Source organism: Equus quagga, chromosome 13, assembly GCF_021613505.1.
Source record: "Equus quagga isolate Etosha38 chromosome 13, UCLA_HA_Equagga_1.0, whole genome shotgun sequence".
Lineage (NCBI taxonomy): Eukaryota > Metazoa > Chordata > Mammalia > Perissodactyla > Equidae > Equus > Equus quagga.
The window spans coordinates 42,196,357-42,331,319 of record NC_060279.1 but is presented as its reverse complement, the minus strand read 5'-3'; the positions used below and the strand labels follow the sequence as shown (position 1 = coordinate 42,331,319).

General features: G+C 37.6%; 5 protein-coding genes across 7 annotated transcripts in view; all 5 read right to left on the bottom strand.

Annotated features, from left to right (window-relative positions):
- Positions 1 to 2,595: 2,595 nt before the first annotated feature.
- On the bottom strand, positions 2,596 to 9,387 carry ENSA (endosulfine alpha). The gene is made up of 4 exons (XM_046680506.1): positions 9,197 to 9,387; positions 7,405 to 7,530; positions 6,122 to 6,288; positions 2,596 to 3,343 (listed from the first exon to the last, which is right to left on the bottom strand). Exons 1-4 carry the CDS (start codon positions 9,251 to 9,253, stop codon positions 3,328 to 3,330), a joined length of 366 nt encoding a protein of 121 aa, XP_046536462.1. The 5' UTR covers positions 9,254 to 9,387; the 3' UTR covers positions 2,596 to 3,327.
- Positions 9,388 to 14,825: 5,438 nt separating this feature from the next.
- On the bottom strand, positions 14,826 to 69,143 carry GOLPH3L (golgi phosphoprotein 3 like). 3 transcript variants are annotated; one of them, XM_046680504.1, is made up of 6 exons: positions 68,963 to 69,143; positions 66,628 to 66,822; positions 41,073 to 41,204; positions 39,775 to 39,889; positions 25,958 to 26,394; positions 14,826 to 15,058 (listed from the first exon to the last, which is right to left on the bottom strand). In XM_046680504.1, the coding sequence occupies exons 2-5, from the start codon at positions 66,808 to 66,810 to the stop codon at positions 25,967 to 25,969; spliced, it is 858 nt and encodes a 285-aa protein (XP_046536460.1). In that variant the 5' UTR covers positions 66,811 to 66,822; positions 68,963 to 69,143; the 3' UTR covers positions 14,826 to 15,058; positions 25,958 to 25,966. The 3 variants fall into 3 exon arrangements, with proteins under 3 accessions (XP_046536460.1, XP_046536461.1, XP_046536459.1); XM_046680505.1 differs by lacking the exon at positions 14,826 to 15,058 and adding an exon at positions 15,078 to 15,350; XM_046680503.1 differs by lacking the exon at positions 14,826 to 15,058 and having other exon boundaries at positions 25,481 to 26,394; positions 68,963 to 69,142.
- Positions 69,144 to 70,079: 936 nt separating this feature from the next.
- Positions 70,080 to 87,954, bottom strand: HORMAD1 (HORMA domain containing 1). The gene is made up of 15 exons (XM_046683628.1): positions 87,916 to 87,954; positions 87,002 to 87,064; positions 86,179 to 86,323; positions 84,777 to 84,840; positions 84,310 to 84,346; positions 82,470 to 82,490; positions 82,177 to 82,203; positions 80,587 to 80,654; positions 79,891 to 80,042; positions 77,948 to 78,207; positions 75,982 to 76,048; positions 75,824 to 75,900; positions 75,004 to 75,087; positions 72,303 to 72,374; positions 70,080 to 70,670 (listed from the first exon to the last, which is right to left on the bottom strand). Exons 2-15 carry the CDS (start codon positions 87,032 to 87,034, stop codon positions 70,590 to 70,592), a joined length of 1,188 nt encoding a protein of 395 aa, XP_046539584.1. The 5' UTR covers positions 87,035 to 87,064; positions 87,916 to 87,954; the 3' UTR covers positions 70,080 to 70,589.
- Positions 87,955 to 101,012: 13,058 nt separating this feature from the next.
- CTSS (cathepsin S) lies at positions 101,013 to 119,491 on the bottom strand. The gene is made up of 8 exons (XM_046683668.1): positions 119,331 to 119,491; positions 118,274 to 118,400; positions 115,572 to 115,694; positions 114,301 to 114,450; positions 112,563 to 112,790; positions 111,371 to 111,536; positions 110,414 to 110,516; positions 101,013 to 101,449 (listed from the first exon to the last, which is right to left on the bottom strand). Coding segments are annotated over exons 1-8 (999 nt in total). The 5' UTR covers positions 119,333 to 119,491; the 3' UTR covers positions 101,013 to 101,349.
- A 14,782-nt stretch (positions 119,492 to 134,273) lies between these two features.
- The window catches only part of CTSK (cathepsin K), a 17,829-nt gene continuing 17,139 nt past the window's right edge, over positions 134,274 to 134,963 (bottom strand). The window contains exon 7 of the mRNA XM_046682487.1: positions 134,274 to 134,481. Coding sequence (XP_046538443.1) covers positions 134,439 to 134,481 — 43 coding nt within the window. The 3' untranslated portion in view covers positions 134,274 to 134,438. The remainder of the gene's footprint in view (positions 134,482 to 134,963) is intronic.

The window sequence follows — 134,963 nt, the reverse complement described above, 5'->3', positions numbered from 1 at the left end:
TCTTCCTCTACTTTCTATGTGGGACGCTTAGCACTGCATGGCTTGTCAAGCGGTGCCATGTCCGCACCCGGGATCCAAACCGGCGAAGCCCGGGCCGCTGAAGAACATGCGCACTTAACTGCTGTGCCACCAGGACTGGCCCCAATACTACCCATCTTTCAAGGCCCAGTTCAATTTCCATTTCCTCTACTAATATTTACCCAATGATTCCAGCCTTTTGAATTTCCCCTTCTTAGAATTCTTTTACCACTGCCATTACCTTCATAATCATATGCTGTCCTGCATTATACGTAGAAGTTTCTCAGTGAGTCCTCAAGTTCTACCAGGGCAGACACCATCCCTTACATTGTTTATCTGCCCAACAACAGTTAATATTTCTAATCACAAAGTCAGTGTTCACCAATTACTTGTGAATTAAAATATTGCTGCCCAAGCACGGGAGGCCTTACCTTAGTAAGTCATCCATCTCTAAGAAAATTTAGCTAACAGCTCATCTCCTGACTCTCCTTCCCTTAGCTCTTGGCACTCTGCTTACAACTACACAAATTTGCTTTTATTTGTTTGCCATCGTTATGTCTTAGCTTCACGAGGGATGAGAGCCTCCCTTTCCTTGTTAACCTCCCTCAAGGCCCAGTAAAGGGCACTATACACGCGAGGGCTGCTCGTGTGGGTGCTGCTGGCTCGCTGTGGATAGATCCTCAATGGCAACTCCCTGAGCTATTTTTCTTTGCCTGCGTTTTCCATGCCCAGGCCACATCAGCTTAAAATAAATGCTGCTGGACAATAATAATGGTGACTTCATTCCTGCCACTCTGCATATCAGATGGCTCAACTGAGAGCCTTGTCAGCACAATCATCACTCAGTCATGTTGGAGGAGTGGAAGAACCCTTGACTCCACTCTTTGGAATACAGATGTTAGAAAACATCCAGCTAAAATAATGGGCAGACTATCCGAAGCATTGCAGAATCCGTCTGTCCTGGCTGCCTAGCCCTATAGTACAGGAGTGAAGGAGAAGGAATGGCAATTTTTAAACTGAAATAGAGATAGCCACAAACACTTCTTGGCACCTCAGGATTCCTAAGGCTACAGCTTAAAACAGGACCAGGGAAGTCAGGAATAATGGAAAACTCATATAAGGCCTAGATACTAACTCAAGCTCTTCAGTAAGCTAGCTTTGCCACCTTCTAAGTAGTTGAGTTCTACACCTCAACTTCCGTACCTGTATATTAAAATGAAATTGCCCTAGCTGAATGATCCCACATTCAGCCTCACTGACTCCATTCCCCAGCTATATCCATCTGGCAAACATAAACTAGGGACAACATGCTCAAAAAGAAGTCATAGGATTGGTTTAAGGGGAACAGGATGAGGCTCACTAACCCCACCATAATAAACACTCTACTAATGTATTTTTTATATATATACACGCACACATGTAGATACATATATATGTATACACACACACACAAATTAGGATCCATCTCCATTTGAGTTTGTATCTTTTGAAGTGTATGAATTTTTTCATGTATCTTTTTCTAGCTAGACAATAAACCTCACAAAGATAGGGAATGCCTAACGTATCTCCATACCACCTGGCTCGCTCAGTGTCTAGCATGCTGTTCAGAAAGGCTGAGGGTTAGGAGGCATCAAAATCCCCTGGCTAAATCAGGAGAGAGCAAGTCAGTAACATTCTGAGTAGTTGAAAACTTATTTGGAAAGCTTCTGATTAAGGAGACAGAATGAGTTAGATACTGAGAACAATATTTCTTCTCCTGTTCAGGAGTACCCTTCCCCTCAATATGATGGAGATTTCTCTGGAATATCTATGTCTCCTGGACCTTGTTTATCTTCCTTGATGCATATTCATTTGAGAGGCCAATCACATTTGGGAAAATACCATGATAAACTCTCCTAATGAAACTTGGGCAAAATGGGCAAATAGTTTCGATCTACCAAGTGTGAATGTTGGGGTGGGTAGGGGGGAGACAAGTGTGAGTTTATTTCTCCTTTGGTAACATTTCTTTTGTATATTACATTTACAAGGAGTTTTTAACTTCTTTCAGTGGCAGGGTTCCAGTGGTGGTTGGGACATCATAAGGAAAGAAGTCACTCTGCCTCCTGCTGGCCACAAACAGAAAGGCTTGAGTTCCTTTTGGCTTATTACCAGAGGTCACATTTCTCCTTCCCAGACATGAGAACTTGTGAAGGAATGGAAGACTAAAAGGGAGAGGGAAGAGTGAGCTTCCTTTTTTGCTTAGCCTGGACTAAGCTTTAGGTGGCAATAAACCATTCACATCAAATACCTCAAATCCCTCATTCTGTGAGCCAAAACCTGAGGTTGCTGCATCTCCTGCATTAGCTACCAAAACACAGGGATGTACAGGAGTCAGGAAAACCCTGGTCTGTACGCCAGCGTCCCTGCTCCCTTTCCCTGAGTGACAGAAAAGGCGAGCTCAGCTATTGCCCATATTAAGGGCTCCTATTCCTTAGAAACTCAGGGCCCCACACCAGCTTCTCCCCTGAATGGTGTCTTCAGTCTTATTTTCCTCCCTTTCCCCAAACCCCAATAAAACACACCAACTGCTTCAGAGTATTTCTGGGTTGGGTTTTTTTCGTGGGTCTTCTTTTCTTTTTTATTTCAAATACTGAAAAAGTCCCCTGGGCTCTGTGGGGCTCCCCACACTCATGGCCCCTTCTCCCCACACTCACTGCCCTTCTCCCCACAGCAAATCTATTTCAAGGACAGCACTTTTTTTTTTAATGAACAATTAACATTAATTGAGTTCTTAGGTTGCTCTGCAGAACTAGAGGAGCTGTTTGCATCTGTCACATTTAGATGGAGTTTCTTTTATCTCACACCAGATCCCCAGCCACATCCAAGCAAACAAGGCATTTTTCTACAGAGCTGAATTAGAACCCCTCATCTGTAGTCTGCTCCACTTCTTCCCCCTCACACCCACCTCACACCAGCCACATGGTTAAGGAGGAGGATAGTCAGGAATGTTTTTATCAACTCCAAGCCTGAATTCATATTCCCCCAAATCTCTCACCCCACCCTCTCAAACCCCCACCCCCACCCCCAGAATTTCACTGAGATTTCTCCCAACAGTTATTTGGAAAAAAAGAAAAACAAAAAAGGTTCAAAGTCTTGGTGCTCAGCCCAAGGGGCTCCATGCGCTGGGACACCGACGGGCAGGGGCTTCTGCCTCTCCAGCCCGCGCCCGAGCCACCTCCTGACCCCTGGCTGCAAAGGCAGGGAGAGGCAGGAGCCAGCAAAGGACCCAGGGGGGCAGCGTCTCAGGATCTGGCGGAGCCCCGGGCAGCATCATTCAACTTGGCCACTGCAGACGAACACAGAAGAAAAAGAAAACACTGTCAAGTAATAACGGAAAAACCCCTCAGTTCCATCCCAGTCTCCCCATCAGTCTTCACACTTAACCATTCAATCATTAGGCTACCTGGAATACACCTCAGCCCTATCTATAGAGTTGTTAAAAAAAAAAAAAAAAAAGAGAGAATTTCAGTCTTTTCCTATCCACACAACAAAATGTTCTCTGTCTTTTTGGAGATATCCATGAAAAAAGGACAGAAAAACAATTCTTTAGACAAGATCAAAATAACTGGAGGTTTCCAGGGGTGTAAGCTACCTGGCTCAGAGCAGGCTGAGTTACAGAGGCCTGCCCACAGCTCCTTGCAGCAGTGGAAACTGACTGGGGGCACACAGTGATGAGGTGGTGACTGTGTGGAGGCCAGGGCCAGACAACACACATGTTGTTCTGAGTGGCTTGAATAACCTTGGTTTAATCAAGGCAATTTGGATTTGGATTCTGAAATGACTCTTATTTGCCATGGAAGCTATGTACTTCATGCTGTGGAAATAGACGGCAAATACAGAATTTAGCTTGTTTCTTTGTTTGCTTAGCCTTGAAGAGGACCAGGTGGAGAAAGAGTGAGACCAACAGTTTTTCTGATTTCCCTATTTGTTCTATTCCTTCCTAAAAACCAGACTCATTGTGACCTCAGTCTTCAGGATTCAAATGGACCAACAGAGAACGCAGCTCAGACAGAAAAGAAAAAAGTACAAAATTCAAGAAGATCGGAGATGAAGAAAAGGTACAAAATTATATATATATTTATATATATAATAACATGACATATCTATGTACAACACAGCTGGGACAGTTGAGGAAACTATACAAGGATGTTTGGCATTTTCCCCCTCCCACATGGACTTTAGACTAAGGAAGACAGCATGAGGAAATGGAGCAAGAAACACAAATTATATACAATTACAAGGGACAGTCAGGGAGTGTGGGGCCAGGGAATCCGGGGATCCTGCTCTCTCCATTCCTTCCTCACCAACATTTTCCTATCCAATCTGAACGACAGGCTGAGAGTGAATGGCCAGTCAGGAAAGAAGTATATAAGCACCCTGTCTCTCCACATGCGCACCAGCAAGTTCATCAGTCATTCTCATCGCGCCAAGTGTTTGACCTCTCAGAATTTCTGAGGTGAGAGGACAAGAGACAAGACACACTCTTCTTCCCCTGAACAGTTCTCCCCCTGGCCCTTTCTGTCATAACTAGCAAGCTGCATTCAGTAAAATTCAGGACTGCCTAATGATAACTCAATTGAAGATGCTGACCACCTGCAACCCCTTCCGTCCACCTGTTGACGAATCAGCATTGCTACTTCTCATCACACAGGGGCTGGGTTACAGTGCTCTGGGAAGGCAGAGATTTCTCAGTGTTCCTTTTCTCTCTCCCTAACTACCCTCCCCAGCTTCCTCCAAGGTGAATCATCTCCTAAGAACCTGCTGCTCCAGCCCTGCAGTAGTGCTAAGCCCTGGAGACTAGCTCAGTTCATCCATTTCCCTCTTGTCTCCCTAACAATGTGCCTGGCATTGGATTACAGCTGAAATGTCGGACTCCACGTGTGCATGACTGAGCATGTTTCCTCAGGCCTACAGCTCAGCTGCCAGAGCAGCTTTTAGCAGCGAAGGCCCAGATTGTAGGCCAGGAAAGTGGGCGGGAGCAGAAGCAAGAAGCTTCTATAGCCAGTTTCTTAAAATTCTTTTTCGTGACCCTCAAAATCATGATACTTCTAAGGCCCTCTTGCCTGAATTTATAAGCCCCAAATCTCAACTTCGTCTCTCCCCATGTAGTCTTCAAACGGTTCCCCTCTGTAGGCACACACCCATGGGCCTTCCTCACTTTTAGATTTACAATGAATAGCACAGAGTTTTTCAGTTGGCAGTTATTGGACTTAAAAACCAATCAATCTTATCTGTATTCAACTCTATTTTACAAATGAGGAAACAAATCCAGAGAGGTTAAATGACTTGACCAAGGTTACACATCAGTTCTGTAAAGACTGAGTACAACTAGAACCCAGTTATCTTGACTCCTAAACCAGTGCTCTTTCCACCATCTCATGATACATTCAAAAGCAACATGCTAGAAGAGAGAGAGAAGGTGCCCATTTTATGTGGATAATGGTCTCCAATCTATTTACATTATTTAAGAGCCAGGGCAAACTGTAAGAGACACTGACTGAGTAAGGGAGGGTAAGTGAGCATTATAATTTTAGGCAAGCAAATCAGTTTTTCTTTTTTGAGGATTCTCTAAACCTGCCATAATGGAAACATGAAGCAATGGCAGGCTAAGGGACACAACACTTAGAAGCACAGAAAACAGATCTCATTCAATCTACCTTTCCCAACTCTGTCAAGTTAGCCTCGGGATGTTAAATCTGCTGTAGTATTCCCAAGGCTTAGCCTAACTAATTTGGGGATAGCCTCTTTCAAAAGGAGAAATCACATCTCCCCAGTTTCTCATACAAAAGAAAAAAACAGTTTGCAGCATTATCCAATCCTAGTCTCCTATTTCTGGACCCCTACCTGGGCTACAGTGAGGGTGTGGAAATCTTAATTAAACCAGAGAAATGAACTCAGAGCCCCTCTTCAACTCGCACTGCCTTCTCAGCAGCCCCCAGCAGAATCACAGTCATTTCTGGCTAGCAAGCTGAGAAGATCTAACTAGGTGCCCATTCTATCCCTGCCTATGATATACAAAAGTCCAGTGAGTGAGTAAGGGGAGGAGAAGGGGGGCCCAGGTTACCCCGCAAGCTTGCTGGTGACGAGCGAGGACTTTCTCTGGGGCAGATCCTGTGGGGTGGGGATGTGGTCACCAGTCACCAGGTTCTTGTCTGGTCCTGCGCTTGGCAGCTGCTTATTCTTCATCTTGGCTTTGGCCATGTTGTAGTCTCCTGAGTCAAAGTACTTTTGCTAAGAGACAAGAGAGAGGCTTAGGTGAGTGAGGAGCTCTGGCCTTCCTCAAAAGCAAGGAGACTCACATCCATTACAAACTCCTATGTACACTCGGGTCTTTCAAAGCTTCTTTGATTAACCTCATGCATACATAACTTAGCATTAATCACATTTACTTTATGTCTTCTCCCCAATGCATTCTGGCTTTTTCAGGAATGTGAGCAATTTCCTAGCTGGAGTATAGATTTTTTGGAGTTAAGAGATAGCCCCTACATCCTTTGTAGCCCCATCAGTAAAGGATGGTTCAAACAAATTACTGACTTTATTCATAAAGGCTTACTGAGGACCTATTAGCCTCCAATGGGCTTGGTGCTGGGGAAACGGAAATAAGACATAATGGTCAATCTGGGGCTATCATAGCAATCAGCAGGAGATCAACCTCAAGCCAACAACCTCAAAATTAAAATTCATTCTCTCAGACCATGAATAGAAACTGGGCTTGTTCGTGAGGAAAATGTACTTTCCCTCGGACTCCCACCACTCCCACACATGTTCCATGGCTGTGACAGCCTGCCCACGCCTGCGTTGCCTACAGCAAGGTAAGCTGCAAATCAGCATCACATCATCCTCTGTGACTAAGACTCAATAACTAGGATTCTCCACAGGGATCTCCTGCTCTCTCCATTTCATCCACACAGAGGACCACACTCCAGTTTAATGAATTTACAATCCCTCAGTCAGCTTTAGGTACCTCTGGGGACTTCTGAAATGATGCACGCCCAAATTTAGCTCTAATCCTAAAAGTGCAGTCCTGGAACTCTCACTATCCAAAGAGGCAAATGCCTGGGGGCAGTCAGCATACCAGTCTCTAACACCCTTCCCTCATTCCTCCAACTCCTCATACCCAAATGCCCTGACATAAAGCCTTAATTTCCTATATGGAAAATCAGAACATAACTGATACCATATCAGGGACTTACAATAACTTGCCTTGCTCTTTATAAGTTTCTAATTCCTTTCTACCACTGCCCAACAACAAAACCTCTAGATCAGTCTTCAGTAGAATCTCTACAGATCTCAACCCTAAAGCCCCCCTTTAGCTCCAAAGTCAGAGGGTAAGATCGTGCTCCATACCCCTTTCTGGAGTCTCTTCATGAGGAAGTCGGAGCCTCCAGGCTTTTGTCCTAGGCTTGGATATTTGGCCTTTAGCTTTGCCTCCTCAGCTCTCTCAGGGAGAATACCTTCTTTCTCCTGCGTGTCCTGGAGGAAACAAATGGGCCAATAAAATTAAAGACTGAGAAGCAACTGCTTCTAATATCTGATAACCTTTATACTATCAACTTTTCCTGGAGATCTACCCACTTGCAAACACGCTATCTCCACTCTGCTCTTAAATAAAGCTAGACCTTTGTTCAAATCCTTAAAGCTCAAGATGACTGTACTGTGAGAAGAAAAAGACCAGCTGCTTCTCACACTATGCCCTGGGAACCACCTCCGTGACCTGCGAGCACTAGGTTTAATACCTAAACACAATGCTTTAATCACGGAGTGAGCCACTGCTCACTCAGCACAGAAGACAGAAAGCTAACAGGGCTTCTGGTGATACAAGATGAGTAGGAAAGTTCCCTGGCTGTCCCTAACACACAGTACAGGTTGAATGGGAAATAAAGGGGATAATTCTGCTGAGACGTTCCCTCATTATTCCAAGTCTAACACAGTTATCTGATAAGTCCGTGGAGGAGGCTATGTGGCCTTTTCCAGAAATCTCCACCTTAATAGAACAGCATTGCTTCAGCATTTCCATAAACATTGTGGTAGGAAGGTGACAGGTAAACAGAAATGAAAATAACACTGTTTTCAACCTCAGGAAAACAAAGATACAGTAGGTTAACTAGTATTTACCCACCAGTTTTTGCCAAAAAATCAACACTTTCCCTAGTGTGGCAAGCGATGGAAGTTTAGGTAACGTGCCAAGAACTCAATTAGCTTGCAGAGGCTCTCTTGTTGCGACTTTCTTCTTGCCTTTTGTGGGCCCCGCCGCCCTCTTTTTTAATGACTCTCTAAAAGGGCCTAAAGCCAATTTGTGGCTCCTTATTTAGCGGAATCATATTCCCTTCCCTTGAAAATCCGGCACAAATTAACACCAGGTGTATTTCACGAACCTCTGAGCCCAATACCAAACGTTCTAAGTCAAATACAAACCCCAGAGGAGGTTTATCTGGCGTGTTTTCATCACAGAATTGCGGGTGAACTAAGTAAGTCTCACTACCTTGGAAGTCTGGGGGGAATAGGGCGGCGTCTTTCTTGTCACGACTCTCTCGGCGTCTTTTCTAGGTTAAACCTCCATTATTCTGTACGGAACTCCAGTCTTCAACCTTGTTCGGTCCTCATCGAAGGTGGGCAACAGACCGTCCCCAACCATCAAAATAGGTCTCTAGAGAAAGTTGCCGCCTTAAACCAGCTACGATAATAATTACTCTTCTCCCTTCCCCCACCGCTGGTCCTTTTTAAACGTCTTTACCTCGAACTGTTTCTTTCTGAGGATTTAGGATGCGGCCGCAGCCTGGGTGTGGGGTCTTTTACCGCTACTAACCAATAACACTCCGCAACCCGGGACCACCAGACCCCTTTCATTCACCCAGTCTTTCCAAACACCCGCCCCGCGCCCGAGCTCGGCCAATTATAGCACAGGTTTAACAGGTAGGCTTATTGGCCAATCAGAAAGGGTACACAACCGACTGACAATCGACCCAACCAACCAGTGCCAAAGCAGCAAGCCGCGCTGAGGCTCACCCTGCGTGACGCAAGAAGCGGCCAACCCCTGCAGAGCCTGAGACCATGGCGACCAATCCGCACTGGTGGGAGACCGTCTCCCGCCTCATCACGGTCGCCCCCGGATCGCCCGCCCGCACCCCCTCCGTTTCACCTGCTTCTCCTCGCCGGTCTCCTCCGCAGGGTTCTCCTCTTCTTGCTTCTGGGACATGGCGGGACCGGGATTGTGGAGTGTAGGGGGCCCGGGAAGTCAACCGGAGAAGGGAAGGGGGAGGGGAAACGGGGACAACCTGCGCTGCTGCTTCGCCTCCTGTCACTAGGACTGCTCAGTCAAAATGGCGGCCCTTGCCTGTGACGTTGCGACCGCCCCTTCGTATGGGAGCCAACAGGAAGAGGGTAGATGGGGCAATGACGTAACGATCTACCAATAGTCACTGGCTAAAGGTGGGTTTTGTGGAGGCGACGGGCAAGCTGGAACACCAATCTGGAAAGAGAATGAGCCACAAGGACCAATTGGAAGCCCGTGGGGGATGTTACGGGGCGGTGCTGTTAGCTTGGGGGGTTTTGCTCCTTTGGTGGGATGAGACTTCTTTCAATTCCACCACCCCGCCCCCGGGATGCTTTGCTGAGCTTCAAACTGGAGAGCGAAAGGATGGAAACGTTTTTTTTTCAGGTGGAAAGGATTAAGCTTTGCGCAGTGTTAGCAGAAAATTATCAATCTCCGGAAAATAATTTGGAGGTCGGAGTGGACTTTAAAGCAGTACTCAACACTATTCCTATGTGTAATTTGGTGTGTGGAATGGAGAGACTGAGTCCTCAACCAGAGTCGTGCAGAACACAGGCGGCCTGTGTTCCAAAATTTAACTCTTACGTACAGTTTTATTCTTGTTCAGGCTCATCCCATGAGGACCAAGCTCCAAGCACAGTTCTAGGTACATGGTTAACATTTAGTAACTATAGTTAACGCTATGTAGTTAACCTATCCTGAGTCACAGTTCAACAATATTTCTTGAGCGTCTGTTTGTAGTGGTACTGTATTAGTTTTACAGAGGATACATATACAGTAAAGACGTCTCTGCCTTGGAAAGCTTAGTTTAGTGGGCATGTGAGGAGGGTTTTCACAGTGTGCCAGGTGTACCCTAAATCCCCAAGATTAAATAGATACATCTTGCTGGAGTGTTAGTCAAAAAGCATGGCACTTTTATATTAAAAACAGTCTATTAATGGTAACACTGAAAAATTCATATTAAAATTTAATTTTCCGAGTAACTTCTTGTGACAAATAGCCTTGGGGATATCTGTTCATTTTTCTGTATAATTAGATGCACTTCTAATGGAAAAGTTTGAGAAGCACTGGAATACGTAGATTATTCTCATACAAGGCAAAATCTGGTAAGCACTGAAATAAAAGTTATTAAAAAGCTATGGGGTTCAAAGAAAGGCTCATATTCAGTTTAGGGATGAAAAAAAAAGACTTCATGACTGAGGTGGTATTTGAAATAAACTTGAAAGAACTAACAAGTTTATCAGGTAAAGATGAAGGAAGGAAGGATATTTAAGGTGATGAACACAGCATGAAGGCTAGAAAAACAGAACTGAGTCCAGAACATGGAGGGCTTTGAATGCCAGGATAAGGAATTTGTGAATAATTTAGTAATCCATGAAAGACATTTAAGCTTTTTAGACCGGAGAGTGGCAGATCAGAACAGCTCTTTAGGAATATTAATCTGGTGGTAATGAATAAAGATAATTCAGAATTCCAAGCAGAAAGATACTAGAGGTGGGCAGTCTAGCCAGGAGTCCACTGCTATACTCTAGGTGGTAGATAAATAGGATTTAAACTAGAAATGTGGTAGTTTAGAATACAAAACAGTGAACGTAATTGAGAGAGTCTGTCGCAATGGAATCTACTCGATTAGCAGCTGATTGAGTATAGGCAATGAGGAGGCTGTGCCTCAAGTCGACTCTATATAGAAGCAATACATTCAAGAAGGGGACTCAATTTGCAAATGGAATTGGAAGCAGACAGAAAATGAGGTGTTCAATTTTGAAAACATTGACTTTTTAAAAGCCAGTGAGCTATTTGGTGGAGATATCCAGTCACTAAAGACTTAAGATAAATGACCTCTGAGATCTCCATATCTGAAATTTTAGGGTTCTAGGAAATATAGATCTGGAGTTTGAGAGAAAAGTAGAATCTGAATAAAATGAATAAAATTTGGGCTTCTTTAAATAAATATAAATAAAATTGTGGAAGTAGATGGGATCACTGAAGGAGAAAGTTAAAAAGAAAAATAGGTCCCAGGGCAATAACCTGGGGAAAAGTCGGCAAGGGACGCAGAGACAAATGATCAGAGTGGTAAGGAGAAGAACCAGAAGAAGTGACAGAGAAGTTAAAGATGGAGGGGATAAAAGCTAATTGCAAGGGGTTGAAGAGTGACGAGGTGGTAGCAATATTCAGTGAAGCAAAGAAAGGAATTAGGGCAATTACCAGCAAATTTTCTTTTCTGGAGGGTAGGCAAGACTCAAGCATGTTTTTAGAAAAGGGGAAGAGGCTAATTAAGAAAAATTTAAAATGTAATGATCTACTTTAAAGAAGAGATCATGAAAGAATTAAAGTCTCAGAGGAAATCATTAGTTCAAGAAGGAGAGAGGTAGACAGGACTTTGGCAACTGTAAATGGAGAGTGGGAGGGGAAATGTACAGAGAGATTTTGAAGTGGCTAAATGTTTAGGGAAGTCACATTGAATGGACTTGCTTTGAGGTCGATCTTTTGAGAATAAAAAGGATGCCAGGGTGGGATGGAGGATCTAGGAAAAATAGGGGTAGAAACAGCACCATAGAAAATAGCAATGATTCAAAATACCAAGATCTACCTGAGATTAGCTAAGTATGAATTTGTAGTAGTCCCAATCAGCATGGCATCGTCAGTAACTCCTGGCTGCCTTGAAATGGAGAAAACAGCCTGAGTTAACTAGGACAAAGGACTGGTAAAGAAGGAACAGTGGAGGGAGGAGATTGGTTTGCCACTTTGTTGAAATGGCTGATGATAGCACCTAGATTCTTTAGGAAAGACAGAATGAGGTTGATGAACTGGGAGAATGGGAAGGAGGTGAAGAACTGGCGAGACAGATGAAGCTCAGATTTGGTGGGAATGACTGATAGAGCCATAAGAGTAGGAAGTTGCAGTGAGAAGGAAGTTTCAGTTTGTATCTAGGAAGGTGGAGAAATTATAGGTTATGATGAGCTCTAGCCTATAATAATCATAATTAGGGGCAGATATGGCACGACTACAAAAGTCACTGATGTTGACATAATCAAGTAAATGTGAAGTCACAAATGTTCAAGTCCCACAGCATTATGACAAGGAAGGAGGTTAGGACGGTGATTGTGACCCATGCATTGGGGGTGAGCTGTACGTCTCTAACACATGTATTTAAGTATGTAAGGCACCATATTGTGTTCCTTACATTATGTAGAAACAACTCCAATATTAGATGATGTATGACACTTGCCAAATGAGTTTTATTTAAAGGTGTTTAAAGGATTATTTCTGGCTGAGCTGGTCAAAGAATGTTTCAGGTGAGGTAGAACCTAAGCTGGGACTACGAGGATGAATAGGAAGTTTGGAGACTGGCAAAGGAAGGGAGAAAAGGGAGACAATTTAGAGGATCAGCTATCTTATAAAAGGTTAGAGGGTGACTGACCCCTGATTGAGGACAATGGAAAAGGGAGAGAGAAACTGTAGCAGGAATAACAACTTCTGGGAGGGAGTGAGATCCTGTCAGCCCAGCAAGACTCCTCCTTCATCTAGTGAACTTTGAGCATTCATAGCATGTGCTGGGTATTGTGCTGAGCACCACGGATGCAAAAATAAAAGACAGTCTCTTCAAGTTGTGCACAGATGAGTGAGGAGATAAGAGATAAAGATAATTTACACTGGAGAAGAGCATCAAATGCAGCTTCCTGGAGGGGATGACATTTGAAGGAAGTATAGGAACACTCAAGGTAAAAAGAAAGGGTGGAGAAGCTCTTGTCAGACAGAAGGAGCCTCATGTGAAAAGACTCAGAACCATAAGAAACTCCATGTACTGGATCCTTGGTTCTCAAACTTAGCTGACTAGAAATTCCCAGGGAACTTTATAAAAATACTGATTTCCTTAGCCCTATTTCACCCCAATTGAATTGGCATCTCTGGGCGGGGGCCTGGGAACCTGTATTTTGAAAAGCTCCCTAAGGAGAGATTGCAAATAAGGTGGATCTGGGAACCTGTGTGGAGCGGCAGGACATGAAGCTGTTCAGGTTGCTGGGACCCTGAGGAGACTTGTAAGTCATGCTAATGTGTTAGGGTTTCACGAAGACAAAGGGAGCCTCTGATTTCAAGCAGAGAAATGGTATGGTTAGATTTGGGATTTGGAAAGATTGTTTTTAACAGGTGAAATTAATTTTTAATATATTTAACCCAATATATCCAAAATAGTATTATTTAAACATTTAATCAACATTTTAAAATTATTTTTCAAGCTTTCTTATTTTTATTATTTCATTGAGGTCATATTGGTTTATAACATTATGTAATTTTGGATGTACATTATTATATATCAGTTTCCGTATAGGCTGCATCGTGCTCACCAATAGTCTATTTTCTATCCATCACCATACATATGTGCCCCTTTACCTCTATCACCCACCCCCCTACCCCCTTCCCCTCTGGTAACCACTAATCTCTTCTTTTTGTCCAAGTGTTTGTTTATCTTCCATATATGACTGAAATCATACAGTGTTTGTCTTTCTCTGTCAGGCTTATTTTGCTTAACATAATACCCTCAAGGTCCATCCATGTTGTTGCAAATGGGACGATTTTGTTTTTTTTATGGCTGAGTAGTATTCCACTGTAGATAGATACCACATCTTCTTTATCCATTCATCAATTGATGGGCACTTGGGTTTGCTTCCACATCTTGGCTATTGTAAATAACGCTGCAATGAACATAGGAGTGCATAGATCTCTTTGTATTGTTGATTTCTTGTTCTTTGGATAAATACCCAGTAGTGGGATAGCTGGATCATATGATATTTCTATTTTTAATTTTTTTGAGAAATCTCCATACTGTTTTCCATAGTGGTTGCACCAGTTTGCATTCCCACCAGCAGTGTATGAGGGTTTCTTTTTCTCAACATCCTCTGCAACACTTATTATTTCTCGTCTTGTTAATTATAGCCATTCTGACGGGTGTGAGGTGGTATCTCATAGCAGTTTTGATTTGCATTTCCCTAGTAATTAGTGATGTTGAACATCTTTTCATGTGCCTATTGGCCATCTGTATATCTTCTTTGGAAAAATATCTGTTCATATCCTCTGCCTATTTTTTGATTGAGTTGTCTCTTTTTTTGTTGTTGAGTTGTATGAGTTCTTTATAGATTTTGGAAATTAACCCCTTGTCAGATATATGATTTGCAAATATTTTCTCTTAATTGGTGGGTTGTCTCTTCGTTTTGTTCCTGGTTTCCTTTGCCTTGCAGAAGTCTGACATAGTCCCGTTTATTTTTTCTTTTGTTTCCTTTGCCTGAGTAGACATGGTATTCAAATAGATGCTGCCAAGAGCAGTGTCAAAGAGTGTATTGCCTATAATTTCTTCTAGAAGTTTTATGGTTTCAGATTTTATATTCAAGTCTTTAATCCATTTTGAGTTAATTTTTTGTGTAAGGTGTAAGATAACGGTCTACTTTCATTCTTTTCCATGTGGCTGTTCAGTTTTCCCAACACCATTTATTGAAGAGGCTTTCCTTTCTCCATTGTATGTTCTTGGCTCCTTTGTCAAGGATTAGCTGTCCATAGATGTGTGGTTTTATTTCTGAGCTTTCAATTCTGTTGGATTTGGAAAGATGTAACTCTGGTAGCCATGTGGGAATTGGACTGGAGGGGAGAGGGAGACCAGCTGATCTCTGATTGTGGTCATCCAGGCAGGACTTGAGAGGCCTGATCAAAGCCAGGGGCCCTGTGATTGGAGACGAGCTGACGAGACAAATGATATTGGATGTAGGGAATAAAGGTGAATGAATTCCAACTTCTTGAAAGAAAGGTGGTGCCATTTACAGAAAAGCAAATACACGGAGAAGAGCAGATTGGAGGAGGGAAAGTAAGGAGAGAAGAGGATCTGAACTTCTTCCATGTTTATTCATCATCTTTCAGTCTTTTATTCTTCCTTATGCCTTAATTTTTCAGGGCAAGACATACATCTTTTCAGGGTGTGAGATGAGATGTCTGGGAACAACACTATAAAATTCATCAGTGCGTAAGCGACATTCTGTAGAAGAAGGGGGGGCAGGAACATCTAGGTTAAGACACACATCATTAGCACCCTCTGACGGGCCGGACTGAGAACACCAGGAAATTAACCCAGCTGAAGCCTCTCCTTGCCTCTTCTACACATTTACTCTTAGGGCTGGCCTTAAGAGTACCCTCGGGAAAGCAGCTAAGTGATCAGAACAATTCAGTATTAAAGATAATTTTCAAAAAAGTAAAATCACAACTCATGCAAATGAGGGAACTAGTAAGATGTTAAACTGGTTCAAAAGAGAATCTGAAGACCAACACATATATGGGCAATTAGGAATATGGAAAAGAATTTCTTAATAGTTGTAAAATTGGTCATTATTTATGGGGCAAAAAATATAATGTTTGGAATTATCTTTTCCATAGGGTGGAATTCAATCATATCTCACTGGACAAAATTCACTTGTCTTTCTATGTATATGAATCATTTGCATTGCCATCAGTTCTCTCAACTTACAAATTGTAAAATAGTTCAAAGACAATGAAAGGCATAGATCAAATAACTCTGAAGGCTCCTCTAGACAATACCCAATAACATTTTTGCCCATTTCAAAGACTTTTATAATTTTTCCTCTGAGAATAAAAAAGCCTCTCTTCTCATAAATATCTCACCTCTGCCTTCCATTGCATTTAAGTTCCTGGTTAAAGCGCAAATATATTATCCAGAAGATACCAAATCAACATTATCAGTTACCATTTTAAGCTTGGATTAAGTAGAGGCTTGAGTGGTTAAGTTCACAGCTTCACTTCGGCAGCCTAAGGTTTCACTGGTTCGGATCCTGGGCGTGGACCTAGCACTGCTCATCAAGCCATGCTGAAGTGGCGTCCTACATGCCACAATTAGAAGGATGCACAACTAAAATATACAACTGTGTACTGGGGGGATTTGGGGATAAGAAGGAAAAATACAAAATCTTTTAAAAAAAGAAATATATAAACTTGGATTAAGTAATCAGATCAAATTTAGTTAACAGCTACACTGTGAAATACTGGCTTAGGGAAGGCCCTAGAGAAAATCACAGAAAGAGAAAGGAAGAAAATTTACTTAGCACTATCATGTGTCAGCTACTAATAGCAGCTTACTCATTGTAGTATTTGTATTTAAAAAGTCTTCAGCCCAAAGAGGGCAATTTTAACTCAAAAGAATGGATCACTAATGAAGTTTAATGTGCCAGTTAAAAACTTGTGAGGGAGAGTTGGAGCAGAGGGCTTTCAACCTTAAAATCCTGTCAGTGGGGGTGGGGTGGGGAAGAGGTGGAGGCTGGGGCAGGGGGAAAGGAGAGGGCAGGCTTAAGAAGGGTATCAGGAGCCAGCCTTGATGGCCTAGTGGTTAAAGTTCAGAGCTCTCACTGCTTCGGGGGCCCAAGTTTGCTTCCTGGTCCTGGAACCACACTGAACCACACCACCCGTCTGTCAGTTGCCATGCTGTGGTGGCAGCTCACATAGCACTAAAACTAGAAGGCCCTACAACTAGGATATATAGCCATGCACTAGCGTTTGGGGAGGAAAAAAAAATATTACAGTTGGGTTTCTTGGGCAGCCAACCAGGTAGCATGATTCTCTCTCTTCAAACCTCTGCTTTCTCTCATTCCCTCTCCTTTCCTCTTTTCCTCTTCCTTTTTCTTCTTTTTCGATTGTCTAGACTTCTCCTTCCCAACTTCTTTTCCTTTTCATTTCAGGCTTCTAAGATGTGCTTTTCCTCAACTTTTCCCCCATTTAAGCTTTTTCCATTTATCTGAAAAACTCTGTTAAGGTAAAAATGGTCAATGTTGTTAGAAGTCAGCAGGTCAGTTGCCCTTGGAGGGTAGTGGCTGGGAGGGAGCGTGAGCGGGGTTTCTGAAGTGCTAGTAATGTTCTGTTTCTTAATCCTGGTGCTGGTTACATGGGTGCATTCAGTTTGTGAAAACTGAGCTGCACAGTTATGATATTTGCACTTTTCTGTATGTATATTTCAATAAAAAGCTTAAGTGAAAACAACACAATACAAAACAAATAAAAATCCCCTCTGTTTTTCACCTGCCTTAGGGAAGTGTGCGGATAATAAAAGAGGGTATAAAGGAGTGTAGGAAACGATCTTCATATTTTTGCCCAGAATCACCAACCACTGCTAATTTTCCAAGGTCTAAAGATTCCATTTTTGGCTTATTGACAAGGGGCAGTGGCAATAGGAATGGAAGGGCATAGAAAAATGAGACATATTAAGAACTTAGACCAACAGAACTTGGTAACCAGTTGAATGTATGGCTTGACTGGATAGAGGAAAGGGATAAAAGAAGGCAGGTTAAGTTCAAGCTAGGTCATGTAGAGGAAGAAAATGGAAACTATTGGTCGAATCAGGTTTGGGCAATTATGGTGAAAATATATTATGAATATGTTTAAGAGATTAGTTTAAGTATCTAAAAGATAAACAAGTTCTTTTGGAAAACACTTTCTGATACAAGCTAAGATATTTCTAACTCCAAGCTCTGCTTAAGAGTAATATATAGGGGCCAGCCCCATGGCCGAGTGGTTAAAGTTATGCACACTCCACTTCAGTAGCTTGGGGTTCGCAGGCTTGGATCCCAGGTGTGGACCTACTCCACTCACCAGCCATGCTGGGGAGGCATCCCACATACAAAGTAGAGGAAGACTGGCACAGATGTTAGCTCAGGGTGAATCTTCCTCACAAAAAAAAGAAAAAAGAGTAATATATAAAAACTATGATCACTAAGGGAATGATTTAAATCACACTTTTACCCTTGATATAGCTAAATTGCTGAGCATTAGGAAGGGGGGAACTTAGAATTAAAGCCAATAAAAAAGACTGGAGTTTCACTAAAACTAGCCCAACATCTGGGGTATAAAGTATGTTTAGTAATCTATTTGTGACTGGGTGGGAGGAGGTGATAGTTTAGACAGAGGGATTAGGGAGGACCTGAGATATCTGAGCAGAGATCTGAATGAAGTGGGCGAGTGAGCCAAGCTGCTGTCTGGAGGAGAACTGGTCCAGGCAGAGGGAACAGTAAATGCAGAGCTCCTGAAACAGGGACATGTTAACTTGAGAAACAGCAAGGTCAATGTAGCTAGAGCCAGAGAAAAAGAGGAGATGTAGGCAAGGATCAGATCACTTTTGGCTTTCAGGCCGTGGGAAAGGCTTTGGATTTTATTTTGTGTGTGACGGGCAGCCAGGAGATGGTGTTGAGCAGGGGAGTAACACAGGTTGATTTATGTATTAAACGGATCACTCTGGCTGCTCTGTTGGGGCCAAGTGTGGAAGCAGCAGCAGGAAATCAATTAGGCTTTTATAAAAGTTCAGGGAAGAGATGACAGTGGCTTGGACTAGGGACTTGTAACTACTAGGGGGTAGTAGTTACAGAGAAGGCTGAAAATGGCTGGATGTGGGATCTATTTTGAAGGTACAACCAACAGAATTTGCTGTTGTGAGAATCAAGGATAACTTCAAAGTTTTGGGCTGGAGCAACTAGGTGAATGATGGCACCATGTACTAATATGGTGACATCTGAGGTGGGAGGTTTAGGAGAGGACACATAGATTTTGTTTTGGCCTTATATTCTATATAGGCATCATTTAAAATAATTACCAAGTCCATTGACTGGTGGATAAATAAAATGTGGTATATCCATACAGTGGAATATTATTCGGCAATAAAAATAAATGAAGCACTGATACATACCACAACATGGATGCGCCTTGAAAACATTATGCCCAGTGAAAGAAGCATCACAAAAGACATATATTGCATGAATTTATATGAGTAATCCAGAATAGGCAAATCTATAGAGGTAGACAGTATATTAGCGTTTGCCTAGAACTGGGAGAAATGGGGAATGACTGCTAATGGGTACGGTGTTTTTTCTGGGGTGATGAAATATTCTAAAATTGATTGTGATGATAGCACAATGCTGTGAATATATTAAAAAACCAATGAATTTTTCACTTTAGGTATATTATATGGTATGTGAATTATATCAATAAGGCTATTATAAAAAGTTATCAAAACATCATGAAGCTATGTCAATAAAGGATTTTAACCTACTAAAAATAAAAGGAAAATTAAGCAGTCAAAAGTGTTAATCCCTCTCCGTTAGCCACAGGAAACCTGGCCATTCAGACTGTCTATGTCAACGCACCACTACCAACCTAGAACAGTGTTTGCTAATAGCAAGCCAAGTATTCCTGAGTAATAATAGCTTCTTGATTGCTGGGCTCCCATGAAGCAATCATTCTTAACTTTTTTGTGTGTTTGTCAAGGACTGGATTATGTTTTGCTTTAGTATAGATCGCCACCAGTTTTCCAAAGTAGGGAAATCTGATCTTTGAGAATCTGACACAAGCTGTGTTTCTTCTCTGTCCAAAATACACACATGCACACATGCATAATGTGCAAAAATATTGTACATATTTTCAGGGTGCACAGAGACCCTCTGGGGCCTACCCAAGAAGTCCAGTTTCTATAAATTAAAGCATTGTCACAGGAATTAACAGTGGCCTTCATTTATTCAGATTTGTCTCAGCACAATCATTGCCTCCAAATTTATGACTTGACAATTAAAAAAATCTGTAGTATGGCTGGTGGGAGTGTAAATTGATATAACCATACTGTGGAAAACTGGTGGCACTATATACTAAAGCTGAACATAACCCAAACCCTACGACCCAGCAATTCCGCTCCTAGGTACATATATCCAACTGAAACGCAGTCTTAAGTTCACCAAACGTGTTCATAGCAGCTCTATTTATAATTGCCCCAAACTAGAAGCACCCAAATGTTCAAAGTAAAATAATCAATGGTCACAAAAAATACCTATTGTATGATTTCATTTATATAATGTTCAAATGCAAAACCAATCTATTGTATTAAAAGTCAGGATTCTGGTTACCTTTAAGGGGGGAGATAGTGGCTGGGAAGGTATGAAGGGGGCATTTGAGGAGCTGGTGATGTTCCGTTTCTTGACCTGGGTACTGCTTACAGGGGAATGCTCACTCTTCAACACTGAGTTGTACATTTTTATTTATTTTGATTTATGCAGTTTCCCCTAGTAATGTTATGGTTCCATGAATAGTTTAAAAAGAAAAGGTATCTAATGTGAAGAGTAAGATGGAGTAGAGAAGTGAAAGACTGATTAAAAGAAGTAATCTAATTTTTAAAACATGTCTCATATTACTTTGAGCATTTTAAAATAAAAAGTATTTGTTCAGTCTTTTAAATGTTCACAATGTTCTTAAGAATCCAGTCAGCTATTCTATTACCTTCTGTAGTCTTCTAGTCTCTCTGATCATAATAATCTTTTCCTCCTCACTCCCAGACAGAAATAAATCTAATTTCATTTAATTAGTTTAACTTAAGTTATCTAAGACCTTTTTGGCCTCCACTGGGGTTCAAGAAAAGCTGAGGTGACAGAGCTGGGGAAATTAACAAGTTTTGCTTTTTATTATTAAGGCTAACCCACAAATATTTTGAGATATTATAGCTTTAAATGTCCAGAAATATTTGGAGAAGTACTCATGTTTACATTAGGGGATGGAATTTCAACATCTCTGATATGTAAGAAAAACTTTGAATTTTTTCCCATCAAATCAGGAAGATGATGTACATCTACTGGGCTTACTTATGTGGTAGAAACATGTAGATTTGGTCAAGAAGCCCTCCCAAAGGGGCAGAAGCCCCTAGATTCCTACCTGAATTTCTAAAGTTCAGATAAAATATGCTACTATACTTAGGGAGGTTCAATGAGGTTGAGAAAAACCAAGTGGTGAACAGACTATTGATAATCAAGCAAAAAAATTCTACACAAAAACATGTCTCTTTGAAGAGCTGTTAGGGATTCCTCCCCCAGGTGAATCTACTTTTTTACAACCTTGAATGTAGACAGTGAATTGGGCTGCTAGAAAAAGGAGATTTCTGCCAGGAAGTGACCCATGCTTTGTCTGACTTGCATTCTGTGAGAATTTTACTGCTTTCTGGCAGAGATGGCTCCCTTTCTCACTTATCAACAAGAAGTCATGTCTAGGCTGTCTCTTCCCAAATCAATAGAACCTGGAACTCACCAAGGAGAAAAGGAGAGAGATGAAGGCCCTACGAAGAATTGGGGACACAGGAACAAAGATCCATGCACATATGTAATAGATAACAGGAAAATATAAAAAATCAGCTTTACTTAACTTATTTCAGCATTAAAGCAATTATTTTTATTATTTAGGGAGTAAATACATTTTTAGAAACTATATGTATATATATCTATGGGCATTTTAGCTGTGTGGAAAAGGGGAAAAATTTTTTTATCTTTTAATTAGAATCCTCTTTATAGTTTTGTTAAAATTTGATGTCAGAAAACATGTATGCAAGAAGAGAGTAGAGCAAAATATTTAACGTGTTGTTAAAAAAAAAAAGAAAACTGCCAAAAAATAACCTATCAACCTAGAATTCTATATCCAGTGAAATTATCCTTCAAAAGTGAAGGCTGAAGCCTTTCTCAGATGAAAACTGAGGGAATTTACTCTGTAAATTCTGTATGAAATGTTGACAGAAGTTATTAAGGAAGAAGGAAAATGATATGTCAAAAACTCAGTTTTAGGGGCTGGCATAGTGGTTAAGTTCGGCACACTCTGCTTTGGTGACCTGGGTTCCCTGGTTCAGGTCCTGGGCACAGACCAACACTACTCATCTGACACATTCTGATGGCGACCCACATACAAAATAGAGGAAGATTGGCACAGATGTTAGCTCAGGCTCAATCTTCCTCAAGCAAAAAGAGGAAGATTGGCAACATATATTAGCTCAGGGAACATCTTCCTCACCACCTCCCCCCTCAAAAAAAAAAAAAAAACCCCAAAACCCCCTTGGTTTTATATAAGGAAAAGCATGACAGAAGGAATAAATGCAGGTAAACAAAATTAGATAATTTGTTAGTTTCAAAAACCTGTCTTTAGTCTATCTCTTGAATATATCCTTTTAGAATGATACCTTTTGGAAATCTAGAGATATGTGAGAAGCACGCACATTCATGAAATTCAAGCACATAACAAATTATTTTGTACATATTGTTTCCCCTGCCGGGACTAGCCTTGGCTCTTCCTTCTCAATCTGAAAAGATTCTTCATGACTGAATTTTAAATAGAGGCAGGAGAGAGTAGTAGTTAAAAGCATGTGTTTGAACTCAAACTGCACTGTGTCCTTAGGCAAGCCTATTATCTCCAAGTTTTCTTTAAAATAACCTTATAGGTGTTTTTAGTGTTGAGAGGACTAAATTAGATAACATATAAAGTGGTTAGCATAGTAGCTCAGGAGAAAAGTGCTCAGTACATGAAAGCTACATGAAAGCTACTAGAAATAAATATAACTCCTCTAAGTCTTTCCTAACGTTCTCAGGAGGAATGTTACTTCTTTCTTTGTACTTCCAAATATTAAGTTTCTACTTCTATTTGAGCATTTGTCACAAAGTATCTTATTTGCCCACTTAAATGTGAGTTCTTGGGAGCTGAAACTGTGTCCTATACAACTTTTTATCGTCAGCACTTAGCAAGTGCCAGTTAACTTCTAAATACTCAATATTTTTGGATGAATTAATTACAGGCAATAAAATAAAGCAGTGTTCTCAAATTTTAATGTGCAAGCCTTCAGACTGTTTAAAATGCAGCTTCCTAAGCCCCCAAACCCAGAGACTGATTTACTAGGAACCTGCATTTTAGCAAGTTAACCCTCCCTGCTTCCAGAGGTTATTTTGGTGCAGTGGTCTTTGCTCCACTCTTTGAGAAACCCTGTATAAAGGATGACTTATGGGAACAATGCTTTATCTGAAATAAAAACAACAGGGAAGTATAAACAATCCTAGTAAATACATTTCTTATTTTCACTTGTCTTGCATTGTTCTATATTTATCACGGTTTCTGTTGAACAGCTTGTTAAGTATTTGGGGGGTTTATCTTGCCATCCTCCCCCTCCTGGTTCTATGCACCCTCCTGTCCCACTATAGTTCCGTCTGTGTTCTGTGACTTTAAGAGAAGAGGAGGGGAGCAGTTTCAGATTTTATTTGTTTTCTCCTTAGCAGTAGGACTTGATATTTTTTTAATTTTGGAGAACTAAAAGATAAATAACTGTGGGGTTTTTTGTTGTTAAAAAAAAAATAGTCTACACCCTTGTGCTATAGACATTATAAAGAAGGGAAGAACAATAAGCCAGTTACAAGCACAATTATCTTTCCACATGTTGTCAACTCTGTCATAGTTAGGTATGTTATCTATGTTTGGAACTTAAGACTCAGTTCTTAGATAAGTTCAAGTGTCACTTGCAAGTAGATATTAATAGGACAGAACATACTCATTCTCTTCATGGTAATAATGGGATAACTGGGTAACATTTTGCTTGAGATGGAGACACTATTCACTTTACAACATTAACTGGTGTTCAGGTTAGTCTTCTGCCCCCCAGCCTATATGTGTTACAATTATAATAGCTGTGTATCCATAATTTTCTACACAGGATGAAACAGAGGCTGGTATCCTAATGGAAAGGGAGAGTGTTACTGGCCTTGTGTGGAAAGTTCTTATTTCCAGTTAAAACAACTGAAGTTGTAAAACTGCAGAGAGACCAGAGAGCCAATAATCTTTATTATACAGAAATAAGAAGGCCATGTACATTAAATGAGAAGGTGTTTTGCCGTGAACATTATGCAGATTCAAACTGAAGACATCCATATCTTTTTGAGATACAATATAAAAATAAACACTGACCAAGAGTTGCAAGAAAGAACTCAACTCAACTTCTACCCCCGCAATCAAGCTGAAACTTTCCACAGGAAAACCTGGTTTCAATTCATGCTGAATTGTTCAAATGGAAAAAAAAAACTAAGCCAGGTAGAGACAACACATGGACTGGTTTTGTACTTTTAGAGCCAGACTGAAGCTCTACTCAGCCTCACATTTGAATTTGTTTCACATTAAAATTTGCATCTCTAGTCACCTAAGTGATACCTGAAGTGAAAAACGAAAAAAATGTTAATTGAGTTGGGGAATTTTGTGGGGCTAGACATGTATGGAGGAGGAGATGAAAGTTATAATCATTCATTTAATTACTTCTGATCAGGAAGATTTGATGTCAGGCCAGGGGCATCTGTATTAGCCCTTTGACAGCCTGTTTCTCTGTAATAGTCAAGAGGCAGGATCATTAAAAGTATCAGCATAATAAATGCTTGATATTAGCACAACTTGGTTACTTGTCCTCTTTATATTCCCAAATACTGGACTTTATATCAGCAGCATACTTTTGACACCCAATTGCCCCACTAACTAGACTTTTTCTTAAGCTTCTCTTTGCACTCACTACTAAATTGAAAAAACGTTTTAGAAATTTGGCTAGAAAGATGGTTGTCTTGAAACAAGACTAATGACTAGGAGGATGTCTGTGCATTAAATATAGACAAAACTACTTTCAGAACCCTTAAATATAGACAGAATCTATCAATTTATGTAGAAAGGCAAAAAATAGGGAACAGGAAGATCTGGAGTTCAGATATTCTGTCCGGACTCTGAATGCTGCTATTTAGCAATCGAAAGTTACAACTGCCTCAGCTCACTCAGAGCAGAGCCACTGAAAACAGTCCAGGGGAGCCAGGAAATTCTGACGCCACCCCTCCCTTACAAACTGTAATGCTGATTGCATGAAGGACGTGGTTGAGAGATACATTTCTTTCATTTAGACTTTTGTCCTAATGAATGATCTAGTAGGATAATGCTAATAAAGACGATAGAATATATTTCTGGTTCTAGGACTGTGAGAACCAGGAAATCAAATTTGGAATATTCTCATTAGATTAGAAAAGGAAAGATGAGAAAATCCCTAGTGGGACATATAATCCCAGAGACCATCTGCTCCAAAAATTAGTTTTGTTTCCATTGCCCCTTATTTAAAGAGACAGTTATTTCAATAAGCTACATTACTTAGCAGAGTCTGAGAGACAAAGACTGAAAACAGGTATTTAAGATAGAAAACAAACTTTAAAAAATGTAATACAGTCATGCACCACATAATGACATTTCCGTCAACGATGGACCACATATATGACAGTGGTCCCATAAGATTAGTACCATATAGTCTAGGTGTGTAGTAGGCTATACTGTCTAGGTTTGTGTAAGTACACTCTGTGATGTTCACACAATGATGAAATCGCCTAATGACACATTTCTCATAATGTATCCCCAGTGTTAAGTGATGCATGACTGTAAATGGTTTGTTCTACATCTCATTCACATTCTGTGGCTGGAGAACTCCAAATCCCACTTAGATATTCCTGTGTATCCAAAACCACATTGGATGAAAGTAAACGAAGAAATGAAAGAAAATGTTTATTGGGTGTGTGTGGGTTCACCCAGTTATTCACATCTGGAGTGGAAGTATAGGGAGAAATAAAGTCTACTTATAATGGTCAAGGTCTGTGGAGAAGCCCTGAAATTGCTCTCCCTAAATCATGAGTCTGATTCAAAAGAAGGAAAAAAAATTGATGAAAAATATCTCATCACACAAAACTCAGTGATGATGTCTCTGACAGTCACCAGCTAGTAGACGAAAAAGGAGAAACCCACCTGTTGGCTTTAGGATTTATTGAAGGCTGCTAGCACAGCCCAGATCATCTCTGTGGCACTGTGCTTTGTTCCCTCTACTTCAGGGTCCAGTTCTACTAGGTCCTTGGCTCGATTCATTGCCATATCATACTTGTCATCTGTCAGAGAGGAGAAGACATTCTCTAGTACATCGGAAGAGTGGGCTAGCACCAGGAGTGCTAGTGTTCGCTTGTCCATACGCTGAGGGTCATTTACCCACCGCTCTAGGACACTATCTTGAAGTTTTTTCACTAGTCGTTGTTTCTCTGTTGTATTGGTCACTGGATGAGTAGTCATGTCAAATAGAAGGAAATTCTGCTTCTCAGTGGTTAGAATACCCTTCTCTACTAGGTTCTTTGCAATTCTCTCTCTTACATTTCTCAGCTGGTACTGTAGTTTGAAGGGGTTCCAGGTCTCACCTATGGGGAAAGGAAATAGAAGACTTGAACAACACTAGACCTAATGAGACATGTATAGAGCATTCCACTCGAAAATAGTAGAATACACATTCTTCTCAAGTGCACATGGAGCATTCTCCAGGATAGGCCATATGCTAGGCCATAAAACAAGCCTTAATAAATTTAAAAGGACTGAAAAACATACAAAGTATGCTCTCCAACCACAAAGGAATTAAATTAGAAATTAAAAACAAAAAAATTTTGGGAAATTAAAAAATATGTGGAAATAAAACAACACACTTCTAAATAACTAATGAGTCAAAGAAGAAATCACAAAGAGAATTTAAAAAAAATACTCTGAGTTGAGCGAAAACAAAAAAACACAACATATCAAAATTTATGGGATGCAGTTTAAAGCAGTACTAAGAGGGAAATTTACAATTCCAAATACTATATTAGAAAAGGAGATGTCAAATCAATAATCTAACCTTCTACCTTAAAAAACTAGAGAAAGAAGAGCATACTAAACCCAAAGCAAGCAGAAGAAAGGAAATAATAAAGAATAGCGAAGAAAAAGAGAAAATAAAAATAACAAAGAAAATCAATAAAATCAAAACTTGGTTCATTGAAAAGATCAAAAAAACTGAGAAGCGTAAACTGACCAAGGGAAAAAAAGAGAAGACTCAAATTACTAAAATTAGGAATGAAAGAGGAGACACATCACTACTGACTTTAAAAAAATAAAAAGGGTTATAAGGGAATACTAGGAACAACAGTATGCCAACAAATTAGATAACCTAGAAGAAATGGACAAATTCTTTGAAACACACAAATTACCCTAACTGACTCAAGAAGACAGAGAAAATCGGAATAGATCTGTAACAAGTAAACAGATTGAACAAGTAATTTTAAAACTTCCTCCCACAAAGAAAAGTGTAGCCAAGTTGGCTTTACTGGTAATTCTACTGAACATTTAAAGAAGAATTAATACCAACTCTTCACAAACTCAAAAAAACAGAAGAGGCGGGAACACTTCCTTAGTCTATACAGTAAGTTTTACTCTGATATAACCAGACAAAGACACATCACAGGAAAACTACAGGCCAATATCCTTTATGAATATAGGTGCAAAAATTCTCAACAAAATACTAGCAAAACAAACCCAGCAACATATAATAAAAACTATATAATGTGATCAGGTGGAACTTACATCAGAAATGCAAGGTTGTTTTAACATCCAAAAATCAATTATGTAATACATCCTCTCAATAGAATAGAAAGCAAAAACCAAGTGATCATCTCAATAGACACAAAAAAAGTATTTGATAAAATCCAACCCCCTTACATGGATAAAAACACTCGACAAACTAGGATTAGATGGGAACTTTCGCAACCTGATAGAGGCTATTTGGGAAAAACCCACAGTTAGCATAGTACTTAATGGTGAAAGAGGGAATGTTGTCAGGAACAAGAGAAGGATGTCCATTCTCATCACTTCTATTTAGCACTGTACAGGAGGTTCTAGCCAGGGCAATTAGGCAAGAAAAAAAAAGAAAAGGCATCCAGATTAGACAAGAAGAAGTTAAACTATTTTTATTTTCAGATGACATGATCTTGCATATAGAAAAATCTAAGGAATCCACTTAAAAAGTATCAGAGCTAATAAGTTTGGCAAGGTTGCAGGATACAAGATTAATATATAAAAATTAATTGAGGGGCCGGCCCGGTGGCACAGCGGTTAAGTTCACACATTCTGCTTCAGTGGCCCGGGGTTTGCCGGTTCAGATCCTGGGTGCGGACATGGCACCACTTGGCAAGCCATGCTGTAGTAGGCATCCCACATATAAAGCAGAGATAGATGGGCACGGATGTTAGCTCAGGGCCAGTCTTCCTCAGCAAAAAGAGGAGGATTGGCAGCAGATGTTAGCTCAGGGCTAATCTTCCTCAAAAAAATAAAAATTAAATTAAATTAAATTAAATTAAAATTAAAATTAAAAAATTAATTGAATTTCTATACATTAGAAATAAACAACCTGAGGGGCTGGCCCCGTGGCCGAGTGGTTAAGTTCGCGTGCTCCGCTGCAGGCGGCCCAGTGTTTCGTTGGTTCGAATCCTGGGCGCGGACATGGCACTGCTCATCAGACCACGCTGAGGCAGCGTCCCACATGCCACAACTAGAAGGACCCACAACGAAGAATATACAACTATGTACGGGGGGCTTTGGGGAGAAAAAGGAAAAACTAAAATCTTTAAAAAAAAAAAAAAAAAAAAGAAATAAACAACCTGAAAATAAAAGTAAGAAAACAATTACATTTACAATAGCATCAAAAAGAACAAAATACTTAGGAATAAATTTTTTTTTTTTGAGGAAGATTAGCCCTGAGCTAACATCTGCTGCTAATCCTCCTCTTTTCGCTGAGGAAGACTGGCCCTGTGCTAACATCTATGCCCATCTTCCTCTACTTTATATGTGGGATGCCTACCACAGCATGGTGTGCCAAGTGGTGCCATGTCCGCACCCGGGATCCGAATCGGTGAACCCTGGGCCGGTGAAGCGAAATGTGTGCACTTAACCACTGTACCACTGGGCCGGCCCCTTAGGAATAAATTTAACAAAAGAAGTACAAGACTTGTACACTAAAAATTACAAAATATTGTTGAAAGAAATTAAAGAAGATCTAAATAAATGGAGAGACAGCCATGTCCATGGATTGGAAGACTTGATATTATTAAGACAGTAATATTCCCCAAATTGATCTACAGATTCAACACAATCCCTGTCAAAATCCTAGCTTGCTTTATTGCAGAAACTGGCAATCTGATCCTAAAATTCATATGAAAATGCAAAGGACCCAGAATGGCCAAAATAATCTGGAAAAGGAAGAACAAATTTGGAGAACTCACACTTCCTGATTTCAAAATTACTATAAAGGTACAACAGTTGAGACAATGTGGTACTGGCATAAGAATAGACATATAGATCAATGAAGAGTCCAGAAATAAACACACACGTTTATGGTCAAATGATTTTTGAAAATGGTACCAAGACAATTCATGTAAGAAAGCACAGTCTTTTCAACAAATAGTGCTAGGAGAACTATATATATATCCTCATACAAAAGAATGATGTTGCAGCCATACCTCACACCATATATAAAAATTAACTCGAGGGGCTGGCCCCGTGGCCGAGTGGTTAAGTACACGCGCTCTGCTGCAGGTGGCCCAGTGTTTCGTCGGTTTGAATCCTGGGCGCGGACACGGCACCACTCATCAGGCCACACTGAGGTGGCACCCCACATGCCACAACTAGAAGGACCCACAACTAAGAATATACAACTATGTACCAGGGGGCTTTGGGGAGAAAAAAGAAAAAAAATTAAATCTTAAAAAAAAAAATTAACTCGAAAAGGATAACATATCTAAATGATAGAGCTAAAGCTATAAAACTCTTAGAAGAAAATATAGGCATAAATTTTCATGATGTTGGGTTTGGCACTGGTTGTTTAGTTATTACACCTGAATCACAAGCAACAAAAGAAAAAAAAGATTAATTGAAATGTATCAAAATTGAAAACTTTTATGTAGATAACTCACAGACTGGGAGAAAATTTTTACAAATCATGTATCTGCAAAAAGATTTGTATCTAGAATGTATTTAAAAAGTACAACTGAATGGTAAAAAGGCAAACCCAGTTAAAAAGTGGGCAAAGGATGTGAATAGACAATTCTCCAAAGAAGATATACAAATGGCCAATAGGCACATATAAAGATGATCAACATCATTAGTCATTAGGGAAATGCAAATAAAAATCACAATGAAATACCATTACATAGGTACTAGGATGGCTAAAAGAAAATAAAGACAGAGAATAACAAAAAGACAGAGAATGTGGAGGAATTGAAACTCTCACACACTGGTAGTAGGAACGTAAAATAGTGTGGCCACTTTGTGAAAAATAGTCTCTATCCCTGTTCTCAAGAAGTTTAAAATCCAGTATGGGATCATAGAGGGATATAAAAATAATATTTGAAGTGGGCCCTACTATCAAACTGGATATAGATGATAAAGTTCTTTAAAAAATGTTAATCATTGAGGTATGATATCAGGGACAATGGCAGAGTAGGAAGCACCAGAAATCCATCTCTCCACCTAGACAACAATCGTACTAGTAGAATCTATCTGAAATAACTATTTTGGAACCCTGAAGTCTGTCTGAACACTTGTAGGTTCCATGGGAAGGCCTAGATGGTAAACTGTGGTTAATATAGGTCAATTTCAGCCTTCAGCCAGTAGTAACTACTTAGCTCCCAGCCCCATGGTAGGCACCTGTGGGGACAGCAATCTGTGGTTTTGGTGTGGCTTGCTGGAGTTAGGGTAGACGATAAATATCAAGATATATGTTTTGATTATGGATTGCAACTTCTGATGGCTGACATGCAGGTAAAGGCTGGCTGCCACTGTTCCAATCCCCACCAGCTGAAGCAGCTTCCAGGAGATATAAAGGTAAAGCATTTTTTTTAAAAGTTCAAAAACAACTGCAAAAACACAGTATTGTAGAAGCCAATGTGCTTCCTCAAGAAAAGACATAGCCTCAGAAAAGACCTGAAATCTGAAGCTTTCACCTCAGTCTGATCCACAGCACACAGACAGTACAACAATAAAAAACACAGCAAACCCTGGGGGACAGGGAGAATCTGATTTCCAGAGTTATCACATCATGATTCAAATGTCCAGTTTTCAACAAAAAAAAATCACAAGGTATACAAAGAAACAGCAAAATATGGCCCATGCAAAGGAACAAAAGAAACTGAGATAATATGTATCAGAGGAAGCCCAGATGTTAGATTTACTAGACAAAGACTTGAAAACAACTGTCTTTTTTTTTTTTGTAAGATTTTATTTTTCCTTTTTCTTCCCCCTGGTACACAGTTGTGTATTTTTAGTTGTGGGTCCTTCTAGTCGTGGCATGTGGGATGCAGCCTCAGCATGGCTTGACGAGTGGTGCCAGATCCACGCCCAGGATTTGAACTGGTGAAACCCTGAGCTGCTGAAGCAGAGCATGTGAACTTAACCACTCAGCCACAGGGCCAGCCCCTACAACTGTCGTACAGATGCTCCTTTAAGACACATCATTTAGCAAAGAGCTAAAGGAGATATGGATAAAGATGGGAAAACAATGTATGAACAAAATTAGAATATCAATAAAGAGATAAAGATTATAAAAAGGAATCAAAAAGAAAGTCTGGAGCTTAAATACAATAACTGAAATGAAAAATACACTATTTCAGGTCAAAAGCAGATTTAAGCAGGCAGAAGAAAGAATTAGCAAACACAAAGATAGGACAATTGAAAGTATAGAGTCTGGGGAACAGAAAGAAAAAAAAAGTGAAAAAAGTGAATAAGAAGAGAGAGAAAAAGGGGCAGAAAGAATATCTGAAGAAATATGGCTGAAAACTTTCCAAATTTGATGAATGACATGAATATACAAATTCAAGAAGCTTAACGAACTCAATGTCAGATAAAACTGAGACACATTATAATCAAACTGCTGAAAGCCAAAGATAAAGAATCTTGAAAGCAGGAAGAGAGAAGCGAGTCAATACACAAAGGATCTTTGGTAAGATTATCAGCAGATTTCTCATCACGGACCTTGGAGGCCAGAAGGCAGTGGGCTGATTCAAAGAGCTGAAAGAAAAAAACTTGTCAACTGAGAATTATATATCCAGAAAAACATCCTTCAAAAATGAGGGAGAAACTAAGACTTTCTCAGATAGACAAAAACTGAGGAAGGTTGTTACCATTAGACTTGCCCACCAAGAAATTTTAAAAAGGAGTGCTGCAGGGTGAAATGAAGGGAAGCCAGACAGTAATCTGAAGCAGTATGAAGAAATAAAAATCTCCAATAAAGGCAAATACATGGACAACTATAAAAGCTAGGATTATTGTAATTTTGATTTGTAACACCACTGTTTACTTTCTATATGCTTTAAAAGACAAATACATTAAAAAATAATTATTAATCTATGTCATTGAGCACACAATGTATATACAATATATATATACACCATATATATACAATATACAATCTGTGACATCAAAACAGAAAGAGGGTGGAATGGAGCTGTATAGGAGCAGAGTTTTTGTATGTTATTGAAGTTAAGTTAGTGTAAATTCAAATTAGGTTGTTATAACTTTAGGATGTTAAATTTAATAATGTAATCCTCATGGTAACAACAAAGAAAATGTCTATGGAATACATACAAAAGAAAATAAGAGGTGAATCAAAATGTTTACTATAAAATATCAAGTAGACACAAAAGAATACAGTAATGCAGAAAATGAGGAACCAAAAAAGCTATAAGCCATATAGAAAACAGACAGCAAAAAGGGAGAAATAAGTGTCTCCTTATCAGTAATTATTTTAAATGTAAATGGATTAAGCTATTCAATCAAAAGACAAAGATTGGCAGAATGGGTTAAAAACATGATCCAACTGGGGCTGGCCCCGTGGCCGAGTGGTTAAGTTCACACGCTCCGCTGCAGGCGGCCCAGTGTTTCGTTGGTTTGAATCCTGGGTGCAGACATGGCACTGCTCATCAAACCACGCTGAGGCAGCGTCCCACATGCCACAACTAGAAGGACCCACAACGAAGAATATACAACTATGTACTGGGGGGCTTTGGGGAGAAAAAGGAAAAAAATAAAATCTTAAAAAAAAAAAAATCTTAAAAAAAAAAAAAAAACATGATCCAACTATATGCTATCTACAAGAGACTCACTTTAGACACAAATAAATTGAAAGTGAAAGGATGGAAAAAAAATTTTATTCAAATAGAGAAATTTATCTCAAAAGAGAGCAGAGGTGGCTATACTAATATTGGACAAAATAGAGTTTAAATCAAATAAGGTAATAGGAGTCAGAGAAGGGTATTATATATTAAGAAAAGTTTCAATACAGCAAGAAGATATAACAATTATGAATATTTACACACCTAGTAACAGAACCTTAAAATACATGAAACAAAAGTTGACAGAACAGACAGAAATGGACAGTTTTATAATATCCCACTTTCAGTGAGGCATAGATCAAGTAGACAGAAAACAGTTAAGGAAATAGAAGACTTCAACAACATCATAAACTCATTAGACCTGACAGATATACAGAGATATACAGAGAACACTCCACCCACAACAGCAGAAGATACATTCTTCTCAAGTGCTCATGGCACGTTCCCCAGGATAGACTGTGTGTTAGGCCACAAAATAACCTCAACAGATTTCAAAAGATAGATATCACACAAAGTATCTTCTCTGACCACAACGGGATGGAATTAGAAGTCAGTAACAGAAGGAAAGCTGGAAAATTCACATATATATGGAAATTAAACAATCTTAAACAACTAATACGTCAAAGAAGAAATCACAAGGGAAATTAGAAATACTTCAAAATGGATGAGAATACTACATACTAGAATGTATGCAATACGTGAAAGCAGCGCTCAGAAGGACATTTATAGCTGTAAATGACTACATTGAAAAAAAGGAAAGAGAGGGCTGGCCCAGAGGCGTAGTGGTTAATTTTGTGCACCTTGCTATGGCAGCCCAGGGTTTGCAGATTTGGATCCCGGGCATGGACCTAGCACCGCGCGTCAAGCTGCACTGTTGTGGAATCCCACATAAAGTAGAGGAAGACTGGCACAGATGTTAGCTCAGGGCCAATCTTCCTCACAAGAAGAAGAAGAAGAAGAAGAAGAAGAAAGATCTCAAATCAATCATTTAACTTTATACCTTAAGGAACTAGAAAAAATGGAGCAAAGTAAATCCAATGCTAGTAGAAGGAAGGAAAGATTAAAGTGGAGATAAAATAGGGAACAGAAAAACAACACAGAACAACCAAAGAAACCAAAAGTTGGTTCTTTGAAAAGATCAACAAAATTGACAAACCTTTAGCTAGACAGTCAAAGAAAAAGAGAAAAGACACAAATCAGAAATGAAAGTGGGGACATTACAACCAACCTTACAAGAGATGAAAAAGGATTATAAGAGAATATGATGGGCAGCCGGCCCCATGGCCAAGTGGTTGAGTTTGCATGCTCCGCTTTAGCAGCCTGGGTTTTCCCAGGTTTGGATCCAGGGTGCAGACATGGCACCACTCGTCAGGCCATGTTGAGGCCACATCCCACATGCCACAATTAGAAGAACTGACAAGTAAAATATACAACTATGTACTGGGGGGATTTGGGGAGAAAAAGCAATTAAAAAAAAAGAGAATATTACGAACAACTGTGAGCCAATGAATTAGACAACCTAGAAGAAATGGACAGAATCCTTGAAACACTCAAATTACCTAAACTGACTGAAGAAGAAACAGAAAATCTCAACAGATCTATAACAAGTAAAGAGATCAAATTAGTAATCAAAAACCTCCCAACAAAGAAACATCCCAGCCAGAGGGCTTCATCAGTGAATTCTACCTAACATTTAAACTAGAATTAACACCAATCCTTTCCAAACTCTTCCAAAAAATTGAAGAGGGAACACTTCCTAACTCGTTCTATAAGGCCAGGATAATCTGATACTAAAGCCAGATAAAGACATCACAAGAAAATAAAATTATAGATCAATAATCATTATTAATACAGATGCAAAAATCCTTAATAAAATATTAGGAAATTGAACCCAACAGCATATTAAAAAGATTATTCACCATGATCAAATAAAATTTATCTCAGGAATATGACATAAGAAAATCAAATGGGCAGAGAATCTGAATAGATATTTTTCTAAAGACCTACAGATGGCCAAAAAATACATGAAAAAGAGCTCAACATCACTAATCATCAGGGAAATGCAAATTAAGACCACATGAGATATCACCTTACAGCTGTTAGAATGGCTATTATTAACAAGACAGGAAATCACAAGTGCTGGCAAGGTCGTAGAGAAAAGGGAACCCTTCTCTACGTAGGAAATAACAAGTGCTGGCAAGGACGTAGAGAAAAGCAAACACTTGTGCACTGTTGGTGGGAATATAAATTGGTGCAGGCACTTTGGAAAACAGTATTGAACTTCCTCAAAAAATTAAAAATAGAACTATCATATGATCCAGCAAGTTGACTTCTGGGTATTTATCTGAAGGAAATGAAACACTAACTTGAAAAGATATATGCACCCCTATGTTCATTGCAGCATTATTTACAATAGCCAAGACATGGAAGCAACCTAAGTATGTACACACACACACACACACACACACACACACCCAGGAATATTATTAGCCATAAAAAAGGAGGAAGTCTTGCCATCTGTGACAACATGGATGGACTTTGAGGGCATGATGCTAAGTGAAATAAGTCAGACAGAGAAAGACAAATACCATACAATCTCACTTATATGTGGAATGTACAAAAACCCCAAAAAGTAAAAAAAAAAATAACACAAAATCATGGGTACAGAGAATAGATTGGTGGTTGCTGGAGGTGAGTGTATGTAGCGGGGTGGGGAGGGTGAAATGGGTGAAGGTGATCAAAAGGTACAAACTTCTAGTTATAACATAAGTAAGTCCTGGGGATGTAATGTATAGCTGGAAAATTCTAGTTAATAATATTCTAGTGTTACTTGAAAGTTGCTAAGGAAGTAGATCTTAAAAGTTCTCACCACAAGAAAAAGATATTTGTACCTCTGTGTGGTGATGGATGTTAACTAGACTTATTGTAGTGATCACTTCACAATATATGCAAATATCAAATCAATATATTGTACACTTGAAACTAATATAATGTTATATGTCAATTATATCTCAATAAAAAATGTAATACATCACATTAATAGAACAAAGGAAAAAAACCCACGATTATCTCATTTGACTCAGAAAAGACATTTGACAAAAAACAAACACCCTTTCATGACAAAAACTTCTAGAAAACTAAAAATAAAAGGAAAATTCCCCAACATGATAAAGAGTATGTATGAAAAACTCACAGCTAACATCATATTCAATGGTAAAATTCTGAAAGCTTTCCCTCAAAGGTCAGGAAAAAGACAAGGATGCCTGCTTTCACCACTGCTATTCAACACTGTGCTGGAAGTTCCAGCCAGAGCTATTAGACAAAAAAGAAAAATGATTATGGGGCTGGCCCTGTGGCCAAGTGGTTAAGTTTGTGCGCTCCGCTGCAGGCGGCCCAGTGTTTCGTTGGTTTGAATCCTGGGCGCGGACATGGCACTGCTCATCAAACCACGCTGAGGCAGCGTCCCACATGCCACAATTAGAAGGACCCACAACGAAGAATATACAACTGTATACCGGGGTGCTTTGGGGAGAAAAAGGAAAAAAATAAAATTTAAAAAAAAAAAAGAAAAAAAAAGAAAAAAGATTAAAGCCATCCAAATTGGAAAGGAAAAGCTAAAACTACCTCTATTTGCAGATGACATGATCCTATATATAGAAAATCCCAAAGAATTTACAAAAAAGCTATTAGAGCTAATACCAAATTCAGCTAAGTTGTAGGGGACAAGATCAACACACAGAAAATCAGTTGTTTCTATATACTAGTAATAAATAATATGAAAAGCAAATTAGGAAAGAAATTCCATTTATAATAGTGTCTAAAAGAATTAAATACTTAAGAATAAGTCTTACGAAGGAGGTAAGAGATTTGTACACTGAAACTATAAAACATTGCTGAAAGAAATTAACGAAGACCTAAATAATGGAAAGATATTCCATTTTAATGGACAGTAAGACTTAACATTGTTAAGATGTCAATTCCACCTAAAGAGAGCTACATGTTCAACACAATCTCTATCAAAACTCCCACTGCCTTTTCCATAGAAATGGACAAGCTGATCCTCAAATTCATATGGAATTGCAAGGGACCCAGAACAGCCAAAACAATCTTGAAAAAGAAGAATAAAGTTGGGGGACTCATACCTCCCGACCTCAAAACTTACTAGAAAGATAGGAAGTTAAAACAGTACGGCACTGGCATAAGAACAGACATACATATCAATGCAATGAAATAGACAGCCCAGAAATAAACCCTCACATATATGGTCAACTGATTTTCAACAAGGTTGCCAAGACTATCCAAGGGGAAAAGGACAATCTTTTCAACAAACAGTTCTTGGAAACTGCACATCCACATGTCAAAGAATGAAGTTGAACCTTTATCTTACATCACATATAAAAATTAACTCCAAATGGATCAAAGAACCAAATTTAAAAACTAAAACTATAAAACTCGTAGAAGAAAGCACTGGGGAAAATCTTCATGATATTGGATTTGGGAACAGTTTCATGGATATGACACCTGAAGCGCAGCCAACAAAAGAAAAAATAGATAAACTGGACTTTATCAAAATCAAGAACTTTTGTGCATCAGGGTTACTAACAAGAAAGTGAAAAGACAACCTACAGAATGGGAGAGAATATATGCAATCATATATCTGATAAAGGATTGATATCTAGAATATATAAAGAACTTCTAAAATTCAACAACAACAGAACTCAAAAAATGGGCAAAAGACTTGAACAGACATTTCTCCAAAGAAGATATACAAATTGCTGATAAGCCCGTGAAGAGATGCTCAACATTAGTCATTATGGAAACACAAATCAAAACCACAATGAGGTACCACTTTCACTTTCACACTTACTAGGATGGCTATAATTAAAAACAAAACAAAACAAAAAATATGAAAATAACAAGTGTTGACAAGTATGTGGAGATACTAGCATCTCATGCATGGCTGGTGAGAATGCGAAAGGGTGCAGCCTCTGTAGAAAACAGTTTGGCAGTTTCTCAAAACATAGAACTAGCATATGACCCAGAAAGCAGGAACTTTAACAGATATTTGTACACCAATGTCTGTAGCAGCATTATCCACAATAGCCAAAAGGTGGAAACAACCCGTGTCCATCAAGTGATGAAATGAATAAACAAAATGTGATATATACATACAATGGAACACTATTCAGCCATAAAAAGGGATGAGATTTTGATATATGCTACAACATGACTGGACCTTGAAAACAGTATGCTTAGTAAAATAAGCCAGACATTGAAGGACAAATATTGTATGATTCCACTCATATGAGTTACTTAGTCTAGGCATATTCATACAGACAGAAGGTAGATGAGAGGTTGCCAGGGAATGAGGGGTCCAGGGAGGAAGAGTGATGTTTGGGGTGATGAGAAAACTTTGGGTATAAAGAGAGGCGATAGTTACACAACACTGTAAATTGTATACTTATGAATGGTTAAAATAATAAATGTTATCTATATTTTACCAAAATAAAAAATATTAACTATTTACCCAAAAGAAATTAAAACATGCACACAAAAACTTGTCTATAAATGTTCACAGTAGCATTATTCATAATAGCCAAAATGTGGAAATAACTCAAACGTCCATCAACTGATGAATGGATAAACAAATGCAGTACATCCATAAAATGAAACATTATTTGGCAATAAAAAGGAGTCAAGTTAAAACTGGCAAAAACTAAGATTGGTGAATTGTATCAATTTCAATATCCTGGTTGTCATATTAAACTATAGTTTCATAAAATGTTACCAGTGTGGGATTCTGGGCAAAGCATATAAGGGATCTCTCTGTATTATTTCTTACAACTGCATGTGAATTTATAAATATCTCAATAAAAATTTCAGTAAAAAAAAATTGTTCCAAAGGTGACACTTGGCTGTGACCTCAAAGTGCCTTGCAGGAAGATGCTCCTAAAATTTTATGCCGTAGATCTAATTACTCATGTAAGTTTTTGAACTTGACCTTAAAAAAGAAAAAAGGAATGAAGTATTGATACACGCTACAACCTGGATGAACCTTGAAAACATTGTCCTAAGAAACCAGTCACAAAAAACCATAAGCTGTATGATTCCATTTATACGAAATATCCAGAGTAGGCAAATCTATAGAGACAGTCTATAGATTAGTGGTTGCCTAGAGCTGGGCAGGAAATGTGGAGAAAACTGCTAATGAGTATGGGGGTTTATTTTTGAGGTGATGAAATGTTCTAAACTTAGATTGTGATGAAGGTTGCCCAATTGTGTGGATATTCTAAAATCTATTTAATTGTATACCTTAAATGGGTCAACTGTATGGTATGTGAATTATATCTCAATAAAGATGTTAAAAAAAATTTCTCGTGAAGAATAATATTGAAGAGCTTATGGGATGGGGTGGAAGAAGGTAAGGTGAAGCTTTGGAAAACCTTCTGTACTGATTAATCAAGTCTTTTCTGACCCTCCTAAGTATAGTCAAACAGTGAACAATATATATCTTACCCAACACCCTGAATTTCTGTAGTTCTTTTCCTAACCTTAAGGTTAGGATACAGATTACAAAGTGTGGGATTATTGAATCATTTTGAGTCATCTTACCAGTGAGTAGCTCTATCCATGTTTGGACAGTTTCTGTGGGTTCAGTTGCTTTGATGTGTTTGAGAGTTTCATCCAGTAGAACATCACCTGTCGGGCTGTCTGACCTCAGCAGCACCTGTCAGGAAAGAAGGAACAAGGGGCCCTGGTTCATGCGCTTCATTCAAGTTAAAATCTTTCAATATGCCATATACATCATTAGTTAAGTGCTGTAGGAAATGCAAAGCAGCATAACATCCTGTCCCTGTCTTCCAGAAGTTTAAAATCTAGTATGAGGTGATAGTGAAGAGACAAAAATAACATATGAAGTGGGGCCTAGTGACAAACTGGATATAAATAATAATGGAGAAAAGATTCAATAATAACTCTCTAAGTCTGGAAAACCAAATTGTGAAACAATTAATAAAGGTAGGAAAGTCAGAAAAGGAAGCCAGCTTTGGGGAAAAGTTGATAAAATTTGGTTTTAACTGATACGGGATAGCCAAGTTGAAATGTCTAGCCAATAGTTAAATATGTTCCTGGGAATGGAAAAAAAGACAGGCGTAGAAATTTGGGAGCTACTATCATGAACGTGATAGATGAAGCTGTAAAGGTAGATGATATCTCAAAAGGATAGAAAGTTTTGCAAAGGGATACAAACTGAGACTTACATGTTAAGGAATGGGGAAGTAAAGGAAATAGGGCACAGTGACAGAAGCGAGAAAACGTAATATAACAAAGCCCAGGAAAGGAGAAATATTCAAGTAGGAGGAGGTGGTCAAAAGTGTCAAATGTCACATACAGGTTAAAAGAGAAAAATAAATTGAAGACTGAATAGAAGCTAGTGACACCTAAGAATGTAGTTTTAGTAGAGTGCTGAGTATGACAGTGAAGTTGTGAGTAGAAGAAAGAGTAGTAAGAAAATGGACTTCCAGTAAATGGAAGGAGAGTAATTGAATGGTTATCTGAGGATGACCAGAGTTAAGTAAAGACTACACCTGACCCAAATGTTTGCCTTCTCCTATATTATACTATCTTTCATAATGTTGCAGCTATAGATATAGAGGAAGAAATAATCAACAGCATTCTAAATGTGATTTTTCTGCACAAAAAAGAAGACAAAACCGTGAACTTATAACTATTAGACTATGGATATCGAATTTCTTCCTCTGCTATAGGGTAATTAAACCTGTTAGACAATGGGACAGCTGAGTAGTGATATTTATCTTGTCTCAGTACTCAAATCGTCCTATTTCTCCAAAATGGACCATTCGTATCTGCCCTTTTATAAGTTAAGAGGATGTTCACAGAAGATGTTGTACCTTTCTGTCTAGTAATCGCTTCTTACGCATGGTGGGGGGTTCCAGCGAGATTCGACCCCGCATGGCCAGCTCTATCAGGATGCCCCCTCGCAGGCCAGATGATATGCAGTCATTCCAGAAAGATGTGTAACCCTAGAAAAGGGGCAAAGAGAAGAGAAACCATGTTCTCAAAGGGATCCAGACTTGCAGCAAATACCCTAAGAATGGTCCACTTGGTTGTGATTCATTACTTGTGATTCGCATCACATTGCAGGAACTCAAAATGCAGTAGAGAATCAAAGAATCTCTCTTTAATTCCCTTAATCTAAACTCCCCCAAATATTATCTTCTGTCTGACTTCAAACTCTTTGTGAATTCCTATGGTTCAGCTGTTAGTTAACTGGCATATCAAATTTTAATTTTTGAGAAGAATTTTGGCTTCTTTGACATCTGTTTCCATGACACTCTAAATTTCAGAGTGGGATACAAATAAGTCAAGAAGAAAAATGTATAAACCCTTTGAGCCTTTCACTCCTCTAAGATACGTATTATTTGCAAAATATTATTATTATTTTGATGGATGGTATAGTAGAAACTCAACTCTGCTACTGACTAGTTGAGTACCTCCGGTATGTTACTTAACCTTTCTCAAGTGCAATGTCCTCACCTGTAAAATGGGGACACTAACATTTATCTTTATAAGTTTGCTGGGAGGAATAAATGAGGCATTATATATAAGAAAACACTTAGCATAGTGCCTGGCATAAAGTAGGCACTAAATGTTAGTTTCCCTTCCCTTCCCTCTAGGAGCTGGAGGGGATACAAAGACATATAAGAAATAGCCACTCTCTTAAGGAGCTGAAAGTCTAGCAGGAAAGACCATGCAAACTTGAGGAAAGTTCTGTGATAACACAAAATTTAAATAAAAGCTCAGTTGAAAAAGTAACAGAAGAGACAGACATAACTATTGGAAGTTTGGTTTAGATGATAGTTTTTCAAATTATAAATCACTTTTGGGCTAGAGTAATCAAGAACTCTTATGGGACTTGAACTGGGGTTTGAAGAATAGGTTGACTTTGGCAGAGAGAGGGTTTTTCAGATGAAGGAAATCATCCAAATTCTACCTATGCTTCAAAAAACTATTCTAAGCAAAAGAGTCAAGGAAGGATACCTTAAATATGTTTAGAGATCTAACTCAAGGATTTAAAGAGAAATCATGAGATCAAGTTGGTTGGGGGCCAGGCTGTGGAAAGTCTTGATGCTTTGAACTTCTTACGGAAAAGCAATATTGAATCCTGAAAGTTTTGAGCAAGCAGTTATGATTAACACTAAGAAGACCCATCAGAGTTATCAGAACTGTTCAACACTCTTCAGCCATCTTTGGGCAGAGCATTCTCTCTCACTGGAGAGAAGGTGAGGGAGATGTGGCAGGGAGGTTTAGCATGGCTTTAAAGCAACACCAAAACTAAATCACTGTTAATAGCAGTAATGCCTAATATTTATTGAATACTCTTTATGTAATAGATTTGTGCTAAGCTTTTTTGCATGCATTATCTGATTATATCTTCACAATAATCCTATAAGGGAGGTACTACTATTAGTCACAGTTTAAAGATGAGGAAATTAAGGCTGATGGAGGTTATTAACATGACAGACATCACAAAACTAAATAGTGGCAAAGAATTTTTTTTATTAAAAAATCTTTTTTAATTCCATTTATCCTCTTTATTGGTTTGGGAGTTACACATTCTCTTTTCTTTAGGAAAGTTATCCTTGAAATTTTAACGTGCATTACAAATAATTTAAAATTAATATAAGATCTATTTTTAAAATGAATCAATATTTTAACCACTCTCCTAGTTGACCAATATTTCGTCTTTTTTTATCTCAAAAACTAGATATTATCATTAGCATCATAATTATTTTATACAGGTAGTACTTGTTTAGATTTACTCAGACGCTTACCAATTTCTTTGCTCACCATTCCTTCTTGCATCCCAGACCTCCTTTCTGGTACAATTTTCCTTCTTCCTAAAGCAGAATTTCCTTAAATGAAAGTCCGTTCGAGGCAAACTCTAGTGTGTTTACCTCAAATGTCTTCATTTTACCATTGTTCTCGAAAGTTTCTCTGGACATAAAATTCTAGGTTGCCAGTTTTCTCTTATCACATTGAAGATAATACACCTTCTTCTTCTAGAAGGCTTGATTGTTGCAGCATGAAATCTATCATTCTTATTGATTGTGGTTTCTTTGTAGGTGATTGGTGTTTTTTCTTCAGTCCTTTAAGATCTTCTCTCTTGCTGTTTTGCAGTTTGACTACAATGACTGTGTGTGAATTTACTTATCCTGTTTGGTCTACGCTTCCTGTATCTGTAGGTTCATTTCTTAGTTCTCAAAAATTCTCAGTTCTTATCTTTTAAGAATTTTGGCTTTCCTCCATTTTCTTTATTCTTTCCTTCTGGGACTTCAATCTTTCTCATTCAACCTCCATGTCTTTAAAACTCTCTTTTATTTTCTGTTTCCTTTGTCTCCATGTTGCTTTCTGAAGAATTATTTCATATCTGCCTTCCAATTTACTCTCTCCATATGTATCTAATGTGTTAAACGAACCCTGACATTTTGATTTCAACTATTTTCACATCTAAAAGTTCTATGCAGTTATTTTTCACATTTGCCTGGTCATTTGTGATCATTTCTTTTTGTTGATTTTGCGATTCTTTTATCTCTTTAAAAACATCATAGATATTTTATATTGTCTGATCATTTCAATATCCAAGATCCTTGAATGACCTATTGTTATTTCTGCTGATTCTTTCTCATGAGTGTTTCTTTGTACATAAGATACTTGATTTGATATTTAACTTTTTGTGAATCTGTGAGATTCTGGAGGCCTAAATTGAGGATGCCTTCCTCCAGAGAGGAAGATCTGCATTTGCTTCTGCTGAGAGTCAGACATGCAGGGAGTGGGAGACTGCCTCACAACTGGGATCACATTTAAACCTGGCTTCCCCATTTTTTCTCAACCCCAGGATTTATTCCTGAATCTCTGGACTGATTTGGTAATTTGCCCCAGGGCAATCTGGTTTTTGTTTGTTTATTGCTCACCTCTAGGAGATTAAAAAAATTTTTTTTTGCTGAGGAAGATTAGTCACGAGCTAACTTCTGTTGCTAATCGTCCTCAATATGTTTTTTGCTTGAGGAAGATTAGTCCTGAGCTACCATCTCTGTCAATCTTCCTCTACTTTATACGTGGGTTGCCGCCAGTGTGGCTGACGAGTGGTGTAGGTCTGTGCGTGGGATCTGAACCCATGAAACTGGGCCACCGAAGCAGAATGCACCGAACTTAACCACTACGCCAGGGTGCTGGCTCCTCTAGGATTTTAATTTTGTTGTTTGTTTGGGAGCCCTGAAGATTTCCTTTACTTTCCGAAGGCCCAGCGATACATTAAAAATTAAGTTTAGGGGCTGGCCCCATGGCCGAGTGGTTAAGTTCGCGTGCTCCGCTGCAGGCGGCCCACTGTTTTATTGGTTTGAATCCTGGGTGCGGACATGGCACTGCTCATCAAGCCACGTTGAGGCAGCGTCCCACATGCCACAACTAGAAGGACCCACAATGAAGAATATACAACTATGTACTGGGGGGCTTGGGGAGAAAAAGGAAAAAATTAAAAAAAATTAAAAAAAATTAAGTTTATTCAAGACTTTAATATCTGACCATTATACTGCCAGAGGTAGAGGTCTTCCATTCCATTTCTTCCAGAGCCAGGATGATCTTTAAGCTCAAATCTAATTACAAAACTCCCTTCCCTTCTACTTAAAAATGTTTCAAATTCTCCTCCCAGTCAAGTCCCAATTCCTTAGTATAGCACTCAAACCAGGGGGCTGCTTACTAGTCTCTCTCGAGTCTCTTTTCCTTAGCACACTTTGCTCTAGCTTTCCAGAACTACTTTAAGTATACTTAATGCATCATGTTGCCTCTGGCCTTTGCACAGACAGTTCTCCCTGTTGTAGAAGAACCGGCACTCTTCCTTCCCCAACCCCTCCCCATTCTTAAGAACTGAGTACAGAGGTTGCATCTTCCATGAAACTGTCTCTAACACTGTGTTTCCCTCCACTCCACCCTCCAGGTTAGGTTCCTCACCTAGGTGTGTCTATATACATATATATATATACTTCTCCCCTATCACTTATTATATTACATTGCAATCAACTGTTTGTCCTTAGTAGACTATAAAATTCCTTAAGAACAGAGTATCTGACTGATACATAGTACTTCTCAATAAATGTTTCCTGAAAGCATAAACTTATGATTGAAAGTAAATATGTTCACCTGGCAAAAGGTCGGCTTGAACCAGACACATCCCTACACATATCCAAACTTCCTGAGGGCCTGATCTTAGACTCAAAGCTGGGATTAGTTTCCTCCATTGCCTGCCTCATGCCTACTTCAAGAGTCATATTTGTAACTCCTCTTTAAGGAAGGAGTGAGCTTTTTCTTTAGATCAGTACTTGGTTTTATACAACTTAGCTGTCTATAGAACTTAACCTTATACAATTAAGGTTAAACTATAACTTACTTTAGAACATGTTATTTACTTAGGCATAATTTCTACATAATCCTGATGACTTTATAAGTGTCAACAGGTGCACAAACATTTCAGCCAGTATCAAAGCAATTATAGGAAAGTTTCCCTTTATCATTTCTTCCTGACCATATAAATTTTGTTTCAGTGACAGTGATGTCAGGTTGTCAACAGAACTATAAATGAGACGCACTGTAAATAAGGAAACAGTGGAGACCAGGATGTAGAAATTGGGTTTCACCTTTTTCCATCATAGTATCTCATAATAGGTAAAACTCTTCAAATAAGTTTTTAAAAAGCTTCTTTTTATTGAGTCATATGCCACAATAGAAAAAAGTACAAAAATACACAGGTAGAGTTTTAAAAAATAATTATAATTCTAAGGTCCATTTTCCTGTAAATATATCTAGCTCTTTGGTGAATTCTCAAACCATCTATGATAAAGATTCTGTGTTAAAGGGCGAGTGCTTTAGTATGCAGGATGATCTATCACGTACATACTAAAGTTCACCATTCAATCATTAAATTTAATTACCAAAGGATATATACATGAGGGAAAGAGAAAGAGAAACATTTTAGGATCTACTAAAATAAATGGAATCACACATTGCCTCATGACCAACAGAGAATCTTGGAGGACTGGCGGAATGAGATCTTTGGATAGTGGACTTTGTTTTGTCTTGACTGTAAACATATGATTGAAAAAAAGAAAGAAAAAAAGATCACATTATAGAAATGTATAATTTATAAAGCGAAAGTCTCCTATCTTATCTGCTCCAGATAACAGTTTAGTGGGTATTTTCCTAGATTTATATACATATTCTAATATACATTTATTAATATTATTTACAGAAATGAGATCATACTGAGTGCAACTTTTCCACTCACTCATTATTTTGGATATCTTTCCACATCAGTAAATATAGATCTGTTTCATTCATTGTAATGGCTGCAAAGTATTTAATTTTAGATGCACTATAATTTGTCTATCTAAGTCCTTACTGATGTATTTGGGTTGCTCAAAGTTTTTTGCCATTACAAAATGCTATAAAGAGTATTTGTGCAGGTATTTCTGTTGAAAAAATTCCTAGAAGAAATTTTCGGGTCAAAGATTATACATATTTAAATTTTTTATAATGTCATTTTGCTCTTGTAAAAGGTTGGGCAATGAGATTTCCATAAATTCAGTCAATACTTTATGCTGAATTTCCGCCTAGTCAAGTATTCCTTATTCAAACTTCCTTGAAGACACACCTTAAATCAACTCTGAAGTTGCCTGCTTAGGGTAAAGATTTTAAAGTTGTCTGCTTGGGGTAAAAAAAGGCAAGAAAACAAAGAAACTTAAAGCATCATTAAAAACTATGCTAACATGAGCATAAGCTATAGCTAACATTAGGATAACATTAGAAAATCCTTTGGATAAAGCTGAATGAAAAAGAGCCAAATACATAATTGTGTATTCAAGATTATCACAATTATGTAAAATACCATCTACGTTAAAAAAAGTTTTTCTAATTTTTCTAAATTATCTACACTGAGAAAATATCATTTTATTAGGAAAAACCTCAGAAAAAATAATCCTTCCCTCCCCCCAAATCTGAAGATTCAAAGTTAAAATTGCTTCATCTTCCAAGAGAGAAAGAATCTTATTGTGTCTTCTTGAAGCCTTTTCTATATGCCCAATTCCAAAGGCTAAAGTCTGTATAATTATCTCCAGGATTGTCAAAAATTATACAAGAAAAAAAATTATATAAGCAAAACTAATTTTATTTCACTTTTTTCCTCTAAGAAAAAACTCTAAGAAGAGTTAATACACTGTTTTCCTTATTTGATCTAAATTCCTCTTTTATAAATTAATGTGATTCATTCCAACTCCTATTCATATTTCTATGTCTACAGAGCCAATAGAGACATTTCACTAAAGAGATTATGCATTAAAAGCTCACTCTGCTTAATCATAATGGGAATGAGGAACTGTGACCTGGATGTTATTCTGGTTTAACAGATGATTTCAGCATGACTGGGAAGGATGGATTATAAAGTTAGACAAACAGACAAAATTTCTAAACAAACTACATGAAGATAATATTCTTTCAGGCTTATTCAGGAAGTTGGGTGGAAAGATGCAAAACTAGTCATAATGACCAATTTATTAGTTTTCTCAGGGCCTCCAGTTGAGATTCTTTTTCCTTAAAATAAAGCCATTATCAAAAGTTCAGGGAAAAACCAACACGGTAATACCTTGCCAGTGAAAAAGAAATCCAAAATAAAGGAAAGCAATTGGTAATCTTTGAATATTCCTACAAAAGATTTAAATCTCATTCTGGCCAGTAAAACTATCCTTTATTTATTACTCTAAAAATTTTAAAGTGATTGTAGCACCAAAAACAGTAACTTATGTCTTTCTTTTTCCCACAGTCTGATACTTATGAGAAAAAGGAATTTTCATTACTACACACTATCCAAAGAGAATAGAACAAAAGAGATATTTGAGAAGGGGGAGTAAAAATCTAAAAATATGTTTAGGGCTCTAAATCTACTTCCCCACATCTCCTCGAATGATTTAAAATAGATTTATTAACACTTAAAGGCAATTATGGTATGTTCAAACCCTAGAAAAGCAAAACTAGGTAAATGAAGATATTTCTTTTGTTTTCAAATAGTTTTTTTCTCCCTGATGAAAAAGTAGTATAACACATTTTAGAAAATTTGGAAAGAAAAGAAGAACCATAAAAAATAAAACAAAAATTAGTCATAAATTCCATCATTCTATTATCATTTGGGTGTATGTAAAACCAGATTTTTCTTTATAGATATAATACACATATCTTCTCTCCTACCCATCAATTTTCCCATCTGCTTCTTCCTCAACCTCAATTCTGGGGTTTTCCTTCATAAAACAGCTTTGAGTGAATTATGCAACAACAGAACATGTATCTCATAAACTTTCATAAAACATTGGGGGTACAGGTGGTAGAAGAAACCATGAGAATGGTAATTTCATCATCTTTCATAACAGGGAGTCGACAGGATATTATCTAAAATTGAATCATGTGGTTAAGAAAACATGACCCCAATCCTTTCTTTTACCATTTCCAAACGTACACAAAATAGAGAGATTATGAACCTCTATGTATCCTCTAGCTTCAACAGCTCCCAATATAATCTTCTTTCATCTATACCTCTCACCCTATGCCCAGATTATTTCAGTGAAAATCCTATTATTGTAACATGGTGTCCATAAAATACTCCAACACCCTCCTCAAGAGATGAAGGTTTTTTTAAAAAAACTGGAATACTAATATCAACATCACACCTAAAAAAATTAAGAATTCCTTAATATTATCAAATACTCAATAAGCCTTCAAATTCCATCAATGTGTTTTTTTTTTCCTGCTTTTTCTCCCCAAATCCCCCCAGTACATAGTTGTATATTTTAGTTGTGGGCCCTTCTAGTTGTGGCATGTGGGATGTCTCCTCAATGTGGCCTCATGAGCTGTGCCATGTCCACGGCCAGGATCTGAACCAGTGAAACTCTGGGCCGCTGAAGTGGAGCGTGCAAACTTAACCACTTGGCCATGGGGCCGGCTGGCCCCACATCAATTGTTTAATATATGGTTTGAGTCAGGAGCCAAGCAACGTCCACACATAGCCTTGTTTTTTTATAAGCTCTTTTTTTAAACCTTAGTGGGGACTTTTAGTAAATAATATCTTGTGATGAAGAAAAGCAATATTCAGTTTAACTTCAATTTCCTTTTTATGTCAAATTCAAGTAACCTTAATCACATTTTTAAAAAATGGAATAAATCATACTACATGTGCTATTTTCAAAGTAAAATGTAATAAATATAATTTTACTTAAATTTAACATAAGAAGTGACTAAAAGAATTAACTTCAAACATTTAGTTATTACAAGAGATATTTCCTAAAAGACTCCTTTCTAAAGTTAAGAAAAAAGATTATTGAGGTTGGGGTCATTTATTTAAGTAAATGTTTCAATTTTTTGACAATATCTAATTGACTCGCTATAAAAAATAAAAGTTTGGGGCTGGCCTCGTGGCCAAGTGGTTAAGTTCGTGTGCTCTGTTTTGGTGGCCCAGGGTTTCGCTGGTTCGGATCCTGGGCGCGGACATTGCACCGCTCATCAAGCCATGCTGAGGAGGCGTCCCACATGCCACAACTAGAATGACCCACAACTAAAAATACATAACTATGTATCAGGGGTCTTTGGGGAGAAAAATGAAAAAATCTTAAAAAAAAATAAAGTAAAAGTTAATGTCTCTCCCACACTTTCTCCCATCTTTATTCCTTTACTTCTCAATTTTTAAATGATAAATTTATATGGTTATTATTATTTTTTATTGGTATATAGTTGACATATAACTTTATATGTTAGTTTCAGGTATGCAACATAATGATTTTATATCACCGAACATAGTTTTTTTCTTGTGATGTGAACTTTTAAGATCTGCCCTCTCAGCAACTTTCAAATGTACAGCATCATTAAATATAGTCATCACACTGAACATTACGTCTCCAGGACTTATTTATTTTATAACTGAAATTTTGTACCTTTTGACCACATTTACCCATTTCACTCAACCTCTAACCCCCATCTCTGGTAACCATCAATCTGTTCTCTGTATCTATGAGCCTTTTTTTTTAATTCCACATATAACTGTGATCATAAGATATTTATCTTTCTCTGTATGACTTATTTCACTTTGGTTATTATTTATTGAGATTTTATATGTGTCAGGCTCTCAGTTAAACATTTTATATAAGTAATTTAATTTCTCACAATATCACTATGAAGTCAATATTATCTCTATAAAATAAGTATAAAGAAAAAAATGTGGAAACTGAGGCCAAGTCCTATTTTTAGTAAGTGGTAGACTTTGGATTTGAACATAGATATAACTGCTTCTAAGCCTGTGCTTTTAGATACTGCCTACAAGGAAACCAGAAAATACAGTACCTAAGCACATGGAGAGGTATGATAAATGCAAGGGAATTCAGAGAATCGAAAGGTCACTGCTGGATTTGTGATGGGGTTTGAAAGGAAATGCAGAATTTAAATTGAAACAAACTATGCAGAAAGTAACATGGCAGGAATATATAAAAGACAAATGTGGGGATTCAGGGAAGATGGCAGAGAAGGATGCACCAGAAACCTGTCTTCTCACCTAGACAACAACTGCACCAGCAGAATCTGTCTGATATAAATATTTTGGAACTCTGGAGTGTATTGCAGGCTTGCAACTTCCAGGGAAAGGCCTGTGGTTAATTTCATTCAATTTCAGCTCTTAGCTTAGCAGGGCTACCCATCCTCCACCCCTAGCCCCATGGCAGGCAGCCATGCATGTGTTCTTGGAGCAGCTTATATGCAGCTTCTGGAAGCCATGGTGGGCAATAAGGACCCTGTCCTCCAAATATCAGGGATCTGCATTCTGATCACTGATTGCTGCTTCTGATCACGAAGGTGCAGATACAGAGGCCACTGTGGTAACCTCCTCCTTTGTTGCAAGCCCTTCCCCTTCCAGCTGAAGTGACTTCCAGGTGATTTAAATGGTTGATGCCTTTCTCCATCCCTTCATTTTTCTCTTTTTCCTCCTTTGGGAGCCAGATTCAAAGACTAAGACCTTCAAAAGCAACAACATATACAGGGAAAATCAGAAAGTCACCTCAAATGCCCAAGGAAAGGCACAGGCTCAGAAAAGACTTGAGAAGACCTTAAGTTTACATCTTACGCTGACCCTCGGTACAGAGACAGCTTACAGCAATTAAACAACCAAAAAAAAGAAGATTACACCATACACAAAAATCAACTCAAAATGGATTAAAAACTTGAATGTAACACCTGAAACTGTAAATCTACCAGAAGAAAATACAGGAGGTGAACTCTTTGACATTGGTCTTGGCAAAGCATTTTTGGATTTCACACCAAAAGCACAAGCAACAAAAGCAAAAATCAGCAAGTGAGGCTACATCACACTAAAAAGCTTCTGCCCAGCAAAGGAAAGCATCAGCAAAATGAAAAAGCAACATATGGAATGGGAGAAAATATTCACAAACCACATATCCGATAAGGGGTTAACATCAAAAATATATATGGAACTCATGTAACTCAACAGCAAAAAATGAAATAACCCAATTAAAAAATGGGCAAAGGGGGCCGGCCCAGTGGCACAGTGGTTAAGTGCGCATGTTCCGCTTTGGTGGCCCAGGGTTTGCTGGTTCCGATCCAGGGTGTGGACATGGCACCACTCATCAAGCCATGCTGTGGCAAGCGTCCCACATATAAAGTAGAGGAAGATGGGCACGGATGTTAGCTCAGGGCCAGTCTTCCTCAGCAAAAAGAGGAGGATTGGCAGATGTTAGCTCAGGGCTGATCTTCCTCAAAAAAAATAAATAAATAAGTAAAAAAAATAAATAAGAAAAAGGCAAAGGATCTGAATAGACATTTTTCCAAAGAAAACATACCAGATGGCCAACAGGTACATGAAAAAAAGTGCTCAACATCACTAACTATCAGGGAAATGCAAATCAAAATTATGATGAGCTATCACATTACACCTGTTAGAATGGCTATTATCAAAGACAAGAGATAAGAAATACTAGTGAGGATGTGGAGAAGAGGGAACCCTGGTACACTGTTGGCAGGAATGTAAACTGGTACAGCCACTATGGAAAACAGTATGGAAGTTCCTCAAGAAATTAAAAATAGAACTACCATATGATCTTGCAATCCTACTTCTGGGTATATACCCAAAGGAAACAAAACCACTATCTTGAAGAGAGATCTGTACTTTTACGTTCACTGGAACATTACTTACAATAGTCAGGGTTTGGAAACAACCTAAGTGTCCATCAACGGATGAAGAGATAAAGAAAATATGGGGGGCTAGTCCCATGGCCAAGTGTTTAAGAAGTTCGCGTGCTCTGCTATGGCGGCCCATGGTTTTGCTGGTTCGGATCCTGGGTGTGGACATGGCACCGCTCATCCGGCCATGTTGAGGTGGCATCCTATGTGCCACAACTAGAAGGACCCACACCAAAATGTTCAATTATGTACTGGGGGGATTTGGGGAGAAAAAGCAGAAAGAAAAAAAAAAGGTGTTAAAAAAAAAGAAAATATGATATATATGTGTGTGTATATATATATTTGTCATATAAATATATACATGTAATATTATTCAGCCTTAAAAAAGGAAATCTTGTCATTTGCAACAACATGGATGAGTGAGCCTGGAGGGCATTATGCTAAGTGAGATAAGTCAGGCAGAGAAGACGAACACTGCATGCTATCACTTAACATATGGAGTCTAAACAAACCAAGTTCACAGAACAGAGTAGTAAAGTATAAAAGTTGCCAGGGGCTGGGGGGTGGGGAAAATGGAGAGACATTGGCAAAAGGGTGCAGACTTTCAGATATAAGATGAATAAGGTCTGAGGATCTAATGTATAACATGGTGACTATAGTTGTTAACACTGTATTGTATAATGGAAATTTGCTAAGAGAGCAGAACTTAAATGTTCCCACCAAAAAAAAAAAGGTAAATATGTTAGGTAATGGATGTGTTAATTAACACAATGGGGGGAATCTCTTCACAATGTATACATATATCAATTCATCATATTGTACACTTTAAATATCTTACAATTTTGTCAATTATACCTAAATAAAGCTGAAAAAAATAAAAGCAAAACAAAACAAAACAGAAACAGAAAACCACAACCCGGGGAAGTGGCAGAATCTGATTTCCAGAGTTACCATATCATTGGATTCAAACGTCCACTTTTCAACCAAAAAAATCACAAGGCATATTAAGAAACAGTTCAGCATGCCCACTCAAAGGAAAAAATAAACCACCAGAAACTGTCCCAGAAAAGACCAGATGGCAGACCTAGTAAAGACTTAAAACATCTAAAAGATTCTCAAAGAACTAAAGGAGGATGTGGAGAAAGTCACGAAAATGATATATGAGCAAAATGGAGATAACAATGAGGAGAAAGAAAACCTAGAAAGAAGTCAAAAAGAAATTCTTGAGCTAAAAAGTATAATAACTGAAATGAAAAATTCACTAGAGGGATTCAAAGGCAGATTTGAGCAGGCAAAAGAAAGTGTTAACAAATTTGAAGATAGGGCAATTAAAATTATTGAGTCTGAAGGACAGAAAGAAAAAAATTGAAGAATAATGAACAGAGCCCAGGCAACCATGAGACATCAACAAAAGTGAACCAACATACACATTCTGGGACTCCCAGAAGGAGAAAACAGAGAAAAAGGGACAGAGAGATTATCTGAAGAATTAATGGCCAAAAACTTCCCAAGTTTGATGAAAGACATGAATATAAACATACTAGAAGCTCAAGGAATTCCAAATTGGATGAACTCAAAGAGGTGCACACTGAGTCACATTAACATCAAACTGTTAAAAGCCAAAGAGAGAATCTTGAAAAAGCAGTGAGAGAGAAGCGACTTGTTACATGCAAGGGATCCTCAGTGAGATTATGAACAGATCTCTCATCAGAAACTTTGGAGGCCAGGAGGCAGTGGCCTGATATATTCAAAGTGCTAGAAGAAAACAATCTGTCAATCAAGAATCGTGTATCTGGCAAAACTGTCTTTCAAAAGTGAAGGAGAAATTAAGACATTTCCAGATAAACAAAAGCTGAGGGAGTTTCCTTACCACTAGACTTGTCTTGCAAGAAATGTTAAAGGGGCTGGCCTGGTGGCTTACTGGTTAAATTCAGTGTGTCCTGCTTTGGTAGACCAGTTTCAGTTCCTGGGTGCAGACCCACACCACTCATCAGCAGCCATGCTGTGGTGGCAACTCATACACAAAACAGAGGAAGAGTGGCAACAGATGTTAGCTCAGGGCAAATCTTCCTCAAGTAAGAATGAATGAATGAATGAATAAATAAATAAATAAAATGCTAAAGGGAGCCCTACAGGTTGAAATGAAAGGATACTAGACAGTAACCCAAAGCAGTATGAAGAAATAAAGATGTCAGTAAAGGTAACTACATGGGCAATTATAAAAGCTGTTTTTATAGTAAGAATGGTTTGCAACTCCACTTTTTGTTTTCTATAGGATTTAAGAGACTAATACATTAAAAAAATTATTATTCTATAAGCTAGAGTTAGTGTAACTTTGGTTTGTTACTCTACATTTTGTCTTGTACATAATTTAAGAGACTAATGCATTATAAAAAGCAATTATTAGTTTATGTTTTTGGACACACAACATATAAAGATGTAATTTTATAACATCAATAACTGAAAGGGGTGAGACGGAGCTGTAGAAAAGCAGAGTTTTTGTACGCTATTGAAGTTAAGTTGATATAAATTCAAATTAGAGTGTTATAACTTTAGGATGTTAAATGTAATCCCCATGGTAACAACAAAGAAAACAGTTATAGAATATACACAAAAGGAAATGAGATTAAAATGCTTGGCTACAAAAAATTAACTAAATACAAAGGAAGACAATAATTCAGGAAATAAGGGACAAAAAAGCCTTAAGACATATAGAAAATAGCAAGTGACAGAAGCAAGTCCTTCCTTATCAGTAAATATTTTAAATGTAAATGGATTAAACTCTCCAATCAAAAGAAAAAGACTGACAGAATAGATTGAAAAATATGAACAAACTATATGCTATCTACAAGAGATTCACTTTAAATCCAAAGACACAAATAGGTTGAAAGTGAAAGGATGGAAAAAAATATTCCATGCAAATAGTAACCAAAAAAGAGCAGAGGTGGTTACATTAATATCAAACAAAAAAGATTTTAAATCAAATAAGTTTATAAGAGACAAAGAAAGACACTGTATATTTTTTTCCTGCTTTTTCTCCCCAAATCCCTTCAGTACATAGTTGTATATTTTAGTTGTGAGTCCTAGTTGTGGCATGTGGGACGCCGCCTCGGCATGGCCTGATGAGTGGTGCCATGTCCGCGCCCAGGATCTGAATCAGCGAAAACCTGGGCCATAGAAGTGGAGTGCGCAAACTTAACCACTTGGCCACGGGCCGGCCCCAAGACATTATATATTAATAAGAGGTTCAATACAGCAAGAAGATGTAACAACTCAGCTTTAAAAAGGAAAGAAATTCTGACATAAGCTGCAACATGGATGAAGCTTGAGAACATTAGCTAAGTGAAATAAGTCAATCACAAAAAGACAAGTATTATATGACTCCACTTATATGAGGTACCTACAGTAGTCAAAATCATAGTGACAGAAAGGAGAATGGTGGTTGCCAGGGGTTGGAGGGAGGGGGGAATGGAGAGTTATTGTTTAATGGGTATCGAGTTTTAGTTTTACAAGACAAAAAGAGTTCTGGAGATGGATAGTGGTGACAGTTGCACAACAATATGAAAGTACTTAATATCACTGAACTGTACACTTAAAAATGCTTAAGATGATAAATTTTATGTTTTGTTTATTTTACCACAATAAAAAAAGTGGAAGAAAAAAAGCCAAGACTAAAGTGGCATATTGACTGGAGCAGTGAGAGAGAAGGGTAGATAGATAAGGTGGGGCAAGACAGCTATTGTCCTGCCCTCTCGGAGGTTGTAGACAAGCTCTAAAAGTTATTAATAACTTACATTTATTCAATGGAATCCTATGAAGCCATTAAAAATAATAGGGTCTGTTTATATTTATTGACATGAAAGATGTCACATTAATGTCTAGATTATAAAATCTACATTATATTAAATAGAAAAAGAAGGCTGTAAAATAACTTGTCTGATATAATCCTTTTTTTTATAATTATGTGTCTATGTATATTTATGCACAGAAAAAAGTCTACAAGAATATATAAAAATTTTAATAGTAGTTATCTTTTACTGGTGAGATTATGGGTGATTTTTATTTTCTTCTTTAAACCTTTTTTAAAAAATTGAGTCATAATTTATACAGAGTGAAATGCACAGACGTTAAGTTCAATTAGTTTTGACAAATGCTTATATGTATCTCACACCCCATCAAGACATAGAACATTTCTATCACCCCATTAAGTTCTCTCATGTAGATCTTTTTCTGAATTCCTTAGTATAAACATATTTTACTTTTAAAATAATAAAGCCATTTTTATATCTTAGACAAATTTTTAAAAAGAAGTCAATAATAGCCCAAAATGGTGAGCACAATCTACCAGTGAACACATGGAAACCTCAAAACCTTTGATTCAATATTTTTTTGTATTTGCCATTCCCACCTTTAACCTTTCGGATAACTGTGACAGGTGAGGGCAAACAGAGTATGTAAAGAGTAACCTCCAAGGAATTTCTTCCTCTTCCATGTTCTTATAGCACTTTCTGTACCTTTCTCACAGCACTTACATATTGTGTCTAGCAGTATGGTTATTGTATACACATCTTTTCTCCCATATCAGATTCCTATGCTCCTTGAGGGAAGATAAGCACATCTTAGTTACTTCTGCGTTTTCCTTATTTTTCCTAGGGCCTTGCGTAGAGCAGGTGCTCAATAAATGTTGGCTGACTTGAATTTAAGAAAAAAACCACCCATAATCTCACCACTGAAAGATAACTTACAATTATATAAGATACAATTTTATACCATTTTAATGGCACTTCCTGAGGTTGAACTGCACTCTAGGTGAACATAAGTAAAGTATTAAGCAATTATCTCCAGAACCTTTCTATTTCCTCTAAAACCTCTCTAAATCATTGGTATGGGCTGAACTGCGTCCTCTCAAAATCTGTAAGTTGAAGCCCTAACCCCCAGTACCTCTGGATGTGACCATATTTGGAAACAGGGCCTTTACAGAGGTGATTAAGTTCAAATGGGGCTGTTAAGGTGGGACCTACTCCAATCTGCCTAGTGTCCTTATAAGAAGAGGAAATGTGGACACACAGAGACACCACGGATTCATGTATACGGAGGAAAACTCTTGTAAGGACACAGTGAGAAGATGGCCATCTACAAGCCAAGGAGAGCGCTCTCAGAAGGAACCAAATCTTAGACCCAGAGCCTCCAGAACTGTGAGAAAAGAAACTTCTGTTGTTTAAGCCTCCCAGTCTGTGGTATTTGTAATGGCGGCCCTAGCAAACTTAGTAAAGTCACACTCCCACAGAAAAATCTGGAAGAAACTTGGCTATTCATTTGGTCTTAAGCTTTAAGATTCAAGGAAAAAAAACCCCACTATCTACTCCTATTTATCTGTTTTTAGTATAAGAGTCTTTACCTCCTTCCAGAGGAGGCTACGTGGCATGGGTTCTAATCTCTGGCCATCAGAATTAACTGAGGAGAAATGTCTAATGCCTATTTATTTATATACCAGACTGTCTGAAGATATTATAATACATTAAATATTATTTACTCCCTTTTTAAGCATTTTTCATTTTGCAAGTTAGGTTATTCAAATTTCTTACTTACTTGGACTTATTGTTTCTATGAACAGGATATCTTGTTTGAGGGAAGAAAGAGAAGATAAAAAAATATGTAAAACTTTCATATTTCCTTCTTAAAATCTGAGGCAATGGGATGAAAAGTAACACTAACAAAATCACATCACTCAAAATTGCTTACAGGGGTACTTTCCTTTATTCTGATATTATTGATGTCAACTTAATATTTTTTACGGGATCCCAAAATATTTGAGAGTGAGCTTTGCTAGGGCATTAAACATTAGAAAAAGAAAGTTATAGGAAAGACTTGAAAAAATAACTCATACTAAATATTACTGCGGAACATAATAATCTTTTATCTTATAGGAGACATAAGTTAAACTCCTATGAGGCTATCCTAGGAGATACAACTTGTGGGGTCACACTAGTAATTAGCAATCCTGAACAATTCTCTTTGCTCAGTAAGAAACACAGAAAAATATGTGATCCCTGTTTTGCAAGCATGTCCTTTTTTAGCCTCAGAGTCAGTTTGAACATAAATTCCACAACTTATTGGCCAATTAACCACTTAACTTTGACTCCCACAAAGAGAGGACAATATGTGCCTTGCAGGATCAAGCAAGAGAAAAGTGCAAAATGTTTTTAAAACTCAAGTTATACAAACACAAAATATAAAGGAGGAGACAAACAGATGAGATGGCTCACATCAAGTTTATAGGCTCAGTGGTTACAGCCATGAGTTCAAATTTAAGTGGGTAGTTTTTGCCTTCATATTAATACCAGACATTTTAGAAGAGAACAGTGCGCATTTAGAGGTTGGGGGGCGAGGTACAGGGAGAGGAAGGCTCTCAATGAAATAGCTTAAACTATATTTTCTTCTTATTATTCTTTTTTAAATAGGTACTTCTTTCTGGAGGCAATTTTCTTTTTTTAAGGATTGGCACCTGAACTAACATCTGTTGTCAACTTTCTTTTTTTTCTCCTTCTTCTTTTCCCCAAAGCACCTCCCCTGCCCCCCGAGCAGTGGTTGTATATTGTAGTTGTGAGTGCCTCTGGTTGTGCTATGGGGGATGCTGCCTCAGCATGGCTTGATGAGCGGTGCCATGTCTGCACCCAGGATCCCAACCGGGGGCGAAACCCTGGGCCGCAGAAGCAGAGCGCGAGAACTTAACCACTCGGCCACAGGGATGGCCCCTCTTTCTGTTTAAAATAAGACTTGGTCTCCCAGTTTATTTCCTTTTGTACCAATAGTAAATAATTCTTTGGGGGTTATATGACTGGATATAATAAAAAACAAAACAAAACAAAGGTTCTTTCTTTTTTTTTTAACAGCCTATGTTAATAAAAAGACAAAACCTGACAAACGAGTCCTGGTGATACACTTGACCTCTTCACAATACCAGTAACTACTGACAAGAGATTTATTGTTCATTTTGTGCAATCAGGAAACTAGGAGACCAGGTAGTGACCTAAATTAGACTTTTTTGTGTGTGTGAGGAAGATTAGCCCTGAGCTAACATCTGCTGCCAATCCTTCTCTTTTTGCTGAGGAAGACTGGCCCTGAGCTAACATCCATGCCCATCTTCCTCTGCTTTCTATGTGGGACACTTACCACAACATGGCTTGCCTAGTGGTGCCATGTCCACACCCCGGATCCGAACCACTGAGCCCTGGGCCACCGAAGCAGAACATGCGCACTTAACTTCTGCGCCACTGGGCTGGCCCCTAAATTAGACTTTTAATCTTTTGATTTTAATAAAATAAAAGAGGTGAAGCAATAAAACACATAACAGTTCTGTTCGGTACTTAAGTTTCAAAACATTTGAGTTCATTTAAAGGAGATGGGATGCTTTCAAATATCTGTGGTTATTTGAGTTGAAAATCACTGAGATGATCACCAACATCCTGATGTTCTTTTCCCTGGAACCTGTCTCTCTTCACAGACTAGCTCTTGCTCATCTTCAGAATTCAGGTTAAGAGTTACGACCTCCCAGAAGTCTTTCCCAATATCTTTTCTCCTTCCCTTTCCCACTACCACTTTAAACCTCCCATCTGAGTTAGGGGTCTTTCTTCTTTGTTCCCTCAGTACATAGTTACACATATATCACACTGTACTGCAACGCCCACTCGCTTTCCTGATCCCCCTCCCAACCTCTCCAGCCACTGCCATGCCACTAGACTATAAATGATCCCAAAAGCAGGGACTATATAGTCTTTGTTCTCTTTCAATATCCAGCACCAGACATATAAGAGACATTCAACAAATTTCTGGTGATCAAACAAATGAATGAAAATATATTTCCATAATTCCAACAAACAATGCTTCTTACCAATTTTTACTCCAGTGACATGAGAAATATGATGGAAAGTTTTTTTTTTCCCCTAAGATTGGTACCTGAGCTAACAACTGTTGCCAATCTTCTTTGTTTTTTTTTTCTTCCTGCTTTTTCTCCCCAAATTCCCCCAATACATAGTTGTATATTTTAGTTGTGGGTCCTTCTCATTGTGACATGTGGGACGCCGCCTCAATGTGGCCTAATGAGCAGTGCCACGTCCGCACCCATCATCCGAACCCTGGGCTGCCGAAGTGGAGTGTGCAGACTTAACCACTTGGCCCCGGGGCTGGCCCCCGATGGAAAGTTTTTATGTCACAGTGCATAGTAAGCATTCAATAAATGGCATTACTAGGAGAAAGCTTGGCAACGAAGGGAAGGGGGTTAAAAAACACTATTCACAAACTGAAACGGTTATTGCCAAAAGTCAAAAGCATTAATAGGCTCACTTCTCTTACAGGTAACTGAATCTAATAATAAAGATTCTCATAAAGGAGAAGTTTTAAATATACTAGCAATTTAATTAAAGTATTAACTGTCCATGAGTCAATAATATCTACCTACAGTAGTCCCCCCTTATCCTTGGGGGATACATTCCAAGACTCGCCGTGGATGCCTGAAAACACAGATAGTACTGAACCCTACATATACTATGTTTTTTCCTATGTTATATACCTATGTTAAAGTTTAATTTATAAATTAGGCACAATAAGAGATTAACAACAATAATAAAACAGAATAATTATAACAATATATTGTAGTGAAAGTTACTGTAGATCTTAGCAACCTCAACATATAAATTTTTTTCTTTCCTTAGTAAGTCGAGAAGTTTCACATTTTCACTTAAAGGAAGCACTTTATGGCTTCTCTTTGGCATATCTGAATTGCCAGCATCACTACTCTTGTGCTTTGGGGCCATTATTAAGTAAAATAATGGTTACTTGAACACAAGCGCTGTGATACCATGACAGTAGAGCTGATAACCCAGACGGCTACTAAGTGACTAAAGGGCAGGTAGCGTATATACGGCGTGGACACGCCGGACAAAGGCGTGATCCACCTGCTGGGCGGGATGGAGTGGTAAGCCATAAGATCTCATCACGCTACTCAGGACGGTGTACACTCAGTTTAAAACTTGTATATTGTTTATTTCCAGGATTTTCCATTTAACATTTTCGGACTTCAGTTGACTGTGGGTAAGTGAAACCAGGGAAAGCTAAACTGCGATAAGGGGTGCTAGTATATATCAAAACTCTTACCAAAGGCAATAATGACAGATAAACAGGATCTTGATTTCAACAGAAATAAATCTATTTTATTTCGGTCAGGCTGATACTAAAGTTTAATTTTCTCAGTTGAGGTCAGTGTTATTGAACTGAGATAACATCTAATTTTAAGTGTATCTCAAAGGTTAGACTCTTCAACGTATATTAAAATTTCCTCATTATTTTCACAAGACAATGAAGCTTAATGTGTTTGTTGTTCTTTTTTTTTTTGAGGAAGATTAGCCCTGAGCTAACACCTGCTGCCAATCCTCCCCTTTTTGCCAAGGAAGTCTGGCCCTGAGCTAACATCCATGCCCATCTTCCTCTACTTTATATGTCGGACACCTACGACAGCATGGCCTGCCAAGTGGTGCCATGTCCGCACCCAGGATCCGAACTGGCAAACCCCAGGCCACCGAAGTGGAACATGGGAACTTAACCACTGCGCCACTGGGCTGGCCCCCTGAAGCCTAACGTTTTAAAACCATCCCCCAGGCAGCTACTTCTCAGAAGAATCTTTAGAAAGGGATTACAGTAATATTTCACGAGCAATTTGACTATACGACCTTCTGTCATTCCTTTCTACAATTCTTGAAATATTAGTCTCCTTATATTATTTTCTAATTTCTATGTTTTTCGAAACAGATATAATTTTTTAAAACTTATAGTATTGGGGGACTGGCCCCGTGGCCGAGTGGTTAAGTTCGGGCGCTCCGCTGCAGGTGGCCCAGTGTTTCATTGGTTCGAATCCTGGGCGCAGACATGGCACTGCTCATCAAACCACGCTGAGGGAGCGTCCCACACGCCACAACTAGAAGGACCCACAACAAAGAATATACAACTATGTACCGGGGGGCTTTGGGGAGAAAAAGGAAAAAAATAAAATCTTAAAAAAAAATTATAGTATTGAGTTCTAAACAGAGAATCTTATGGAAATCTTCAGCAAAAGTGAACTTTGGGACTTTGGGATGCAAAGTTTAACATTTAGGATTTTCTTTTGACATGTTACAAACCCTAAACCATATAGAAACAAGAAATTATATACATATATTACATTATAAACATATACTCACATAGAACATAGAATGAAAATATCATTAAGTCCTTAATTTGGACACACAAAAAAATGGACTTTGCTGTTTTCATTAAGCTGATCCTCTTTTACTTAAGAGCCTACAAGTCTCTGGCTGGCACTTAAAATCCTCCATGCTAAGGTCTGAATCTAATTTGCCAACGTTGAATCTTGCTGTTCTCCAAGAACACCACCTACTTCAATCATACTGGTTACTCAATTATCTGCCAAACTCACGATGTCTTTGCTCCCTCAGGTTCCCTCATCCAGAATGTGTTCCCCTCTCTCCATCTATGTTAATCCTTCCCATTCTTAAAAGCTCAGCTTCTTTCACTGCCTTCTCTTCTTCCCCAAACTATTCCAACCCATGATGATCTCTCCTTCTTCCAACTCCTCTGGCTTTTACTGTTCTAACATGGAAAAACTTGCTGTTTTTTTAATTGTTGTTTACTTCTTTAAAAATCATTTGAATTATGAAATATAATGCATACACAGAAGCGTGCACAAAAGTTTCAAGCTCAACGAATTATCCCTAAGTGAATATCCATGAAATTTCCCCCAGTACAGAAACAGAAAACTGTTAGTACCCAGAAAGCCCCCTCATGCTCTTTTCTGATCACTAACACCCCCTTCCTCCCTATCCCAACAAAAAGGTAATCACTGTCCTAACAGTTATGGTAATCCCTTTCTTCCTTTCTTTATAGTTTTACCACCTAAATATGCAACCCCAAACATTACTGTTTAGTTTTTTGAATTTTACATACATGGAATCATACAGTATGTATTCTTTTGTGTCTGGCTTCCTTTACTGAACATTATATGAGAATCATACATGTTTTCTAACAATGTTCATTTTCATTCTGTAGAGAAAATATATTTATACTCATTTAAACAAATGGATGGTTCACTTTTTTTTTTTGAGGAAGATTAGCCCTGAGCTAACTGCTGCCAATCCTCCTCTTTTTGCTGAGGAAGCAGGCCCTGAGCTAACATCCACTCCCATCTTCCTCCACTTTCTATGCGGGATGCCTACCACAGTGCCAAGTGGTGCCATGTCTGCACCCGGGATCCAAACTGGCAAACCCTGGGCCACTGAAGCGGAACGTGTGCACTTAACTACTGCACCACTGGGCTGGCCCCGATGGTTCACTTTGATCCATTCTGCTGTTGACAGACCTTTGGGTACTTAACTTTTAAAAAGTATGTATATCTTGTCTCCCCAGCTAGAAGGCCAGTTCTTGAGGACAGGGACCATATATTATACTATTTTATATTTACCTTAGTATTTGCATAATGCTAAGCACATAATGAGTGTCCCCAGTCATGCCAAATATTGATATTTATTTCTTTAAAATATTGATTAAATCAATCTACAAGTAGTTTTGGAGATGAGAAAAAATAAGTAGTGCTGGAAAGCAGTGTAATATTTTGAGGGAGAATTATGTAACTTGCACTTTGGAACAACTGCTACTACTTTAATAAATCAGAAGGTTGGACCTCTCCCGTTTATTTACACCTAAGGATTTGTCATTTCTTGTTCTTCTTGAGTCAACTAAAAGCTAAAGACCTAATTTATCAACTACTTTCAAAAATAAAATTAGAACAATTCGAAAGGTGGTTAATTATTGTCTCCCCAACTTGTACAGTCTCTCACCAATATGTTGAGTACCCGCTATGATCACAGGTCTAAATGAGCTCCTTTATTTTTTATTCTATTTCCTTAAGTTTATATTAACTATCTACTATTATAAATTTAGAAACACATGAAGACATGTCCACAGGCAGTTTGTCTACAGAACAGAAGCAAAAATTCTATTATCTAGGGTCAGCAGGAAATTAATCATTCCTATTCAAAACCAAAACAAACCAAATAGCTTTTTCGCTCAAATATGCTCTTCTACAGTCAGTGACTGTTTCCTCGGTACTGTGTAAACATCTCAAAACAGTATTTATACCACCCAACCTTCAGACCTATTCTGACATCCCTTGAAGAGGCAGTTTTGCTTTTTCGTTTGTTTGACTGTTATAAAACCAGAGCCTCATCAACTTTCTCCGCAAACAGGAAAATACATTTCCAGGCAAAGTTTTCTGATATACCTGTGTCTTGGCCGTTCACATATGGGCACGTCTCTAATATTAATTTTAACAATACAGAGGCTATAACAAGTCTTATAAAGAAAATAAACATAAAGTCTAAGAAACCAGGGTATTCTCAAGTTGAGGGATCAATGGAGATTAGAAGAGATGTTACTAGATGTATGTAGCCAATTCATTTCTAGCTAAGGACAATTATCAAAGCCAAATTTAGTATTTTTTAAATATAAAGTAACATTTTAATTTGATGTTTTCAAAACTGAGGCCAATAACAAATATGCCTTTATTTTATTTTATTTTATTTTATATTTAATGAAGAGTTTCTTGGAAAGGAAGCAGACTGTTTAAAGTACTACTTTTATAGGGGGCTGGCCCCATGGCCGAGTGGTTCTGCGTGCCCTGCTTCAGCGGCCCAGGGTTCGTGGGTTTGGATGCCGGGTGCAGTCCTACATACTACTCATCAAGCCATACTGTGGAGGCATCCCACATACAAAGTAGAGGAAGATTGGCACAGATGTTAGCTCAGGACTAATCTTCCTCAAGCAAAAAAAGAGGAGGATCGGTAATGGATGCTAGCTCAGGGCAAATCTTTCTCACACACACACAAAACACTACTTTTGATACCAACCCCGATATCAGTTTCCCCACATTAAACCCAGCATATATGGGGTTAAAACCAGAACACTCATTCTCTGCTTACTCTCTGGCTTCCTGGCTCCAGAATCCACTATCCTCCATGGACAAGCACCTGGACCATCTCCTCCCACAAAGAGATACGGGCTGGTGGGAAAGCTGCTGCCCAGCAAGGTCACGGGTTCCCTCCTCTCTGCAAGTGTCTCAAGGCCAAAGACAGGCTGGTGGGAAAGCTCCGACCAGCAAGGCCATATGCTCCCCCTCCCCTACCTAAAACCCTAAATAAAAACCCTTCCTTTTAGCTTTTCGGGGAGTTTGGGATTTCAGCGTTAGCTGCCATCTCTCCTTGCTCAGTGCTGTGCAAAAATAAAATTCCTACTTTCTTCCACCACACCCAGTGTCAGAGATTGGCTTGCTGCGCAACGGGTGAATGAACTCACTTCAGGTTCCGTAACACTCTTATATATCTTCATAACCTCTTCATGAGGGAAGAAAGTGATGGGAACACACAATAAAAAGTCAATTTACAAATGAAGGATAATGTATATTATTAGTAGAAAAGCCAAGAATACTTGGTTATATCACAAGAGTCACTATCTCAAGACTAGTTCTATTATAAAATAAATGTTCTATTAGTAAAGGAAAACTTAGAAAGGAAAAGCTGAAATTAATTTTAAAACACTTCTAAAATTAAAATAATCCTTGTCAATCATTGTTATTTAACTTCTAAAGATGCACAGAATAAAATTAAAAAGTTATTTCTACTATAAGAAACTTACCTGCTGTTTATTTTTGTAAGCCGGCTAATCATACATGTTTCTTGTGTTTTCATTTAAAAGACTTTTTCTCCCCAAAGCTCAAGAAAACTTCAATGTGTGGGCCTATTTTCTTAGTTTAATACGAGGTTATTTCATCACCAATCTCATTTGGGAAACTACAAGTACAAAAACTTGACAATGTGTTATATCCTCTCTTGTATCCTCTAAAATTTTGGAATAATTTTGTTATTAAACTACACTTCAAGTAATTATTCTTCTGGATTTTACCCACCAAGTATCAGCCACCCTCCCAAACTTCCCTATCTCCCAGATGGCTAGAGCACAGTTCTAAGGCCAACTTAGCATTAATGAAAATGTTCTATCAGATTACTTCCTAAAAACACTCTAATACTTAAGAGTCTTTGAGACAGCCTAGCAACCCAACTGCATTACCTCTTTATCTTTTAGTCCCAGGAGCAACACTTCTTCCATAAGGGTGAGGCGGATATCTTTAGAGTCTCCAGAGTCTTCATCATCTGGACTCCTGTCTTGATTAGTGTCTTCCTCATTTTCCACCTTCCTTTCAGAGTTCTTGCCTACTTCAGTGCGACGGGCTCGGTGAGTTAAAGTAGTCATTCTCACCTGCTTCTGGAAGGGGTGATGAAAAAATATCTATATGTGTATAGGTGTATACACCTATGTGTATAGGTGTGTTTATATACCTCATGTAAATAAACACATATAGATATTCATACATGCATACTAAAAATGTATACAAATAAGAAATATTTACAAACTTAAAGAAAGAAAGAAAGAAAGGAGTAATGACCAGAAAAATTAGGTGGGTAACACAATATCTTTTCCAAAGTACAGTAACTTGAACTCCACAGAAGGCATTGACAAGAAATTAAATCAGTAATTTTAAAGACCAGCAGAAATGACCACCCTTTAAACTTGCTGATTTCTTGTGCATAATCTATAATCCAGGAGTGAATGTCCATCATTGTGACTTCTCTTTCACAAAATGGATCCTCCCCAAGTTAAATAATATGGGACAGCAAAAAATTGTGAGCATCCAGGCCCATAACGCATATAATAATTTATATTTAATTTCTATAAACATTCAATGGTACATTAGAAAACATACACAAAAAATAGAAAGTAAAAAAAATAAGAAAAGCAATAGAAATACATGTTCTGACATTTTCTCCCTATACTCTAACGGCTCATTTCACGCACTCACTGAGATCACCAGTCTATGGAATACCACTCTGAAGCCCATGTGCAGCAGTTCCATACAGCCAGAAAACTTCCACCCCTACCCCTCACTAGCCATCTTGCAAATACACAAATAGCTGCCAACAAAAAGGACTGGCAAGAGAATGTTAAAAGATTAGCAAATTCTTTCTCAATTACAAAAAATTAAAGCACATGCCCTTTTATACCATGAACTACAGTTGTTTTAAAAATCTACAGTTAAGAGAAATTACACTAAATCATCTGTGATAAGGTTTAAAGTTAGCATAGTTTATTTTAGATAAATGTAAATGCCAGTTTTTAAGATGATAGACAATAAATATTTTTTATCAGCAATTATTTAAAAGAATATCTTTTTCAGGGGAGGCCACATGGCCTTTCAGCATGCTCCACTTTGGCAGCCCAGATTCAGTTCCTGGGCCTGGACCTACACCACTCAGCAGTGGCCATGCTGTGGTGGTGACCTACATACAAAATACATGAAGACTGGCACAGATGTTAGCTCAGGGTGAATCTTCCTCAAGCAAAAAGGGGAAGATTGGCAACAGATTTTAGCTCAGGGCGACTCTTCCTCAACAAAAAAATAAAAATTAAAAAAAATAAAAAATAAAAAAAGAATATTTTTTTCAAGATGGAAAGAATGCATTCAAGAGCTTTTGTGACGGGATCCCATTCTACCTTCTAGCAATATTTCCCATTACTCCCAATTATGTACTGTTAAATAATTTCTCAAACATGTCCCATGCCTTCCATGTCTGCTCCTCTGTACGTGCTGCAGTTCTCTCTCTTTTCCCTACCTCTCTAAGTTGTACTCATTCTTCAAAGGCATTTGGAGGACCCACTTTAAAGCCTTAAGTGAAACCCCTTCTCCATTACCGATACGTCCCATAGCCAGAATTGGTCTCTCCCTCAGCTGCACTTTCACAGAACTTTATTTATACTTACTTCCTTTAAAGTATTTATTATAGTCTTTCTTTTGGTATGGCTGTCTCTCAGCTGTAAACTTCTTGAGGGCAGGGATATTGTCTTCTTGGGTTTTTATATTCTCCATAGCAACTAGCACAATGTCTTTAATGTTGTAACTGCTCGATAAATGTATACTGATTAAAATGAATACTCAGAAACGCATATGAACATTTAAAATAGAAATACAAATGAAGTGACTTACAAAAAGATTCTTTGTACAAAGCTGTATTTCAAATATAATTCTTGGTGAGAGGTGGGAAGAAGAGTGAAGGAGGAAGAGAACTATGAAATAAAAGCTTAAGGGCACCAACCCTACCTGGCGCTGTGCATAGGGCTTATTTCCTAACGCAATCCAAGAAACTTTACGTTTTCGGGGATAAAAAATAAAGGGGAATTTTCTTTGAGGAATTAACTCGCCTTGGACATTTACTAGTTAAAAATCCTATTTGAAAAAAAACAAATGGCCAAAAAATTAAATAAATCAAATCCTCCCTTTCTCCATAGAATAAAAAATTTGGAGGGTTTTTTTTTGGTAGCTAGGAAATGTACTTCCCCCGTTGCTTACCTGACGTTACTTCTGGGTTATGGCCGGACGCAGGGTGCAGCTTGCGCTCTATTTTAGGGGACACCTGTCCTCCCCCACCCCCACCCCCGTCCTAGTAGGTGAAAAACTTCTCAGCCACGCAGAGAACACAAACTTCCTGATCGTTCGATGCAGAAAAGAAATAACACATCAGCTTCCTCAGGATCCCTAGGCAACCTACCTTGGTGTTTCTTCATTGGACCAATCAGAAACGGCCAATGTTGAGCCTAGCCAATCGCAGCTTACAAGGGGAGGCTCTCCCCCGGCTATTGTATTGCGATCCAGACAAACACCACCAAAAGGAGGCAGGTTTGGGTTAAATCTGACAGCTGGTCAATCCAATGAAGGAACCTTGGTAAGAACAGAGGAAAAAGGGCTGCGCTCTCCACCCCCAGTAAGCCAGCCAATCACAGCGTTCCGTTAGCCAGCACCCGCTGTCGATCTCCGAAGGTTTCTGTTGGTGAATCTCAGTGTAGCAGGTGTGTTACCGTAGCAGTGTATACTGGGACAATTAGGTGAGATGGTTGGGATCCAATAAAGCTAAGAATAAATAAACATTTTAAAATTGGTTGTTTTCAACAATTAGCTTATCTCTAACTTTCCGGTTCCAGAAAAACCTGATCTGGGGTCAGTTTGTGGAGATTTATTTGGTTTACTTTAAACACGACAGGTACATTTCTACCATCGCATACATACCAACGTTCTCTGTTAGTGCCCACTACTGGCAAACCCACGGATAATGTATGTTTTTAGAATATGGCTGCTGAAACTGCAGGAGGCAAACAGGCCAAGTATTAAGTCCTCTTTTTCTAAAGCAAAGGAAACCATCAAGGCTGGAACCAGGTCTTAGGTTTCTCACTAAAAGCACAGCATCCTTCACACTATCACTCAAAAGTTCTAGGAAGTGTGCTCAACTCTTGCAAAATAACATCTACCAAAATGATCTCAAAATTAGTGTCTAAACATTTTCTGCTAATTAAATAAAAATGAGAAGTCATGAAAGAGTCTAGATGCTGAACAATATTTTATTTATGCTGCCAAAAATGCCAGACTTTAAAAATCAGTCATCATTTTGTCTTGCAGTAAAAAATATTAAAAAAAGTAAAGCATGAATTTTTAATTGTACATTATATATTATAATATTAATACACTATATCAAACTACCGAAGAACATTGTTTTAACACAATGACAAACAGCCAGTGAAAGGTATAGTTTTAACATAAGTAAAAAGTGAACTCCTTCCAAAATTTAATACAAAATAAACATTATTTGTTTCCAAAAATGGCATTAGAGGGCCTTAAAACAATATATGTTTAAAGGAAGTGTCCACCAAAATGGAAAAATAGATCAATATTGAATAGATAATGAACAGAATCAATTACGACACTGGCACTTATGGTTTTATTCAAAAGTTCTCTTGGATTTGTCTCAGATAAGATTAAGGATCATATGATAGTCAATTAAGAATTCATTTTAGTGTACTAACTGCTTAACACTACATATAAGTTTTCAGAGGTAGGGCAAACACACCTTAAAATAGTAATATAGTGTCCTTTAGTTTAAACGTTGAGAAGAACTCTGCAAACATGCAGAAGAAAAAAACAATTTTTATATGTGTTCCTTTGGTTCACTAAACTTTCTTCTTTTCGGCACTGACTCTTGACTAGAAGAATCGAAGTGATGAAGGACCTGTCGAAAGAAAACAACTACTAAGAATAGAGATACTTTCCAGTTTAAAGGTCTTTAATTTTAGATCTTTTTCATGTCTCTGAGGTTTCTTTCTTTTTTTGTTTTTAAATTATACCTAGCATAGCTATTTCCTACTAAGATATGACACTTGGTTCTTTAAAAGTAGGATAAATTTTATTATTGACATATTTATATCTTCTGATGGCTGCTGACAGTATACACTTACAAAGTATAAGGTCTTCTTTAGGGTTGCTGGAATAGTTAGAAAGATAGACTTAACATTATGTCCTCAAAATAGTAAAATATTTTGGGGGGATAAGAGAGGAAAAAAGATTTAAAAATGAGCTGCAAGAAGAGAAACATTCTACCTTGGTACCAGTAGGATTTAAATCACGTTTTGTTTTTGTGTCCCTGGTATTTAGCAGTGCCTGACAGATATGGGACATTCAACACACACTTTTGAATGAATGGCAGAATGAATGAGGAAAATTCCTAACAAGATTCCCTGAGTTACTGAACTTTGATTTTTCTGGAAAAAACTCTGTAAGGATACAAATTGGATTATGATTTTGCAGACAAAAATCAAAGCTTAATACACTGGGGAAAAATTACAAAACCTAATATATTAATGAAATGTCAGGTTATTCCATTCCCTTCTTAATATATGTAAATTGAGCATAGTATTAACCAACTATTTTGAGATTACTCCTTTAACATTTCATTTTTTAAAACAGTCTTAAGTTTCCAGTTGTCTAATTTAAACCTACTAATACTACTAAAAATTCTAGTTGAACAAATATATTTATCTCAAAAATGACAAATACATTATCTGATTTGGTAAAATAAGGTTCCAAATATAAAACAACTGTTACAGGATTTAGGTCAGGAAAATTTTTCTTTCTCCTAGGTACTAGGAGGAGATGCTATATTTTTAGGGAACACGTGAATTTGGTAACTTATCTTGTTTCTACTTTAGTTTTGATCTCTAGAAAGCTCACATGAAATTTGTGGCCTAGTTTTAGCTCTATATAAATAAGATGGCCTGAATATTCTTGTACTCTCATTTTCTCATCCTATTCATATTTTTCCTGACACTAATTTTTATTTATTTTATAAATTCCTCCAACTACTTCAAATCATTCATGGAATCAGATGGTAAGTATTTACATAGAAAAAATTAATAGGGGGCTGGCCCAGTGGCTCAGTGGTTAACTTCGCATGTTCCGCTTTGGCGGCCTGGGATTCGCCGGTTCGGATCCCAGGTGCGGACATGGCACCGCTTGACACGCCATGCTGTGGTAGGCGTCCCACATAGAAAGTAGAGGAAGATGGGCACGGATGTTAGCTCAGGGCCAGTCTTCCTCAGCAGAAAGAGGAGGATTGGCAGCAGATGTTAGCTCAGGGCTAATCTTCCTCAAAAAAACTAAAAAACATTAATAAACCAACACAGCACATCTTATTTTAAAGTCACCCCGTTTTTTAGAAGCAAACATATTTAAATAAGATTTGGCTATCAGAACTCTGAGGTATGTCTAGGGATATTATTATAGTTATCATTTTAAATTTAATCTATAGTAATGATATTCTGATACTTGCCATTTCGTTCAAGCTATAAATTATCATAAGACTTACTGTTTTCCCAGATTCAAGTTGACTTCTCTTCCGATTTTCTTTAGAAGTTTTTACTGGTTGATTTCCATTAGCCTCCACAAAGACAGAAAAATTTACTAATTGGTTATTTCTCCAAGAACAAGCAACACTTTATTTTTCAACTATAGGTAACTATATGCAGTTTTTAAAAAAACAGGTTTACCGAGATATAATTCAGATACCATACAATTCACCTATTTAAAAGTGTACAATTCAATGATCTTAAGTATATTCACAGAGTTGTGCAACCATGACCACAGTGAATTTTAGAACACCTTCATCATTCCAAAAGGAAACCCATACCCTTATAGCTATAAGTTTATTCCCCCACCTCCAACCAGCTCTAAGACCTTCTGTCTCTATAGAAATCCCTATTCTAGACTTTCCATGTAAACAGTCATATAATATGTGGACTTTTGTGACTGGCTTCTCTCACTTAGCATAATGTCTTCAAGATACATCCAAGTTGTAGCATGTGTCAATACTTCATTGTTTTTTATGGCTGAATAATATTCTATTGTATGGCTATACCACATTTTGTTTACCTGTTTGTTGATGGACATTTAGGTTTTTCCTACCTTTTGGCTATTGTGAATAATGCTACATATGCAGTATTTTAAATGAATATTGGATGACAACAAATTATTAGCTGCCATATTACTATTCTCGAAAAGGACATATTGCAGTCACTTGGCTAGCTCAGTCAGTAGAGCATGAGACTATTAGAAGGACACACTTATTTTCTGATACTTGAAATGTACTTTTCAATAATAGCCTCTTTTTTTTTTCAGTGAGGAAGATTGGCCCTGAGCTAACATCTGTGCCCATCTTCCTCTATTTTGCATGTGGGTCATCATCACAGCATGGCTTGATGACTGGTGTAGGTCTGTGCCCGGGATCCGTACCTGTGAACCCAGGCTGCTGAAGCAGAGGACATGAACTTAACCATTACACCACTGGGCTGGCCTCGTCAGTGATAGCCTCTTCAGTATATATACTATTAAATATTCTCATTTTTTGCCCTGTCCTAACCATAAGTCAGTCATGATACTCAAAATCAGGAGTACTTTGGTGAAGCGTTCACATCCAAAAACACGGGCAATTTCAGAAGTGAATTTATGTCCTCAAAGACTCTTAACGTTACAAGGAAATCTTGCCTAATAATTTTTTTTTTTTAAAGATTTTATTTTTTCCTTTTTCTCCCCAAAGCCCCCCGGTACATAGTTGTGTATTCTTCGTTGTGGGTTCCTCCAGCTGTGGCACGTGGGATGCCGCCTCAGCGTGGTCTGACGAGCAGTGCCATGTCCGCACCCAGGACTCGAACCAACGAAACACTGGGCCGCCTGCTGCGGAGCGCGCGAACTTAACCACTCGGCCACGGGGCCAGCCCCCCTAATAATTTTTTTAATGCTTGCTTTTCTCCCTAATCCTAGTAAAGGATACTTATCCTAAATAGGAAGAACATTTTACTGTTAGAGCTACCAATTTTTGAAATTCTCTTCTCTCTTGCTTTCATCAGCATACTAGTTTGAATGCTACCTTCTGCCAGTTCTAACTTCCCATTGAGAAAGTGGGAAAAAAGGACACCTAAAAGTGGCACTACAATCAGTGGTGTGCCAGTAAATGTTTAACAACCAGTTCTCTGGGAGAAACAAATCCGGAGTTGAAGCATTTGCTGATTTCCATTCTTTGAATACTCTCATCATGTCCAATTTCAAGCTACTGACATGATGTCACTGAATTAGGAGTTGGAAAGAAATGCTCCAGCATACCACTGTTAGTGCGTGTTATTTGTTTCCTAACTTTGGATATAGTATTTTACATATTTTACAGAATGCTTTTTCTTCACCTCTGAATCTTTGAGAGTAACTTAAAGGTCCAAAATAAAATATGAATTTCTAATTAGTATAATTCAAACCAAAAACTAAAATAAAGCAATGGTCTTTTTGCTTAAAAACATGAGATTCATTTTATGTAAGATATATACAAAACATTCATTTTTAATGATAATCCATTTATAAGACAGAACATGGGAACATTTTGGCGTTTTAGGACATTTCCTTGGGAGTCTGGATGATAGTGTCCTTCTCAAAGCCTTTCCTGGATTCCTCTCTCTAATGTACCTTTGGTAAAGCTAACCATTCTCTCCTTTGTGCCTCTATGTAGCCTATTCAGAGTGCAATTATGGCCCTATATCACTGCTTGCTGACCTCCAATTTCTAAAATTTTAGCTAAGAGCAGGAACTGTGTGTTATTCATGCTCTATCTCCAGCACATAGTAAAGCACCTGACACATAATAGGCGCTTACTAAATATTGGTGCAATAAATGAAGTATTAAAAAGCAAAACAGGGGGCCAGCCCCATGGCTGAGTGGTTAAGTTCACACACTCTGCTTTGGTGGCCCGGGGTTTGCCAGTTCAGATGCTGGGTGCGGACCTACACACCACTCAGCAAGCCATGCTGTGGTGGCGTCCCACATAGAAGAACTAGAATGACCTACAAATAGAATATACAATTATGTACTGGGGCTTTGGGGAGAGAAAAAAGAAAAAAAAGAGGAAGATTGGCAACAGATGTTAGCTCAGGGTCAATCTTCCTAAAGAAAAAAAAAAGCAAAATAAACTCACGTATGGGGAAAAATTACAAGGTTAGAATGGAAAACAAATCTAAGAAGACACTTACCATTTTATTTTGAAAGACTTTTCCACTTCTTGTTTTGCTTTCAGACACATCAAGTTCAGATGTTTTACTGACTAACTGCTCAACCTAGAAAATAATTACACAAAACCACATAACATAATAAAAACTTTTCACAACACAGTAATGGGGTTCGAAAATTCAGTAACATAAAATTTAGGGTCTTGTTATGTTGAGTTAATGAAAACCAATAATTTTGACTTGGTTCTTACCGTCACAAAAAGTGCAAACCTAAAGAAAGTGAAACAGACCCTGTACATGACTGATCATTCAGTAAGCTGAGAAAGTCCCAAATGATCACCAGACACTTACTCTTCTAGAAGATAAAACTTTAGCCCACTCTTGTTGGAGAGAGGGGCAGTGCAGAGGAAGGTGGACAATCATCAGTCCACTATTATTGTCAAGTTCATTTTATCTAAGGGTTATTTCAGAATTTTAATGTACATGGAAAACAAAATTAAACATGTTCTGCTCCAAGGCAACAAAAGTGTGTTATGTTCTCCATTTGTAAATACAAAGGCAGGTGGAATAAATAATTGCTTAAGATTCTATCTATCTCTGTAATTCTGAGATTTTATGAACAGTATTTAGGTTTATTACTAAACAAATCCACGAGTAATATACTCAAAACTTTTCAACATATAATTCCAAGATTTTGTTAATAAGCATTCTTAATACTTAATTTTCTTCTAAAAGATCTAGAATGTAATAAGAAAACCTGAGAAATAACTAAATAAGCACATAAGAAACAGTTTTTTGAAAAAAAAAGCAAGTTAAAAGTGAGATGGAATTATCAAGTTTATACCTGAGAATGAGAAATTGAAAGATCTGGACTTTCTTTAGACCTCATAATTTCATCTTCCTCACAAACTAAACTTGGTTCTGTAGAAAAAAACAAAAGAGTTAAAATGGTATCAAATTGAATTGGAAGTGAATTAATGTACATTTTCATTAACTTCTTGCCTCCAAGTTCAGAAGATCCAGGGTTTTTTTTCTGCTCTTCCACTTTAGTTTCAATGTCAAAATCATCCTGCATAATTACATGAAGAAAAAGAATTAGATACATTTCAAAAAGAGATTAAAACAACTGGGTGGAAGTATTTATAAACAAATTTGTTTTATGCGAAAGTTAAATATAACACTACAGCCACCTTACACTTGCTAGGAATAAAGCAGTCCTATAATTACTACAGCAAGGCAACTAGTTTATCCAGACAAAGTATAAAATACTGCTTTACTTTGCACGGTTGCTTTAAGGACAAATGATAAAAATATACAACTTTCTCAAAAACGTATGATGGTTCTGAGAACATTTAGATCTTACTATCGTTTGAGGGCACTGAATTAGAGATGTTCACACAACAAGCTACCACTTCTGCAGCTCTGGAATTTCCATCCTGATGTTAGCATGCACTCTGAATATGCTCCGCTCCTCTTCAAGGAGTTAGTGAAGAATAAACTCAGTCATGGTATGGTAGAAATGGCAACAGGTTTTTGTTTGTTTGTTTTTTTAAGATTGGCACCTGAGCTAACATCTGTTGCCAGTCTTATTTTTTTATTCTTCTCCCCAAAGACCCCCCCAGTACATAGTTATACATTCTAGTTGTGAGTGCCTCTGGCTGTGCTATGTGAGACGCCACCTCAGCATGGCCTGATGAGTGGTGCCATGTCCGCACCCAGGATCTGAACCAGCAAAACCCTGGGCCGCCAAAACAGAGCGTGCGAACTTAACCACTCGGCCACAGGGCAGGCCCCTAGCAACAGGTTTAATGTCTAATTTATAATTATTATTCTTTTGTGACATGTATCAAAGAGCTTTAAAGATTTTAAAGAATGCTACATAAATCCCAGCCGTGTTTGTTTATAAAGCAAGGCTAGGATTTAGGTTTTAGGAAAAAGATTTCTTCTTTGACTAAACTGGTTGAAAATTGAATTTTCTATTTGTAACGATGTGGCCACAGAGCCTAAATCAGAATATCAGTCTCTCTATATAAATACTGTGGTCATAATTTAGAATAAAATGAGAGGAGAGAAAACAAACATGAGACTAAAAAACAATCACGTTGGGGCCGGCCCGATGGCACAGCGGTTAAGTTTGCATGTTCCGCTTCCTGGCGGCCCAGGGTTCACCAGTTCGGATCCCAGGTGTGGACATGGCACCGCTTGGCAAAAGCCATGCTGTGGTAGGCGTCCCACGTATAGAATAGAGGAGGATGGGCATGGATGTTAGCTCAGGGCCAGTCTTCCTCAGCAAAAAGAGGAGGATTGGCAGTAGTTAGCTCATGGCTAATCTTCCTCAGAAAAAAAACCCAAACATGTTAATGATAAAAGATTTTCTGGGAATGAGGCAACAACAAAAAAGCTTTTTTAATACTTCTATTCATCCATTCATTCAACTAATACTGAGAATACAGACTGTAAATCTAAGTGCTAGGCACAGGAGGATTACAAAGATGAATAAGACCCTTTCCTGCCTTCCAGGACCTTCCAGGCTGAACAGTGATTTTCCAGGCCCTGAAGAAATTCAAGCAAAGGCTGACCTGAGCACCTAGTAGGGACATCGTAGAAAGGTTTCCAACATTACATGGTGGGATTGGAGCAGATCAGTGGTTTTCAAATTGTGCTTCAGACCAACGGGTTTCCTCAGAGTCGACCATGAAGGGAGGTGAGGTGGTGAGTGGCTGGGCCTCCAGAACCATTCCCTGCTTCATTCAGAATAGTTGCGCTTTTAAATTTCTAAGAATAATGTTGTTTGCACCAAGGTAAAAAGTTTTAAAACCACAAGACTATACCTTCTTTATGGTCCCAACCTTGAGTTTATTATTATAATACAGTACTTACACAAATATTAATGAGAGCTATTAAAGTCCTCAGAATTGAGTCAAACATTTGTTATTACTGTAATTTATAACTCTTTAAATATACTTACATTTATATAATGCTCCTGTTCATCTTCTAGATCATCTTTGTCCATGAGAATTTTTTGAAGTGGTGTTTTTAATTGTTTTGGTAATAACATAGCTGAATCAATATTTTCCATTCGTTCTTTCTCAGTAGTCACTTTTACCTTGAACGTGTGAAAAGGTGTTGGAACTTCTCCCACATTTAAGTACATAGGCTCCCCTTCAAATATCACTCCTTCACAATTACCATCCTTAAAACCGGGAGGCTGGTAATCTGGGGGTGTAACTGCAAAAAAGTAAGTATAAACTGTGCTGTTCATGAAATCAAAGAAAATATAACAGTAATAATAATATTAGTATTATAAAAATATACGCAGATTGAAGAAATTTCAAATGGTATAGAAGGGCATATAATAAAAAGTAAAAATCAGTCTTCTTCTATCTCCAAGTTCCTATTTTATTCCCTAAAGGTAACCTTTTTTTTTTCCTTCACTTGACTAGTGTGTGACCTTGAGGAAATTATTTATCATCCTTGATTTGGTTTCCTCATATGTCAAATGGGGAAAATAACAGTACCTACTTCATGGGTTCATTTAATTCAAATGAATTAAAGCGTGTGAAATGCTCAGAACAGAACTGACACACAGTAGTTATTCAATAAACATTGTTATTATTGTTGTTGCTTCATGTTTCTCTAGAAGATATTATGCATGTAAAATATAATAATATTTTATCTCCTTAAAAAAACACAAATGAGATCATACTGTTTGGTACCTGTTTTTAATATCTCTTTTAAATCTGTTTTTACTATTTCTTGGATAATTTATCAGCACATTTTTAACAGCTTGCACAGTATTCTATTATATAGATGCACCATAATTTATTTGCCCAATCCTCCAATGAAGGACACTCAAGGTTGTTTGCAGTTTGTTCCTTTTTTTTTTTCATAAAGAAGATTGGCCCTGAGCTAACATCTGTTGCCAATCTTCCTCTTTTTGCTTGAGGAAGATTGTCCCTGAGCTAACACTTGTACCAACCTTCCTCTATTTTTTGTATGTGGGATGCTGCCACAGCACGGCTTGATGAGTGGTGTGTAGGCCCACACCTGGGATCCAAACCTGCAAACCCTGGGCTACCGAAACAGAGTATGCGAACTTAACCACTACGCTACTGGGCCAGCCCTCAGTTTGTTCCTATTTTAACCAAGGCTATAATGAAAATTCTTATAAACATATAACCTTGCATATTTGTGTACGTATATTCTCAAGATACTTTTCTAGCCATAGAATTTCTGGATTAAAGAGAATGTGCATTTAAAATTTTGATACTGCCAAACTGGGGCTGGCCCTGTGGCCGAGTGGTTAAATTCGCGCGCTCCGCTGCAGGCAGCCCAGTGTTTCGTCGGTTCGAATCCTGGGCGCGGACATGGCACTGCTCGTCAGACCACGCTGAGGCAGCGTCCCACATGCCACAACCAGAGGAAGCCACAACGAAGAATACACAACTATGTACCGGGGGGCTTTGGGGAGAAAAAGGAAAAAATAAAATCTTTTAAAAAAAAAAAAATTTTGATACTGCCAAACTGTCCTCTAAAAATGTTGCGTCTATATACATTCCCTCAAGAGTATATAAAAGTGCCTGCTTCTCCTTACACCCTTGCCAATAATGTGTTTACAAGTTTTACTGCTCTGACAAGTGAAAAATGGTATCTCACTGTTTCATTTCTTTAATTATAGGTGAGGTTGTACCTCACATGGATATCTTCATGTTACTGGAGAAGTTTGTGTATATTTTAAAGCCTAGTTTTTCAAATCTTCCTTTTTCAAATACTGATATTAAATGTAAATTTTAGAATTAAAAAATATATAACAATTTCAATGCTTAAAAACATTTGGAATGGAAACCACTTGTCTCAATAATAATAAAACATGCAGGTACCAACTAAAACAGAATGTACTGTAAAGAATACCTTCATCATAGTAAAAAAGTTTCATGGTCAAACAAACATCATTAGGTAAAGGTCCCAGATTTTGCATTAGAACATAAATCTTGCGAATGAGGAGAATACTTGCTTTCTTGGTGTCAGCAGATGACATACTAGATTCACTGTTTTGGTTTTTACTAGAAGAGAATCACACATTAATTTCTTTTATGACACCCATGACTGCTAATAGCATAACTTCATATTTTAGTATTTGAGATTCTTATTCCTATTACAGCATTAAGTTGTTAAGCTGAAAGTTACCATAAAATGTGTTTTAATGTCATTAGAAAAAATTTAATTTCACTAATATCACTGTTAGTATCACTATTATAAACTAACTTAATTTTACATAAATTAAATATGCATTTTATATAAGATGTTTAAAGGATTAAACATCTTTAATGTTTAAGTTAAATTAAAATTGTTTTAATCATATGTCTAATCACTCAAGCATACAATAGCTTTCCTATTCTTTGGCTCTGTTTCACAATTAAAATTGTATATCATTAGCCACAGAATCCTGGCTTGCAGCTACTCCAAGGACATTTTGTACAGCCACACCTTGAGGGTTAATTGGGGATGTCTGACAAGTTTCAGAATTGATCCTGAAGTTTAGCTATTTGGTGTCAATACGAGTAAAGTGGTAATCTATAACACAAAAAGAAAACTATAGAACAATACCTTATGAAGTCCATGATTGGTCCATTACTGGTGTATTTGAATTTAAATTGGTAACATTCTGAGATTGTCTTAAATAAAAAACACTGCAGTTATGCATATGATACACAGTACTGGCTGCAAAGTAGCTATATAGTGCTTTTGTACATAACATATTAATATATATTTAGTAATTCTTCTGCCATGTTAATCACTATTGGTCCATGGAAACTTTAGAGTCCTAATAGTCAATTCCCATGGTTTTGGATTTGGGGCTTCAGTCTGGGAGAGATATTTATTCCTCCACTCGTTGTAATGTATGTTATATACACCAGAGGGAAGGAACTCTTTAACAGGCAGGTAAAGGAGGCGGCATATCTCATACTTTGGCAGAATGGAAGCACAGGGCTTAAGTCCTTGCTATTCTGTAACCACAAGCAAGTCATTTAAGCCTTCTAAGTCTCAGTTTCCCAGATAATAAACTGAGTTGAAAATAGTACCTATTTCCTTGGTGGTTGTGAATATTTATCTAATCGGATCATTTGTACACAGCCCTTAATAAAGTGTCTGGCATACCAAGCATTGAATAAACATTAGTCTATCAGCAAGATGCTCTTTCACTGAAAGAAAAAATGTGCCACTGTAAAACATCAGAAAATAAACGAACATTTTTTGAACAGTCAGTTTCCAATCAATCAACTAATTCACAGCCTTTGCCCACATGATTTTCTTTGTCACTATGGACATACACTAAGCATTAATTGCAGGCATGAGTATCAAAGAGAAGACACATTCCCATCCTTGTGAAGCTTTACTATTTTCATTGCTTTCTTTACATTTCAGTGCTCACACAGGGATAGGGATCAGCTCTTGCTTTTTTAAAATCTGCTTCTCCATGAGTGAATGAAATACTACATTGTAATTGCTACAGTGTGATGGTTAAGCACCCGATCATGAACAGGCATTCTTAGGTCCAAATTCTGGCTCTGCCACTATGACTTTAGGCAAGAAACCTTGTGTCTAGGTTTCCTTACCTATAAAGTGAAGATGATGATGGCAGTTACCTCATAAAGGCTGTGATGGATGAACGAGATAATGCTCATAAAGCCCCAAAGAACAGAGCCTAATATATAGCAAGCACTCGATAGATCTTTCCCCTTTGTTTCCTGTCTTCTAGTTTTCCCTTTCATTTTCTGTAATCCCCTCTTTCCTTTAACAGCCAAATGAACAGGTGGATGTGACTGGATTGGGATGAATATTCAAAGTTTAAGGATGTGTTTCTTATTTCTCTCAAACTCAACCCCTTTCATAATTCTATAAAAAGAATATTGTAAAGAACCAGAAATCTGAAGATTTAGGTTATTTCTAATGGTTTGTGGTTTTATAGCCTAGGATCAGTCACATAATCTCTCTGTAGTAAGTGTATTAATCTGTTTAAAGATAACAAGTCCTGTCTTAGCTCAAAGAAGCCTTTATGAGGTTGAAATGCGAAAATACACGTGAAAGTGCATTGATTAAAGCACAATTAAATGTATGAGATATTATTATGTTATAATTTTATGTTATTTTTAGATATTAGAGGCATTGTTTCTTTACTAACTTAAGCACATTTACCTGAGGGTCTTCTGGATCGGTGTACACCTATTTAAAAATAATTTACAATTGAGTTATATAAGGCTAAGTATTCAAGAAGAACTAAATTGGATCTTTAGATTAAACTCTGAAATGAACTCGGCAAAACACAAACAAAACCACCCCCCAAAGTATTAATTTGTTATGTTTTTTCCATTGAATAGATCAGTTAATTGAATAAAGTGACAATCAATTGATGGTTTTAGTATTATTTAATTAAGCAAGGCTGAATGTGACAGTCTTTAAAAAAGAACATATAATTTAAGAATACTTACAGCTAGAACAACCATCCTTAGCTGAAATACAACAAAGAACAAAAATCTTACTTTTATTCTATAGAATATTTTTCCTGATAGATCATAAGAATTCTTTGTCCTATTTCAGTATTAATTCCTAATAAGAAGTAATCTTGCAGAAAACAGACTTCATATGATGCATATAAAGCAATATCGTACATTTCCTTCTCTATTCTCCAAAATATCAGTTTCTAGTTGACGTACTGAAGGTCGAGATTCAGATCACTGACTTACGCAAACAGGGCATTACTGCCAATTACAGGGAAAATATATATTGTGAAGTAACACATTAAACTTTGCCAGTATGAGAACCAATTTTGAAAACAGAAAAAGAGTTCAGAGCCCTGCTCATTTAATAAAGAGAAGAGGCTTTGGAGACCAAATGAATAGAGAATCACAGGAAATCACTCACTCTAGTAGTCTGCCAAAAATCTAAGAGGCATCTTTGATTTGGATCTTTTCTTATACTCCACAACCAATCCATCAACAAGTCTAAGCAGTTCTACTGCCAAATATATCCTGAATCTTTTCATTTTTCTCTTCCTCTGCCATCTTGGTCTAAATCACCATTATTTTCCACGAGTACAGTAGTAATGGATTAAGTGCTATTCTCCTAATTCCAATCTTGTTCTCCTTCTACATTCTCTTAATAGCAGTTAGAGTGATTTTTCTTTTAATTTAAAATGTAAATCAAATGATGTTACATTTCTATTTAAAACCTTCAAATGACTTTTATTTGCACCTAGAATAAAATTCAAACTCCTTACCTACACAGCCCTGAATGCTCTGGCCCTGCCTGTCTCCCCAGGCTCATCTCATGCCACTCTCCCCGCTGCTCATTGCACTTCAATCATACTGGCCTTCTTTTTGTTCCTTGGACTCTCCAAGCTCCATTCCAGCTCTGTATCTGCTGCTGTGCTAGGAATATTCTCTCCCCAAAATCAATGCCTGGCTGGTTCCTTCTCATTCAAGTCTTAGCTTTAATGTCCCCTCCTCAGAGAAGCTCCTCTGACCACCTCATCCAAAGTTACCTCACCTCTACAATTGTCACAGACTTTTTCTAAATATTTTAATGACATTTAACACTATTGGAAATTATCTGATTTACTTGTTTTATTGACTCCTTTCCCCCTAAGAAGGGACTCTCTTTGTCTTGTGGACCACTGTTAGCTTACCCAGCTCCTACCTAGAATATGTGCCTACCACATAGCAGGCACTCAATATTTAATGAATATTAAATATTTATGCCTTAATGAGGGAGGTCAGTGACTATGAATAAAATTTTATCTTTTTCACAATTTTGTTTAACTTCTTTATGTATGTTGATGTAAACACATGCTAAGTATACAAAAAGGCTTATGATCTATAGTAAATCCTTATTAACTGAAATTTTACTAATTCGGAATTTGTGACAATTTAATAACCTAGACTACATGGAGATTATTTTTGAACTCTCATGAAGAAAAAATTTATTAAATTGTTAGTATAAACAAGATTGTAGAAGGCATGTGAAACTAATGAATGAACTATTTAAAAAGATTTTTTAATTTATTAAGTTTTTATAAGTTAATATGTGTTATTAATACAAATGAGTGTTAATTAACCAAAACTGGCTTGGCAAAATTTGTTAAGTATGAATTCTATTAGCTTTAAATGAGTTGAAGATTAGTCTTTAAAATATTCAAGTGTTCAGACTTTTCAGCAATTTGGACTGGCTTATGCCCAAGTTAGTTTAAATTAATATTTTACTTCATGGTAACTGCTGTTACATTGTAGAACACAAACTTTAGAAAAAAAGGATAAAGAGATATTGACTTACGTATTTTTTCTGTAAAGCATCATAACATCCTAGCATCCTAAAAAATAATCAAGGTTTCACTTTTAGACTGAATCCATTTCCAGAAAACAGTTCTTTTAATAAATCTCCATACTATCTTACTACTAAATAATACAAAATTTTCTTATTAAAGCTCCCTTCTTATAACCAGCTTAAAATAATAAAACGAACAACATGGCAGAAATATAAAACATTGCTAGGGGATGGAAGGGAAGATACAAAATTTCTGACAACTATTTGTGAGGAACAAAAGGAAATGAAGCCTGCTCACATGTAACATGAAATAAAGGAAAATTTTAATGCAAAAATTCAAAGACCTGCAAAAACGGTATTCAGTGTTAAAAGGGGAATTACTAAAATTGGGTTAGACATTGAAAGGTTTCTAAGGTACAAAAAAATGTGATTTAAGAAAAAAATAACTTTGTATCACTAGGTATTCTTTTACTTACCACTTCACCAACTGTGTAGATCCTGGACAATTTTTATCTTCTCTCAGAATTTTGACACAAAGATCTAAACAAAAAAAATGATATAAATATAGAGCTTCTTAAGATTAGTAAACATCTACAAATTTTAAATAAAGATTATTTTCTTCAGCTGTGTATTATGGGTATATTATTAATGGCAATAAACTTCCAGATGACTAATATTAATATAATTAAAGGAAGAAAGGTTCTATGGAAACAAATAATCTTTTTATCCTTATATAATGGTTTCATGCTATCGTTATCCAAGAGTCTTAGAATATTTGCTATAGACCCTTATCCCAGCAAAATACTTGTAAAAGGCCAAGAAGTTAACTGGCTATCAAAGATAGAGTCCTGCAAAGAAGCAACATGTGATACAGTGGAAAGGACCGAGAAGATCTCTCAGTCTCAGGTTTCTTATCTGAAAAACAAGGATAATATCTAACTCATAGGCCTGTAATATGAATTAACAAGATATCATGCATAACATAGCACTTAACATATTGCCCAGCACATATTGGCACACAATATTACATATAATATTATGCATATATTATGTTTTGGGCAATAAGTTATTATTGTAGTATAAACTGGCTGTATTATCTTTACTTCCTTAAAATAACACAAAAACATACAGTATCATTGTACACAGCTATAAATAATAGAATATTTTAATCTATTTTCTTAGTCTTTCTAAGACTAATGTCAGGTGAAATTATGCTTGAGAAACTGAGGAAAACTTTTATGATTACATGCTTTCCAAGGTATTGAATATACTTTAAAAAAAAACCACTTAGACGTCCACGCAAAAACTTGTACATGAATGTGACATTATTTATAACAGCCAAAAAATGAAAAAAACTCAAATGTTCATCAACTGACGAATGTATAAATAAACTGTGTGGAATATTATTCAGCAATAAAAAAGAATGAAGTACTAATCCATGCCACAATATGGATGAACCTTGAAAACATTATGCTAAGGAAAGAAGTCAGTCACAAAAGACCACATACTGTATGATTCCATTTATATGAAATGTCCGGAATAGGCAAATCCATAGAGACAGAAAGCAGATTGGTGATTGCCTAGGACTCGGGAGGTTGGAGGAAGTAAAGAGTGAATTAATGGGTGTGGGGTTTCCTTTTGGAGTGATGAAAATGTTCTAAAATTTACGGTGGTGATGATGGCTGCACACCTCTTTGAATATACTAAAAATCACTGAATTGTGCACTTCAAATGAGTGAATTGTCAAGTACGTGAATTATATCTCAATAAAGCTGTTATTAAAAAACCAAAATCTCTAAATCAAAAATGGCAGTTTCAGAGCAAGCCAAAATAAAAATAACATGTTTAAAAAACGTCTGAAAATAAACACTACATTACCATCTAGATATCTTGTTCCATAAGCACATTCTGGAAATATTCCTCTCAAATATGTGATGCAGGATACTGAAACTGCAAGGAGCCTCTTCACCAACACCAAAGATTGCTGCTCAGTCGATATCTTATTGGGAAATACCAGTGCACTCTAAATTCAAGGGAAATTAACACATTTTATCTAGATTTATTAAAAATAAAGTTTTCCTTAACTCAAAATAGATCTAATTTTGCCTACATACTGTACTCTCCCAAACAATTCCTAACCATAGTGGTTAGGAATCCCCAGAAAGTTGGCGTGGCTTCCAAGACGTGAGGATGTTCTCAGGGTAGCACCCTAAAGGTAACATGTAACAAGCGCTTAAGAATTGTGTTAAAAATCCCCTTGCAGGTTAACTGTCTGTAAATGCATAATACATAGATGGATAACATCGATTTTCTCTTTAGTCACTGACTAGGTTTAACACAGCAACTGTAAGGCGAGACCCATGCAAGGACGACAATTTTATCTTTGTGGGGCACGGACACTCATTTTCTAGGAGTGGACCGCTATGAATAATAATTTCATCAAAGTAACAGAAAAGTCTTCATTAATACCTCATGGAAATTGAATTTGAACCAGTAATTTAAAGCAATGCATCAAACATCCAACAGAATTCTCCATTAATTTAAAATAGTTTAGCAAATATCTTCATTTCTTAAAACATGGAGTGTCCTGATATCATTAAGCCCTCCAACAGTTGACTCTTTCAAATATAAAAACTATCGAGACTTCAAGAATCAATAAAATTAGTTAAATTAAAATATATTAAAACACAAGAAATCATACCATGGAGGTTCTCTGCAACTGTGCAGTGGCCATCTTCTGATAAAGGATTTTCTTTAATTCAACCTTGTGACACAAATATAAACTTTTAACTTTATATCTTATTCTTATCCCTAATATTCTAGTTTACTACATGTCAAGTCAGACAGAATTTTATATGAAAAAATCAGAGGATTTCTTAAAATGGTATCTTCAAAAACGCAGAGATTCATTTTGCTGTACAACTCTTTTGAGAAAGGTCCTAACTTTAAGCTATTTAACTAGCAAGCCTCAAATAAATGGGTTGAGAAAGTTCCTTAAAAGACCTTTTCAAACAAAGCATAATCTTCTATTTTTCTTCACAATATTTAAGCTCTGACAACACTACACGGTAGGTATTAAGTAAATGAACACTCGCCTCAACCCGCCCCGCCAAACCCTTTAAAATAATCTTTCAATTTTTGCTTTAAATTTGTAGTTTCCAAATAACTGAATCAGGTAACTTTCTCTCACTGAACGTTAGCACGGCGCTGGATATAACATAGAGTCTTACTTTGTAAAACAAAAATAAAACAGCAACTGAAAATATTCTAGATTTTTTTTTCTGGCTGATTCTGATTTCTCAGTGGTAACTGATATTTTGACGTAAGTTTCCTTTTTTTTTGGTCCCAATTTCATTTTCTTAATCAGACAATTCAACTGGAAGAGTTCATAGAAGCGTCTTTTCACCGTGAACGTTTAAATTTATCCGGATGAGGCCTGGGCTAGACGCCACAGTTAACCCGGTCTCAAAAGCCTCTCGTGAAAAATAAGTAGGTATACATTTTCTTTCCCTGAACCTTTTACCATTAAGAGGTTAAGAAACTTAAAAGTAGGCGGGAGCGACAGAAAAGAGATTAAAAAGCGAAAGAAGAGAAACAAGCATATATATGTATTACGTAAAGTCTGAGGACCAGGCGCGAGCGACCAGGAAAGCCGCACGACACAGCACGCCCTTCGCTCGATGCGCATGCGCCTGCCTTCAACGATTGCCTACGGAGGCGCGGCAGTAGCCTTTTGACCCCCGGTCGGGGTCACCTTTCCCGCCAAGAGCAGCGCAAGGCACGCCGGGAAACCCAAGAGCCTGCGGGGCACGTCTCAGTTAGAAGAGCCAGATGCCAGCAGGGGAAGGTTAAATAATTGCTTGTGCAAAGCCTTCCTGATATAAATAGCCTCCCTACAGTGACCAAGGCGTTCTTGACCACTTAATTAATCACATTAATTTCTGATTGTTTTCTGACTTTTGATTTTGGTATTGGATCTACTACATATTGCATTCCCACCTTCCTGTGTCTTCAGGAAACCAGTTGCTCTAGCAGTCTCCTACTTAGATATTTCTACTGTGCTAAGTCTATGGGGACCACAGATTGCTTTGAATGTAATTAATGTATCATTTAGAAACAAAATAATAAAATCAGAGCTCGTAGGTTGTTGGAGATTGTCAAGTAGTACAAGCTTCTTAGGTTACAGATTGTTATATATCCAAGTTGTGTTACTAGTGTAAACATATTGTACTTATTCATAAGCTTTCATTCATAACAGGTATGTCTGCATTACCTGTTAGAAAACAGCTACCGCAGATGTGAAAAGATTTGCCTAGAGTCCATTAGGAGAGGAATGAAGACTAGAACTCTGTTTTCAGGGTCAAAGATAGTGAAAATCCCCTGGTCTAATAATTATTTTGCTTTATATTTCTCTCACATTTTGAAGTTTGCAAAGGGCTTTCACAGTCACTATCTTATTCTACCTTACTCTTAGTTTGCTTCTTCCAAACCTTGTGAGGGAGACACAAAAATTACCCCTATTTTAGGGATGAGAAAATCAAGTCAGGCAAAGTTGGTTTCCTGGGATCACAATTAATTTCAACATTGGCAGAGGGGGAGCCGCCACACCACCTAATGAAGATATATTAAGTTGGTGATATAGTGCTTTATATTAAATTTATTTTTCAGCCATTAACTAAAGAGAAGAGAAAAATATATGAAATAGTAAATAGCTCATCTGTGAATCATAGAATAATAATAATGCTGTAGGGGAGGAGTAATTTCTCCTCTACCTTCTTAGGGTCTCTACCTGGGCCCACAAATTAAATTGACAGAAAACAGGTTAACAGGAGAAAAGCATACAAGTTTTAAACTTTTTTTTTTACACGAATATGGGAGTCTTCACAAGAAAAATGAAGACCCTTCATTGAAGGGGAGCAAAGTTGAATGTTTATATACTGAACTGGACAAAGAGTAGTAAATTGTGAAACAGTGACAAGGCAAAAGGGCTTGGAATAGGGTAGTTATTTAATGAGTGGAGAAATGACTAGGAAAATAAGGGTTAGTTTAACAAGGTTTGTTTGTACAGATTTCTCTTGGCCTCAATTTCACATCCTTGATGATAAGAATGTCTCTTTCCTTCTCGTATAGGGAAGACATCTTTCACATGGAATTTCATCTCCTGCTTTTAAGAAAAAGAAGGAAGATCAGGATGTCTTTGCAGCTGCTGTTTTTCAAATGCCTTTAACTCAAAATAGTATGCCAGAATGGCGTATTTTGGGGTGGTGTGTTATGAACACCTTCAATGCTATCACTAACTACTGATTTAACCAGCTAGATCATGACTATATTTTGAGGATGAGAGTGGAGAAATGGGTGGTGCTAGTACAAGAAATCTAAAACATTAACTACCATAATAGTAAGTATATAGATACCATTTAAAATTGATAAATCAAAAAATAGCAATACAAATATATTAGAAACCTGAAAGTAAATACTAAAAGAAACAACTAAAAGAATTCTTATTGATTTAACACTATTACTGATTTTTAAAATATTAGTTAAGAGAGTGAGATGTTAGGATATACAGATACCGTAAAACAAACAACCTTCAGTTATGCATAGTGTTAATCATAGTACCATTTTGAATGTGCCTCTGAATTGTTTAATAACAGCTACTAGGTCTGTAGAGAACAAAATTTTTGCTGTCTAGAAATTGATAAATTCTTGGTTATATTACACAAGCACTGCCAAGGTAGAGATATCTGCATACTATGGATCAATTTTTATGCAATTTGTCATTTGCTATTTGAAGTTATTGGGGAGGAAAACCTTTTCCTCTACCCTCTTAAATTTAGTACTTGGGTGCCTGCAAGTTAAACTGACAACAGACAGATTAGCGAGAGAGAAGAACATTTAATTTTGAGAGTTCACAAAGAAGTGTGACTCAAGGACCTCTAGAATTTTGAGTTTATATGCCATCTTAATAGGGGATAGGGAGGGGCACTTATGGGAAAACAGATTACTTTTAGGAAAAAGAAATGGGCCCTTAGGAGAAGAGATGGGATATATGATAGTTTTATGACAATGTCTGTTCAGTTGATTTCTTATGTAGGTGCTGACTTGTGCTGATTCGGTGATAAGAGTTGAACCTCCCTGGTTGTGAAACTCCTTGGGTGTGGATTCATGACGGTTGAGTTATTTTGAGAGGCTTTGCTTTTACGAAAATAAGGGGAGTTCAGAAAAAGCCTCTTCCTGCACCTGTTGATTTTCAAATGTTGTCAGATAATCTTTGTGCCAGTGTGGCATATTCTGGACCCCTTCAAAATTAATGATAAAAAAATAACATACATGTATGTTTAAGTTGCCTGTATGTGCATGATAAATTCTCGGAAGACATGAAGGAACTAATAGTAGTGGTTGCTTCTAAGGAGGAGGGATCTAAGTCTGTAGGGGAAAGGAGAGGGATAGAGATTTTTCACTGTTTTACAGATATGTAGTTGATCTCCATTATTCACAGACTTCATATTTGTGACTTTGCCTACTTAGTAAAATTGACGTGTAACTCCCAAATTAATGATCCATTCAATACAGCGCTTTTGCAGTCATGAACAAAGTGGCAAAAAATTTGAGTCTCCCTACATGTGTGTTCCCAGCTGAAGTTGAACAAGAGGATGCTCTGCCTTCTTGTTTCAGCTCTCATATTGTAAACAAGTGTCCGTTTCTGGTGCATTTAGTACCATGTTTTTGCATTTTTGTGCTTTTTTTTTTTGGTGGTGATTTTGCTGTTTAAAATGGATAGTGCTGAAGTGCTGTTTAGTGTTCCTAAGCATAAAAAAGTTGTGATGTGCCTTATAGAGAAAATAGATGTGTTCGATAAGCTTTGTTCAGGCATGAGTTACAGTGCTGTGGGCTGTGAGTTCAACGTTAATGAATCAACAAAATGTATTAAATGATGTGTCTTTGATGGAAACACAAAACAAGGTTATGTACTGATCAATTGATGAAAATGTTGTCACCAGGGGCTCACAAGAACCCCACCCTATATTTTCCCTAGAAGCAATGGTTCAGTATTCGATAATTCAGTGTTCACAGTATTATTTGCTCATAACTACTGCAAATAATGAGAATTGACTGTTATATCCTGACAGGGCTCAGAACATGCTACCCCAAAATATGGCACCTTGGCATATTAAATATTTTAAGCTGCAGGCATTTGAGAAACGACAGGTGCAGGAAGGACTCTTATCTGACCCTTCTCCCCTGAAGCAGTTCATGGAAACAGCAGCTGCGGGAAGGACTCTCTGACCTCCCCCTTCTCCTATGAAGCAGGTCACAAGACCCTCATGTGAGAGGTGCCCTCCCTACACCTAGAGGAAAGGAACATCCTTACCTCCAAAGACAGAGGGATGCCAAGGGGAATCCAAATGATTCCTTGCTAATTTGATAATGATGGCCTTGCTAAGTTTTCCCCAAGGTTATTACCCTTTTGTCCTACCACATTTTTCCACTCTTTGTCAAATCTACTGTAAAAATTCTCAAATTTAACTGTTTTTTCCAGTCTTCATTTCCTTATCCCATGTCATGTAAAACATATTAAGTAAATTTATGTGCTTTTGTCTGTTAATCTGCCTATTGTCAGTCCAATTTACACAGCTCCAGCTGGAGAATCTAGGAGGTGGTAGGAGAGAGATATTTTTTCCCTCCTCTGTAGTACTTTTTGATTTTTGAGCCATGTGAATATATTAGCTCTACTAAAAATTAAATAAATAAAAATAACCTCAAGAACTGAGCTACCTGAATACTATAAAATTTTGACTCACTGTTTTATTAAAGCAATCTCATTAATTATCCTTATCTTAGTGAAGCAGAAAGGAGAGAGGAATAAAATCCAGACCAAAGTACAGGCCTGGGAGGGGTAGGAGAGAGAGAGCAAAGAAGGGAGAGAAAGTTTTGAATAATGGGTTCCTTGAAATTTTAAAATAGTTTCTAAAAGTGTTAAATTTCCATATTTTGAAAGAACTATTGGGACATACTTTTACTTCTAACATTTGTAATGTGCTGGTCATTCATTTGCATTCATTCATTGTTTATTCATTCTTTCATTCCATAATATTGATTGACTGCCTTAAGGCAGGCATCAGGCTAGATCTAGGTACAAAGTGGTAAACAAGAGTCATGATTTCTGAGCTCGGTGAGCTTAAAATCTAATGAAGGAGAGAGATGTTATGCAAATAAATATATAAATACATATATAATTACAATTTGTATAAGTGTTATGACAGAAAAGTACTGGATTCAATGAGAAAGTCAAAGGTGGAGAAACTTAGTTTAGATGAGAAGGTGGGTCATGGAAGGTCTCTCTGAGGAAATGACATTTGAGTTACCACCAGAAGGATGAGTAGACGTTATAGAAGAAGAGTGTGTGGGGAAAGTATACTTGCAAAGGCCCTAAAGAAAGAAGTGCTTCCAAAACTGAAGGAAGGCCAGTATGGCTAGAGCATAGCGCATGTGGAGAACTGACTCCAGAGGAGATAATAAAGCCAGGATAGGCAGAACTTAATAGTCAATGTTAAGGCATTTGTGTTTTATTTCAACTGTAATGGGGGCTATGGAATGGTTATAAATGGGAAAGATATTACCTAATTTATATTTTTAAAGGATCACTGGCTCTTGGTTGGAGAATAAATTGAAGGTTGTAGAGCGGAGGGCATCAGCAAAGATACACTGATTCATCTTGAGTAGTTATGTCCTTTAAGAGTTGCTTTTATTTTTGTTTTTAAAGATAGACATGTTATTTATAGTCTCTCTGATAACTTTGAGAATGCATATTTGAAGCATCATCAAGATTCTCATCTGGAGAAGAGTAAGAAAAGACTAATTTTATTTAAAGTATAATAAGTCTCTGTCTTCACATTTTTCTTACACTTTTTAAAATTTTTATTTATTTTTATTTTATTTTTTTTAATTTTATTGAGATCATAATAGTTTATATCATTGTGAAATTTCAGTTGTACGTTATTTGTCAGTCACCGTGTAAATGTGCCCCTTTACCTCTTATGCCCACCCCCCAAGGCCCTTCCCCTCTGGTAACCACTAAAGTGTTTTCTTTGTCCCTGTGTTAGTTTATCTTCTACATATGAGTGAAATCTTACAGTGCTTGTCTTTCCCTGTCTGGCATTTTTTGCTTAACATAATACCCTCAAGGTCCATCCATGTTGTTACAAATGGGATGATTTTGTCTTTTTTTTATGGCTGAGTAGTATCCCATTGTATATATATACCACATCTTCTTTATCTGATCATCAGTCAGTGGGCACATGGGTTGCTTCCACTTTTTGGCTATTGTAAATAATGCTACAATGACCCATAGCAGTGCATAGATCTCTTTGAATTGTTGATTTCATGTTCTTTGGATAAATACCCAGTAGTGGGATAGCTGGATCATATGGTATTTCTATTTTTAATTATTTGAGAAGTCTCCATTCTGTTTTCCATAGTGGCTGCATCAGTTTGCATTCCCACCAGCAGTGTATGAGGGCTCCCTTTTCTCCATAACCTCTCCAACATTTGTTATTTTTTGGCTTGGTGGTTATAGTCATTTTAGCGGGTGTAAGGTGATATCTTAGTGTAGTTTTGATTTGCATTTCCCTGATGATTAGTGAGGTTGAGCATCTTTTCATGTGCCTATTGGCCATCTGTATATCTTTGGAAAAATGTCTGTTCACAGCCTCTGCCTAGTTTTTGATCAAGTTGTTTGGTTTTTGGTGTTGAGTTGTGTGAGTTTTTTATATGTTTTGGAAATTAACCCTTTGTCAGATATATGATTTGAAAATATTTTCTTCCAGTTGGTGGGTTGTCTTTTTGTTTTGTTTCTGGTTTCCTTTGCCTTACAGAAGCTCTTTAGTCTCATGAAGCCCCACTAGTTTATTTTTTCTTTTGTCTCCCTTGCCCGAGTTGACATGGTATTCAAAAAGATCCCTCTAAGATTGATGTCAAAGAGAGCACTGCCTATATTTTCTTCTAGGAGTTTTATGGTTTCAGGTCTTACCTTCAAGTCTTTGATCCATTTTGAGTTAATTTTTGCATACGGCGAAAGACAATGGTCTGCTTTCATTGTTTACGCGTGGCTGTCCAGTTTTCCCAACACCATTTATTGAAGAGACTTTCCTTTCTGCATTGTATATTCTTAGCTCATTTGTTGAAGATTGGCTGTCCATAGATGTGTGGTTTTATTTCTGGGCTTTCAGTTCTAGTCCCTTGATCTGTGTGTCTGTTTTGTACCAGTACCATGATATTTTGATTACTATAGCTTTGTAGTATATTTTGAAGTATATTTTGAATGTCATGCATCCAGTTTTGTTCTTTTTTCTCAGGATTGCTTTAGCTATTTGGGGTCTTTTGTTGCCCCATATGAATTGTAGGATTCTTCGTTCTATTTCTGTAAAGAATGTCATTGGGATTCTGATTGAGATTGCATTGAATCTGTAGATAGCATTAGGTAATATAGACATTTTAACTATGTTTATTCTTCTGATCTATATGCATGGAATATCTTTCCATTTCTTTATGTCATCATCAATTTCTTTCAATAATGTCTTCTAGTTTTCATTGTATAGGTCTTTCATCTCCTTGATTAAATTTATTCCTAGATATTTTATTTCTTTTGTTGCTATTGTAACTGGGATTGTATTCTTGAGTTCTCTTTTTGTTTGTTCATTATTAGATTATAGAAATGCAACAGGTTTTTGTAAGTTGATTTTGTGCCCTGCAACTTTGCTGTAGTTGTTGATTATTTCTAATAGTTTTCTGATGGATCCTTCAGAGTTTTCTATGTATAAAATCATTTCGTCTGCAAACAGTAAGAGTTTCCCTTCTTCATTGCCTGTTTGGATTCCTTTTATTTCTTTTTCTTTCCTAATTGCTCTGGCCAAAACCTCTAGTACTGTGTTGAATAAGAGTGGTGAGAGTGGGCACCTGTGTCTTGTTCCTGTTCTCAGAGGGATGGCTTTTAGTTTTTCCCCATTGAGTATGATGCTGGCTGTAGGATTGTCATATGTGGCCTTTATTACGCTGAGGTACTTTCCTTCTATACCCATTTTATTGAGAATTTTCATGATAAATGGATGTTAGATCTTGTCAAATGCTTTCTCTGTGTCTGTTGAGATGATCATGTGGTTTTTAGCTCTCATTTTGTTGATGTGGTGAATCACATTGATTGGTTTACAGATGTTGAACCATACCTGCATCCCTGGTATAAATCCCACTTGATCATGGTGTATGATCTTTTTAATGTATTGCTGTATTTGGTTTGCCAATATTTTGTTGAAGATTTTTGCGTCTATATTCATCAGCAATATTGGCCTGTAATTTTCTTTCTTTGTGCTGTCCTTGTCTGGCTATGGGGTCAGGGTGGTGTTGGCCTTGTAAAATATGTTAGAAAGTGTTCTATCTTCTTCAACCTTTTGGAAGAGTTTGAGAAGGATAGGTATTAAGTCTTCTTTGAACATTTGGTAGAATTCTCCAGAGAAGCCATCTGGTCCTGGACTTTTATTTTTGGGGAGGTTTTTGATTACTGTTTCAATTTCTTGTGATTGACCTATTCAGATTCTCTATTTTTTCTTGATTCAGTTTTGGGAGGTTGTATGAGTCTAAGAATTTTTTCATTTCTTCTAGATTGTCCAATTTGTTGGCATATAGTATTCATATTCATATTCATAGTATTCTCTTATAATCCTTTCTGTGGTATCCATTGTAATTTCTCCTCTTTCATTTCTAATTTATTTTAGCCTTCTCTCCTTTTTTCTTAGTGAGTCTGGATAAGAGTTTGTCAATTTTGTTTATCTTCTCGAAGAACCAGCTCCCTGTTTCATTGATCCTTTCTACAGTCTTTTTCATTTCAATTTCATTTACTTCTGCTCTAATTTTTATTATTTCCCTCCTGCTGCTGCCTTTGGGCTTTATTTGTTCTTCTTTTTCTAATTCTGTTAGGTGTAGTTTAAGATTGCTTATTTGAAATTTTTCTTGTTTGTTAAGGTGGGCCTGTATTGCTATAAATTTCCCTCTTAGGACTGCTTTTGCTGCATCCCATATGATTTGGTATAGTGCATTTTCATTTTCATTTGTCTCCAGATATTTTTTATTTCTCCTTTAATTTCTTCAGTGATTCATTGGTTGTTCACTAGCATGCTGTTTAGCTTCCACATATTTGTCACTTCCCTAGCTTTTTTCTTGTAGTTGATTTCTAGTTTTATAGCATTACAGTCGGAAAAGATGCTTGTTATTATTTCAATCTTCTTAAATTTATTGAGGCTTGCCTTGTTTCTCAACATATGGTCTATCATTGAGAATGTTCCATGTGTATTTGAGAAGAATGTGTATTCTGCTGTTTTTGGATGGAGTGTTCTATATGTATATGTTAAGTCCATCTGGTCTAGTTTTTCATTTAATTCCACTGTTTCCTTGTTGACTTTCTGTCCAGATGATCTATCCATTGATGTAAATGGGATGTTAAGTTCCCCTACTATTAGTGTGTTGTTGTTAATATCTCCTTTTAGGTTCGTTAATAGTTGCTTTATGTACTTTGGTGCTCCTGTGTTGGGTACATATATATTTATAAGTGTTATGTCTTCTTGATGGCATGTCCCTATTATTATTTTATACTGCCTCTCTTTGTCTCTCATACTTTTTTTATCTTGAAGTCTACTTTGTCTAATATAAGTATGACAACACCTGCTGTTTGCCATTGGCTTGGAGTATCACCTTCCATCCTTTTACTCTGAGCCTGTGTTTGTCTTTAGAGCCGAGATGTGTTTCCTGGAGGCAGCATATTTTTGGGTCTTGGTTTTTAATTTATCCCCCCACTCTGTGTCTTTTACATTTAGAGTGAGTATTGATATATGAGTGCTTAATGCTGCCATTTTATCACTTGTTTTCCAGTTGTTCTATATTGCCCTTGTTTCTCATCCGTTGTATTTTGGACTACCAATTCAGTTTGGTAGTTCTCTATGATAGTTTTATCTTTATTTATCATTTGTGTCTTTGTTCTGATTATTTGTTTAGTGGTTACCATGAGGCTTGTATAAAAAATCTCATAGATGAGATAGTTCATTTTCTGATAGCCTCTTATTTCCTTAGTCTAAGCCAATTCCATCCCTCTCCTCTTCCCTTTCTAAGTTATTGTTGTCACAACTTAGTCTATCTTGTGTTGTGAGTTTGTGGTTCAAATGATGAGATAATATTTATTTTGGTGCTTTCCTTCCCTTCATCTTTAATGTTATAATTAAGTGTTTGCTATCCTGTCCTGATAGAGAGCTGCAATTTTCTGACTTTGTCTGCCTATTTATCTCCTTGCTTAAGGCTCTGTAAACCCTTTATTTATTTTTTTTTCAGGTATGAGGCCTTCTTGATCATTTCTTGTGGGGGAAGGGGTCTTGTGACGATGAAGTCCCTTGGCTTTTGTTTATCTGGGAAAATTTTCATTTCTCCATCATATCTGAAGGATATTTTTGCTGGATAAAGTATTCTTGGCTGAAAGTTTTTGTCTTTCAGAATTTTGAATATATCATCTCATTCTTTCCTAGCCTGTAAGGTTTCTACTGAGAACTCTGCTGAAAGCCTGATGGGGGTTCCTTAATAAGTTATTTTCTTCTGCCTTGCTGCCCTTAATATTTTTTCTTTGTCATTAACTTTTGCCAGTTTTACTACTATATGCCTTGGAGAAGGTCTTTTTACATTGATATAAAATTAGGAGTTCTATTAGCTTCTTTTACTTGCATTTCTAGCTTCTTCCCCAGGTTTGGGAAGTTCTCAGCTACTATTTCTTTGGACAGGCTTTCTGCTCCATTCTCCCGCCCTTCTCCCTCTTGAGTACCTATAATCCTTATTTGAATTTCCTAATTGAGTCAGATATTTCTCAGAGAATTTCTTCATTTCTTTTTAGTCTTAGTTCTCTCTTCTCCTCCATTTGAAGCATTTCTATATTTCTGTTCTCCAGACTGCTAATTCTGTCTTCCATAATATCAGCTCTGTTATTCAGGGAGTCCAGATTTTTCTTTATCTCACCCACTGTGTTTTTCATCTCCAACATTTCTGATGGGTTTTTCTTCCTAGTATGAATCACTTTTGTGAAATATTCCTCTGTTTGTTAATTTTGTTCCTAATTTCATTGAACTGTCTATCTGTATTTTCTTGTAACTTGTTGAGGTTTTTTATGGTAGCTATTTTGAATTCTCTGTCATTCAGATTGTAAATTTCTGTGCCTTCAGGATTGATTTCTGAGTGCTTGTCATTTTCCTTCTGGTCTGGATTATTAATATATTTCTTCATACTATTTTACGGCAGTGATTTGTGCTTTCACATAGTGATAGTATCTGGTTGCAGCTTCCACCTGCCACCAGGGGGGTGGGGAGGCAAGAGCTGTGTATTCTGAAGCTGCCATGGTCCCTGGCATCTGTGCCTGTCCTTTGGAATCTATGCTGATAGGGCCTGTCTGTGTTTGCTGGCTTGCCCACTCACAGCTGCTGCTTTTCTAATGTATGTGTGGGTGCTCTGGTCAACTGGCTGAGCTGGAACCCCGGGTGGGGGGAGGGGCACTTTCTTTTGTGTGCTTGATCCTGGAGGCATTCTTGCTCTGTCCTTCCTATCTGCTCTCCTGGGGTGCTGGCTTGATGAAGACACCCTTGCAATAGCATAGCCACCTCTGTGTGAGGCTTTCCCATGGACTGTGAGGGAGCTTAAATAGTGAAGGTGTTCCCATGGAGAGCTGCCCCTCTCCCCTCTTTTCTCAGAGCTGTGTGGTCCCATGCCCTAGGTCACTGCAGTTGGGGGAGGGAGAGTAGATCTCCCTACCTCCTTCAACTTCCTCCCAGGGAGTCCAGCACCTCCACCTTCAGACATATGGCTGTATGGGTCTCTCAGATGTCTTTTGCATTATGTGACTGTCCTATGCTAGTTTATGAATGTGTTTTTGTTGTATCTTAGGGGGGAGAGTCTAAGGGAAGAGCTCACTCCACCATGATGCTGATGTCACTCCAACAAACTATGATTTTCTTCTTATACCTTTTTAATGGCATTGTCCAGTGGACTCCTAGTTCCAGACTGTTTAAATCCTCTTGTCACTTTACCTTTATTATTCAGTTAAAAGTTTTGTCAACTTTTACTCTATGATGCCTCCCAGATTTGCTGTTTATTTGTTTGTTTTTCACTTTTTTCTTTTTTTGTAGCTGCTAAATTTGTCCAGAGTTTTATCACCTCACGTATATACCTACCATAATATCTTCTAGCCAGTAGCCTTCTTTTTACTTTCATCAAATCATCCTATATACAGGTTCCAAAATTATTTTCTTAAATTTATTTTTTGTTTTAAACTTTTTATTAAAAAAAAGCTTTTTATTTCTATAAATGTGAAATTACTTATTGCTAAAAATTTCCCCTTGTGTTGGACATACCATAAATATTTTTGTTAAGTATTTCATTACTCTACTTACTTAGTTGAGAGGTTCTTTACCTAGGATCCACAGATTCTTAAATTCCATGGATAGAATTCAGAGAATTTGTGAATTTGCATGGGAAAAAAATTATATCATTATTTTCACTACCTCTAACTGAAAGTTAATATTTCTTTCAATTCTGAATGTAGTCCATAAGCCACAGTGATATTAGCAACATTATCACCAGAAGAAACTTTATCACCAGAAGAAAACTCAGATCCTATTTTCATATCACATTGCAGTTTTTGAGATATTGTCAAATATCACTTATACTCATCACTACTTCAAATTTAAGATAGTTATTAACTTGTTATTTAATGCATTTATAAAGAAGCATATATATTACTCTAGCGCAAATTTATATTTTAACATTTTAAGAACTGTATTTCAATATAGTCTGCTTTCTTTGTAATCCTATGTATTTTATTTTATGCATTTAAAGACATTATTCTGAGAAGGTGTCCATAGGCTTCATCAGATTGACAAAGGTTAAGAACCCATGTTTTTGTTCCTTTTACAGTGCTTGAAATATTGAGGGCAAAATGAAAATTAAAGAATAATCAACTAATTACTTTTTAACTATAATGCTTCTCTAACTTTTGATGATAGTCATGTATTATGACCATGCATTTATTGTTAGCAATTCTTGTTCTTTAAAATGTACTTTATGGAGAAGGAACCAGAGGTAGTGAAATTAGTTTAAGATATACTAATGACATCATCCCACACACTTTTCACGTCATAGGCATGAACTTACAAAATTTAAAGTTCCTATTGCCTCTTCAGAACCTGTGTACTAATCTAGATCAGTTGTGAGGAAGATCAATCTGACTTAGGTAAAAATATGAGTAATGAAATATTTTAAAAGAAATGCAGTCTGCTTATTTTATTCAGGTTGACATAATTATTTGCTCAGAAAAGGTCCTGGCCAAATTGCTAATGACTAGGTAAAAATAATTTGAATTAGTATATTAATTGTTGATCATTAAAATAATTCTTCCAAAGTGCATGAAAACAGAATGTCTCTTAAGCACTTGTCTAATTTAACATCATTCATTAAAAAAAATTATTGAATCCTTTTATGCACAAAGATACAATCTGAGCCCTCAGGACATTAATAACCTAATAGTTTCTTCCATTAAAGTTGCCATAGTTCATCACCAGGATATCACAATTTACATTCTCTTGCTGGAGTATAATAGTTACCTAACAATAAGAAAAGGATGGCATGCGATAATGATACAAAGTTGAAAGGACACATATTTATTAAGCATTTATATGCCATCAAGTTACAAAAGCATATTAGGGGACTTAAACAAGTATGTAAAATAAGACAATGACAGATTATCTCATGCTGACCAATTCTCATACAGTTATATCTATAAGATGTTATTAATTTACTTGGCAAAAGTTTTCCGAGATCTGCAAAGTTAAAGAAAGATGAATCAAACTATATTTTATATTAGTACAATAAATATACACTGATTATGACACACATTTCTACTAGTCCCAGCAGGTAAAATTAGTTTAAGAGAAAGTGCTTTATCTTTATTGACTTGTTATAAAATGAAGAGATCCTCTAGATTTCTGGGTAAGAGCAATAATTAGCAATCCCACAATGATTTCCACTATTTCTTGCCATCCGAATATATCCTTTGTCACCAAAGTTGATTCCCCAGCTTTAGAAAAAGAACACAAAATTACAAATGAATACAATCAAATCATATTATCAACTTTTTATCTCTTATCTTCCTAAAGTAATTATATATGGAAAGCTGTAAAACAAAATAATATAATAATTTCTCCAGGGTTTTTAGGCAATTTTCAAGGATAGTTTGAAAGGCTTTAGTGCTATATTGATGAATAGACTTAATACCTAAGAAAAACAATATAAGGTCTATCCCAAACCTTTAATCCTCCCACTTTGTAAATCAGTCTCCTGCAGGAAAAGAGTATTGTTATCCTTTCTAAGGCCCCATCTCTAAATGTTTTTGCATAATGGGATCATGGGTGATGATTTTCTATCAAACTTAAGTTCCTTTAGTGAATGTCAATTAAGAAATATTTTTGGGTGACTACTATGGAAAAGGCATAGGGCAGGGAATTCTAAAGTAGGCAATAAAAAGTGCAGCTCTCAAACAGCTGTTTGACCTAGAAGTGGAGCTGAGATAAGACTTTCTCATAGTTAAAAAATGGATCATGCTACTTTGGGAGGAGGTGAGCTCCCTGGCACTGGAATTGTTCAGTCAGAGGTTGCATAGCTTGTCAGAGATGTTGCAGAGGGAATTCATGGGTCAGATAAGGGTTAGCGAAGATCACTCGTTCTCTCCCTTTTTGATTTCATGGACTTTGAGAATTTCTAAAAACTTTTGCAGATTGACATAAAGTTACCAGTTTTTAAACTAGCAAGTACCAACATTAAAAAAAATACCCTTTATTATCATGGTGTAAAAGAAAGGACATTTTGGCACCAAAAACAAAACTTCAGAGGACATAATCTCTAATTTAAGGATAGTCCTTTGAGTCAAATAAATTTAGATTTATTAAAGATTCACCAAAATATTCTTATTTTTCTCACTTTGCCATAGACTAGTAAAAAAACTGACAAAATCCTGGTAAGGGAAATGATTTCTGAAGTTCTTTATGATTCTGAGATTTTGTAATTGTAGGTATACAAATAATTATAATATGAGGCAGAATTCATGAAGTGCTATCACTAGGATATAAATAAAAGCAGGAAACTGAGAAAATGCCTGTTGTGTTTGAATTTGGAGAGCAGCAAGAAATTTAGTTGAAAGGAAAATTGGACGTCTTTCGGGGAGTGGTGGGGAAAGAAGATAGAAAGTTGGTTTGGGGCCATGTTGTGAAGAGCTTAGAACAGCAGACTGAGGAGCTTGTGTTTAACTCCACAGGCAAAGGGAAGCCATTGCAAATTTTTGCTCAGGACTCAAAGGAAGGCTGTGTTTTTGTGTGCAGTGGAGAAACTAAGTAGTTCTGGTTTATTGCAGGAAAAGTGGTATAATTGAAATCAGCTGTGCTTTAATAGGCCTTAAATGTTCTAGACAGTAACCATTCACTGGACACTTCTCAGGCCTTATTTTTCTCTCTCTTGTACCGGTTAACACGGTGGTCTACTTCCCCCTCTTCTCTCTCTTGGCTTTAAGATACTACAGTGTCCTGATTTTCTCTTCTCTCTCTGGTCAATCCTCCTTAAATTCTTTCATGGCTCTTTTTTGGATTTCTTTTTTTTTTTTTTTAATTTTTTTTTCTTTTCTTTTTTTTTTTTTTTGAGGAGGAGGATCAGCCCTGAGCTATCATCTGCTGCCAATCCTCCTCTTTTTGCTGAGGAAGACTGGCCCTGAGCTAACATCCATGCCCATCTTCCTCTACTTTCTATGTGGGACACGTACCACAGCATGGCTTGCCAAGGGGTGCCAGTCCACACCCGGGATCCGAACCGGCGAACCCTGGGCCACTGAAGTCCAATGTGTGAACCCAACCGCTGCACCACTGGGCCGGCCCCTTGGATTTCTTTCATTTATTGCCACTCTTCTGCCTAAAATCCTTTAATGCCTCTCCAATACCTTTAGAATAAAATCCAAACTCCGCTGTGACCTCTTATCAGTGGATGTGGTGCTCTTTTAGTATCCAGTTTGATAAACGAAAGCTATAATAATAAATTCTGGCCAAACTATTATTAATATTTACAGCCACTATTTTTTGAGCACTAACTCTGTGCCAAACAGCTCAACATATATTATAGGATTTAATCATCATCCTGTGAGGTGGGTATTATCTTCCTTTTACTAAAGAGAAAAATGAGCAGAGTGGCAAAGTGACTTGCCCAAAGTCACATAGATGGTAAACTGTGAAGCCAGGGTTCAAATCTAGGATTGTTTTACTCCAAAGCCCACTCTAACTTTTTGTTTTTTTTGGTGAGGAAGATTGGCCCTGAGCTAACATCTATACCAATTGTCCTCCATTTTGTATATGGGATGCTGCCACAGCATGGCTTGATGAGTGGTGTGTAGGTCCACACCCAGGATCTGAACCAGTGAACCCCAGGCCACTGATGCAGAGCACACAAACTTAACCACTATGCCACTGGGCCAGCCCTCCTCTAACTTTTATACTCACTGGATCCCTACATTATTCCTGTGAGTGAGGTAGTATGGGGAATGGAACTCAGACCAGAACACCCAGGATCTTATATAATTCATACCTTAACCTTTCTTAACCTTTCTTACTATAGTTATTTCATTGCCTTAAAAAATAGGCCAAAAATTTTAGATGAACTGAGTCTGGATCTAAGTTTTAGTAATGGAAATTGAATTGAAGCTCTCATTACTAGTAGTATGAATTCAGTCAGGGAGATCTAGGAGTCCCAGATCCCATTCAATATCTAGACAACTTACTTTTCCATGCTCAGCTTTACAGACCAAGATCAACTGTCCCAAACTTTGTAGAAGATCCCAGAACTCTTTTTGACTGAGTCCTGCTAATCCTCCCTTAAAGAATACAACTGATTAAAAATCTCAAGCTAAATAAATATCTGAAGACAAATTCTTGCCTTCAGAACTGTACAAGGTCTGCTCCAAATGTTCATTCCAGTCCTTACCAAGTTATTTTTATTAATGCCCTTATTATATTTATTATTTTATATTATTATATTTATATATATTTATATTTATATATTAACAATTATATTATTATATTATTTTATATTAATATTATATTTATTATATATATTATATTTATTATAGCCCTTTCACTCAAACTGTTCAACTTTGGGCAAGTTTCTTAATGCTCTCAATATCAGGAGTTTCCTATTCTGTATTATGGGGATAAAATATCTATCTTAAAAATTAAATGAGAAAATGTATTTAAAGTAATTGCACAGTGTCTGTATGTAGTAAATGCTAAATAAGGAGAGGTAGCTATTTTTATTGTCATCCAAGTATGAGTCCATCTGATTGGACTCAACTAGAGTCCATCCTCTTTTTAAGGTTTTATTTTTTCCTTTTTTCTCCCCAAAACCTCCTGGCACACAGTTGTATGTATTTTTTTCTTAGTTCTGGGTCCTTCTAGTTGTGACATGTGGGATGCTGACTCAGCATGGCCTGATGAGCGGTACCATGTCTGCGCCCAGGATCCGAAGTGGTGAAACCCTGGGCTGCCGAAGCGGAGTGTGTGAACTTAACCGCTCGGCCACGGGGCCGGCCCCCAAGTCCATCCTCTTTTTAAAATATAGCCTTTTGGGGCTGGCCCCGTGGCCGAGCGGTTAAGTTCGCGCGCTCCGCTGCAGGCGGCCCAGTGTTTCGTTAGTTCGAATCCTGGGCGCGGACATGGCACTGCTCATCAGACCACGCTGAGGCAGCATCCCACATGCCACAACTAGAAGAACCCACAACGAAGAATACACAACTATGTACCGGGGGGCTTTGGGGAGAAAAAGGAAAAAATAAAATCTTAAAAAAAAAAAAATAATAAAATAAAATAAAATATAGCCTTTTGCTAGGGTAACCAACAGTCCCAGTTCGTCTGGGACTGTGCTGGTTTTAAAGAGAAAGTCCTATGGCCGGGAAATCCCTTAGTCCTTGACAAAGCGGGACAGGTGGTCACCCTACCTTCTCCCTGCCTATTATAGACTGCTAATTTATTAGACATTCCTTCTAAAATATGTGCCAATTTCCTTTGCAATAAATCGCAGTCCCGAGCTGCCTAGCCTGTGCCAGATACTATTCTAGGCATTAGGATTATAAAGGTAAACAAGATAGACAAGCCTTTTTAAAGCCTACAGTCTATAGGGGAAACATGAAATAAATAATATGATATGATATAATAAGTATTATAAAGAGAAATAAAGCACAGCAAGGGGAGACAGAGTGTTGGGAGTCAGGACTACATTTTAGATGGAGTAGTCAGAGAATGCTTCTCTGAGGAAATATTTGACCAAAGCCCTAAGTAAAGTGAAGGTACAAGTAATGAAAGGTCTATGAAAAGAGCTGGGAATAAGCTTGGTGTGTCTGAGAAATAGTAACAAGGCTAGCGTACCTGGAGCGCAGAGAGAGAGGGGAAGTGGCTGGAGAGGTGGTTGGAGAGACAGGCTGAGGCCAGATAATGTCCTGCTTTTATAGGTCATTGGTTTTATTCTGAGTGTGAAGGAAAGCCATTAGAGGGTTTGGAGTAGGAAATTAACATAATCTGCTTTATGCTTTAAAAAGAACGTTCTAGCTACTATGTAGAGGATTGACTGTAGGCAAACGAGGGGAAGGGACTACCAGTTGGAGATTATTGCAATAGATCAAGAGATAGATGGATGGTGATTTGAACTAGAGTGTTAACAGTAGAGATACTGAGAAGTGGTAAGATTTGGGATAATTTAATGATGGTAGAAATGACAGGATTTGCTGATGATTTAGATGTGGGATGTCAATCAAAGAAAGAAAGAATGGCTCCAATGTTTTGACCTGGGGTAAATACTATTGGCATTTACTGAGATGGGGAAAATTGGGGCAGTAGCAGGGAGTCAAGAGTTCTATTTTGCACATGTTACGTTAAAGAGGCCTACATATATTCAGGTGGAGAGTTCAAATGGTAGGCTGTTGGACGTGGAGTCTGGAGCACAGGGGAGAGTTTAGGGCTAAAGATAACAAAGTGGAGAGTCATCAGCAAAGATGGTATTTAAAACCATGAGACTAAATGAGATCATCTAAGGAGTGAGCATAGAGAGGGTTAAACTGAGGCCTGGGGCATTCTAATATTTAGAAGTGAGGAAGAATAAAAGGAACTAAGGAATTCAGGAGACTGAGAAGTAAAGTAGGGAGAAAACCAGGATAGTATGGTCCCCTGAAATCAATTAAAGAAAGTGTTTCAGAAAGGAGAGAGTAATCATACACCAACTGTTAAGAGGGCAAGAGAGATGAGCCCTGAAAACTGACTGTTTAATGAGGCAAGATGGCGGTGATTGGTAATCTTGACAAGAGTGATTTCAGTGGAGTGGTGGGAATAAATACATGATTTAAGTTATAATCCAATATGCACATTCTTAATCTCTTTGTAGAGAAATCTCTAAGAAAAATAATTAGATTATAACATTTTTCTTTTTTAGCCTTTTTTTAGCCTTTGATTCCATAGAGAGGAGGCAGTATGTATGAATTTAATATCGATTCCTATGATGTTTGATATAGAACATGTATCCTAACTCTACTCTAAGAGTCAAGATCTCTGGAAAGATCAGACAATAGTTTTCAGTGAGAGAAAAATGGAATATGGTTTTGTCCAACTTATGTTTTAATAATTTAATGCCACCTATGGATGAAGAGGAGCAATGTCTATCCCCCACCCACCAACTCCATCAACTTCATTATCTAGAGGCCTATCTATTTTGCAACTATTTATCTTAGAGAGTTCACCAGATATTGTTTACAGGTGTCCTGGGGACTTTCTTAGTTTTTGGTGTGTGTGCCTGTGTGTTTAAGGTTCTAATAAGCATATGATTAACACCTTTAATTTTTTTTCCCCAGGCTAAAATTATCTTGCGCCAAATAACTTGAGGTCCTCCATTATTCATTGATCTGTATATTAGATTAAACTCCTCCCTTTTTTTTCTAAAGACAATCTTGACCCATTTTGTGGGCAGTCCTTTATATTGGGGTGGCCTTCTAGCCAAGTATGTGTGCTTGCTAGGCTCCTAAACTTTTCTAAGTAGATAGCAGTTCTATCTCTAGCTCAGCTAGCTTTCTAAATTTATGGATCTGCCCATAATTGCCCATAAATAGACTACCCCAGTCCTTCAGGATCTGATCAGATAGTACAATCTCAAAATCTCTGCTGCCTAACATTTAGGGAGATGTCCCTGATGAATATATAGTTCATCATTTCTCATCTAGATGCTCCAATTTTATTTCTGGATTAAGCCAAGCCATCAGAAGTTTGTATAGGCAGGTATTTTGCATTATTTTGGCTCCCATAAAATAATTTTTACTTAATTATGCTTTGGTATTAAATCATTGGCCGATATTATTAGTATTATAAAAGCCTTTAAAACTTAGAACTATATTTACAGTTGGGACGTTATTGAGGGCATAGTTTTCTACACCAGATAGTATTCTCTTTATAGAGAGTCAACAGAGGAATAATAATAATGATAATAACTATGATCTATCGGACACATTATATACTAGGCACTGTGTGCTGTTTTACATACATTATCTTGTTTAACCCTTATAATAATCTTGAGGCCATTATTCCCATTTTACAGATTAGGAAACTGAAAGCTGAAGACATTGAATAACCTGCCTAGGGTTGCACAGACAGTAAAGGGAGCTAGGATTCCAACCAAAGTCTGCCTGGCTTCAAAGTTACTGCTTTTACTCCCAATGCTATACTGTATTATGTAAAGAGGCTAAAGATCCATGTCCAGAAAGGAGAGAAAAATTCAGGGACATGGATCAATGTTATATACATGCCAGAAGAACTAAGTATAAACAAAAAGAAGATATTAAAGAAGAGGACAAAGAGAGGCAGATGCTATGTTCTTTTACTTGAGATTAACTTGGTAGCACTGGAAATGGCACATAATTAACATTTTAAGAGATCAATAAGAACAGGTTTGATGATCTCAGAGGATTTTCGTTTGAGTCAATCTCTGTGGAGCCTGGAATTCACATCCACGTCCAATCTCTCCTAGTTAGCACTTGGTGCCAGCAGTCACTCTGCTCTTTCATAATTTGGTCAGCACACCTTCAGAAGCTAGGGGGAGTGCACTGAAAATTCTCTTCCTCACAGCCCTAGGCAGGAGCCAACCCTGTCAATACCTTGATCTGGCCTCTGGAATTGTGAGACAATGCATGTTTGTTGTTTAAACCACTCAGTTTGTGGTGACTTTATTACAGGAGCCCTGGGAAACTAATACAAGGAGAAACTTCAACCATACTTCAGTCTCAACTTTTCATATTTCCTTCTCCTTTTCCTCTAAAAACTACATGCCTTTTGTTTATAGATCATATAGATGTCAGCTAATTAATGTATCGAGGGGCCATTAGGTGCCACATACTGTGCTGAGGATACAAAGACAAGACATCATCTCTACTCCAAAGTCACATACAGAATAGTGGAGTGATAGATAGGTAAACGTATAGTTTAAATATAGTGTATAAAATATTACAGTATGCATAGCATATTTTAGGAGCATAGAAAAAAAATATTTTACCCAGACCAAGGATTCAGGGAAAACTGTCTGGTACAGATAATGTCTGAGCTGGTTTTGAAGGAAGAGAAGAAATAAACCAAGTGAGGAAAAAGGATATTTCAGGCAGAGGGAACAGCATAGCCAAGATATAAAGATATTGAAGATGAGATGATATGTATGGGAACTATAGCTGTGTATAGTTCAATATAACTAGAATTGAAAAGTGTGAGACAACGAGTGCCAGGAGTTGAGGCTGGCAAGGCAGGTGAGGACCACAACACAGATGACTTGTCTTCTCTACTGGGGAACATTAATTTTACACTGAATGGTACTAAGTAGAAGAGTTATAAGCCCAGATTCGTCTTTTAGACAAAGCAGTTTGGAAGCAGTATGAAAGACGGATTCGAGGGTAAAAGGGACCAGTTAGAAGGCTACAGGAGTAGTCCAGGCAAGAGATGTCTGAACTAGTGCAATAACAGAAGAAATGGAGAAGGGACAGAATCAAGGACAGATCTGAGATAAAATTAGTTTGATTTGTTCCTTTTTTTAAATAATTAATTAATTAAATTTTTTTTAGGAAGATCAGCCCTGAGCTAACTGCTGCCAATCCTCCTCCTTTTGCTGAGGAAGACTGGTCCTGAGCTAACATCCGTGCCCATCTTCCTCTACTTTATATGTGGGACGCCTACCACAGCATGGCTTGCCAAGTGGTGCCATGTCCTCACCGGGGATCCGAACCGACGAACCCTGGGCCACCAGAGCGGAACGTGCAAACTTAACTGCTGCATCACCAGGCCAGCCCCTGACTTTGTTCCTTGATTGAATCTTGAGGGATCTAAGATAAACCCATTGTATCTAATTGGATGACTGTGTTGTGTGGTGTTACCGTTTAGTGAGATGAGAAGTTCTGGAGGAGCAAAAATATGGTGGAGAAGGTACTGAATTACTTGGACATTCTGAGTTTGGAGAAACTTAGATACGTGGAAGTGGATATGTCTAGATAAATAAGTCTGAAGTTCAGGGCAGAGGTCAGAGCTAGAGCTAGAGATTTGAAGGCCTTTAGCATATGGTTTACAGCTAAAATCATAAGAATGGAATGATGGTACCCAAGAAAAATGTAGAATAAGAAGAGTAATGGACAGAGGATGGAGCCATGGAGGAAATATCAGCATTTGGGGGCTAAGCAGAGGAATAGCTATTCATAAAGGAGACCTAGAAGGAAAGATCAGAGAAGTGTTGTAGAAGATAAATCATGAAGACAGTGTGCTGCAGGCTGAACCAGAAGGGAAGAAATGGGGACACTGAGGAATTTACAATGTCACTTTATAAGAAGCTATAAATGTTTATCATTGTCAATATCACGATCATCATCATCACAAGAAAGCAGTTGCTGAGGCTCCCTCAAATTCCTGATTTTGATTAAATATACATTAAAGTGCAAATATGTTACCTGTTTTTCACAAGCCAGTAGTCTTTCCCATTAAGGTTCCCATAGCCAACTACTAGGACACCGTGATTCACATTCTGAGTACAGGATGGGTCGTAGTAGACACCTAAGAATAAAATACAGGTGGAGAAAAAGAGTGAATAGCGTGTGACAGTGAAGAACGCTTGAAAATGCTATTACTTTTATTAGATTGTTTTGCATACATGGCAAGGTTAGTTAAACATTAGGAATGTATAATCTCATGTTTAAATTATTTAGAGTTCATAATTCTTTGCCATCAATACTATATTTGTCAGTTTTCTTGCCGAGTTTGGCATCAATCCAATCATGGTTCCCTCAGAAATCTTCTTTGATAAGCTGCCAATTTTTTCTAATTTTTTAACTTATACACTATCAATTATTGTATTTCTCTCTATATATTACTAAGTTGTTTGTTCCATACATTTTCATCCTTTCCTAGATTAAATGATCTCTAAGGTGAGACTTTTTTGAAAAGATGACAACCTTCTCCTTTGTCTACTATGAGGCTCTACTCTTGGTGGCCCCCTCCTTGCACACTGCTGTGCTACACCTCCAGCACAAGTGGCTGCCGGGGTTAGGAGCACAGGCTCTGGACACAAGGAGCATGCTTTCTCATGCCAGCTGACCACTTTCAGACTGTGCGACTTCAGGCAAGTTAACCCATCTAAGAGTTACTTTTTTCATTTGTAAATAGGGTTGTTGTGAGGATTAAATGAGATAATGCATGGAAAGAATTTAGCATAGTACCTGGCATGTAGTGTTAGTAAACTTTGATGAGTATTACTTTATTAATTAGAATTGGGTATAAAATACATATATGAAATGGAGGATTCTGTTTAACCTAAGCTAAGCATGCAGAGGTGGCGTGATGGGAAAGGATAACATTCTCAAAGTGAAAGGGCAGCACATAATAAGAGGATAATATATCTGAGTTTTTACCACTTTTGTAGAGGAAGAAAGAAGGATGACTTGCATCTATAGCAACAGAAACAGGCCCTTTATTGGCCACAGCTTCTTTCAAGTCATCTTCACTGCCAAAGGGAAGTTCGGTATACTTTGAACATGTGGCAGCTCGGTTTTTTGAGTCATATCGGCATTTTCCATCCTTGAAAAAAAGTATAAATCAGATAAAGAAGCATAGTTCAACTTCCTTTATAAATCACCAGTATCTTAAATTTGGATTTCAAATATGTTTTCTTTCCTCATTTAGCCTTTTCAAGTGTCTAAGCCTCCTTCCTCCTTTTAAAGAAAGAAAAATAAAAACTTTCAAAGCCTAATGTTCCACATTTCATCAATAACAGAGGAAACACAGGACTATTCTATGGTTTTAAATTGTGAACATCTTCATACATGTGGAAGTTGCCAGGATAACGTCTCTCAGACTCTGAGGTGGGTTGTAGGGGAATGCTATATAAAGATCATAAACTCTAGACTAGAGCTTTAAAATCTTTTTGATGATATAACACCTGCAAGATGATCTACAGTTTACATGATGGTTTATAAAGACCATATAATATGGAAAACACTGAGTATATTTCAGGTGGGAAAGGGGAAGTTACAAACTCATGTTTGTTGTGTATACAACTATATTTTTTAATGGTTAATAGGAAAAAGAACTTGAAAGAAACAAACCAAAACAATAGTGGTTAAAGTAGGAGGTTTTTGAGTGATGTTTTTTATGTTTCCTAAATTTTCTGCAATATAGATATGTTACTTATATTTAACTACATATATAACGAACCTGTGAGGAGGAGGAGAGTGTTATTTAGCTTTTTAGTAGGTGGAAGAATGATGTGCTTGATGATCTGAGAATAAGGTTGAACGTGGGATGCTGCAGGGCAAAAAGTTTAAATACCAGGTAGATATCCAGAAAGAATTTTAAGAAAGTTTTGCTGCAAATCCACTTTTAAGCATGAATTCTACTTGCTTATTTAAAATCATTGTGTCAATTATAAATTAAGAAGGCTACTTCCTAAGAAAGAGAACTCTTGGGAGTTTAAGAAATCCTGATGGGGTTCTCTCACATATGACACTGCTTCCCAAGCAATTGGCCTGGTGGCAATTTTAGGACAGTCAGTCAAGGGATAGCATAAGGTCATGGGGCAGGACAAAAAGTTTGCTCGTGACACACCATGGCTTTGTAGGGATAGGAAGCGTCTGAATCGATGCCGTTGTTATCGATGATATATTGGAAAGCCGCTGTCATGAAGCCACCATTGCAGCCTTTATTGCTGTATTTTTCAGTTGAGCAATCCACCAGGTTCTGTGCACTCAGAGACACCAGGTTTCCTGTTTTCAACTTCAGCTGTGCTTCCAGGGCCCCCACAGCACTGAAAGCCCAACAAGCACCACAAGAACCCTAAAACAGGGACAAAGTCACAAAGGCAATCGTAAAAAGCCAGTAAGAATGACTGCCATCACACAAACGGAACAGCTTCCAACATTGAGCCCTGTTAGTAGTTCCAGGAAGAGCTCCCTCCTTTACAATCTCCTTTCTTAGACAATGGAAATGAAGACTAAATACTTGATTGTTCTCTGGGCAAGGTCCAACCTTGATAAAGATTTGCAAATGGCTGCGCTCAGAGCACAAGTGCCACATTCAAATATATTAAAAAACAGTACTTACTAAGCACGTACCAAATCCTGGCTATCTTCACCCATAGGTGAGGGAGATAGATGCCTACAGTAAAGTGACTTTGAGAGGAGCTGGGATGACTCCCTCGACCTAAAATACCCTTCCTCTTGCCAAATGATACCTGAAACGTAAGGTTAGCATTTTTCAAACATTTTTAGCTTCCGAAGTTTTTGATCAAAATATATTTTATGAGGAAGCATAAACAAACAGATAAACACAAAGCTGTTTTAGTTTAAAAAAAAGCGCAGAGGATCCAGAGCCCCATCATAATTGCTGTGTCTCTTTTCTCCCCTCATCCCACTTTGCTCCCTACCCAAAGGAAACAAATTTAATTTGCTTTTGGTTAAAGTAAAATCACCCATTAAAATGCAAGCACCCAGGTAAAGGAGGTCATTATTTATAGTTAACACCTTATTGGGTCTTATTGGTAGCTTATTGGATCTTCCCAAACTTTTATTTTAGAGAAGCCCCAGTAAGAAGCCCAAAACTAGTTGAAAGAAACATATCAAGCTGGAAAAGAATAAGAGATCAACAGTACCATTCGCTTCTTCCTTTTCACCTTCTTTGCTGCTCACAACACTGTGACTCTTGTCCCGCACCCTGACCTCTAAGGTAATCCATGCATTTTACCCTTAGTTATTCTGAAGTTAGGATTTTTGTAGCTTTTTTTTTTTTTACAAGCAAACTAAAGGAAATACAATAACAAAAATAAAGTTACAAAGCCCACATTTCTTATTCTAACAATGCAAGCCTAGTCATGACGTAACTTGACTGGTATAATTTACAGACCACTCTCAGCCCTAGTTCCTTCCTCTCTTTCAACCCTGAAATTCATAAGTGAGATGGAGGGAGAAACTCCCTGACCGATAGTCTCCCACACAGGATACTGTGTCTCAAGCAGTCGGCCTGGCAGAGAGTCCAGTGCAGCGGACGGACAGCGCGGACACTAAAGTTTGTCTTAAAGACCTGTTTGCCTAGTTCACAGTTTTGTCTAATGTGGCTCTAACCACTGGTGTTCTCAGGACCGTGGGGAATACAAATAAAATATGATCTGTGGTCATCCTTTGTCCTCAAGGAGCTTACAATTTAGTTGGGAAGACAAGAATAACAAAAATAATTAGAAAGTGACGTAAGGGACTTGTGAGATTCACTGCCAGATTGTGAAGTTAGACTAAGTTTTTAAGGACGAGAGAGCTCTGCCTGGGGTACAGAGGCCTGGAATGATAACACTCACCTGATATTTCACTTCAGTAACACACCCCTTCTCTCTCCAGTCCAGAGAATCAGGCAATTTCTGATTAGGGTTTGACTTGTAAGTCACATTTCTCTGCCATTGGCTGGGAACTCTCAGGGAACTCATCAGAGACGTCACTTCTTCACTGGTCTACAAGGCAAATATATATATACATATATATCCTTTCACTTATATCCTTCTTTTTCATATCCTAATAACCATAATTGTGAATATATTTAACAACTAAGAAAAACTAGTGGTAGTTGTGACTAACATAGCTAACTATCCGGTAGGTGAATTATCTGGGCCTCCTTAGTCTTACACTTTGTATTAGCATCCTAGTTAAGCATTGGGAAGGAGAAGAAGAAAACAGTAAAAACTAGAAGTTACTGGGAGGTGGATTTTTGGTTCAAAGCAAGGCAGAATTTTATAAAAGAGCTGTCTAAAAAGTGGACTGAACTGGTTTTCCTTGTGAGAAAGAATTACAAAAGAGATTCCTGCATTTGAGTAGGAATTTAGGGGCTGGCCTGGTGGTGTAGTGGTTACGTTCGTGGGCTGCACTTCAATGGCCTGGGGTTCAAGAGTTCAGATCCCAGACACAGACCTAGCACTGCTCGTCAAGTCATGCTGTGGTGGTGTCCCACATGAAACAGAGGAAGATTGGCACAGATGCTAGCTCAGTGAAATCTTCCTGAAGCAAAAAGATGTTAGTTCTTGGCAACAGATGTTAGTTCAGGGCCAATCTTCCTCACACACACCAAACAGTAGGAAGTTAATCTACCTAGGATGTTCCCTTCCAAGGGGTACTATGAATGATTTTAATTTGGCCACAGTGGTAAAGTTTTGTAGGGTAGAATAGAATCTAAAAACTAATGGGAGATTATTTGTGATATTAAATACCCACACTCCTCCATTAAGAAAGCAGGTGGGCTCAATTAAATTGTCAATTTAGACTTAATTAAGTATGGTAACTTACTCCAAAAGATTGTGAGTGATCTTTAGGCAATGCTTTCTAGAATTAATAAAAAATAAAAGCAATAGTAGTCTGTGAGTTTAAAATATTCCTTTAAAGAAGGGATTTGTCAAGGAAAGTGGTTACAGGAGGACTAAATAAGGAATCTGTACAAATTCTTATGTCCTTCAGTTCACTGTTTTCTAACTTTGTACATATGTAGATAATACTCCTTTGTTGTTTAGTTTCAAATTGCCTTGAGGAGACAGAAATCATGCTTACCCAGAGAGGAAAACAGGATTATTTGTAATTTACCTACCATGTCTCCTAGGTGGTTCATGCCTAGATCATATGAATGCATTCCCATCGAATGCTCCAGATTGTGAAGCATCACAAATTTTAGATTCCTTTCCCAGATGAGACGCCGCGCTACTTCCTCATTCTAAAAGACAGGAAAAAAGAACATAGTTATACTGAATCTTGCACAAAGAAGTGCTCTGTAATCAAAATCAACACATTAGGAAGTGTTCTACTAAATGTGGATCTGTCTGGGAGGATGCAAATAAATGAACATATCCAATGTAACTAGTAAAATTGCATGCTAATCTTAATTCTTGGTCTTACTTGTTTTAATGGTGATTAGTAACATTTTATGATATATATAATTCACTTCCTCAATTTGCTAAAATGTGTTTTTAGAAAATGCTATTTGCTGAAGTATATCTTTTGTAGATGGTAAACTCACTTAATCTTTATGTCTTTAAAATGTCTTTTTGTTTCCTCTCTTGAAAAATAGTTTAGCTGATTATAAATTTCTAGCTATTTTCCTTCAGTTATTTGAAGATATTTCTCCATTGCCTCTGGTATCTATGGCTACAGATGAGAGGTCTGTTGTCAGTCTAATCGTTGTACCTCTCTTTTTAACTTTGGTAACTTGTGTGATTTTTCTCTTTCTCTTTGATGTCTTGCCACTTCATTACATGTGTGTGGATGTGGGTTTTTTGATTTTCCTCTCCTTCTGATGGGAGAGCACTTTGGTGGACTCAGGAGTTTTTTTGGTATCTGGAAAATTCTCAACCAGTATCTCTTCAAATATTGCTTCTCCACCATTCTGTCTAATTCTCTTCTTCAAAAACTTGTATCACGTGTATTTGGGAGTCTCAAACTGTCTTTCATCTTTTTTACATACATTTTAAAGCTTTTTCCTTTTTTTTATGTGTTGCCTTCTGGGTTAACGCCTCAGTACTATCTTCCAGATTGCTGATTCTATCCAACTCTTTCCAGTCTGGACTTTATCCCTTTTATTGGGCTCTTATTTCAATGACTGTATTTTTTATTTCCAGGATTTCTAATTGGATTACTAATTTATTTCACAATTATCTTGTTCATTTGTATGGATGTTATGTACAGTTTTATTTTAAAATAATTTTTGGTTCTATTATTTTAACTTCATCCAGAGTGAATTTATATTCTGACTGTTGATTTTCTTGCCCTCCAGGAGCTTTACTTACAAGGAATATAACACACGTAGAATACAATGTACGTGGTGCCTCCTAGAATTGTCCACCCTCACCACTACCCCAAGGCCATCACTTCCAATAAGCCATAGCCCAATGAGCAGTCAGCAACAACTCCTTTCTGCCTTATTTCATTGAGTGTTAGAGCCCAGGCCCAGGCCCTGGTTCCAGGGAATAAGTCTGGGTACAGCCCCCTCTCCCTTGGAGCAAGGTTTTACTGTTACCCCAGTACAAATACACTTCCAAACCACTAGAGGGGAGAAAAGTGGAATAAAGAAAAATAAATCTAATGAAGTACAGAAAGGAAAAAGAAGTGAACTTTGAGATAAATTATTAAGATAGAACATTAAAAGTTATTTTCATTCCTCCCAAGGGACTGGAATCATTGGAAAGAGAGAGAACATTCATTTAACCAGGTAGTGGTGCTAACTGCACATCTAACGCTAGTCAACCTTGAAATTAGAGGTTTGGTCCTAAAGGGGAGTGGGTGAGGGTAAGATTCATCACCACTAAGAAAACAACTCAGTACACATTCTACTACAAGTATCATTTTTATGCAAAAATCATACATCAAATAAGTAAACACATAATACTTGCTTACAAACTCAGAAATATTATGAACTTATAGAACTTAGCTACTTGAAGCACTGGGGTTAAGGTCTTAAAACTGAACAATAAGTGCTTTGAAATAAAAACAAAAGTACAAAATGGGAAATGAGAGTCAAGAAACAACATCTGGTAGCGCTTCTGTGCCAGGGACTGAAACAAGGCCTTTTTGTTCCTCAAACCTGTGGGGCCGCCCCGTGGCTGAGTGATTAAGTTCCCATGCTCTGCTATGGTGGCCCAGGGTTTCACCAGTTTGAATCCTGGGCACAGACATGGCACCGCTTGTCGGGCCATGCTGAGGTGGCATCGCATATGCCACAACTAGAAGGACCCACAACTAAGAATCTACAACTATATACCAGGGGGGAGGGGTGCGGCTTTGGGGAGAAAAAGGAAAAAAATAAAATCTTAAAAACAAAACAAAACAAAAACATGCATTCATTTCTGCTCAGCCTGGGACCTTCACTCCAGTTATCTGCTTGCTCCCTGGCTTCTATCAATTCTCTGGTCAAATGTCACCTATGTGTGTGGCCTTCCCTGACCATTCTATCATGTACATGTGTAGAATAATCACCCCCAACCACTCACAGCCGTCGCCCAGGGCCCTTCCTACCCGCCATGCCTTGCTTTATTTTTCTCTACTGCAGTTATCATCATCTCACATACTATATATATATATTTATTTATTTACTTATTTTCTGTCTCTCCTACTATGATATAAGCTCCATAGAAACAGGAACTTTGTTTTGTTTTTCCTGCCGTATCTCTAGTACCAAGGACAGAATCTGGCAAGAAATGATTGCATAATGTTTATTGAAAACACTGCTTATAAGAATATAATTTTGAGAGGGAGAAAGCATAGAGTACTCAAGCAAAAGCAAATTGCAATCCCATCTACCTTTTCCTTGTACTGTTTGCCATAGGTTTTCTTCCAGAGATCCCAGTGATTATCCAGAGTGGGGTCTCTGTGCAGCTGCGCTGCTGCACAGGAGCACGCCAGGAGCGCCCAAAGCAGCCAGTGCGTCCTGTCAAAGGAAAGGCAAGAGAGGAAGAGGAGCTATTCGCCGCATATTGTGACCATATTTTTTCATAACAAAAAATAGCAATTCAAAGTCTGTCAAAGGGACAGAATATTACAAATCAGAATTAGACAGGAAACTTTCTGGGGGATATAGTCACAGGGAGTAACTGCAGATTTATGTTTGAAATACCACTTCCAATACTCCATAGCACTTTAAAAAGTGATTTTCAGAAATTTCCTGATATCTGGTAAACCAAACTTACATCCAAGGGGGGGGAGTCAGGAGGGGAGGGAAGCAGGGACTTTACAGGATTTGCCAACAAATCTAATCAAGGGAAATCCTCTTTCCTCCTTTTGGGAAAAAAAATCATCCTTAAGAAGACAAACTTTTGAAAAATCAGCTTATCTTAATTTTTGAATAAATGAGCTCTTCTTAACTGGTCTATTTAAATATCCACAACCTTTAGAGGTAGTTAAAAGACGACTCCCATGTATTGTTTTCATATCCTTAGATCATTTTCTTTTTTTAACTTTTTTTTCCCAACAATCAAAATATCGATTTCAAAGGAAGCAATTACCCACTTTTGGAAACTTCCGAGTTTAATACCGTGACTAACAGACATTCAACGACCAGCTCCCTCAGACGGGATTCTGTTTTCTTTTCAATTCAAAACAGCTGGAATTTTAAGCATGTAAATCTTCAAATTATATCCCAAAGAAAACTATGTTTCAACCTCAGGCTTAGATGTTCAAGCAGACATTAATTTTTCAAAAATAGATTCTTCTTAGTCAAAAAAAGAAGAGGCAAATTGAGCGACATGATTTTTTTAGTGTACTTCCTGAAACCAGATTTAAAACTGGCAGGCAGAGCAAGCTAAAAACACAAACGAGGGGTTTAAATACCAAATGAGAGAAAAAGAACGGACATACGTACATGATGGAACCGGCAGGCACCCCCAAACTAAGAAGGCTTGAAGGTGGGCTTGCTCCAAAGATTTCAGCGGCAGCAAAGAGACTTCAGTTAAATCGACTTTGAGAAGAAATTGGAACTTGTCACATGAGGTATCCACAAGGAGGAAGTAAACTTTCATTTCAGTTTCATTTAAAATCTAACTAGATCAGCTATCCTCCCGCCCTCTTCCTGTGGTTCTGGAGACAAGTGGATACAGTAAGCCACCCAACAGAGCCCCCAGCAGAGGAGATGAACAGAACAAACTCAGCAAAATAAGAGCAGAACAAGTTTACCCTTCAATCCCTCACCATTTTGCTAATTCACTTTGCCTAAAATCACAAATTTTTCATATGGCAAAATTTAATTATGAAGAGATTAGGATTAAGCTCCTGAAATCCCAACTTCCTCCTTGATTTCTTAGGAAAATCTGTCTTATTCTTTTTTTTTAATGCTTTTTTTTTTGGTGAGGAAGATTGGTCCTGAGCTAACATCTATTGCCAATCTTCCTCTTTTGTGCTTTTTTTTTTCTTCCCAAAGCCCCAGTACATAGTTGCATATCCTAGTTGTAAGTCATTCCAGTTCTTCTATGTGGAATGCCACCACAGCCTGGCCTGATGAGCGGTGTGTAGGTCTACACCCAGGAAACGAACTGATGAAGCCTGGACCACCAAAGCAGAGAGCACAAACTTAACCACTCAGCTGCGGGGCTGGCCACCCTTATTCTTTTTAACACAACTCATCTATGATCTACTATTATCTAATTCATACTCATGTTTCTCTTCAGAATGCATAAATCTTTCACCTTTTACTATTATCTAATTCTCACTCAACTATTCCTTGGTTCATCAATTGAAAATATCTTTATTCATAGTAATATATGTTAGTATATTAACGGAAAAAAAGATAACACCTATGTACATTTAACTGCTAGAGTGGTTACCTGGGTGGAGGTGGGAGCGAGATAAACTGCGATTTTTTACAATTTGCATTTTCCTAATTACTAATGAAGTTGAGCACCTTTTCACACATTTATTGACCATTTGAGTTTTCTGTGAAATGCCTGTTCATATCTTTTGTTCATTTTTCTATAGTACTGTTGCTTTTTCTTAGCGACTTGTAGGAGCTTTTTTATATGTTCTGGCTACTAATTTTTGACAGTTATGTATACTAAAAATATCTTCTCTCAGTCTCTTGTCTGTCTTTTACACTTGCTTATATTGACTTTCTCTATATGAAATTTTAAAATGTTGATGAAGAAAAATTTATTTAGCTTTTACCTTATGATCTATACTTTTTATGCGTTTAAGAACGTTTTCTTCATCCCAATGTAATAAAGATACACTCCTATAATTCTCACAGTTTTAGAGTGTAATATTTTTTCTTTTTTTAGAGTTGTTGTTGCTTTTAGGTCTTTATTTCATCTGGAGTTTAGTTTTGAGTGTGGTTTGAGGCAGGGAACTTATTTTATTTTTCCCCATGTTTGATGGGAAACCTCTGTCATGTACTAAATTTCCACATAGGCGTGGGTCAGTTTCCAAGCTCACTGATCTGTTCTTTTCATCTATCACTCCTTCAGTACCACTCAGGTTTAATTAAAACAGCTTTGTCTGTGTCTCGGTGTCTAGTAGGGCAAGTCACCCCTGCCACACCTATGTTCGTTCTTCTTTTTCAAAGTTGTCTTAGCATTTTGAGCATGTTAACTTTTCCATGAGTTTTTAAAGTCAGTTTATGAACTTTCCTGAAAAATTCTGCCAGTTTTTGTTTGAATTGATATATTTATATTTATATTGAATTGCTATATATATATATATAAAATTACATATACATGTAATTTTGAGGAGATTCAACATAATTACAATGTTGAATCTTCTCATCTGTGGTAGATATTTTCATCTTTGTGGACATCCGGCTTTTTTAAAAAAAGGATTTTTATTATGGAAAATTTTAAACATACATAAAAGTAGAGATAATAGTAAGATGAGTGCCCACGAACCATTATCCTGCTTTAACAGTTATCGAAACATGGCCAATCTCGTTTTATTTACATTCCTACTACCCAGATTATTTTGAAGTAAATCCTAGACATCAGATTATTTCATATATAAATATTCCAGTGTGTATCTCTAAACGGTAAAGATTCTTGAACAAATATAACCGCAATACCATTATCACATAGAAAATAAACAATAATTTCTTAATGTCATCAAACATCATATCAGTATTCACATTTCTTTGTCTTATACATTTCTAAAAATAGTTTGTTTGAATTGAGACTCAAATAAGGTCCATACATTGCAAAACCATTGAGTTATTTTTGTATCATTTTGAATTTATAGATTTAACCATATTTTATATGTTTCAATCCATTGTAGTTTCATCCTTATTGCTATTTGTATTATCCCATCTTTGGTCAGTGGGAATTTATTCAAATTGGCTTCTGAGACCTGAGTCTCTATATTTGACATGACTTTAGTACTCTTTAACACGTTCTTTTCTTTCTAGTACAGCAAGCCATTGCAGGCTTATCTTGAACAATTCCTGTCCCAGACCTGGAATCAGCCATTTCTCCAAGGAGATCTGGTTCCTTTTAGTGGAAATGTTAAGTACCATATCTAGGCACCAGCACTGTGCCTGGATTGACCAGATTGACCACTGTTTCTAAGCCTTTCAATAGGCAGACGTAGGAAATTACATATATATGTTATATGGATCTCAAGCTCACTGCTGATCCTTCAAATTCAAATTCAAGAGTATGGAGTTTTTACCTAAGTTCATCAGTTTTACATCTGTACTTCTTTTCAAACATGCTGAAAATTTTGGTTCTCTAAAATACCAACATAAGTACTTATTTAATGTATCTCATAATATTTTAGAATAACAATACCAAGCCTACCACCAAAAAGATTATTACTGAGAACAATTTTAAGATTTTAAAGGAGAGCAGATATTTTCCCCTTAGGCCATATCCCACTAAGGATGTAAGTGAGTCACTGTGTCTAAAGTCTCCTGGAATAGTTTCCGCTGTGGGTATGCCACCACCTGCGTGCACCGCTAGGTTCATTTGTTTCATTTTATTTCTGATTTTTAGGGATACTTTTTAAATTTATGTAATTTTGTTTATAATTATAAAACATTTATATGAATCCAAAGCCAAATCACCAAAATGAAGCATATTCAAAGTCTAGCCTGTAGTTCTGTCCTTTCTATACTATTCCCTTCCTCTGTTGACGATAGGTAGCCATTTAAAAAATTTGTAGTTTAACTTCCCATTTTAAAAGATAAGCATATATATTAGTATCCCTCTTTTCTTAAGAGAAAGGTAATATATTATACATAGTTTTCTCTACTTTGCTTTTTTTCACTTAACATTGTGTTAAGAAAAAATTTTCAGTACTTAGAAATAGGCAAAAGAGATTATCAGGTGACCTTTCAGTGGAGTGCTAGACGTTGTCTAGTGGATCCTGGAGGCGGGGGCAGGATTATCTGCTTTTAGAAGGGTGTGCAACTTTGATTGACTTGCTACTGACTAGGCTATTTCACAATTCCATAGGGGTGGAGTTAAGTTGTAAGAAACTATCAACTATGCAAATGATTCCTGTACATAGCAATGCAAATGAATTTTGTCTGGTAGATCCTACTGAATAGAGAATGTAAATAGCTGTCACTTACATTCTTATTGGAACCAGTTTTAATATCTTACTAACCCCTTATTGATTAATGAGTTGAATAAAATCTTTGACATGTCCCTTTTATGTTTGTACAAGAGCCATGTTCTCAACTTTTTGGAAACTATATTTTAGCAATTAAATCCTGAAAATAACTCCATAGCAGTATATATAGTCCTCACTTATTTTTATGGCCATCTGGCATCTTTTGAACAATCTTCCCATGTTTGGAGAATTTCCCATTTTATAAATTTTGCTTCTCCAAGTTAGAAGCCAAAACTTTGTTTCTGAGCCTCCATTCCCCCTTAAGGCACAGAAATGTGACCTAGCCTTTGCCAATCAGACACACCTATAGAAGACATCATTTTGGGGTGGGTATGTGGGGAACCAGGCGTGTGTAGAACCTGCCTTTTGGTGAGGACGGTAGAAGAGATGTTCCGCAGCGGCGGTGGCAGCAACAGCAGAACTTCTGGCATCTGGTCCTCAGTGTCAGCTGAACGAGTTGTAGTGTTTATGTCAAATATTATGCCTGTTCCGTAGCATCATTGGTTGAACAGTTCTCTCTGTGTGGTTTGGGTAATGTTCCTGGTTACAGAATCTCCAAGCCTAACTGACTTTCTGGCCTTTCCAGAGATTTTGTGAGCATCCTACAAATTTTCAATAAATAGTAGTAACCAAACAGATGAACCCAATAATGACATCCACAGGAGTGTAGAGTTTGGAGAAACAAGGGCTGGGTCTCAGAAGGTAGATTGGAAAGGTGTTTTTCCCAGATTGTGAACAGAAGAAACTCAAGACGAAAGTTATGTGGGACTCTCACTTACTTCAGATTGTCTTTTTCTCTGTCCTTCTTTGACACATCTGATATCATACCTGATTTTTTGCTTTTAGCCTTGGTGCCTTTATATGTATTTGTACCCCTAGACATATGTAATTCAATTTCCTTAATTAGAAAATGTGCTTAAAAACAAATCTCTTTCAACGAGATAAAAAATGTAGACAGCCTTTTTTAGGAGGGTCCATGTTTTTTTCCAGTCATTATTTCTCTGTCTGACAGGGTCTATAAACCTACACTCAGTACAGAACATGAACATGTAATTGGACAACAGATAAATGTCCTCTGCCTTCATTCCCAGATGTTGCCTAAGTGGGGCGTAGAGAGGCTTGTCCAAGATCACTGTGGAAGTAAATGGTAGAGTTGGAACTCAAAGTCCACACTCTTTTCAACATTCCCTGCTGCCTGACCCGATACTATAATTCACACTAGACTGGAGCAGTAGTGTCCTAGAGCTGGATCTCACTGGTATTGGCTCATGAGAACTACTTATGCCCATTTCTTCCTGATTCCACCTTCAGTGCCATTACATTGGTAGCCTAAAATTGGCCACGATGGGAAAAATAAGCAAACCCTTCTTCTGGAGAGCCAGTCAAACAGTTATGAACATACAACTTGGCTGGAGTGACTGACTCAGAAAGTACTAAATATGGTTATTTTGAGTTCCTTTCTCTTTGAACCTTTTTTATTTTGTTCAAGACTTGCATTATAAAATGTTGTGATACTGGCTTGAATTAGCATAGTTCTCAGTTTCAGATTTCAGAATCATAACTTTTTTTTTTTTTGAGGAAGATTAGCCCTGAGCTAACATCTGCTGCCAATTCTCCTCTTTTTGCTGAGGAAGACTGGCCCTGAGCTAACATCCATGCCCATCTTCCTCTACTTTATATATGGGACACCTACCACAGCATCGCTTGCCAAGCAGTGCCATGTCTGCACCCGGGATCCCAGTGGGCGAACCCCAGGCTGCTGAAGTGCAACGTACGCACTTAACCACTGCGCCACCGGGCAGGCCCCAGAATCATAACATTTTAAGAAAATATTAGAGGGCAAACTTAGGGTTGTTGTCTTTTTCGTTTACCAAATTAGGACATTTAAAAATTAGTATCAGGCCGGCCTCATGGCCGAGTAGTTATCATCGCCCCCTCCACGTCGATGGCCCAGGGTTTCGCTGGTTTGGATCTTGAGTATGGACCTAGCACCACTCATCAAGCCATGCTGAGGTGGCACCTCACATAGCAGAACTAGGAGGACCTACAACTAGAAAATACAACTATGTACTTAGGGACTTTGGGGGAAGGAAGAAAAGAAAAAAGATTGCCAACAAATGTTAGCTCAGGGCCAATCTTTAAAACACATTTTTTAAATTTAATTTCATTATTTATTTATTTATTTATTTATTTAGAGGAAGATTAGCCCTGAGCTAACTACTGCCAATCCTCCTCTTTTTGCTGAGGAAGACTGGCCCTGAGCTAACATCTGTGCCCATCTTCCTCTACTTTATATGTGGGATGCCTACTACAGCATGGCTTGAGAAGCGGTGCCATGTCTGCACGTGGGATCTGAACCAGTGAACCCCGGGCCGCTGAGAAGCGGAACACGCAAACTTAACCACTGCGCTATTGGGCCGGCCCCCCCCAAAAAATTTTTTTAAATAAATAAATAAAAATAAAAATTAGTATCTACAGTCATCATCAGTTCAACAAAAAAAGGGTAGGAAGGAAATAATCTTAGAATTTAGAAATTGAATATATTTAGTTTTATGAAAAACTCACTCCATTGTCCATATTTTAATCATTTAACTGAAGACTAATTAAATATTGTCAAGGACAAAGATTTCACTAGGCAAGGATCTTTTTTCCAGATGTATCTCAAGCACCTAGGATAGCATCTGGCACATAGTAGGCACTCTGCTAATATTTGCTGAAAGAATAAAGGACCTGCACTAATCTGAGGACTAAAAGTTTGGTCACCACAGGTACAAGCTTCCCGAGTTGGCATCTTGGCTAGTCAGTCAGCGAACATATTTGAAGCATTTAGGGAGATATGACAGGGCAAAAAAAAAAAAAAAAAGGCATTATTCCTATCTTAGGTTGCTAAAACCTATTTGGGAGGTATGGAAGATATATGCCTAAAGATGACTTCCTATCAAATTGGATGCTCCAGACTTTTAAGAGAACTGTGTAGTGCCTTTATTTAAGGTATTAGAAATGCCTTTGCTGGAAATTGGAGAGCCTTTCCTAGAAATTGAAGAGACTTTCCATGGTCCACTAATTTTCGCTAAGAATCAGTAGGACCAATGAGATTGAAATCGTGTAAAGAAATGATGGAAGGGGTAGGATGCTGAAGCTTCCGTTTAATTCTGTTGTCAGAGACATTGAAAACATCAGTTGCAGCTGCGCCTACGAGGCAGTGGTGGTTGCAGTATCCACATTCTATAATAGAGGAGGAAACTGGGACTTTAAGAAGTTTGTCCAAGATCATTGTGGGAATAAATGGTGGAAGTGTGGGCACTGTGCCACAAACATTATAAACAGGAAACATGAGCAGAGAGTCATGAGTGAGCGACTTTCCTTTAAACCATTTCTCCTTTTCACATCCTGCCAGATTTGGTAAACAAGCACAGCCCTTTGAGGGAGACGCTAGGTGCTTGGAACCAACAGCAATATAACAGAGAAAGCAGAGGTTGTGAACACACCTAAGGTGGCGTTAAGGTTGCAAATGACTGACAGTTGCATTATATTTGTAAAGTTGAAGCACAAGCCCAGCAACAGCCTTTTTCAATTCAGTGTGTTTTAGGTGGTATACATACAAGCAGTTTCCAATTTGCACAAAGGTTGTATTCTAAGAGACATGTAAGGAGGCTGTTTAGAACCAAGAATACCCTCTCCTAAAGAAGTATTATAAAGTAGTGATTAGTTTCTTAGGCAAGCCAGCGAAAGCCTATCTTACCCATAATGTAGCTGAAAAACTATACTTGTACAAGGAAAAGTGTACAAGAAATACTACTGTAAACATAATAGACTTTTTTTTAAGATTGGCACCTGAGCTAACAACTGTTGCCAATCTTCTTTTTTTTTTTCCCCTGCTTTTTCTCTCCAAATCCCCTGAGTACATAGTTGTATATTTTACTGGTGGGTCCTTCTAGTTGTGGTGTGTGGGACGCCGCCTCAGCATGGCCTGATGAGCAGTGTTAGGCCCGTGGCCAGCCGCTACCATAGTGACTACTGTATTGGACTACACAGGGCTAAACCCTCATCACTTCTTTTCCTAAAACAGAGATCTGATCATAACATTTCCTGTCTCAAAAATCTTCAATCACTCCATATTGCCCAATAACTTAAGAATAAGTCCTTATCCCAGTATTCCAGATTCTGTACAACAAAAGCATTACCTGAGATTTCCAGTTTCCGATCTGGCATGTAAGAGATTACGAAGTTGCTGCTCCATCTTAACAGCAAGTAAAAAGCTGAATAAATTGAAAAATGTACACCTCTTCTTAGATCCATAAGAGAAGTAAGATCACAGAGCAAACCACTGCCTGTGGCTTTTTGAGCCTCAAAATTGGAGAGACTAACAGATGAATATAGAGGATCACGGCTTACCTCTCATTCACTGCTGGTGGGAAAGCAAAATGATAAAACCACTTTGGAAGATGGTTTGGCTACTTCTTACAAAACTAAACATACTTTACTATACAGTTCAGCAATCGTGGTCCTTGGTATTTACCCAAAAAAGTTGAAAACTTATGTCCACACAAAAATCTGCACACGGATGTTTACAGCAGCTTTATTCATAATTGCCCAAACTTGGAAGCAACCAAAATGTCCTTCAGTAGGTGAATGGGTAAAACTGTGGTATATTCAGACAGTGGAATGTTATTTGGTGCTAAAAAGAAGTGAAGCTATTAAGCCATGAAAAGACATGGAGCAAACTTGAAAGCATATTACCAAGAGAAAGAAGCCAAACTGAAAAGCCTACACATTGCATGATTCCAACTGTATGACATTCTGGAAAAGGCAAAACTATGGAGACCGTAAAAAGATTAGTTGGTGCCAGGAATTAGCAGGGAGGAAGGGATGAATAGGTGGTGCACAGAGGATTTTTAGGGCAGTGAAACTACTTTGCATGATCCTATGATGGTGGATATATGTCATTATACATTTCTCTAAACACATAAAATGTATAACAAGAAGAGTGAACCCTAATGGAAACTACGGACTTTGGGTGATATGGAAGTGTTGAAGTAGGTTCAGCAGCTGTAACAAATGTACCACTTTGATGGGGGAGGTTGATATGGAGGAGGCTATGAGTGTGTGAAGACAGTGGATATATGGGAAATCTCTGTACCTTCTGCTCAATTTCGCTGTGAACCTGAAACTGCCCTAAAAAAATAAATTTTATTTTTTACGAAAAGCATCACCCTGTCTTTACAGCTTCATCTTCGCTATTGCTATAGACTGGATGTTTGAGTCCTCCAAAATTCAGATGTTGAAACCTAATCCCCAATGTGATGGTATTTGAAGGGGCCTGTGGGAGGTGATTAGGTCACCAGGGTGGAGCCCCCTTGAATGGAATTATTGCCCTTGTAAAAGAGACCCCAGAGAGCTCCCTCGGCCTTCCCACCATGTGAGGACACAGCTTGAAGACAGCCAGCTATGAACCAGGAAGGGCTCCTCACCAGACACTGAATCTGCCAGTTGCTTGATCTTGGACGTCCCAGCCTCCAGAACTGTGAGAAATAAATTTCTGTTGTTTATAAGCCACCTAGATTTTGGTATTTTGTTATAGCAGCCCGAAGAGACTGACAACTGTCCTCACACAGAACCTTATACTCAAAGCAACTAGTTTTCTTCATGTTTCCAGAACATGTGTGCTTATCATCTTCTGCACTTTTTACTCGCTTTTAACAGTCCTAGCTAACATTTGTTGGACATCAATTATATGTCAATGAATGTGCTATACTCTTTATGTATTACTATTTAATCTTTACCACACTATGAGGTAGGTACAATTATTATCCTCATTTTACAGAAGGGAAATTAAAGTTCTGAGAGGTTATATAACTTGTTCAAGAGGACAGAACTGATTGCTGACCTCAGATTGAACCCAGTTTTAAAGTAGTGGGTTTTAAATGATACCTAGTAGTATCATTTTGCCTCCCACTGTCTGGAATTTCCTCCCCTCAACTCTGCCTCTTAGAATCCTGTTCCTCCTTCAAGGCCCATCTCAGAAGACACTCCTTTAAAAAAACCTTTCTTTATCCCCAGCTTGATGTCTCTTTTTGAGCCTATACAGTGCTGTGAGGCTCTCGTGCAACAGACTCATAGATTCTGAGAACAAAAAAGTCATCCTCTTAATTTTCTACCTAATATTAGTTATTTTTATCTTTGCTATACAAATCTACCTGTTAGCCCTTTAAGTACAGAACTTACTTATATCTTACTCATCTTTGTATCCTCCACAGTATATAATGCAAATGACATAGTAGGTATTCAATAAATATTTACTGACATGATTAAAATTATTTCAACAGCTTTCAAGCCAGTCTACTTTGCAATCTCATCCTGTACATCACTGCCAAAATTATATTCCTAAAACACATTTTTTATCATTCAATTTTCTACAAATGCTTTCTGTTGCATTTCCCCACAGTCTGGCCCATCCTTGCGCATTCTATTCAATTTAGAACAGATTTTTTTTTTTTAACTTCCACCCTCTACTGTAATCAAGCTGGTCTCGTGGGCCTCCCACATGGCTCGGTCATTCGTGCCTTTCTGAAATGGCTCTCTCCATTCCTTGGCCTCTCTGTCTTGCAAGATCCACCTCAAGTACTGCCTTTCCATGAAGTGTTCTCTGACTACTCCATCATCTTGTCTTTCTATATACTTTTATGAGACAAATTTTACTGCATGGTTTTCAACTTAGTCTCTATTTGTATCACATAAGATCGTTTTATCTCACCCGCTAACTTGAGAATACATGACCTTGTCTTACTCATCTTTGTATTGTTCTACGGCTTAATACATGTTTAGGCAATAATGAATAAATATTTGTTGGATTAATTTTCCTAATTATAATCTTCTACATGTTTTATCTTCACTTGCGATTCATCACCCATTTGGCAGTAGCTTCTGAGGCTTTTAGCCTTAGGTTTCTCTGCATCTTTTGCTCTCTCCCTGGTATATAATTCTATAAACAAATATAGTATTTAAATATATTAGGGGAACATGTCATTACAGTCTATTCCTGTGTACACTTAATGTATTTTATAAAATTAAAAATCATCCTGCAACATTCCAAAGCTGTAAATTAGATTTTTGCACAGTGGGTTCCTTTGAAATGGGGCACACTTGCTGTTGCAAATTTATTTAACCAGAGAGATTAAAAACAAAAGGGGCCGGCCCCATGACCGAGTGGTTAAGTTCATGTACTCTGCTTTGGCAGCCCAGGGTTTCTCCGGTTCAGATCCTGGGCGCGGACATGGTACCTCTCAGCAAGGCATGCTGAGGCAGCATCCCACGGAGCAGAACCAGAAGGACCTACAACTAGAAGATATAACTATGTACTGGGGAGCTTTGGGGAGAAGAAGAAGAAGGAGAAAAAGAGAAAGATTGGCAATAGATGTTAGCTCAGGTGCCAATCTTTAAAAGAGCAAAACAAAACCAAACAAGGGAATCTGCAATAGTGCATTGCTAAATCTTATCTAGAATGCTGCCTCCCTCACATCACAGATGAAGAAACTTCTCCTGAATGATGTGGAAAAGGGAAATGAAAGCAGAATGAGGAAGTCTAGAGCCTTTTCTAGGTTTTAAAGTCACCATCTCTTAGCCTCATGAACCCTGAAAGTTAGCTGCTTCAAGTTTCTCTGAGGAACTATCTTACTTACTCTTAAAGAAAAGGACTCTGAATTTTAGGATGATAATGATGCTAGTTTTATTCTCTGTTAATTTATGCAAGTGATTAACTTGGTGCTTGGAATTTAATAACAGACATTATTTCCATAGTTAAAATAGCTCACTTGTTACTGACCCTTCTGCCCAAGAAATATACAAAAGTGAGATGAAGAATACCATTAATAGAGTATAGAAGACTATAAAATCAATTAACTTTATATTAAAATTATCCACTGTACACTTTCTGAAGAAAGAAAATAAAAAGTGATTCTTGAATGACTGGGAAAAAGAAGGATGTTCTAAATTGAAAACATACATTATTTCTAATACTTTCTGTATAGATTATCTGCTTGGTGCATTATTCACTGGAAATATTTGATCCCAGTAGACATCCGCCATTTTCCTGCGTGCTTCTCTCTGTCACCTGGCAACGTGTACTCAAACAAGGAAGGTCAATTTTGCACCGAGATCAAAACAAGATGTAACTAAGGAGTGCTTGGGGTGCCAAACATAAAACCCTTCCCCCAATAGGTGTATAACAATGGTTGTGAGACACTTGATGTGTTACAATCAATTACAAAGTAAGTCATAAGAAATTTGTTAATAATAATAAAGTATCAAAATTTGCAAGTGATATATTTAAAAATTAATTAGAGCAGATTGTTATAATCTATAATGACATCACTTTGATAGACGTGCGTTCCAGTATGCTTTCCAGGAGAGGAAAGGGGCATTAATGGATAGTTACCAGAGACTGACATTATTTTGTGAGTGTACCCATGGAAATGTATCACCAATGTGAACAACATCTATCTTCTCTGTAGAGGTAGAGAAAAGTTGAGAATACATGAGCTTAAGGATGTCTGAAAGTATACATTATTTATTTTTGTCACCTAGCTTCCATTTTCCTTTCTTGTGGCAATAGCATCCTGATTTTAAAATGGGGACCGCTCCACACACAAACATTCCTGGGCTTAAAGATAGAAGCAACTTCACCCCTAGCTCCAGGGATGGCTGTAGGTCCCAAGGCTAGCCCATTGAAGATTTGCCTCCCTCTGGCTAGTGACTAGAAAAAAATCTTTGGCTGTGGTAACTAGCAGACGGAATAAAACAAAAGGCTTTTATGGGAACTGTATTACCAAAGAAACCCTAAGCCTAGCAGTCTATTGCCTTTTTAGGCTCCCAACTTGTACCACAGCTGAAGTTGAGTAGTCGGTCTCCAGAAAAAGCTTGTACCCCATGCCCACCTGTGACATAGCGGTGGAGAATAAGGGACAAGCAAGAACATCTAGCAGGAAGAGCCAGGAGCCATGGTGAACATTAAGGAAGATCTCTACAGAGAACAAACCTGGAGGTTCGCAGTTGGCTGGCCAAGAAACTCACTCCACTGCCAGGGATGAAGTCTTCCATGTTCCTGCTAGCAGGATATAATGTATGCTATGGACCAATGATAATTGTGCACTATTTTCCATCCATTCTCCCCTTTCCAGAATTAGACTTTTCATTGTAGTTACCCTGTTCTTCTCCATCATTTTTTACATATATTATAGATAACAAGTTTTAGGTTGCCACGTCTCAAGGGGGCATATCCAAAATTGATGGGGAAGACTATATACATTAGCCCAAAATCCTTAGAGCTGTGTTCAGCTTAGGGCCCTAAGCTGAACACAGTAACAGGTAAGGCCCTGGGTTGTCTCACTGGGGAAGGGACATTGGTAAGTACTCTTTTATGTAGGTATGAACGTTTCTTAACAACAACCATTCATTCCTTACTTCCTTTCCAGCAGAACTCTAATTTTATTTAGAGAACATATTTAGAGAACTGGTCCACGGGCTAAAATGAAGTCAGAGAGGTAACCTGGGACCAGATCATGCTTGTAGGCTACTTAAAAATTTTGTATTATATTCTAAAGTCACTAAAATATAAGCTCCATGCGGTCATGGATTTTGTCACTGCTGAATTCCCAGAACAGTGCCTAGCTTGTTAAATAAATGAAAGTGTAACGGGAGGGATTTGCAGAGAGGAGTGATGTGGTCTGTTGTACAGAGAATAGACTATAGTGTGGGCTACAGTAAAGCAGAGCGTAGCATTGAGGCAGGGAAGTTAGAGGGCTCCAGAGAAGTCCAGGGGAGAAACGATGGGGACCTACACTGGGGGCGGGGGCGGAGAGATGTGGTAGAGGTAAAGAAGTGGCAGATTCATATCGTGTGTGGAAGACAGAGGGACAGAATTTGCTAATATGGACTGTAAGAGAAGCAGAGAAGACAGGAATAACAAAAAAACAGTGACTGAGCAATGTTTAATTCAAAATTACATGGCTGGATAATAAAGCTTTAAATAGTCACTAGAACTCTTTTTGATTCTTTTTTTAAAAAATTACGCTAAAATATACATAACATAAAATTTACCCTTTCAACCATTTTTAAATATACAATTCAGTGGCATTAAGTACAACCATCGCCACATCTATTTTCAGAACTTTTTTGTTTCTAATAGACTTTATTTTTTAGAGCTGTTTTAGGTTCACAGCAAAATTGAACTGAAAGTACAGAGTTCCAATATATTCCTTGCCCCCACACACTCATAACCTCCCCCGCTTAGAACCTTTTCATCATTCCAAACAGAAATCTTGTACCCGTTAAGAAATAACTCCTCAGCATTTGGTAATATTCTACTTTCTGTATCTATGAATTTGCCTATTTTAAATGCCTCATATAAGTGGAATCATTTGTCCTTTTGAGTCTGGCTTATTTCACTTATCATGTTTCCAGTGTTCCTCCACGTTGTAGTATGTATCGATATGTTATTCTTTTTAAAGGCTGAATAATATTCCATTGCATGTATATACCATATTTTGCTTGTCCATTCATCTGTTGATGGACACCTGTGTTATTTCTACCTTGTGGCTGTTGTGAATAATGCTGCTAAGAACATCGGTGTACAAGTATCCATTTGAGTCCCTGTTTTCAGTTCTTTTGGATACATACCTAGGAATGCAATCCCTAGATCATATGGTAATTCTATGTTTAACTTTCTGAGGAACCATCAAACTGTTTTACACAACAGTTGCACCATTTTGTATTCCCACCAGCAATGTACCAACGTTCCAATTTCTCCACATCCTTGCCACACTGGTTATTTTCTACTTTTTTGTAATATACATCCTAATGGGTGTGAAGTGATATTTCATTGTGGTTTTGATTTGCATTTCCCTAAACACTAGTGATGAACATATTTTCATATGTTTATTGACCATTTATATTTCTTCTTTGGAGAAATGTCTATTCAAATCCTTTGCCCATTTTTACATTGGGTTCTTTGCTGTTGTTGAGTTGTAGGAGTTCTTTATGTATTCTGGATGTTAACTCCTTATCAGATATATGAGTTGCAGACGTTTTCTCCCATTCTGTGGGTTGTCTTCTCACTCTATTGAGTAACACTTTGATGCACAAAAGTTTTTAATTTTGATGAAGTCCAATTTACTTTTTATTTTGTTGCTTGTACTTGTGGTGTCATGTCTAAGACAAGATCTGGAAGATTTATTCCTATGTTTCCAAGAGTTCATAGTTTTAGCTCTTACATTAGCTTTTCAAACCATTTTGAATTAATTTTTGCATATGGTGTGAGGTAGCATTCCAACTTCGTTTTTTAAGTGTGGTTCTCCAGTTGTTCCAGCAGCATTTGTTGAAAAGACTATTCTTTCCCCTGTTGAATTGTCTTAGCAACCTTGATAAAACTCAATTGAACATAAATGAAAGAGTTTATTTCTATATGTTTAATTCTATTCCATTGACCTATACACCTATCTTTATGCCAGTAATAACACTGTCTTGATTACTATTGGTTTGTAGTAACTTTTGAAATTGGGAAGTGTGAGTCTTCTAACTTTATTCTTTTTATTTATTTAATTTTTCATTTTTCTCCCCAAAGCCCCTGGTACATAGTTGTATATTTTTAGTTGTGGGTCCTTCTAGTTGTGGCATGTGGGACACCACCTCAGCAAGGCTTGATGAGCGATGCCATGTCCGCGCCCAGGATCTGAACCAGCAAAACCCTGGGCCACCGAAGTGGAGCACGTGAACTTAACCACTCAGCCTCGGGGCTGGCCCCTAACTTTATTCTTTTTAAAGATTGTTTTGGCTATTCTGGGTCCCTTGAATGTCCATATGAATTTTAGGGTCAGCTTGTCAATTTCTACAAAGAAGCCAGCTGGGATTT

Coding starts and splice junctions, on each gene's coding strand:
- GOLPH3L (XM_046680504.1), bottom strand. CDS start 66,810: ATGACTACTTTAACTCACCGAGCCCGTCGCACTGAAGTAGGCAAGAAC. Junction 39,890..41,072: donor AGCGATTACTAGACAGAAAG/GTACAACATCTT, acceptor CTTTCCTGACAG/GTGCTGCTGAGGTCAGACAG. Junction 26,395..39,774: donor ATGGATAGAGCTACTCACTG/GTAAGATGACTC, acceptor CTTTCCCCATAG/GTGAGACCTGGAACCCCTTC.
- CTSS (XM_046683668.1), bottom strand. Junction 112,791..114,300: donor TTACTGAAGTGAAATATCAG/GTGAGTGTTATC, acceptor TCCCTGTTTTAG/GGTTCTTGTGGTGCTTGTTG. Junction 101,450..110,413: donor TACTGGCTTGTGAAAAACAG/GTAACATATTTG, acceptor CTTTTTCTAAAG/CTGGGGAATCAACTTTGGTG.
- HORMAD1 (XM_046683628.1), bottom strand. CDS start 87,034: ATGGCCACTGCACAGTTGCAGAGAACCTCCATG. Junction 78,208..79,890: donor ACTTTTTTACTATGATGAAG/GTATTCTTTACA, acceptor ACTTTTTTGCAG/TTACACCCCCAGATTACCAG. Junction 72,375..75,003: donor AAGTCTTTCAAAATAAAATG/GTAAGTGTCTTC, acceptor GTCTTTGTGGAG/GCTAATGGAAATCAACCAGT.
- ENSA (XM_046680506.1), bottom strand. CDS start 9,253: ATGTCCCAGAAGCAAGAAGAGGAGAACCCTGCGGAGGAGACCGGCGAG. Junction 7,531..9,196: donor AGACCGGCGAGGAGAAGCAG/GTGAAACGGAGG, acceptor TGTTTCCTCCAG/GACACGCAGGAGAAAGAAGG. Junction 6,289..7,404: donor TGAAGAGACTCCAGAAAGGG/GTATGGAGCACG, acceptor CTTGTCTCTTAG/CAAAAGTACTTTGACTCAGG.